The 124205-nt window shown below is 39.2% G+C and overlaps 9 protein-coding genes across 14 annotated transcripts; 4 read left to right on the forward strand and 5 right to left on the reverse strand.

The window, feature by feature from the left end:
- Nucleotides 1-9140: 9140 nt before the first annotated feature.
- Nucleotides 9141-29701, forward strand: LOC106909689 (beta-1,4 N-acetylgalactosaminyltransferase 1-like). Its single transcript, XM_088005576.1, has 10 exons — nucleotides 9141-9424; nucleotides 9514-9690; nucleotides 22914-23020; nucleotides 25056-25093; nucleotides 25179-25359; nucleotides 26809-26901; nucleotides 26992-27179; nucleotides 27257-27397; nucleotides 27495-27717; nucleotides 27996-29701. Exons 1-10 carry the CDS (start codon nucleotides 9210-9212, stop codon nucleotides 28211-28213), a joined length of 1581 nt encoding a protein of 526 aa, XP_087861702.1. The 5' UTR covers nucleotides 9141-9209; the 3' UTR covers nucleotides 28214-29701.
- Nucleotides 29702-30931: 1230 nt separating this feature from the next.
- arhgef25b (Rho guanine nucleotide exchange factor 25b) lies at nucleotides 30932-59040 on the reverse strand. 2 transcript variants are annotated; one of them, XM_088005573.1, is made up of 17 exons: nucleotides 58837-59040; nucleotides 58097-58205; nucleotides 44779-45095; nucleotides 44607-44693; nucleotides 40407-40531; nucleotides 39053-39119; nucleotides 38869-38972; nucleotides 38696-38765; nucleotides 37942-38031; nucleotides 37739-37831; nucleotides 36668-36718; nucleotides 36505-36582; nucleotides 36214-36405; nucleotides 35952-36132; nucleotides 35306-35496; nucleotides 35081-35221; nucleotides 30932-31677 (listed from the first exon to the last, which is right to left on the reverse strand). In XM_088005573.1, the coding sequence occupies exons 1-17, from the start codon at nucleotides 58882-58884 to the stop codon at nucleotides 31573-31575; spliced, it is 2049 nt and encodes a 682-aa protein (XP_087861699.1). In that variant the 5' UTR covers nucleotides 58885-59040; the 3' UTR covers nucleotides 30932-31572. The 2 variants fall into 2 exon arrangements, with proteins under 2 accessions (XP_087861699.1, XP_014832403.2); XM_014976917.2 differs by lacking the exons at nucleotides 58097-58205; nucleotides 58837-59040 and adding an exon at nucleotides 53490-53847.
- Nucleotides 59041-62186: 3146 nt separating this feature from the next.
- On the forward strand, nucleotides 62187-66637 carry ankrd33ab (ankyrin repeat domain 33Ab). Its single transcript, XM_014971550.2, has 4 exons — nucleotides 62187-62738; nucleotides 62815-62944; nucleotides 63048-63188; nucleotides 64802-66637. Exons 1-4 carry the CDS (start codon nucleotides 62478-62480, stop codon nucleotides 65632-65634), a joined length of 1365 nt encoding a protein of 454 aa, XP_014827036.2. The 5' UTR covers nucleotides 62187-62477; the 3' UTR covers nucleotides 65635-66637.
- Nucleotides 66638-67233: 596 nt separating this feature from the next.
- Nucleotides 67234-79539, reverse strand: prkag1 (protein kinase, AMP-activated, gamma 1 non-catalytic subunit). The gene is made up of 13 exons (XM_014971551.2): nucleotides 79385-79539; nucleotides 72864-72915; nucleotides 72676-72776; nucleotides 72518-72599; nucleotides 72336-72394; nucleotides 72184-72229; nucleotides 72037-72091; nucleotides 71604-71730; nucleotides 71048-71213; nucleotides 70924-70961; nucleotides 69575-69721; nucleotides 68664-68763; nucleotides 67234-68572 (listed from the first exon to the last, which is right to left on the reverse strand). Exons 1-13 carry the CDS (start codon nucleotides 79391-79393, stop codon nucleotides 68550-68552), a joined length of 1005 nt encoding a protein of 334 aa, XP_014827037.1. The 5' UTR covers nucleotides 79394-79539; the 3' UTR covers nucleotides 67234-68549.
- Nucleotides 79540-80498: 959 nt separating this feature from the next.
- Nucleotides 80499-87881, reverse strand: rhebl1 (Ras homolog, mTORC1 binding like 1). The gene is made up of 8 exons (XM_014971546.2): nucleotides 87446-87881; nucleotides 84497-84568; nucleotides 84344-84411; nucleotides 84112-84194; nucleotides 82876-82932; nucleotides 82742-82789; nucleotides 82023-82104; nucleotides 80499-81945 (listed from the first exon to the last, which is right to left on the reverse strand). Exons 1-8 carry the CDS (start codon nucleotides 87495-87497, stop codon nucleotides 81853-81855), a joined length of 555 nt encoding a protein of 184 aa, XP_014827032.1. The 5' UTR covers nucleotides 87498-87881; the 3' UTR covers nucleotides 80499-81852.
- Nucleotides 87882-89623: 1742 nt separating this feature from the next.
- LOC106906310 (zinc finger protein Eos) lies at nucleotides 89624-96218 on the forward strand. Of its 5 annotated transcripts, XM_088005577.1 has the most exons (9): nucleotides 89625-89737; nucleotides 90656-90713; nucleotides 90807-90911; nucleotides 91018-91272; nucleotides 92328-92495; nucleotides 92590-92739; nucleotides 92947-93078; nucleotides 93527-93658; nucleotides 93731-96218. In XM_088005577.1, exons 2-9 carry the CDS (start codon nucleotides 90674-90676, stop codon nucleotides 94399-94401), a joined length of 1653 nt encoding a protein of 550 aa, XP_087861703.1. In that variant the 5' UTR covers nucleotides 89625-89737; nucleotides 90656-90673; the 3' UTR covers nucleotides 94402-96218. The 5 variants fall into 5 exon arrangements, with proteins under 5 accessions (XP_087861704.1, XP_087861703.1, XP_014827026.2 ...); XM_014971540.2 differs by having other exon boundaries at nucleotides 93527-96218; XM_014971539.2 differs by lacking the exon at nucleotides 89625-89737 and adding an exon at nucleotides 89825-90115 and having other exon boundaries at nucleotides 93527-96218.
- A 970-nt stretch (nucleotides 96219-97188) lies between these two features.
- LOC106906314 (small ribosomal subunit protein eS26) lies at nucleotides 97189-99292 on the reverse strand. Its single transcript, XM_014971549.2, has 4 exons — nucleotides 99217-99292; nucleotides 97880-98057; nucleotides 97436-97566; nucleotides 97189-97288 (listed from the first exon to the last, which is right to left on the reverse strand). Exons 1-4 carry the CDS (start codon nucleotides 99217-99219, stop codon nucleotides 97253-97255), a joined length of 348 nt encoding a protein of 115 aa, XP_014827035.1. The 5' UTR covers nucleotides 99220-99292; the 3' UTR covers nucleotides 97189-97252.
- Nucleotides 99293-101019: 1727 nt separating this feature from the next.
- Nucleotides 101020-103954, reverse strand: fkbp11 (FKBP prolyl isomerase 11). The gene is made up of 6 exons (XM_014971545.2): nucleotides 103578-103954; nucleotides 103430-103492; nucleotides 101695-101782; nucleotides 101547-101580; nucleotides 101359-101429; nucleotides 101020-101270 (listed from the first exon to the last, which is right to left on the reverse strand). The coding sequence occupies exons 1-6, from the start codon at nucleotides 103704-103706 to the stop codon at nucleotides 101062-101064; spliced, it is 594 nt and encodes a 197-aa protein (XP_014827031.2). The 5' UTR covers nucleotides 103707-103954; the 3' UTR covers nucleotides 101020-101061.
- A 6671-nt stretch (nucleotides 103955-110625) lies between these two features.
- arf3b (ARF GTPase 3b) lies at nucleotides 110626-116619 on the forward strand. The gene is made up of 4 exons (XM_014971547.2): nucleotides 110626-110900; nucleotides 110985-111095; nucleotides 111187-111311; nucleotides 112595-116619. The coding sequence occupies exons 1-4, from the start codon at nucleotides 110753-110755 to the stop codon at nucleotides 112754-112756; spliced, it is 546 nt and encodes a 181-aa protein (XP_014827033.1). The 5' UTR covers nucleotides 110626-110752; the 3' UTR covers nucleotides 112757-116619.
- The last annotated feature ends 7586 nt before the right edge of the window (nucleotides 116620-124205 follow it).

Genomic DNA, 124205 nt, shown 5'->3' on the forward strand with positions numbered 1-124205 from the left:
AAGTAAATAAACTTGAGATATTTACTCAAGTCCTGTTTGTGCTGCGCATATTTGTTCAAATCTCGGATGATTTAAACTAAAGCCGTTATGATACTAAAAATGGCACCAATAGATCCACAAAGGAAATCATGACATCCATCTCAGCAGGTACAGCGTCCGTTTCCTCCTCAGGGGTTCCTTAAGCATCGTGGCTTTGCTCTGGGCGCTCCTTCCAGTGGGACATGCGTGGAAAAGCTCAGCAGGAACACAGCCGGGAATCGCCTCCATTTCCCAGCATCAAACTGGCTCCAGGGATGTAGAACGAAACTGAAGCACAAATTTGTTGCAGTAATTGTTTTTGTTCCAACATTAAACTTAGAAATTAAAGAAAATACATAGATAAATTCTAACAACGGCAATATGTTACAGGTCCTGAGAGGGTAGTGATGCACAATTATTCCATTGTTAAAAAAAACAAAAAAAAACAATTATGCTTTGTTTAATAGGATTTTTTAAACAATATGCATTTTTTAAAAAAGCACTTTGGGTTTACATCCTTGCAGAATCATACAGAGGCAGTGTGAGTTATTGACTGTTGGTCTGACACTAAAACAGTGTAAATGAGCAAAGAGCCTCAGGGACTGGATGCTACGAACAGCGGAGACGACAAACAGGCTCTCTGAGCAGAAAGGAAGTCATTTCTGAGGGAAGAGCCACTGGTTGTTTTTAAAAGCTGTAGACAAAAAACAGCCATGAGTGAAGATTAATGTGACACATAAAAACATCTAAGCAGAAGCAGCAGGACTGGTTCTTAAAGTCACACTAAAGTATGAATAAACTATTTATTTACCGCGTTAATCATCTCAACTGGACATAACATTTAGCACTGGAAGATGAGGTGTAAAATAAACACAATCTGTTTCTCTCCACTAGAGGGCGGTGCAACACCACTAGATTAAATGTTCACAAACATCCAAAAAAATCACAATAGAGTATCTGGTTCCTTAACCCTCTGATGCGTAAAAATTCATAGCTATAAGTCTATGCAGTTTTCCGTGAGAGGGTCTTCTTTGACCTGTGTTAGAATAAATGTGTTTTTATGCTACTTTTGTCATTTTGACTCAAAATAATGTTTTGTATAATACTTTCTGGTATGCTTTATTCCACACAATAACAATTTCATGTTTGAAATATTTTCAATTTTCACTTTTTTAAGCATGCTACAGACTGGCGACCTGTCCAGGGTGAACCTGGCCTCTCGCCCTGAACGTTAGCTGGAGATGGGCACCAGCAACCCTCCCAACCCCACAAGGGACAAGGTGTACAGAAAATGGATGGATGGATGGACTTTTTTAAAGCATTTTTACAACAATTTGTGGAACATTTGAGACAATTTGCAGAACAATTTTAAAACAGAATGACATTTTTTCAACAGCAATGGAACAATGTCTACATCCATTATGTGTGTAGGGGGAATTATATGTGTGCGTGTGTGGGGGGTGGGGAGCTAATGAAGGGGCTTTGTCTTGAAACTGTTACGGCCCAAGGCCTTTTCCTCTGGGTCTCTAACATCCATGTTTTGGACTCCTTAATTGGTGCTGATTGGAAGTGGACGCAGCTGGCCAGTGTCTCCAGATGACCTCAGATCCAGCTTAAGATTCACCACTTTCTCTGACTAAGCAGCTCATTCTTTCTGTCTCCCTGCCACTCTTCCCCGTTTCTCCCTTTTCTTCCCCACCAGTTATGATTTTTGTTAAATAAATCCCTCTTAAGTTATCCCATGCGTTGCTTCCCCTTTATTTGTTATGGTTTAAGAGACCGTAACAAAACTAGCGAACTGATATTACTGTCTGTATTCTGTTATGTGTATCATGCATGTTTGTATGTGTGTGCATCCATCCATCCATCCATCCATCCATCCATCTTCCTTTTTTCAGGAGTCGGGCAGCAGCCTAAGTAAGGAGGCCCAGACTTCCCTCTCCCAGCCACTTCTTCCAGCTCATCCAGGGGGAATCCCCAGGCGTTCCCAGGCCATCAGAGAGACATCGTCCCTCCAGCGGGTCCTGGGTCTTCCCCTGAGCCTCCTCCCAGTGGGATGTGCCTGGAGCACCTCACCAGAGAGGCGTCCAGGAGGCATCCTTACCAGATGCCCGAGCCACTTCAACTGGCTCCTCTCGACGTGAAGGAGCAGCGGCTCTACTCCGAGTCCCTCCCGGATATCTGACCTTCTCACCCTCTCTCTAAGGAAGAGCCCAGACATCCTACAGGGAAAACTAATTTCGGCTACTTGTATCCGTGATCTCGTTCTTTCGGTCATGACCATAGATGAGGGTGGGAACGTAGATCGACCGGTAAATCAAGAGCTTCGTTTTTTGACTCCGCTCTCTCTTCACCTCCACAGACCGGTGCAGTGCCCGCTTCACGGCAGACGCTGCACCGGTCTGCCTGTCGATCTCCTCCTCCATTTTTCTCTGATTGGTGAACAACACCTGAGATACTTGAACTCCTCCACTTGGGGCAGGACGTCCTCCCCGACCTGGAGAAGCACTCTATTCTTTTTCAGCTTATTTATTTATGCATTTATTTAAATAGCTGAGATATATTTACTGAGATGATAAAAGAAAGAACCTTGAACACATTGATCAACAGGTTTTGCATGTCATTCAACGCATTTTCTCTCTTGGTTTTCTCATCCAGGGTGTCAGACACACTCAGAGACACTCACATAAGATTTGGCCCTTTGAATGAAACATCCCAGTCAATTCCTTTGAGAAAATGGTGTTGAAGTTCATTCCTTTTTGCCTCTGTACCAGCCAGGTCCATTTACCAGTTTGGGGACTGACCAAAACCCCTCAGTGTTATTATCTTGAGAAACAATGAGATTTGGTTAAGTATAAAAATAGGCTTTAATACCGAAAAATGATGCTACAAGTGATGCAAGTCACAAAAATGGAACAGATACAGAGTTACATTCACCATCCCACACTGGGCGTCACTTAGTTCACCTTATGGATGCAACCAAGTGAGGCAATGTAGCGTGAGTTTAGCTTTAACTCTTCTCTTTGTTCTACATCCTCCCTCAGGTTTGTTTTGTTTATGCATGACTGTCACCAGTCTGACGTGATTATGATTATGTGAGTAGCTGAATGAAGCTGTCAGCAGATAAGAGAGAAGATAATCCAGAATCCATTACAAGGGCTTTCAGAGCTTCTCTACAAACCAGTTTAGCAACGTGGCATTGTTAACAAGGCTGTACATTTCCATTATTTTGCAAGAACTTCACCCTCAACATTGACTGTCAACATGTAGGCATCGCCTGAGAAAATCTTCAGACTTAAGTTCTGACAAGCCAGATTTTGTCTTTGACTTAACAGACACGTTTTTGGTTTTTGTCAGTTTTTCCATCAAGGTTTGATGGAGAAACCTTGATGAGTCGTCTGTGAGCTTTGGGTTGAGGGAGAGAAACGGAGGCGAATGTAACTTGATTTTCAGTGGTTTCTCAGCTGACATTGAATATTCAGAAAATTTCCCCAGTACGTCATCAGAATATTTGTAGACAACAAATATTAATTTGTTGGTATTAATGACACTAAAGACTGTCAAGGCAATAGTAATGATTAAAAAATCACTTTATTTCTGCTGTACATGTGTGTACATAAGAGGCATTATTAGTAAAACTTTCATGAGAAAAATTTACGTGGTAAAGACCGTCACTTTAATGCTGTTTTGGAATAAAACATGAACAATGAAGAATTAAAGGAAAATGTTGGATTTGACATTTTCAAATTAAAAAAAACTTTGAATTCGGGTGCGCTGGTGCTGGTGCGCCTTCAATCCTTTCCATTGAGTCACAAAGTCAAAGGGACTCGAATGACCTTCAGAAAAGGGGATGAGGTCACAGGGTCACCAAGCATTTTGGCAGAATTACTAAGCGAGTGCGTAGATTGATTGAATCACATTGAGTCTGTTTTTGTGAGTCAGAAAGTAAAATCTCCTATTACATTTGTGTAACATTTTGTAAGTTTCTTTTTTTCCCTCAGTACTTTGTTCTTGGTTGCCTGATTTTTATGCTTCTGGGAAAGTGCTTTGTTGCGTATGTGGACGGCATGTACACACTTTTATTTCTGAGAATTGTATTGGCCAAAGCGGTGTGGTGTACAGGCCACCGCATCCTGTCTGACAGGTTTCTGTTACACCTTAATCTTTTACCAGATGGTCCTTCTACCAACTTTGCCTGTTGGTTGTGTTAATTTTTGGCCTGTGTTGTACGTTTTTTTTTTTTTTTTGTTTTGTTTTCCTTATGGTTTTATAATTGTGTGTAATTCTAGGGGGGTGAATGTAACTGGGTCTATATTAATAGTTGTATATTCACACAAAATGTTTTCTTTAACGTATTTGTCTGAGTATGCTGACTGTTCTTGTGTTCCTCATGTCTATTATAAGGGGTTTGGTCCCTCAAACATAAAGTTAAAGTTTATTGGTCTTTGAGAGGAAGAACTTGCATTACAGCATGTTTGCTATTTTATTACTTGGAAATGGTTCAAGAAAACAATATTTCAATCTGGAGAGACTCAGACGGAGAGAGGGAAGCAGTTAAAAGGGTTTAATGACAAAAATAACGTGAAAATAAACACAAAGTTCTTTGGCGATCAGGCCCCGGCCGGGGACGTCGAGCTGGACTTCGATAAGCTCGATGAACATTCCTGATGCAGCGAGGGAATGTAAACCCCCTGGGGCCTGTGCTGGTGGCGGCAGTCAGAGGATGATGAGGCCTGAGAGCCGGGAGCTGAAGGTGGAGGTGGGGTGGCGGTGGGTTGATCGGGGCTGGTAAGCGGAGGAGGCTGGGAGTGAAGGTCCTTTTGAACCAGAGCCTGGACGATGATTGGCTGGAGTGAGGCTTGGACCTGCGTTGATAGGTCCGGGTTGCGGAGAGGAAGGCACTGATTGCAGGGCCAGGTGCGCCAAAAGAGTCTTCCAGCCTGAACTTCAGTCAAGACTCCATTATAGTTGCAATGGGACAGTCAGTTTTCCAGCAAAATTTATTGTGACAAGCCTAACATTGACAGGCTTTTATTCTGTCCTGTTGTACGAGTGTTTGCACACACTGCTTCATATTTTATCACGTTACAATCACAAACTTTCATGAGTTTTATTAGAATTTTATGTGATAACCCAACACAGTTGTGAAGTAGAATAAAATCTTTCTTTATTTTATCACGAATAAAAAGTATAACCTGCATTCATCCCCCCTCCTGTCTACTTTATACAATAATCTTTTTGCTGTAAATTTCAATGTTTTTCCCACTTTGTAGATCTAAACAGCATTTCTGCCAGTTATTCTTTTAGAAAGCAGCTCAAGCATCATAATAAATATACAACTAAACGATTCCCTAGTCCCTCTGTATGGAGAGAAAATCAGGTATTTTGAGACTATTTTCTCTCCATAAATCTGCCACTTTGTTTTTTGTCGTGCTGCTGGAAGGTGAGCGTCTCTCCCAGTTGTCGGTGGTTTTCAGTTTGAACGTGTTTGACTAGTTTTGCTGTGTATTTAGCCCCATCAAGCTTCACATCAACTTATCAGCATCTTTGTCTTTGTTATCCTCCTCCGTTTTCTTCACTGTAGCAGGAGAAACTGCACAACCTTTGCCCTGTACGTGCTTTGGATATCTATTTAGAGAAAACAAAACAGGTCAGGAAAGTGACCAGTTGTTTGTCTCTTGAGCCAAAAACCATTATGGAAAACCGGTGTCCAAGCAACGGATTGCCCATTGGATCACCGCAGCAATTTCCTTAGCCTATTCCTCAAGGGCTTTAACGCCTCCTGAGGGACTGTGTGCCCATTCTACTAGGGGCTTAAGCCTTGCTGAGAGGAGTATCTCTGCAAGAAATTTGTGCCACAGCAAGTTGGGCTTCCTCTCACACGTTTGATCGGTTTTACAAGCTTGATGTCACAACATCATTGCTGGCTCATTCAGTTCTCAGTGTAAGCACCAATCACTAAGACTATTTGCGGCTGGTAAACTATAATGATTAAGTGAACAGCTGGCACACAAGGTGTGGTTTTCTGCTGAGCAATACAGGAGTCGGTATATTCTCGTTCCCAATGTGAGACACGAAATGAATGCTATGAAAGAGAACTTTAGGTTACTTTCGTAACCCCGGTTCTCTGAGTAGCATGATTGAGTGTCTCACCAAGTCACCCTCCTTGTTCTGATGTTGCAAGGAAGAGGTGAAGGTTTTTTGTTTTTTTTTATAAGATGTCTGCTCAGCGTCAGCCCTATTTATAGGGAGAGGGTCCCTGCCCTCTCTGACGCTTACAGGCTTATCTCCAGCCAATCCTGGCTGGCGTAATGTAATAGGAGCTTCTGATGAGGTTACGCCAGGAGCGTTCCCATTGTGAGACACAATGTAGCATGAGTAATCATGCTACTCAGAGAACCGGGGTTACGAAAGTAACCTAAAGTTTTCACAATCTTGTCTTGAAGAACCACATACATTTATAATCACAACCACAAAGCAAATACGCTGGATGTTTTTCAGCTTATGTGCACTTTATTCATTTGTCTTTTTGCTGTGGCAACTTTTGAACTGCTTTCCTATCAGAAATTGCCATGGCAATGTGTCTGCTTCTCCAGACCGAGGCGTGTTTAGGCTTTTTAAAAGATCAGTAATCGGCGATCGCCAGAAAACTGCAATCGGTGCAGCCCTACTTTCCAGTCATGTACAGCTTGTGTTGGTCTGTCACACGTGACAAAAACATGGGAAGTTTGAGGGGTTGTGACTCCAACATGGTGGATAACTTACATACTTTCTCTGTTTTTGTTGTAGGGTCCAAACTGCTGCTCAGATGTGTCGGTGTCTTTTCATTATGTAGACGCCACAGGCATGTATTTGTTGGAGTACTACGCCTATCACCTGCGTGCCTTTGGGTACAGATATAACCAGGGCCGTGGAGAGACCTTTGGAGGGGTGGGGGCTCTAAGTTAAAAAAAGGGCACATTGAACAAGATCTTAAAGCACCGTACAACAACAAAGCAACAACCCATATTAATCAAGAATTTAATGGGATCCTACTATATCATTGCCATCATACGGGGACAATGCAAAGCAAATGTAGTATATTTTCCCCATCAGGTGTAAAGTTGCTGCTTCTGCTGCTGAAGTGTCCTGGAGGGCTGAGCTGATCTGAGACTGTCGCTGTTAAACAGACCAGAGGAGAGAAGGTCGCCGGCTAGTTATGACATAAGCAAATCTGCTGCCATTTTAATAATTAAGCCCTAACAATATCAATTTAACCTCTACAACAACTTGGCTACTGCAGACTGCTCATAGATCAAAAAAGCTCAAAGGGGTAACTGTGTAATTTTTTTATGTTAGCACCTCTGAGATCTAGAATTGCAAGACTCGGATATCAAGACAAAGAAAACTCAGCAGCTGCTGGTAGCGGCCATTCAGGGGCCCCTCCAGACATTTGCCCCTATAAATGGTTGAATTGTAACACAGACCAGATCTAAACCTGTAGCATTCATTTATAGAGAATGACAATGTTATCAAATTTTATTTAATTCATTCAGCAGAGAAAAAAAATGTGTACATTTAGGATTTTATTAGGAAGTTTACTTTGTAAAAATTTAAAGAATCATCTTGATAGTTTGATTGTTGTGTTACCATGGCTACAATATGGTGTAATCTTTATGTTTGAGTTGGGTTTGTTCACAAATACATCACAGCAAATAACCAATAATCAGTTATTGATTTTAAACTCGGCCAATAAACCTGGTCTCCCTCTCACAGACTTCACCTTATCTATATTTAAACACTGTTAGTGATGCTGGGGTTCTTAGCAGTAAGGGTTTCGGGGGGTGGGGGGGAGGTCTGTCTAAGGCCCCATATTACCTTGGGCCGGCCCTGAATTAACAGCCGCTGCGATGCGCATCTCTGAATCTGCCTGTAATCCCCGGCAGCCCCTGTCTGCCGATGCTGTGGGGAGATTTTGATTCATTTAAATTGTGGCATGTTTGGCTTTATGCTGCGGTTCTAATTATTGCTGCAGTATTTTCTCTGATGTTTATTTTGTGAACTCCAAATGCTCTGGGACGAATTTTCCTTTAACACTTGAGGTTCTGCAATAACTTCTATTTACCTCACCTCCAGCCCTGATCCCGTCAGCAGCGGCTTTAACCCGCCTGGTAGTGACGCTACAGAGCAGCAGAGCGAACAGAGACCAGGTGGTACCAGGTGGTACCGGGGCTTTGCGGTGCGTCGCGACTCGCGGTGACAGTCGCAGTACCGTGTCTTATGTCTGATATGAGAAACGGGACCGACTCAGACTGCCTGTAGCGAACCGGGTATTTAGCAGCCTGATTAGGTTAAAGTCAGAAGTTTTCTCTGCAGCCGAATCATTTCTGTGTTTAGGGGCGAAGTGGGGTTTTTCCCGGTTTTGCAAGGACAATTATGAAAATATAAATAGAAACGGTTTTTCTAACGTCAACATCAGACCTACGTTTTTATTCACAAACCAGTGTATTTGGTTTGTGAATAAAAGTATTCTTGCCCATAATTTGATAGTTAGAGGCACAGATCCACAGCTCCTGCTCACCATGGACCCAATGTCTGAATAACATATGGAGGCTCTGAGAGTCATTATTAGACTGAGGGCAGCCAGACTAGTTTATTTTGCTAAATTATTATATTTAGCTAAACATTATTGCTGACGGGCACAAGCAGGCCTCCTGACATACAGATAAAAAAAAATTTAAAAATTAAAAATTTAAAAATTGTTTTTTGAAAAAATAAAAATAAAAATAAAAATCTCAAAAAGGGCACAAGGGGCATCAAGGGTATGTTGATGCCCCTTGTGCATCAAGCCGTTCTTTAGCAGGGGCTAAAGAACGGCTGGGTTTCATGTTTTGAACCATAAAACTTTCTCATCAGTTCATGATATCCAGAGTCAAGTTCGTGTTTGTTGTTTTTGTTTTTCTTTTAGCGTGAACTACCTCTCAAACTGTTAACTGTGTTTCAGAGCCTTTTTCAGCTGAAAATGAAGTGTAACATTCCATTCTATATCAACAACGTCATGTTTTATTTGTTACGCTTCATGAAGAAAATCCTGTCTGTCAGGAACAGGCAGAGCAATTTACACCTGCTAATATAGGTCCCTAGGTTCTCAGAATAAGATCCTTTTAGGGAAACACCCAAGTTAGCAAGAGGTTTGTGCAACAGGTCTCAGTATGTGGTCACAGAGAAAAACAGTGCTTCTCGCCTTCCTGGTGTCTGTGGTGTTGGTACTGTTTCTGCTTCACTTATGGTCCATTCGGGCGTACAACAAAGTGGACGTATGGCAACGGCTCGGGTCAACAGTGGGAAGGCACCTGGAGGAGAGGCTGCCAGAACTGGACCCACGGCTGAGCAGCGTCCCCTTTCAAATCAGGAAAGGTGTATCAGAGTAAGTCTTGTATTCCTCAGATTATGAATTCATTTTAGCTCATCTGTGAATTTTAATCTAATTATTTGTGTCTTTGGTTGTCCACTCAGCTTGCTGGATCGTGATGGGTGCGTTTGTGAGGCTAAGAAACCAGTAGCAACCCTGCACTTTGACCAGCTGCTGTTCCCGAAGTTGCCAGCTCAGTCTCTGCACAATGCCTCCAACACCTCTGAGCTGGGGAAAATGAAGATGAGACGAGCCAAGGAGTACAAAGCTTTCCAACAGAGGTAAATCAGAAAGCTGTAATCAATTCTGGAAACAAATTAGGGCACTTTTTATTTTCTTTGTCCATGGAGGACCAAGACCGATTTGATTAAAAATGAAAGCAGAAATGCACATATTTTATTTTTCCAATTCCTGACACGAATTTTCATAAAGAAATGTATTTATTTTTTTCCATTTCCTTATACAAGCATTTGTTCATGTGCCATTGCCTCTTCTCCTTTTTAATTTCCTTTTATATGTGTTGTTGCCATCCCTCATTAGATTAAGATTCAGATTTATTTGTGTCTCAAATGGGCAATTGATGTTACAGAAAGCATAAAAACTAAAAAGCAAAGTATCAAAGTTTTAAAAATAAATAAATAAAACATTCCAAAAAGGTCATCAAATACAAATCAATACATAATGGGAAGAGTACAGCAGTGTATTTCACTGACAGTTGCTACAAACACTAACAATCAGGTGCGAGTCCCACTACCTCGTCCTGTTCATCATCATGTAGAAGGCTAACTATCACCGAATCATCAGCAAATTTTAATATTAACTCATTATCATGCCGGCTGCAACAATCGTCTGTATACAAAATGTAAAGAAGCGGGGAAAGGACACCGCCTTGGAGGGACCCTGCAGACACTGACATCTGTCTACCGGGGTGCAAATGAGGAACGGCGTCGTCAGGCTTCAGCCTATTGGTTGGTTAGCATCACACTTTATTTTGCTTCAACAGAGATTCAGTTTATCAGTGAGCTGGAGCTTAGAAACTTTATTAAAAAATAATATTACAGCTCCTGGGTTTGTTATTTTTCGTGTGGACGCTCAGACAGACCGTGTGTTTCAATAAGCGGCTCTCGTTGGACGCAGCGGTCCGCCGTCAGGTTTTTCATAGTTTGGATGAAGCGGCTGCTGAAGTTGGCTTTCGATTGTCCTCCGAAGCTACCGGCTGTGATGCAACGATGAGGTGCAGACTTCGTTGTACTTCATAAGGGAACTGCAACATTCAGAGAACTGCATTTGGAGACCATCTTTCCATCACCGGACATCCACAGACGGACATTCAGCACCGCTGGTGTCCAGACAGCGACGCCGTTAAGGTGAGCAGTGTGAGGGTATGTCTGCCTGGTTTATATTATATTTTATAGTTGGCTACATATAGTCATGAAGTCATGGAAAACAGTCATACTGGATATTAAAGTGAAGAATAAACTTGAAGAAAACTTGGGTGGCATTTTTTTATGACTGCATGTTTAAAACAAAGCAAAGTATTTAGGTTTATGCATTTAAACCTACACAGTTATTCCAGTTATTGTGTCTGTTAATAACCATGTTTGTTTGCATTTAAAGCAAATATGACTCTGTTAATTTAAATAGTTCTTTGTGGCTTGCTTATTCACATTTGTATGTCTGTGTTTTTGGTCTACATATATGCTTTAACATTTGATTGCCCTTCTCAAGGAACAGAAGAGTGGGACACAAGGCTGACATGGTGAACAATGAGGAGAATTGTCTGCATTGTGAGCGGCACCAAATAGTTTGGTTTATTGTTAGGGTTGCTATAAAAAAAACCGCCCCAAAATATAAGTCATGTTTTGTTCATTCTACCTTGTGCCACATTTCTATCCACTCACTGTTAGTTGTCTTGTTGGAGAAACAAAAAAAAAAAAAAAAAAATGGGTCCAAATCTATTCAATCATTACTGGATTCTTTACTTTAATGTTTGAACAATCAACATTAAAGGGAACATCTAGTTGACAAGAAGCATCTGCAATCGCGTTCCAATAGTTTTGTTCACTTGTGCAAACAAAGGGTGGCATGTCCGGAGTTGTTTGACACATTTATTTGTAAGAACCAGGAAATAAAAGATGCTATTTTGAACTCTTGTCTCATGCTCATCTTTTGATGTTAAATCCAAATGTCTTCAGTGAAGAACAAAAACAAAGGAATTTGACTTTCTGTTCCAACACTTTTAGAGGGGACTGTATGAACCAAGTGTAACCGGATCTTTTCTGCGTTGTGCTGGTTATTGAGTGATCAGGCCGTGACATGGTTCGTCTTTAAAATGGGTAATTTCTCGATTTATTTTGGCAAGAACTGACGAGAATAACAAACACAAAACAACCGTGTTAAAGGCTGCCCGCTCCAAGTCCTGCACAAAACAAAAGTACGTAACAAAAATTAACTTAATAGATCTATAAACAAACTGAATGTATTTAGATTAAAAATAAACAGCACACAGCTCTCCCACAGGACAACATGACAAAACGGGAGGGTCTAACGGGCGCAAACAATTTAAAGACAATACCACAGAAGAAGAAATTAAAGAAAAAAGAGAGAGGCTTCTGATCTTAAAGTAGCACGGTTAAAACAATGACAGAGGTGTTTCAGTCAGGTATGAAACAATACAAATACCCAAAAGAAAGACATTTTGTGTAACTATAACAAAAGAGAAATACAACCAGATTACACATGTATCAATCCAATTAAAAAAAATATTTAAAAAATAAATGTCCTTGCTATAATAGCTGTTTCAATAAGGTAAAAAAAAGGGTGAAAATCTGTTTTGCATCTAGCGAATTATTAGTTAAATGCGCTGATATTTAATTAATCATTAAATATAAGAGCATTATTTCTGATATTTTGGTGCTATAGACATCCAAAACGGTGGGATTAGTCACTGTTTAGGCATTTGTGCTGCTAAAAAGTAAAACAAAACAAATTATTTTAAATGTACAATAAAGGTATTTCAATCTGGAAAGACTCAGACGAAGAAAAAGGAACAATTAAGAGATTTAATGACAGCAATGACAGCTCGGCCCCGGCAGCTGATCTGAGCTGAGATTTGATGTGAACTCGATGAACATCCCGATAACCGAGTAGGGATGCTCTCCCCCAGGGCCCGACACTGGTGGTGGAGGTCTGGAAAGGGTGCCATCCTGGAGAGCCGAAGGATGTGGGTGGAGAAGGGGCGGTGGTGGGTTGAACGCAGCTGGGAAGCGGCTGACGCTTCGGTGTGGATCCTTTTATGCAGAGCTTGATTGATGATTGGACACGCCGGGTGAGGTCCAGAGCTGAGGTCCGATGGGCGAACGGAGGTGATGGAGTCTTCCAGGTTGAATTTTCGCTATCAGCTATATTTTTGCTTTCCTAAGTCATTGTTGCAGATATGTGTTTTGCCATGACTTATACAGAAAATTCTAATCACACGTAGATTAGAAGTGAAGAGTGAAACAAAAATTATTTCAATGCTTTTGAAAACTGGTTTTATTCTTTTCTCTTTTTTGCGACAGAGCTTTCTCAACTTTGCCATATTTCCAAGATGGCAAAAAATACACATTAAAATTGATTAAAAAAAAATACACAATAAAAATACCTTTACTGTACATTTAAAATCATTTGTTTTGTTGTAGTTGTACTCTTTAGCTACACAAAAAATAAAACGTCTTGTACTGCTGTATAAACAGGATGAAAGTAGTTTTAAATTCATGGGAGTACTATGACAAAAGTATATATATATATATATATATATATATATATATATATATATATATTTAGGGCTGTTGTAAACGAATATTTGAGTAATCAAGTAATCTATCGATTATTCTTACGATTAATCGAGTAATCGGATAAAAAAAAATTATAAAATGAAATATTGGTAAATCTGGCTTAATACCGGTGTTACTATCAGATATCAATATCAGTCCAATTTTTCATATTTGAGCATCCCTAACAGTTGCTTTTTTGAAGTTTAGAAAACTAACCTGTAACAATAATAGCTCACTTTCTGTTAACCAGAAGAAAAGTTATAGAAAAATCTGAAATTATATTGAATTTAATAACAAAGAGGCAATCCAGCTTTTAGTTTATGTATTCATCTTCAGTGAGTTTAATAGATTAATTAAACTCACCTTGCCACCTAACCTGTCATGCTTTGGGTTTGAAAATACGGGAAATGTCGCCTGGAGTGGGAGGAGAGGGCGAATGAACGAACGTAAGATGGGGTGGAGGGGAGGAAATAGACCAGCGGACTGACGAACCGTTAGACCGGGGGACGAACATGGGGGGAAGCAATACGGGATATTTACGACACCTTCACTGGTCACACTCAGAAACTCATCTACCAGCCATGTACGATGCGCTCCGCCACCCGTTTCTTCAGACCGGGATATGAAATTTATTGTGCGGTTCGTCGGTAAAGCTACATTTAAACGGTAAGCATCAGCTACTCAGCCGCCCGCCCTGTTCAGTCTATCCGCTAACCTCAGCGCTCTTCCCGCCGTTCGCTTTCAACCAGCAGCCCCGGAGGAGAAATGCTGCCGTACTCCAGGCATTCCCCCAGTCATTTTAAGGATGCTTATTGGTTCCCCAAAAACGATAAAAAGTCGGGCATTATCATCAATCAATAAAATCCCCACGGGCCAATCTTGAAGATTGGACTTTATGCCGCTGAGACTTAGCTTTTGTCAACAACTCAGAGGCGGAAGTGAGAGCTCCGCGCAACGCAAATGAAGTCCCGGCCGGAACACCGTGCGCTAACTAATAAAACATAAATTAACGAAGCTTCGAGGCAGGTAAATTTTCCTCGAGGAATTTTAGTAATCGAGGTACTCGAATCATTCGAGGAATCGTTTCAGCCATATATATATATATAAAAAAATAAAAAAAATTCCCTTCTCACCCTCCGCGGGTGGTCTCTTTCATCCTCTGAGCTCGGGTCCTCTACCAGAGGCCTGGGAGCTTGAGGGTTCTGCGCAGTATCTTGGCTGTGCCTAGAACTGCACATTTCTGGACTGAGATGTCTGATGTTGTTCCTGGGATCTGTTTGAGCCACTGCTCCAGTTTGGGGGTGACTGCCCCGAGGGCCCCGATGACCACAGGCACCACTGTGGTCTTCACCTTCCAGGCCTTCTCCAGTTCCTCTCTGAGGCCCTGGTATTTCTCCAGTTTCTCATGCTCCTTTTTCCTGATGTTGTGGTCACTTGGTATTGCTACATCCACCACAACGGCTTTCCTCTGTTCTTTATCCACCACCACAATGTCCGGTTGGTTCGCCATTACCATCTTGTCTGTTTGGATCTGGAAGTCCCACAGGATCTTAGCTCGGTCATTCTCCACCACCTTTGGGGGTGTTCCCCATTTTGACCTCAGGGCTTCCAGTCCATATTCGGCACAGATGTTCCTGTACACTATGCCCGCCACTTGGTTATGTCGTTCCATGTATGCTTTCCCTGCCAGCATCTTGCACCCTGCTGTTATGTGCTGGACTGTCTCAGAGGCCTCCTTGCACAACCTACACCTTGGGTCTTGTCTGGTGTGGTAGATCTGAGCCTCTATTGCTCTGGTGTTTAGGGCCTGTTCCTGGGCGGCCAGGACGAGGGCCTCTGTGCTGTCCTTGAGTCCAGCTTTCTCCAGCCATTGGTAGGATTTCCTGATATCAGCCACTTCAGTTATTTGTCGGTGGTACATCCCATGTAGGGGCTTGTCTTCCCATGATGGTTCCTCCAGCACCTCGTCCTCTGTTCCCCATTGCCTGAGACATTCGTTGAGCACATCGTCCATTGAGGCTTTGTCCTTGATGTATTTATGGATCTTGGATGTTTCATCCTGGACAGTGGCTCTCACACTCACTAGTCCTCTGCCTCCTTCCTTACGGCTTGTGTACAGTCTCAGGGTGCTGGATTTGGGGTGGAACCCTCCATGCATGGTTAGTAGCTTCCGAGTCTTAACGTCCGTGGCCTTTATCTCTTCCATTGGCCAGCTAATTATTCCGGCAGGGTATCTGATTACTGGTAAGGCATAGCTGTTTATTGCACGGATCTTGTTCTTGCCATTGAGCTGGCTTCTCAGGACTTGCCTTATTCGTTGGAGGTATTTGGCTGTGGCTCCTTTCCTTGTGACCTCATCGAGGTTGCCATTTGCTTGTGGTATTCCCAGGTACTTGTATCTGTGCTCTATGTCTGCTATCGTTCCCTCTGGGAGTGAGACCCCTTCTGTGCGGACGACCTTTCCTCTCTTTGTAACCATCCGGCCACACTTCTCTAGTCCGAATGACATCCCAATGTCAGTGCTGTAGATCCTGGTGGTGTGGATCAGTGAGTCGATGTCTCGCTCACTCTTAGCGTACAGCTTGATGTCATCCATGTAGAGGAGGTGACTGATTGTGGCCCCATTCTTGAGTCGGTATCCGTAGCCAGTCTTGTTGATGATTTGGCTAAGGGGGTTCAGGCCTATGCAGAACAGCAGTGGGGACAGAGCATCTCCTTGGTATATGCCACATTTGATGGACACTTGTGCAAGTGGTTTGCAGTTGGCTTCAAGGGTGGTTTTCCACAGCCCCATCGAGTTTGCAATGAAGGCTCTTATAGTCCTATTGATGTTGTACATCTCTAAGCATTCAATGATCCAGGTATGTGGCATTGAGTCATAGGCTTTCTTGTAATCAATCCAAGCGGTGCACAGGTTGGTGTGTCGGGTTCAGTTGAGCTGCCAGTCGCTCATGGAGGGCAGTGAGTTTCTTTAGCCAGTAGGCATGGATCATGCCAGGCCCTGGTGCTGTCCAGTTTTTCATACCCGAGACTCTTTCTTGGACATCTGCCACAGTGATGGTTACCGGGGCTTGTTCAGGGAGGTTGCTGTGGTCCTCTCGTAGAGAGGTTAGCCACTGTGCATTGCTGTTGTGGGACGCCTCCCTTTCCCATATGCCTTTCCAGTATTGTTCAGTCTCCAGCCTTGGTGGGTCTGCTCTGTTGTTAGTACCCTGCCATTGAGAGTACACTTTAGCTGGTTGGGTGGAGAAGAGCCGGTTAATCCTCCTGGCTTCATTCTCTCTTGTGAATATATATATATATATATATATATATATATATATATATATATATATATATATATATATATATATATAAACTCAAAAGCACACAAAGAAGCATATATATATATATATATATATATATATATATATATATATATATATATATATATATATATATATATATATATGCTTCTTTGTGTGCTTTTGAGTTTCTGTGCTGATTAAATTTTTGCAAAGCGATAAAAGCTGGGTAGCTCTTGAATTGCTACAAAATAAAGCTGTATTTCCCTCAACCCACTGACTGCAATGTTGACACAGATGCAGTCATGACACAGATGCCATGAGACCTAAATTCTGAACATCATGGCATGGAGTGCATCCCAGTTTTCCATGTCTGGCATATAACCATTAATTTTAGCTTTTAAACTGGTTATATTAATCCTGTGTCCAGACAGACGAATAATCAGTAGCCTAGCATCATGACCTGTTTGTTCTGAAGATCCTGCAGTTTCCACTTCTCTTCCTAACATGGCGCCTCCTCACCCTGACTCTCATACTGACAGGAGGAACCACAGAACTCTGTTAGGTTAAAAGCACATGAAGTTGGGATATTTTTCCTCCAACAGGTTCCAGAGGGGGAAAAAAAAAAGTTTGATAGAGGAAAAGCCTCTCAGACTCTTAGCTCAAAGCGAGATGCCAGAGAGGACCAAACATTTTTTTTTAAAATATTAGACAATTAATTTAATTTCACATAATTATCGTGGTAGAATTTGTTTGTTAAATATTAATGAAACATATTTACCATGTTTGACGTTTGTTGTGACCTATTCTCACAGATGAACGAGGTAATTCATCCATGTTTGTCGTTTATTGGACTTTCAGAAATTACAGCGTTGTAAAGCGCCATAGCAAAGATAAACAAAGGTAAAACAACCCGAACAGGAGATCAACTCAAAACCACTCGCACCTTTTTACTTTCTCTCTGTCATTTAAGCACACACGTTGCCGTGGCAACCTCGGTTTGCAACCTCCTCGAGCCGAGCAGAGATTATGTTAAAAACATTCAGTCCGTTACGATATCAGGTTTTCAGGCTTGATATTTATTTTGCGATAATTAATAAGCGCTCCCTTAACACAGCGGTGGTTGATTTTTTTTTTCTGTTCTTTAATAAAGTTACGAACGTTTTGATAAGGAGTCAGAGGAGGACGTGCGGGTCTCAGCCTCCTGGCGGCGTTCAGTTTGTCACCTAATGTCGAGATCGACTCAAAACCTTACGCGATCGACATATTGCGCCCCTGCTCTAGCAAAGCACGAACAGTTCAGAAACCATATGAAATGGGAGGAAAAGCTATTTATTAACTGATTAAGTCGTGTTTTAGATTGTTCTAGGAAAACGAATCTGATTAGTGCACCCATTGATTCTTTACAGCAGACAGCTGCTCCCCTCTCTTGCAGGTGTATAAACAGTTCCACTCAGGCGCGGAGCTATGGGGGGGAGGTATAAACAGTTTCACTGTTTATACTAGTCACTGTAAAAACAGTGACTAGTTCCACCATTTTGGCACAGGTGTGTAACGTCACCCCTGTGCCGTAACTTCGGTACATTAGCTTTTAAACTGGTTATATTAATCCTGTGTCCAGACAGACGAATAATCAGTAGCCTAGCATCATGACCTGTTTGTTCTGAAGATCCTGCAGTTTCCACTTCTCTTCCTAACATGGCGCCTCCTCACCCTGACTCTCATACTGACAGGAGGAACCACAGAACTCTGTTAAGTTAAAAGCACATCTTCTGAAGTTGGGATATTATGCCCATTATGCGCATAATGTGCGCATAATGGGCATAATATCCCAACGGGCTCCTTGCACATCAGCTTCCTCGTTCGGGGATAAGCAGCTCGGTCACTTCCGGTCTATTGAAAATGGCATTTTGCACTCGGTGCTTTCAGGACTTGGCCAAGGTAACAATTAATGATGTACATCGATCTGAAGCCCCAACAAGTAAGCTGGAAAAAAGATGTTCGCCTCTTTATACATTCGCAGACATGAAGGTGAGTTTTACTTTCTTAAACTTTGTGGCTAACATTAACTTTAGCTAATGCTAGTAGGCAATATTTTCGGACATTTTTCTTATAAAAATGTGCTATTTAAGTATCTAAACATTTTAATCCATTCTAACGGACAACCTTTTTACCTTATTTTGTATCTATTTTCAAGTGTGTTTATTGTCGTTAGAGACCAAGGAATGAGGGAGGTTACTGTTCAGGCTTTTTGCTTCCGAAGCATGAAAAAGCACAACAAGCCCCACAGCTTTAAAAGTAGGGCAGACACTCTGGTGTCAGAGTTCTAGTTCAGCTAGAACTCTGACACCAGGTTAAAAGTTGTTGCTTTTAGAAAAATATGGCCGTTTTCCTTAAGGTCTCCGTGTTATTTAGTTTTATTACTTTTGCATGCTTCACATGAAGAGCTCAAATAGAATGGTGTTTACAGCAGTGTGTTCAGGCGGATCAGTTGCTGTCTGGCTCTGGTCTGCTCACTCGTTCCCATAAACTCGCTCTTTCAAGCTGAATACATAAGTGATTCCATGGAAATAACTCAGGGAGGCTCCTTTATTTACCATCCGTCTCACTCCGGTAGTTTTGGGCTGAAGAAACTGATCCAGAGTGAACTTTGCTTTAACTTGCGTTTTAAATAGTGTTATCTTTCCCAATATATAGAATCAATATACGACTTGACCAATGAAAAAGGCTTTCAGAAAAATATGTGACTTTTCGCTTGTATTTGTTTAACAACCCTGGTTGTTTGTTCACTTAAGTGTTGTATTCTTCAGTGAAGCTCTTTCATTTGTTTAATGCCTTTTGCTTAAGTTTCTTAAAGAAAAAAAAAGAACATTTCTCAGTTGCGGACTCCGATATTTTAATATATGTACATTGTAAATGTTTTTTTATTAAAGTTGATCATGTTGCTTTTCATGTCTCATTTCTTATTCCTCATATAATTGATGGAAATGTATATATATCATATACTATATTATATTACTATATATATAGTATGTATTACATATAATGCATGCATAGTCCATGTTCTAATTCTATTGCTTGAAACTGTGGCACATTTATTTATAATATCTTATTTTAAATAATGAGTAATGGCACCATTGCAATCCAGAACTAAGGGGGGATGGTGATATTTTCTCTCAGTGTCATGTTGGGTTCAAGTCTTTTGACCCACGTCCACAACAGTGGAGGGCAGACAGGCAAGTTTTTGTGAGGAAGGGGGAGGAGCGGTCCGATAGCCACCCGTGAAACGAGAAACTGTCAGAGAAACTTCATCCGAGAAGGAGATGGACTTGGGTAACCAGTGGGTAAGATCCACAGCATCATGAGGGAACCCATAATGCCAGAAATTTGGGCTACACAGTGGGTAAAATCCAAGGTGCCACAAGGAAACACCATAACTGGCAAACACTCAGTTATTCGTTAAGTGCTGGCAGCCCGGTCCTCATGTGCTTCTAGATCAGCGTTTCCCAACCCTGGTCCTCAAGGCACACTGACCTGCATGTTTTAGATGTCCCCCTGCTTCAACACACCCCATTCAGATTATTGCAGTTCAGCAAAACCCTGTTAATCAGCCATCAATTGAAATCATGTGTGCTGAAGCAGGGGAACATCTAAAACATGCAGGTCAGTGTGCACTGAGGACCAGGGCTGGGAAACACTGGTCTAGATGTCCAGGGTGGATTGATCACAGGTGTGCTGCATCAAACAGCCAGCGCCCTCCAGGTAGGAGCAGCCTCTTGGCACCATCTGGTGGATGATGAAGGAAGCAGCAGACAACAGACACAAAGACCAAAAAACCCCACTTCCCCAACAGTCATAGGTGCAGTAACTAAAGTTTCTTTTATTATTAAAACATTATAATAATAATATCACTACAAAAAGTATTCCATTTTTTTGTTTGTTTAAAGACAGAAATTAGAGTATTAAGGAAAGAATAATAAACACACACACAAATATATATATATATATGTGTGCATATTTTATAGTTTTCCATATACCTCAGCTAAGTTGGACCACATACCTATGGTTACTACAACCCCCTATATGTAGCAACGAGGAAGGAGTCGACATTAAGGTGGGTGAGAATGTCAAGGTGTAAAGTCCTGGTTGTTAAACACTTAAAGATGATGTCTTATCTTTTCTCAGTGCACTGTCCAATTTTGACAGAATGGTCCGAAACTGTGTCTCAGTGGAGTAGAAAACATGCTTAAAGAGATGGAGATGGGCTGCTGGTAAGTCAGCCATTTGGGGATAAGTAAGGGTGGCCTTCCACCGTCTGCAATGTGGGCATTTGGACTGATGATGTCAAACTGCTTCTCGGCTTCGCAGTATCCAAAAGCTTCAGCGAATGTTGGCAAACAGCCATTGAGGACCGGGATGTCACAAACGTCGGTCATAATCCTGTATCAGCAGTCTGGTGAATGGGTGGTGCGGATCTAGAACAATTGGATGTACTGCTCCAAACTCCATGTAGCCCGGGGAATACTTAGCCTCACAGGACACAATAACTGGGGTTCTTAGTGTGCAGTATATTTAATCAGTGGGAACAGACTGAACAAAGCTGTCTTGTTCCTTACTATTGTTCAAAAATCAGAACATAGATGTACCTAAACATTTGGTAAATATTCATGAAATGTGGCAGATCTCAAAAGAAAATACAATATGTCAAAGAGAAGAAATAGAAATACGGCAGTGGCCTCTGGCTGCACAAACAAAATAGAGAGAGCTGCATTAGACCACACTGATTTAGAGCGCATGGAGTTGTGATATGACTTATTTTATCAACACTTACATTTGACAGTAATGTCTCAGTTTACTCTTAATACTGGAGAACACCGATGATCGGGCATCTTATTTTCACGTGCAGTAAATGGCCGCCCTGCACCGCACAGACAGGCTCCCTGAACCATCCGTTTCAGAAATACACCATTTTATTAAAATACTGACTGCTTATCACATGAATGAGAACATACAAACATATTTCAACAAGTGATGTATACATTTACCGATTTTCTGCTGAAACTATGACCTGCAGATAAATCACATACGGTTCCCGTCCAAGTTCATCACGTAGCATAGCAACACCGGAAGAGAACAAAATGCATTTCCTGCCCCGTTTTGGGAAACAGTAATCACTTTGAAACACTGCTCTCTGGTGGTCAAAATGTGCAGCACCTGAGACCAACTACCTGAACATATTTAAATGTGAAAAACATACACATAGGAAATAAAATTACATAACTGAAACAAAATCACTTAATAGCATTGCTACTGTAACAATAAAAGAAAACCAACACTTTGAAACAGTGCAATTATTTAACCAAAATTTACCACCCGGCTACATCTAGATCACTTGTGTGCCTCAGTCTGCCACCTATCCTGATTTCTTCTGCTTCTTACAACTGTGGTGCTGAAGCACGCTGTTGACTGTTGGTGGCAACCGGCTTACCGAGCATAAGATGTTTGATCTCATCAGGGAAGCTATCAGTTTGTAGCTTACTGACAATTTCTCTCCACTTTGTGATAGTCTTTGGCAGTCAAATTTAAATCCTTCCCAACTGCAGCTTGTAGCCTCCGCACAGCGGAATCAAACAGTTCCTGCCAGCCTATGTAGGTCTCAGATTCTGGGTGGGGAATGTGGTAGTCGAAGTTGTACCACGAAAGGCTGATTTTCATAGTTCTGAGGGTTCCTCGGTAAGAAAGGAGCCTTGGCTCCATCTGTTCGTCTCAGACAATGCCTCTAGGTCTTGAGTGATGTTGTCAACTGCATTGTTGGCTGAATCTACATACCGCCAAGACTGTGGATCTGTTAGGTCTTGAACCTGAGCCACATGGGTGCCCACAAATTCGATATAGCGACATGAGTCTGAAAGTAACCATTTTAACACTGTGTCCATGTCCCAGAGCAGCATAAAAATAGCTCCGCAGGTTTCAACAGTGATCAAAAACAAAAAATATTTACGCTTAAAGCAGTCAACCAAAAGTAGACTTCCCCCATCACCCTCTCACTAAAGTCACCAGATGAGCAACAGGTAATCTTACAATCACTACCAACACCACGTGATCCAGAGCTACACCTATTCACCACAGATGCTATATTTTGCAGTGTCAGTTGAGTTTTTCAGTGGGGTTTATTTACAACAGATCAGAGAGGAAATAGATACAGAGAAGAGGGGGGAAACCATGCAGCAATGGTCCCAGAATCAGGAACCAAACCCAGACAGCTGCGTCAAGACTAATAGGCAGCTGCTCTACCTCAATACCATGCACTATCCAGCTGGTATTGAGGTAGAGCAGATCATATAATCTTTTTAAGATTATATGATTGGTTTTTACATTGTTCTGGTAAAAAACCTTTCTCATCAGATCCAAGACGGCTGCAGACACGCTCATAATTGCCAAGGCCAACAATCCCCTGCAGTATCCAACACAGGGGGTGGAAGTACGGCCCCTGAAAACAATCATCATCCCAGGTATTACTTTACCTGACATATTTACTCACGTTGTGTAAAAGTCTTGAGTCATTTCTCATTTTTTAGATATTTGGATTCAAGAAGTCTGACTTTCATTTAGTCTTTTAAAGTATTATCAGTCCAGTTTCCAGATTTCAAAAGGGAGCTCCAAAACTCTAAACCAATATGACTGGTAATCTGCAACAAGAGATTACCACATAAGAGCCAATATCGCAAGTCATGCATTATGCAGAGAAAGAGGCGAATTATCTCCTTGGCAATAACTGAGACCATCTCTGTGGTCTCAGTTAGAGCTGCACCGATTGTTTCCTGCCGATCACCAATTACTGATCTGTTAAAAATCATGACTTGCCAATTCCGATTTTGTCTGACACCAATTTGTTTTGTCTTAAATGTTGCTAAATATAGCAAGAAAGTTGATGAGTTGCCAACAATGTGGTGACTATTGTTAATTGTAAACATATAGACCTGATCTGGTGGGCCGGTCAGTTAGTCAAAGGCTCACACAGCAGGGCAGAAGACAGTCATTGAATTAAATACCTTTGCAGAGGTAGATAAAATCAGTGGATAAGATCGGCTCCACATGTAAAAATCGGCCAATCACCGATTTCCCAAAATCAGGGAAATCAACTGGCTGATAAATCGGTGCACCACTAGTCTCAATGTATAGAGATGGTTACTAAAAGCAAAACCTGTCTATCCATCCATCTGGGTGTTCATGCATTGTTCTGTTCATTCGTCCTTTGCTAGTCCATCCATTTTACCACTAGTCTGTGTGTGTGTAATGTCAGTAGATAAGTTTCCTGAAATACAGGTAAGTAATGATGAGACAGGACAACAGGATGGTGCATCTTTAAATCTTATCGCTCATATTTCAAGAAATATTATGATGATGACACATTGATGGTATATTAATAAAAATTCCCTGAGCTGCTAGGAGAAAACTGGAGCAGTGCTAGATGATCAACTCAGGAGTATTGCATCTATCAAGATTTACAACCAAAGCAAACAAAGTAGGAGGACTAAGCTGTGTAAGACCTCAATAAATCCTGGTTGATTATTGAAAAAAAAAAAAAGTCTGAATCAATAGTATGAAGGTATGAAGAAATAATTGTTGTTGTTTTTTTCAAAAACCTCAGTCTAAAGATTATTGTAACTTTTCAATATTGATGGGCAGATGAATCCTCTGGGTGTCTGGCACATTTCCCAAACTGTCGACTGTGTGTTGAAACTGTGTTGCCATGTCACTTACAGTGACATCTGCTGGATTTAAGCAGTCATTGCAGGCAAATTCAATAAAGACTGGAAACAGAACGATGTTCAATCACATGTTTTTATTTAGAATCAGCTGCTGTAACAGCTTTGGGGCAAACTATTTCATTGTAATTAGGGTGATTTGCAAGAACATGAGAATACAAATAAAAACAATTAACAATCATGACAAACCTGAACCGGGAGCAGATGGGTGAGCTGAACGGCCAATTCAATCGCCTGCTTTCTGGCCAATCACTGATTAACACCAGGGTTTATCACGGGTGTTAACCGATTCGTCCCCTTCATGCCGGACGTTGATGCCTCAGCATTGTGGAAGAGCTCCGGTTACAAAAAGACAAAACCTGGGAGCAAATCCTACATTTTTCACCTACAATATTCATAAAAGTTAATCCATGTAAACTAACTCAAATATCCCATGGAAAGGAATTTGAATAATCCAAAAGAAAAATGATCAAAATTATATTCCATAATAAGATCAAAATAATCCCACACAGGAGAAACCTTCCTCGTCCTTAGTTGATCCATGTTGGTATTCAAATACGATCCAAAAACAAACATAGAGCACAGAGCATCTCCACCCAACAAAACCCACAATTACGTGGACACAGTTTCTTCCTCATGAATACAATTTTGCATAGTTTGAGTGAAGTAATCTTTACAACTGACTGAGAAATTTCCCAAAGCAGCATGTACAAAGTTTTGAAAAACTGCAAACTCCTGCAAGTCAGCCTAAAATAACTAACGGTCCTTATTGTTTCAGGCTTGGCCTTACACGACCTTTCCAGAGACCATTACACAGTGAGTATCCTCCTGTTTTATTTTCTGCCGTCCAGATTTGTGGATTTCTGTCACTTTTTCCATTTTGTTTTCCATCCTGCTGCAGATAAGCATCACTGCCACACTAGGAACACTAAACGTAGAAGCAGAAGTGGAGGAAGTGGAAATAGAAGGTGATGGAGGGATGCATATGAGTCTGACCAGCAGTTTGCTGCTGAACTTGAACCGACAGCTGCAGTTTGTCACCTACACAAACACAAAATATCATCCCAACACTGCAGACACAGGTAAGACCTCTTCACATTTAGAAGGGGGGATTCTCCATTTTTATATTTATTTAAAATCCCCTTTCAGTTTGCAGACAATGTAGCTATCCTAAGATGGTTTGATCCTTGATATTCGCTGGTGTATAAATAACCATCACCATGTTTTCTTTTTTCCTGATTGTGATGTTTTAGTCAGAACAGATCTGAGCTAGTTTTAAAATGAAAATCAGACTAACATTATTCTTCTATAATAGTTTCAAATCAAATTAAAATTATGAACTATGTTTACCAGACAACTAACAACTGCTGTACTCTTTCTGACATCAAAAGTGGTTGAATATTCAGACTGAAATATTCCAGACACAATTTTATGGCTACAAAAATGATGTTGCTCTGCTTGCTCTGTTTCTGCGCTGCCTTTTTGGAGCCTCTCTTTGCACATCCTCTGAATCTACAATTTGTGGATCTGGTCAACTGGTTTCTCAATGCAGGTGATCAAATTTTCTCAAGGTGAAAACTGGGCACAGGAGAGCCAACATGTCCTGCAGGCACATACTTCCTGGATTTATTTGGATTCATGATAACAGGATTTCTGCTGTTTGGAGTTGGCGGATACGTAGCTTATCAACAAATTTGTGATGGGTTGGGCCGACTAGTGAACACTCAGACTGGCTTGCTGTGGGACAGAAGCGCAAGTTGGACGTGATTCTTACTGAAATTCGTAGGCCAGCTGTAGCTCAGTAGCAGGATGGAATTGATCTTGGAGAAGTTGCTAGTTTCAGTCCAACAGAACGGTCACACTAATTTGGATGATTGGAATCAATAGAGAAGTAAAATTTACCCAAACTAAACTTCCTGTTATACGATGTGTGTTAGGAGGGTGGCGGGGTTCTCGGGAAATTCTTAGAGACTTCCTGTTATACTCCCTGTTATACTCCTCCATCCACTCAAACACCCCCCTCAGCGCATAGCGTTCATTGTTGTTTTGTTTTTTCCATTCATCCATACTGCTTCCCGCGCTCCCCCTGATATGGCACTTAAAGGGGTCATTACTTTCCGAAATAGATCTGTCTGTAAATCAAATAAAATTTTATTTGTACAGTACATTTCAGCAACAACGCATTTCAAAGTGCTTTACATCATTAAACACAAAAACACAGAGTAATGCAATATTGAATAAACAATCAAAAATATTAAATTTCCCACCAAGTCGAAGTTCTGCTCTTCAAATCGGCAGAAAAAAAAAAAGAAACAGCGGGGGGCGGGGGGAACTCCAACCCCTTTTCTCCCTAGCGATTGAATCCAGGTTGGGATTCAAATCCCAGTCATTGTTTATGTTCCATAAGCAAGTCTAAACAGGTGGATTTTAAGTCGAGATTTAAAGGCACTAAGTGTTTCAGCTGTTTTACAGTTTTCTGTTTGTAGAGTCTGTAGAGAGGAAACGAATCGCATTTTTGTTGTGTCCCTTAGTGGAGCTTAAGACAGAAGGTCATCAAGCTGCCTTCACCATCAAGATCCGTCATGGAGTAACTCCAAAACTTTACGACACTGGACCTAAGGAAGGTACAGAAGCATCATCTTTTATCTGTCACAACCAAACCAGTGGTTTCTGCAGGAAGAGTGTTAACCATAAAATCTGTCTGTCCTCTGCAGAGTACAACGTCAGCAAGTTTGTAACCATAGTGACAAAGACCTTCCTGCGTTATGAAAAGCTTCAAAACCTTATTGACAGCATCAGAAAATACTATCCCACAGTCATGATAGTAATTGCTGATGATAGCGATAACCCAAAAACCATTTCTGGGCCTTACATCGAGCAGTACATTATGCCTTTTGGGAAGGTAAGCAGGCTGGTCTTTCTCTGCTCTTGCAGCTAATTCTCTCTGAGTCTCTAAAGCTCAAACCTCTTGTGTCGTAGGGTTGGTTTGCTGGACGAAACCTGGCCATTTCCCAGGCCACGACCAAATATGTGCTTTGGGTGGACGATGACTTCCTCTTCACTGCAAATACCAAGCTGGAGAAGCTTGTAGACGTTTTAGAGAGGACCACTCTGGATCTGGTTGGTGCCCTGGAAGATAAATCGTAGCTCAAAATGAGTCTATAAAGTTTTATCTCAGAGATTTAACTCCATGTTTTCCATGTTTGTGTCTTTGTAGGTTGGGGGTGTAGTAGGTAGTGGTACCTTCAGACAAACCATCTCCATCGAGCCAGGAGAGGATGACGGAGACTGCTTGCACATCAGAAGAGGATTTCATCATGTAATTGAGGAATTTCCTCACTGTGTTGTGACGGATGGGGTCACTAACTTCTTCATGGCTCACACAGATAAACTCCGGCAGGTCGGCTTTGACCCCCTCCTCAGTAGGTTAGCTCACATTGGTGAGTACAGTAAAAGCACTGAGAACAGATTTCTTATTGAATCAGCAAAGCATGTGACTTTTATGCATTTCTGAATAATTTAAATGACATCCCAAGACACGATGCTGACTAAAAGTAGAGTTCACTGTAATTTTGTAGAGATTAAAGTGACCTACTTTATCTTTTCAATAATATCACATATATTTCACTTGATTTGACATCATTTTGGCTTGAAAAGACAAGTCAAAGTGATGAATCTTTTGATATTCTGAGTTCTCTTGTGTATATATATTGTTTAGAGTTTTTCATCGACGGCCTTGGATCGCTCTATGTTGGCTCCTGCGATGACGTCACCATCAATCACCAACCCAAAGTCCATCAACCACCGGCCAAGCAGACCTACAACGAGAATATGTACAACAAGTTTCGCCACCCTTCGACCTTCTCTGACTCCCAAAATATAAAATACGGCCTCATGTACTTCAAAAACCGCTTGCATTGCCAGACTCGTAATTAGCATTGACATCTCTCCTGGTCTCTGAAGGTTTGTCTGTTCTTCCTGAATCTGCAAAGATGTTTTTCTCCACCCTGCACTGGCAGATAAAACTTGTGGCGGCTTGGTTTGCTCTGCTGTTATCTGCCTTTGAGGCAGTTCTGTAAAAACCTCAAGAGAGGATTAATGGGATGGTTTCACTTAGACAGTCTTCTTTTTAGGCCCGATCAGCTAAAGCGTTGTGAAGGCCTATTGCATTTGAAGGATTTCTTCTTCTTTTTATTTTTTCTGCCACTTTACGTGGCTTTTAGAAGGCCTTAACCCTTGTGTGTGCAAAGACTGAGGCAAACGTAGAGGGCTGTGGCAAATTATACAAGTTTTACGTGTGTGGGGTCGGTTGGACCCCATTTTTAAACACAAGGGTTAATATACTCATACACTTATTTAAGTGTTTTATGATACATAACTGTTTGCTGAAGAACAGTGTGAGCACAGGGACGTCTATGAATCCAGGTGGAGGGTTGGTTCCTACAAGTAGGGGGTTATTTTGTGCATCAACTCAGGAAAACAGACTTTACACCTGCAGCTACAGAGGGAAGAACTGAAGAGATTCTTGGGGAAGATTATTGTGTGATGATTTGTTCGGGGTATTCTCTTTACAAAAACTGTTGCTGGGGTAAAATCACTGATCATTTTGGGTGTTTTACTGTCAGATGTTCTGAGAAGTGTGATCCGAAAGATATGTCTTTGTATTCAATATATATAATTCTTTTTGCACTGTTTCATCCTAACAGGGAGAGATTTATTAACAATTATCATGTTTAATGTGTTTGTAATCAGAAAAAGCAGGTAACCTCAGTTGAAGATGATCAGAGTTTAATGAAGGATGTGACTCTTAATGGTGTGAAGTGTCAGAGTTTAGGGGAAAGGCTATGAAAATGAGAAACTGAAAGGAGAGCAAGAATGATCAAACAGAGCGTGAGAGGCATGAACCCAGGCAAAAGAGAAACCAAGGAAAGGAGTGTGTTGCTCGAGAATCAAGTGGTCAGACCAAGGGAGAAACTGAAACCGCTGATGATGATGGTAGGAGCAGACTGTGCAGACTGCTCCTACTCAGACTAATTGTTCCCAGGTCAAGAACCCTTAAGGTCCACTGCAGAGAAGAGGGACTCTGGCTTTCCTTCCAACCAGTCAACTGACTTACATCTGACAACTGTCTTACTGGGAGATCCCAGTAAAGGCTCATCAGACCTTCATCAGTCAGTTCTGTGAGCCACATTCTGCTGGGACTCTTCCTTCATCATCGGGCCGGTACTGGGACTCCAATTCCATCCTGCGTCTCTCAAAGTCTCCTTTTAGTGCTCTCAGTTTCAGAAGTAGAGAAATGTGTGTTACAGTTGATTTTACCTTACATTCCACTGATTTAATGTTGGTATCTCATTGCTGCTTCTGGATTAAGCTGTTACTGGCCTCTGGAAAGCGCTACTAAATAAAATAAAAAATCATGCAAAATTAATTAGTGGACATTCAATTAATGTATCATTGTGATGTTCTTTTATGATGGTAAAAGAGCTATTTTTTAAAAAGCATTTTGTGTTTGCAGCCTTGCAGAATCATACAGAGGCAGTGTGAGTTAATGAGTGTTGGTCTGACACTAAAACAGTGTAAATGAGAAAAGAGCCTCGGGGACTGGAGACGGCAAACAGGCTCTCTGAGCAGAAAGGAAGTCATTTCTGAGGGAAGAACCACTGGTTGTTTTTAAAAGCTGTAGACAAAAAACAGCCATGAGTGAAGATTAATGTGAAGCATAAAAACATCTAAGCAGCAGAAAAACTGAGTTTTACTTCACACTAAAGTATGAATTATTTACCTCTTTAATCATCTCAATAGACAGGTTTTCAATTTGTTCATGATATAAGGATTTTGGCACTAGAAAATGTGGCACCCAGTCCTTAGACTTGAATTAAACGCAATCCTTTTTTCTCCAGTAGAGGGCGGTGCAAACATACAAACATCCAGAAAATTCAGAGCAGAATATCTGGTATCCGAAGGCACCAGAAAAACAAAACAAAAACCCCATATCGTTCATGAAGAAATGTCCATGTCATCCTCCTTGGATGTTACCTCTGAAATTAACAGAGTTTATTTTGTTTCAGAGATCAGTGAAAATAAAACAAGGGCACAACGGCTAAACTATGTGTTTTAAACGATTTCAAACCAAACTGCTTTGTAAAAATATTGTGTTCAAACTTATTTACATTGTGACCCATTACTATGATTGCTTTTAATGTATTTGATTGAGATTTTATGTGAAAAACCAACACAAAGAACAGCGCAATTGTGAATTGGAAGAAAAATGATTCATGTCTTTTTCTACAAAACAAAAACTGAAAAACTGAAAAATTGAAAAACTGAAACCATGCTTTTGGATTCAGGCCCCTTAACTCTGACACTCTTAAATAAAATCCAGTGCAACGAGTCGCCTTCAGAAGTCAAGTAATTAATAAGCAACAGGGGAAATGGCATGAACAAGACATGGAGCACAGTGTACCAAAACTAACAAAGAATAATGAGAGTCACTGAGTTTTCACATGGGAAAGAGTGGAGTATGGCACTGAATCCAGGTGATTTAATCAGATAAAGATTACTGAAAGACTGCAGAAAATGTCAAACATTTTAAATTTAAACAAGAAGCAAAAACAGGAAGTTAAATTTAAAAAAAAGAAACAACATTGAACAACATTTCTGTTTTATACCTTTTTTTTAATCGGGACACAACATACAGTAACATACTGTTATGATCCCACACAATCTATTAACAAAGTGACAGTGACAGAAGATCGCCTCATTATAATCTTTGTTCCCTTTTTCCTCTTTCGGCTTGATTACACCACTGTGAGAGTTTCCAAATGTGCTTATTCCAGATAACACTCACAATGGGAGGGCAAAAATAGTCCACTGAACGGAAAACACACACTATTTGCTAATCTGTGGGGAATGCACATATGGATTTGATCCGAGACATAAACTGCAGGTTACAGATATGTGACACAGAGCTGTGATCGCAACTCGGGAATTTTATCTGTTGGTTCAGAGGGATGAAGGTTAACGTCATTAAAATACCCAGTGAAAAACAAGAGAGAAGATTAAACATGTACATCAAGGAACATGAAAGAAGTCTCTGCAGTGAAATGAAACATTTTCAAAATTTCAGTCATTGCTACCATTTTGATCAACTGTGTATGTTTATATGTGGCATCAGCACATAAACTCAGACATTCAGTCATGGATTATTTTATAAGGTTTATCTGGCCATCCGATGTGCATCAGTGAGGGAACCTCTGACTCCAGACAGGTGAAATGAGTTCATGCCTTCATGATGGTCAGTGCTGCTCGCTCTCCTTTAGCTGATCCAAGCTGTTCGGACGATGCGCTGGGTAGGACGCTCCATCACAAAACGCAATCGTCTGGAAACTGGCACCCACACCCTGAGAGGAAATTTACAAACACAAAAACATCCGTAAGAGATGTTGCTTTCCAAGATTTGCTTTATTTAATAAATAGAACTGGATTTTTTTTTTTTTTTTTTTTTAGACTAACTAAACAAACTATTTTGCAAAATCGACAACAATTTACGTGAGACCTGGTTTGTGTGGTCAGAAATCAGCTCCATGTCCATCTGATAGATAAGGAAACATCCACTGCGGTCCCGGCTTGTTCCCGTTTTAATCACGTCTGCCTCGTTAATTACATATTGCCCAGAGGGAACCAGGATCCAAATGAGTCTCAGAGTGTAGATATCTTTCCAAGAGGCTGAATTTCATGCAATTAAAATGAAGAGACTCTTTGAGTCGCCATTATCGTTTAGCAGAGGATCTGATTCGGATGCATTTACTGCCCAATTATTATTTATGGCCCCTTCACACTGCATTGAGACAACCCTGGGGTCTCGACAGGCATTTTGCCTGATTGTTCAAATTCAAAGCGAATTTGAACAACCTCATTTCAGGGTGAAGCCATTCATGTTGCTACTGAGGTTTTTTCAACTAGCCTATCTGCGCAATTTGGAAGTGAACGCACTTCTCTGCATCCTATGGGAAAACCAGACTGTTGTGTTTCTGTGGAGAAAGAATGGGAAGCCGTTTTGCAACACTGTTTTAATTCTCTTTGCCACACAGCATGCGCTTCACCATGTGACTAAGGACATTACCGACACCTAGTGGCTAAAACTGACAACAGTTTTATCAGTACATTCTCCTTTTTTAAAAAAAAAGTACAACAATCTATACTTTAAAAATAAATAGTTCTTATTTAAAGTAGAAATTTAATCAACACTTCAACCACTGGTAAATGTAGACAAACATAATATTTCAAACAGAATAATATTCCACCTTTAAAAAAAACAAAAACATCACAAGTTCAGTGTCTTTCAGATCTTCTTAAAACATGTTCACGAGGGAGCTCTACGTTGGTGTTTGAAGAAGATGGAATGATAGATTTGGATGGAGAAACTGATTTATTATTTTCTCCAGATGTGTCTTCTGCTCCATGAGTTTCTTTAACAGTTTCCTGTGTTTTAAGCAAGCTGCGTCTGTTACTTCTGATGATTTGTCCTCCTTCGGTTCTTACTGTGAAAGATCGAGCTGCAACTTCTTGAAGAACTGCAGCTTTAGTTATCCATCCAGTCAGGATCTTCAATCCTGACAGTATCATTGCTGGTAAGAAGCAGAAGCTGCTTGGCTCTTCTGCCATGAGCCTTGTTGCATATCGTCCATCTCTGCTGTTTGATTAGATAGTTTTTGGCTGCAAACAGAGCAGTGGTGGTCTGCTAAGAGCATTAAATTGATTTACTTGGAGGTTTGCCAGCCTGTGGGGTGGACGGGACGAGGTTGCAGCCGTGGCATTAGGCCAATCCTGTTTCAAAATCTCAGAGGACCAAGACCCACACGTATTAAGCTGATGTGTCTTGGACAATCTGCTGCTAAGGCCCCGTTGAAATGGAGTCACTATTCAGTTAAACCATAACATTTTTGTTGTGATCAAGACGCTCTTTTACACAACACAGGTGACTGAAGTGTCTCCAGCACTTTTTGAGCCCTTAACATATTTTTTTCAAACAAACAATAAACAATAAGGCAAGAGGAAAACACATCAAAATCTGAATGTAAAGGAGTGGATGTGGACTCCAAAGATGGAATACAACTGGTCTTTTAGCCAGATTTTTTCCTTCCACTCAACCTTCTCTGTGAGCAATCAGCTATTTTTTGTAAAAAAATTATCACTGACTTTGTATTCATCAGACATTTAACACAAAAAAAACAAAACAAAAACTTATATTAAACACTTTGGTTATTGTGTTAAGTGATGCATAAAGTTCAATCACCTGGGCTTCCACAAGATATTTCTAAATGTGTAGCTAATGCTAAAAGATTCTAGTTTGAGGACTTAAATGAACAAATAGTGATCAACATTCTGCTACCAGCTCTATTTGATCATCGGTATTTGTTTAATTTGTGTAAATATCCTGAGCTTCTCTGGCGTTTTATCCGAGAAATATATTAAAACAAAAAAACTATTTACCACTGCTGCTGAAACCCCGTTGACATGGCGTCACTCTTCAGTTCAATCGTAACGTTTTTGTCGCGATCCAGCCGCTCTTTCACACGACACAGGTGATCGGAGTCTCTCACATCATCACTTTTATGAAACCAGGGAGAAACGTCTCTGTAACACACCTCATCTAGGTGTGAAGTACTCCGTAAGTGAGAAATAACGGAAGGCTACATGGTTTATTCTGCGTAAGCACGAGCAGATAAAAAGAAAAGCAATGGCGGATAGTATTGTGCTGTGTTACGCTACTTAACATGATGAGGAATATACGTGTTACGTTTGCTCTTTGTTCATAGGAGACGATTTATTGTTTACCGTTGACTCCAAGAAGGAAGCTAAAGCTCAAAAGCGCATGCGTGTTCAATGGCATTCTAAAATCGCAGCGCCATCTCGTGGCCTGGCATAACAACTACAGCAATAATGTGTCTTGACGGTGCTGTTGTCTAAGCAACGTTTTCCCAATCAGCATCCGAAAAATATATATTCCTGGCAGCAGTCTCATGTAAACATACCATACGACTCTTTAGAAATCCAAAAGGTTTGTCTTGTAACATTTATTTGAAGTTGTCTTAATTTAAGTCTTTTTGAAAACTATGCATTAAAAAAAAAAAGCTGCAACCCAAATTTAACCACTGCTTTACTTGTTGCTATATTTACCAGACCACAAATGATGGTATTTTTCCACCAGACCATGACAGGCATGTTCTTTGTGCGCAGACCTTTTTTAGGTGCATGGGAAATTGTTCTACTCTCTTGCAGCTGTAGCACAATGGAAACACTGCAGATCCAAAAATACGAAGCCGGAGCCAAGAGGACAACAACAGGGCTGTGGACTCAGGCCAGATCAGCGTGCCTAATAAGTACTCTTCAATCAAGCTCTTGGTGGAAGTCTTAGCGACCGAGATAAAACCAGCAGGTCTCTGTGTTTTCCATAAACTGAGTGGCTGAATGGCTCTGGCAACAAATTAGGCTGAACAGATTTATAAATCCAGGGAGAAGAGAAAAAAACAGGATACCAAACAAAGGCAGCTGGAGAAATATTTCCTCTATACATCAGTGATTGTAACAAAAGTCACAGATTACAGCTCTGCTAACATAATCCTCACATTTAGATGTTCAATAAATAAAAAGGGTTTTAGTATTAATCATGTGGTATAATCTAAGGGTTTGACATGCATTGTTGTAATAAAATTGAGTGATTTTCCTCCTTTTTTTCTGTCTTTTAGAAAGTGGTAACCAGTCAATGCTGGATGCAAACTGTACAGCAGAGGACTGACCTACCTTACAGCACTGATGGCTGCAGGGCGACAGGGTGCTGAAGTTGCCACAATCGTGTTTCACCTCTGTGGACAAACTGAGCTGCTGCTGGGAGGAAAAAGGAGGGTGGGCCGCTCGAAGAGCTGCCACAGACGCATTTGGGACCTTAAACAGAAAGAGACATCTGGTAAAGATGGAGAGGACGATGATGAAGCATTGTGCACAAATAAAACTGCGTGAAAGGATAACCTGTGACGTAGAGCTGAGTCGTGGTGAGTGCAGAGAGGGCAGGGAGTTGTTGTAAAACAACAGGCAGGGCTGGTGACGCCGATCCATTGGTGACAACGAGTCGCTTGGTTGCACACCTGCACACTTCATGCTCCTTCCTAAACTATTGGTTGTGCTTTCCCTGCGCTGGTACTCTATCGGCGACTGGAGGGCTGCAGAGGACAGGAGGATGCGTCACATCAATCTGAATCACTGAATCCTAAATTAGGGGTGCACCGATTTATCGGCCAGCCAGTTTATTGTGTCAATTTCCTTAATTTTGGGAGATTGGTGATAGACTCATTTTTACATGTGAAGCCGATCTTATCCACCGATGTTATCAACCTCAGTAAAAAATCAATCACTGTGCTTTTCTTTTCTCCCATGATGAGAGAGGACTGATTGACAAACCGACCGACCAGGTCATGTCTGTACATTTACAGTTAACAATAGTCACCCCTTGTTGCCAATTCAGCAACTTTCTTGATATATTGAGCAACATTTCACAGAAAAAAAATGATATTTGCCAAAATCAGAATCGGAAAGTTAGGCTTTTTAAAAGATCGGCCAGAAAACCGCAATCGGTGCACCCCTATCCTAAATGGATGCTAACGCAAAGCTGAGCTACCATTTAGGAAGTTCCTCTGAGTCTCCAGAATCTGGACCACATCATTGTACCACGCTTGCTGTATTTCTGGAGACGAAGCATGCATGATGAAGCGGGTTACGCTGCCGTCTGTCCCCCTGGAAGTCAGGACCAGACAGCACGGATCCTCTTGAGGAGGCCCCTCTACACCCAAGCAGCTGACCTACAAAACACAAAGCTGCTAAATTAAATGGGAAGAAGATAAAACATCCATGGATTCATTCAAATTAAGCTCTTTCTTCACCTTGATGCTGTTTTTGAAGGTGTAGCCTGGCAAAGGGAAACCTTTTTTCTTCTCAATCGGCTCACTGAAGATGACCAGCTGCTCAAACAGGAAGACACGTCTCTCCCGCGCTCTGGACACGAGGTTGCTGTCCTGCTCACTGACAGAGAAAGTGTCCTGCTGGAGCAGCTTCCCCTGAGCTGTAATCTTACCCTAAAGCAGCAGCACATCCCACACACAGTCAGTTTGTCATATCTTACTTTTTAAAATCCATCAAATATTATTTCAAAATAATAATAAAAAAAAAAATACCTCAAAACCCTGCAGCCTTCCCACATTCATCATGTCGTTGCAGCGTTTTGGCACAAAACACGTCACCTCCACCGCTTTCTGACGGACGACATGGAATAAAAATATTAATCAAAACATGAAATGAAGAAAAAATATTTCTGCTAAGCAGAAACTGAGTCCAAACCTGAAGCTTCTCAACATCTCTTCCTGCTTTGCTGTAATATTTCAAAAAGTCCTGAAAGAGACAGAGGAAAGAGTTCATGTTTAGATTTTGAAATCAAATTTTTAAGTATTGTCATCGTATTTGAGGTGCAGGAAATCTTTAGCAGCATGAAGCAAAAACGAATCAAACTTTTATTATTTGGAAAAACAAATAATTGATTTTAAAACAAAATTTTTCTGGCACATAACGAGCTTCTCAACAACAAACACAACAAAATGATGACTTATCTTCATGTTCTTAGTGAATTTCTCCATTAACTCTCCTTTCAATTATACACAGTTGAAACAGAGCCCCACACCACAACGTTCTCACCAGTAAAAGTCACTGTTAGTATGTTTTTGTTTTCTTTTTTGAGGTGTGAAATCAAACTGTGTGTGCAATGACAATGATTTCAGGTCTAGTTTGGTGTGTCCTCCAGTTAGATAAATAGGTAAATGTATAATTTATTTTCCCCATTGGGAGAATTTGTCTAGGATAATGTGTGCTAAACAAAGTTGGCACCATGATTATTTAATCGACTTTCCATAGATGTTGTGCAGCAACATGAGCTTCAACCTGCATCTCCTTCAGAAGAGGAGCAAAAAAAAAACTAGATCCAGGTCTCTCTGAATCTTTCTTGCTCTTTGCTTTCACCAATCAGGAGATGCACTTTTTGTGATTTCTTGGTAATGAGAAACATTTTTATAGAAGACCAAAATGACTTCTGGGTTGTTTCCTAAACACTGACAGGTTTCAGCAGGTATCTTGACTTTCCATGCCGTTTTACTTCCTTACCCTTGATGTGGTCAAAACTTATTCTCTGTGGCTTTCTATTGTATTACACAAAACCTGATTTATGGACTAATCTGTAAAAAAAAAAAAAGTATTTTTGGATACTTTGACTTATTACTGACCTCTGGTGTGAAGTTCATGTTGTTACCTCCTTAAAAATGTATTTTCAATACTTATGTTCCCTCCTGTGTGCACTTCAAATAAAAACAAAAGGAGGAAGCAGTGTAAGACCCACCACCACGTCATGTGAAAACTCATCACCTTTAGCAGCAGTTGATACTTCATGATCCTCTGGACGGGTTTGATCAGGAGATCATTGAGCTGCAGCCTGTGACCCAGCTGCTGCCGGAGATCCTGTCAACACGTAAAACGTTTGGGTGTGCAGCAAAACACACACTTTGTTTCAATCAGATAAACGTCCGTCTGGTGATACATTGAACAATTCTCTCGTGTTATGCTCTCACCTCAAAGTAGGTCTCGATGTACTCTGAGACGATATGTTCCGACTTGGGTTTGTTTTGGCAGTAGACCACGTACATGTGAAGTCGCCGCTCCTGCAGATTTAACACTATCAGAGCCTCAAAAGTTTCCATATATTGAGTTTTATGTGAGCAATCGAAGGCGAGGATGAAGAGAGAGGAAGCTAAATTACCGAGCCACTGCGGGTCTTGGTTTCCTCTACGTTTAACTGTGTTCCTCGCCAATGATTTTTAATATCACTCCAGGAAATGAGCTTCATCAAAAAGCTTCACTGGCTGACAAATAAATGTTTTATTAGCTGCAGCTTGCAAAGGGGAGCTAAGAAGGTTGAGCTTCATGTGCAAATGTGTCTTGTTCTTTCCTCATTAGTTATCATTAATATTTTTGCTTCTGCAAGGTAAAAAATAAAATAAAATTGTAATAAATTTAAGTTCACAGTGAAAAAAATGACCTGAAAATCTCTCAGAGCAGATAAATTTGTTCCTTTTCGCCCACAATCTGGTTTCTGTGGATGATCTTTAATGCTGATTGCAGGTTTTGAGGGCTCTGCAGCCAAACTACAGTGATTATAAGATCCCTTTATTCTGCAGCTGCAGCTGAATAAACTTGAAAAAAAAAAAAAACATCTGCAAGGCAGCTGTCTGAGATGACTGAACAGACCTCCAAACTAATGGAAAATATGCAGCAGAAACTTCTCATTTACACTTTTGTGTTTTTTTTTTTTTTTTTTTTACTTACATGTTTGATAAAGAGCTGGGCCAGGCTGTCTGGATCACTGACACATTTTTCCAACTCTCCCAGGAAATAGCTGCAAAACACAGTTATGTTTTCAGGCAAGACACGCAGCGTTGAGGAAGGCATGACATGTTTTGAGTGACTGTTTAGATTCAAAGCGAGTGGGAGGGCCTCACTCCTTGTGCCAGTCGTAGATCTGGTGGATGTTTCCGAAGACAATCCTGTCCTTTCCTCTCATGTCCTCTGGGACGCCCTGGTTGGCCATCATGGTCATGTAGCCCTGAACAAACAAGCACTTCAGTTCACCGTCACGAATTTAAAAAGTGTTTATCAGATCAGCTCACTGCAGTGGAGACAAACCTGAACTATTAGTCCAAGATCTTCAACGTATAACCTCTCCGTCTCTATCAGCTCTGTGAGGACGTATCTGGGACAGGATTAGGAGACACACTTAAATATGACTGCTTAGTAAAAATTAAAAAAAACAACAAGAATTTACACTTGATGAATTGTTGAATTGCTCTAAATAATTAACTTATTATTTTACTTCATTATTTAAAAGTGTTGTGCAATGTCTATGCTTTCCTTATGTAGTAGTTAGTGATGTTGCTATGGTTACAACATGTTAATAAAACAGGATTTTGCAGATGGTTCACATCTGAACAAAGTGGAAATGTCTGCCTGCAACACTTAAATCAAATTTTAAAATTTGAGTAACTAATTAATGGGGAAAACTGGTGCTTTGACACAAATGCGATAATTCAATGAATAAATATGTAAAATATGTGTAGTGAACATATATGAACTATAAATATGTTTGGCTTTGTAATTTGCCTAAACCTAGGGTTGGCTTAAAAAAATCATAAACTTATTCAAAATAGAAAATAAATAAACCTTTTACATAATATTTGAGTAGAACAGTTCAATTTAAGTTTTTGATTTAAATAAAATAATAATAATAGCATGATGTTTACTTTTCTTCAAATAAGTCTGTGAAATCTCCCTTTAGTTCATTGTTGAAATCAAATCAAAAACCAGATTCTGCTTCATGTTTTGCTCCAAAAAATATGATTTTACTTTCTGTGCGAATCATCGTGCAACATGGAGATGTTTCCCACTGAACATCATTAATGCTGAAAAAAACTGATGCATAACTTGTGCCGCCCCCTAATCGGATGCTGCCCAGGGCAAAGAGCCTTTTCCCCCAGGTAAAAAAAAATGACCATATCATAATCTGATGGATTAAAATGATGCAGTTTCTAAACTCAACTTTGTTTGAATTAGCTTTATTCGCCTAACTTAGTGGTTCTGAATGTTACTGACTTGCAGCCATTTAAAATTAAATTTATTAGAATTTATGCTACAAAAATATGTTCTGGAAATAGGAACATATTTGTTCCTATTTTTCTTCTAGTTTTGCTGCATGAATCCTGACAAAAACAAAGATCCTGAAGAGATATTTTGGCCCTGCAGTGAATTTGTCCTTTTTCACTTTGGGTTTAGGAAATGAGGCACAAACTGCTTCACTTTTTTTTCTTATGTTTTTCAAAGTTTAATCTCCATTCTAAGAATTAAGTAAACCAAAAACTTTCATTTAAAAGTCTAAATTACTCACTTCATCATTGATTAAATAACCTTTTTCCCTTTTGCCTTCAAATAGACACTGAAGGGAAAATTTTACGTCAAACTGTAACATCAGCTTAGACAGGCTCACAGGCTCTTCTCCAAGGCGAGTTTTTTCTCCTCCTCGCTGTCGACTGCAGTACATGAAGGACATGGCGAGTCTTCAGCCACACAACTCTCCTCCGCTTGCAGAGTGTTGACCTCGGATATTTGACTCTGAAACGCAACAGTGAGATCAAACAGATTTTTAGAAACGCTAAATAAACAATGCTAGGAGGTTGTCTGACTCTGTGAGGTGGTGAAAGTTTTGTGCCTGGAGTTTAATCTAAATCTTTTTTTTTTTTTCAGTATTTTTGAATTCAAAGCTTAAAGCAAATGTAATAATTTGTTGTTGCAAATTATTAATCAAACCTCTGACAGTCAGAAAACTGTTTGCAGCTTGGAGAAACATCAGTAGGAGTAGCATAATATGCATCAAAAGTCAATATAATACACAATAAATAGCACATAAACGAGACAATGAATTCAATTAGAATGATAAATGTTTTATCACATCTTTATGCTAAAGTGGTTGTATTGTGTAGTTTCCAGGCAAATACCGCCATTTTATAGCACAAACAAGTAACTATGTTATCTTCAGTTACTATAAAAATGCTTTATATATCAAACATGACTTAAAGGAAATGTGTACTTTTCAATTTAACACCTTGAAATTGGGCCTCTGTCTCTTTAAGGACCTCCTCCTCTTTCCAAAGCTCTGTCTTCAGCACATCATCGCAACACTGTCGTTCTTAAAAATGTTAATCTGAGATTATCGCCTGCTTCATACGAAGTAGTTTGTATGATGAGCTCAGCAGACGCACACTTCCACCAGGTGTTTGCTAACTGTTGCTGCCACTAGTCTGGAGGAGCTGAGTGGGGAAGGAGTGCTGTGTGGGGTCGGTTGGAGACTCCAGAGACTTTGTGTAAATATGCGGCGCTTTTTCAGACCAAATATCTAGGCACCCCTGAATGGTTGCCATGGGACATTCAACAATTTCTCAATCATGCATGTAAGAATCAAGGCAACACTCCAGGTATGTTTTTGCTCAGGGAATAACATTATAGCATGACATAAACCCAAAGAAGTTGATTCTATATAAAATTATGTGAAATTCTTTTTACATTTTTATTTGCATTGGGGAAAAAAAGTTAATATAAAATGTAGAATAGCTATATATCCAGGCAACCTTACAGACCAAATTGAAATAAACAGTCTACCAGAGCAACTTAATAGAATAGAATAGAATAGAATAGAATAGAATAGAATAGAATAAAATAGAATAGAAATAACCTTTACTATCCCACAGAGAGGAAATTCAGGATAATGGTATAAGAAACGCTGAAATAAATATTTTATGCTTGGACATGGATGAAAAAATATCCATTCCTGAGTGAATTTATCGCAGCTCATGCATTTAGAAAGTAACTTTTCATTGCTGCAACAGTGCAGAGAGCAGTGTGTTTGAGTGTCGTCGGCAGATGTGTCAACTGCTGCTTAATCAACTTTTATCTCCAGCATCTCCAGCTGGGAATTACCTCTGCATTGCAACTCAGAGTAACCTTAGAGTTAATGAGCTCCTTTTATTAATGCTGCAGTGGAGACAGATAAGCACGCAGGATGGGTGATGGTGTGCTGCTTGTCAAGTCACATAACAGATACCAGGGTCACTGACCCAGGTACAGACACTGGTTATATAACAAATACCCCTCCTCACCTAAAAGCACCACGCTCTAATGTGAAAATGACTGTAATCCTCTTGACGTGATTTAGTCTCAACACATTTTGTCCTCTGCCTCAGTGCAGCAGATTTCTAATCTCTCTGCAGGACCGATGCATATTTGTAGGTCAACAAAGCACTTTATGTTTATCCAGAGACACTTTTTTTCCCCGCGTTTACGATTCACTGCTGAAGGATATTTTTTTTAAGGCAAAACGTTTTTATGTTTATTCTTTTCATTGCTGAATTAGATGAAACAGCTAAAACCACCCTGATATCTCTCTGACCTCCTGTGAACCGTACGACCTTTGAGTTAGCTCGGTTTAGCAGGAAGATGTAAACTGGGAAAAGAAAGAACGTCAGCAGCTCTCCGCAGATGTGGAAAACGTTTAGCTGGAAGAATACACTTCTTCATGTAAGTGGATGGAAAGAAAGATGAATAGGGATTTAATTAGCAAGCCACAGATGTGCCACTGGAAGGGTTTATCCGCTGCGGCTGCTTGTCCTGTTTCTCATTCATGTTACAAAGAATACCATGAATGTTTCTGTCTATAAAGACAGGAAACAGAACATTTTCTGTACATTTCTAAGTGCTCAAAAAACTGACCCTAAGCTTGAGGATTTGGGCCTGTGTGGCAAATAGTTTGGTCTCTGCTGGTTTAGGTGTAAATATTAATGTATTAGAATGACCTGGTGAAGCTGCTTTTCTGTTTTTTAATACAGTTTAAACCAGTTAAGTCTGAACAACCATGCCAGGTTTCCCCCCCAAAACACAATTTTCCAGTGAAAGGTAGCTGTAGACAGAGTTGAGTCAGGAAGATCAGAACACAAATGAATGTGTGATGGACTGAAATGTGTTCATTTACCATTCAGAGGTACATTTTCTCTTTGAGTTTCATTAACTCTTTTTAGTTGTATTGCTTTGCCAGTAGTTTGGGCTAAAGATGTTAATGTCTGGTCTGATGTAGTGGTCAGATGCGTCCAGCAGAGGGAGTCTAGCGCTTGCGCTCGCTATACTGAAGCGCACCGGAACTTCCTCCTCAGAGCGGCGTGTCTGGCTCTTTCATTAAACTTCGGGTATGAGTTTATATTTTAACACATCTGTACGGTTGTAAATTAGTTTATCAACTTTTGGGAAGCTTGTGAGTATATTTTTGACACTCCGAATGTTGACACACTCTGTTGTTAGCGCCGTTGTTAGCTCTGTTGTTAGCACCGTTGTTAGCTCTGTTGTTGTTGATATCATTGTGTATGTTTGTAAGCTAACTGAGATAATACATGCTGGAGCAGATATCCCCCTTCTTCAGGGCTTTTGTATACAAAGACTTGTGGATATTTCCTTTCACTTCCAATTATTTACAGTATTTTGTGTTTGTATGATACTTTGAAAAATAGCTAAACTGTAAGTGCAACATAAATATTTCATCAATCAAAACTTTCTCCATCCGAGGAGAAAACATGTATTTAACCTTCTAATAGTTTGTTGAATATTTAGCAACAGTCATGAAACTTTATCGTTCTGGCTGGAAAACTCATTGGACCCGATTCTCACACCCCGCCTCTGGGATTCTTCCTCTCCTGGTTTAAAGGTGCCGTCTTCACTCCCTAACTTGACCCTGTTTCATGCTGTTAAAGGCTGCTTGACAAGCTGATTACTCCCAGATGCTATCTACAGAAGCACACATGATTGATTTCACTCCTCTGTGTAGATTAAACACTACAGCGGTAGATGTTGCAGAGGCCTGTGTGGGAGTACGCACATCAACCATGTAGCGACTTCTTTGGCACCACTAATGAAAGTCAAATGATGTGTACAAATGAATCTCTTTTCATTTGCTGCAAGATCGTAACATTAAAGGGGAACTATTATTCTTCCCCGGATAGGTTATTGTATGTCAATGGGCAACACAAAACATGTTCATTACTTCTTTTTTTTCCAACAAAATAATTCTCAGATAATGAGCTTTTAGTCTGCTTAGTTCTGCCTATTTTGAGCTCCTTTCAGAGCTGTTTTACAGCCTCTTGTCACTTTAAATCCAAATAAGTTGCTGCTGACCACATTCCCCAACTCAACGTTTACCCGCGCTCATAAAAATGGCTGCAAACAGATACGCGATTTTACAAACGTACATCTCTGACCCAAAATGAAGTGGAGCCTCCTGCACAGCCAAGAAGAACGCAGCAAGTGACAAAACATGTCTCTTCCAGCTGTCTTTGTACAGCAGTAAAACCAGCTGACTAAACATCCTGGAACTCCTGGGTTTGCTAAGTGACAGGTTTAGCTCAGCTGAGGTTGCTAGGTAACGGCACAGCGCAAGTCAGCTGTGACTCAAAATTTGGGAGGATTTTGAAACAGCTAATTTTCTAGACACCAAAACACATTTTGCCAAAAAAATGTGGTGTTTTTTAAAGCACTTGGGTTGTTTTAGAAACGGAAGAGACCAAAATTGATGTATAAAAACATGATAAATGTGAAATTTGGATTAACACCAAGTATCTAGAAACAAATAGGTTAGCAGGTTAGCACTTACTGGGCTCCGTGAGTCATCCAGAAGATCACATAAGTAACTCTGACGGGACATCAGGGACGGAGACGTTGCTGTGGGACTTTTCCAGTCCTGCAAACAAAATGAGCAGCATTAGAGGCTGTAAAAACAAGAAATCTGAAGGGTGGGTTTCCATGTTCAGCCGTCAGGGTCGCACCGTGTTTTCAGAGGACAGTATGGTGTAGTTATTGTGCACTTCCTGTGAACTTTGCCGAGTCTCACTGCGCAAAAAAGGCTTTTGCTTCCCCTCTGCCTTGAAACTCTGCTTCTCGGCTTTGCCCGTTCCACCTCTGGGGTCAGAGCTCAGCTTCCGCACCGGGTTGGTGAGCCACTTTTTCAGGGCGCTGACCGGGTGCCGGGATGCTCCAGACGAGGAGTGAGAGCAGGGGCTGGTGCTGCCTGAGGCCTGGTGGGGCAGAGATCCCACAGACGGAGCAATGCTGCCTTCACTGCATGCCACAGAGTACGACTCCGCTGCAGGGGGAGACAACAGCAGATGTTACAGACAGATTACTGCTGCACAAAAATGTCGATCAATTTCCTGCGCTAAGTCCAGAAATGTAACTTCAGTCAGTGGAGCTGCTGGAGCCAAAGCAAAAATACAGAAACAACATCTCCTCTGACAAGCAAGCCAGAAAGAAACAACAATTCTTTTTGTTTGTTTTAGCAACACATTTATTTTTCAAAAATATATGACATCAGAGTTTAACTCCCTAAGAAAAAATGAACAAAGAAAGAAACAAATATGGGAAGTAAGGAAGAAACAAAGAAGCAAGCAAGATTTTTTTGTAGATTTACAGCACATTTATTTTCAAAAAATGACATGAGTTTATATCCTAAGAAACAGAGAGAGAGGAAGAAGGGAAAAGAAATAAATAAAACAGGAGACTAACAAACAGAAAACACAAGGAAGAATTAGAAGAAAAAATGAAGGAATGAGGAAAAGAGGGAATAGTCACTATATGTTCTCTATGATGTAATACATTTTAATTTTAGGATTTTCCAAACAACATTGAAACCAAACGCGTCACATCTGCACCGAACGCTTTCCTTCTCCATCGTCCGTCTTCCCTGTCCAACCAAAGTCATTCAAGAGTTTTATTTTATACATTTGTTTTTCTTTCCAGAGGCTCTCGGTCAACGTTAGCATAATTAAGTTGTAATCATAACGGGAAACTTTCAAGAAGCCAGTAGAAAACTGGGTCAACCATTTACCCAAACTACTTGAAACAGCAAGAATAAACAGACTGTAGCAGATTATGTATTGTTTTTATTCGTCCTGCAAACTTTACTGTCCCATTTATTTGAATGAAACGAGATTTATCATCCCAACAACAGAGAAATATGTAAATATAAAAGAAACTGTAAAAGGAGCATGTTTTATTTTTCAACATGCAACCGACTTTTGATTAAAGCCATTTGATTAAAATCACATAAAACAAATTGTTCTATTTTTGCAATGAATCTCAGTTTTTTTTGGGAACCAAAACTTTGTCTTTTAATTCCCATGGAGAGAAATTAATGCTGAAAAGGATTCATGATCATTCATCTTTGTTTTGCAGCACTTTCCTAATCCTGAACTGTACACAACCTAGTTGAAAAAAGATTTTAAATAGTTTCCAAAACTCAGCATTAATCCATCTATCTTTCCATCCATCCAATCCAGGATCGCTTTCCCAAAATGTACACTATTTAGTTCCAGGTAAATGTAACTGTTTTGGAGGTTTTATAGCAGAGTAAAATATTACACAAGATGATATTTTAATAATAGAAGAATAAGAAGGCCAAGTTAAACTTTAACCTTACAATAGAGGGTGATGGAGACAAAAATTTTTAATTTTCCTTAAGAGACTCACTGAGGTTTGGCTTCTTACGCACATCTTCATCTGTTGAAACCTACGCTACTTCACCTGACATTATTTAAAGCAGGCAGAAAAATTCAACCTTTATGTTTTCGCACAGAAAGTTTCAAGAACTGTTAAAAAGATAAACAGCTGCAAAACACACGCGGATGAAAACAAACGTGTCACTTGATCGCAAATAACCAGAGAACAACAAACAAAAACTTGGACACGGACTAAACCTGAGGAACCGTGGGAACAAAAACTAATGAGAAAACAACACTCGGGAATCTCAGGAGAATATTAATGTTTAAAGCGTTGCAGGTGGGCTGAATATAAATAGAAACCTGATGCGACAGCAAAACAGGAAGTAGAGCAGGAAAAACTCCAAGAGCAAGAGTGAAGTAATATTCGCAGAGAAAAAAGCTAACAAAACATGAGGCAGGTGCAATAAAATATAACAGAATATACATTTTTACTCACTTTTGAAATGCATCTCTTTTGTACATTTATTATGTCATGAAACAGATTTTGGTTTAGAAACTTTTAAAAAGGGACGGCTGCAAACAATGAGTCCTCCAGTTTTAGTTTTCCCAACTGAATAACGGCAACAAATACTTGTGATCCTTACAGCTGCTCCAATTTAAAAATTTCCACTCATTATTAACCCTTTCATGCATAGTGGTCACTACAGCTGTCTAAAAGCCATTTTCTTGTGCTTCTTGTGGATTTTTTATGTTATAAATGCACACAGACCACTGAAGTGGAAACTAAATCATCATAAAATACACTATCAACTACTGGCCATCAGCTGCAAATGCAAGAAATTATTTTTGTTAAATCCAATATGGCCGACAGACAAAAAAAGCACGCCAACCGACCCGGTCCCTCCTTCTACTGTAGATGGTTTAAAAAAAATTGTGACATCAGATAACCCCTAAGAACAATATTACTGGTGTATTTTTCAAATAACAACTTTGTGTTTGGAGAAAATTACAATTGGTCAGCTAAAAAATATAAAACAAATTGAGAAAATAAAAAATATTGGGGAAAAAAAATCCTGACACAAATGATCATAATTCATGCATGAAAGGGTTAAGTATCAATTTAATTCTACATGAATAACCATAAAGAAAATGTGCCATTATAAATAATCTTTAAATTAAATTGATTTTTTTTAATGATTATTTCAGGACCCAATCCATGTTTTTATTTTTATTATAAACCACAGTAGAGGCTCAAACGCCCAACTTCAGTAACTTTGCCTCTCAGGACAAAACGTGACCAAGATAACTTAAATTTGAGCTCAAGCAAACAAACTTTATTCTAAAGCGCAGAAAGAGTGTTTATCTGCAGACACCGTGACACCAGGCTCCTCGCATTGCACAGCCAAAAATACATGAAGCACAAACTCATATTGTCGCCCGAAACCTGCTGCACTTATGACACTTTGCAATGGAGCAATGATGGAAAGAGAAAGATCACAATTAATGTGAGAAAAGCTGAGTGTCTCATCTCAATGAAAAGATGATATAAGCAAATAAATAGACATGCAGAGCGCTTTAATCCTGGACAGAAACAACCATACCTTCTGTTAGTCTTCACCTTCAACTGTCAGTTTCTGATTAAAATCACATCTACAAAAGTAAATATATGGCTCTCTCCAGATTCTCAATATTTCCAAAAAGTCGTGATAATAATATGTTACTACTTTTCGGTTTAGTGTTAGAAGCAGAAAGCATCTTTCTAACTATGACAGAAGTATTATTTCCCATCTTCTAATCTGTTCATTATTTGAACACTGCTGGAGCTGCACTTCAATCAGCATCATGATGTTTGAGCTCTAAAAACGATGAGAGCTCTGCACATTTCACATGTTAGCCCCACATTAGTGTTACATAAGCAGCTGTAGGGTTGATTGTGATTAGGGCTTAATAACATCCAAATACTCATGGATTCAACTGTCATAGAAAATACAGATACTGTCGTCACAAAAAACACAAATCGGGAACTCTCTCCAGTCGCGTTTAAGTTCTTACTTCTGAAAGGGTTCAAGAAAAAGTTAATGTTGATGCAAACTTTGTCTCATCCTGCTGGACCAACGTCAACAAGACAGGTTTTACTCGTAAACCACAGAAGGAAATTATCAGGAGGTCATGCAATAATATCAACAATGTTATAATGGGATATGTGGGATGAAAAGACAAGGGTTTTCTTTTTTAGATTTTTATAACGCGCCACTTTATTTTGCACAACAAATATCTACAACCTGACTATCTGTGTCACTAATTCAGCGAATTACAGCTGCTGTGGTTTCTGATCCAGACTGTTCGGCTTTTTCCTGCGGTGAGAGAAGTAAGAAGAATGTGTTTGTGAAATAAAGTCAGAATAATTCTCGTTTAGTGGTTAGTTTAATGTCAGCGACAGAGAACGTGTGGAAGATGGCTGAAAGCTAAACTAAATGCAAAATGCTGCATGTGGAGAAAATGAATCTTCCCATTATCCTGAACACACCGTCCCAGCAGCGAAACATGGTGGTGGCAGCGTCATACTGTGGGGAAGCTACGGCGCAGCAGATTAGAGTTGATAAAGCTAAAGCATGAAAAGGTCGTTCTGCAGTAATTGACTCGGGTCGAGAAAATTAGAAACAAAGTGTCATTTTCCTTCCACTTCACAATGTGTTAGCCTATCACATAAAATCTGATCAAAACATATTAACGTTTTGGACATAATTTATATGAAACCGTTCAAGTGGTGTGAAATCTTTTCGAGATAAAAGGAGTCTGTCTGCATATGTTCTGTCTGGTTTGGTTACAGTTAAGCATCAGTGACTAATAAAGAGCTCAGAGACGAACCGGCACCATCAGAACCTGGAAAAGTGAGCAGATGAAGCAACGTAACGTTAGTATCTGTCGTTTCACCTCCTCTCCTCTCAGTAAGCCAAACTAGCTCTAGATCTTCAAGTTTGGATGCTGCTTGTTTTTGCATATTTTATTTATGTTAAATCATATCTATTCTTTAATCTTTAATGAATCCTTTGGTGTTTAAGTATTGCACAACAGATAACTTTTTAATGGCTTTCATGCAACATGCATGAAGTCAAAACTGCTCTTGTTTATGAATGACTTTCACCTCAGAGGACCTCACAGGGTTTTATTCATGTCTGACTTGTCCAAATAGGAGTCAGATTTAGCGTTGCAAAAGTGTGAGATATTTAGCTTGATGCTATTTAATTAGAGTCAATCTGTGTGTCTGTATTTACTCCATCACACACTGGAAATAACGACTTGGCTCTTACTGGTGAACTCCATTAATCAGAGCTGGTGATGTGTGGTGACTCAGGGAAACTATTTCAATGGAAGTCCAACAGTTCTGCATCTGGAGGTGTTTCTCTTATAAATAGTAACAGTATGAGTTACCAATGAAAACCTAAAACAATCTCAGATTGCTGGAAGAGAAGGGAATGCCTAGAAAGCTACAACACAGCAGAAGTTTAACAAACTCATCCGTTTGAAGAAAATAAGCACAAGTCCTTGATTGCTAGGATTGCTTTCTTCAAAAACTCAACAAGCTCCTCAAATATTTGAACCCCAGAGATGTCCTGTTCAACTCAGAGGTGAAAAAGCGGGACGCGTCGGCGCGGGGCCATTTTCATTTTCACATCTCACATGTTGCGCTCGCTGGGTCGGCTCAGAGAGACGGAGCTCTGTAATCTCCCCCCACCAACAACTGGAACAACAGAGGATTTAACGCTCAGAGCCGCAGGAAGACGATTGTCTACGTGTGTGCGCGTTTTCAGCTGTCTGCTCTCTGGTGGAGTATTAAAGCATTTGGGAAATCACTTTCTGTGCAGAATGGCGCCCAAATAGGCCATCACATGAGACAAAGCATGCAATGTATAAAATATCCCTTTGTTTGCAAATGTTTTCACTGAATCTTGTGGTTATTATTTTTCCTGGGGAGTCTTTAAATGCACTTTTTGTTAGGCTGGGTGAGTCTGCCAACAGTGACTCACCGCATCCTAGATTTAGTGATTAGAATATATTTATCAGAAAAAGCTGCAGCTCAGACGTGGAAGTGCGGGCTTTCTTCTGCTGTAGCTCGTAAAACTGAATTAATCCTTAACTTTAGTCTTAACCTATACACACATTATCTCCCAGGGTTGTGCAAACGTCACACTAAACGCCTTCTTTCTGTCGTGTCATGTTTGCAGAAACGACGTGTTTAGAGTTCGTCGTTACTTTTCATGGCAGCAGATTTAGTTCGGCGGTTCGGCAGCGCTCTGGGCTCTGGCTTCATTACCACATGCTTTCTATTCAGCTTGACTCAGAAGGCAATAAAATAAGAAAAGTTTTCCCAATCTGACTCAGATGCAGATGTTGACATAAAGAAACAAATAATGAAACAACATTCAAGGATGCATTCACCCACAAAGCTTAAGCTTTTTGAGATCTTCTCAACTGGCAACTACAAACTTCAATGTTTTTATAGCACAACATAAATGTGAAGTGGAAGAAAAATTATTCCTTATAGTTTCAAAACACTCGCAGAAAACCCCCCAAATCTGATCGGTTCTATATTTATTTTATGATAAGTCTGCTTCTCTCTGAACCCCCAAAATAAAACCCATTTTTTCTAATTGTTTACAGACTCAATCATCTGAAAAAGGAGAAAGCATTGCATTCATCTAAACCTAACAGCTCTTCTTATTTAGCTTAGAAAGTGAAAAATTTCCACAAACATTCCATAAAATAACTGAACTTTTAGTAAATGTTTCATTTATGTTTTGCTTTAAACCCTAAAAGCAGACCTAAAATGGTGGTTCTTGCAAAATTACCACAAATTTCCAGAAGTTGATATTCATTAAAAATGCTTAAGCTGCCTTTTTTTTTTTTTTTTTTAACAAAAGGTGATGTAACATTTACAGCTCTAGACAAGTTTTGCGTTGCTGGATTGAGGTTGCAGACCTCTGATCTGAGCTGACAGCTCAGCAAGTAGAGAGCTGGAGAAGAATCAAGTGGAGGAGCTGCAGAAATCCACAACTCAGGTAGGAAAATCTGTTGACAGAACAGCTAACAGACATGCACAGAAATCTCTAGTGAATCTGTGTCGTCGTGTTTACTCCACATCAGATCAAAGCGTCCGGTTCGCTGACACCAAAATGAACACTGGACATTATCGCCTTGGTGGAGCATGGTGGTGTCAGCATCATGCTGTGGGGATTCTGTTCTCTCAGGAAAGTTGTTTGAAGAATCACTCTGGTTTAAAATAATAAAAATTTTTCATTTAAGTATGAAAGCATCTAGTTGTAGCTTGGCAAAATATGAAAAAAAATATGCATATGTAAAAATGAATAAAAACTAAATGTTTTACATTTCAGTGTAGGGTCTAAACAGTACATCATTAGCCTTCTCATTTTATATTAAATTGCATCATTTAAAGTTCCCTGAATTAATTTTATGATCTATTAGTTTGACATCAAACTGGTTTAAAAGTTATGGATTATTTTAAGAAAGAATCAGTTTTTCCTGCTTCCTGGCGTTTTCAGGACGCCTTGTTTTCCTCAAGAAAATAAAAGTGAAACTCATCAAAGTTTATTTTTCCCAGTTGGATTCGCTTCGAGTAACAAGCCAAGATCTGAATTTCTAAGGAAAATTACTTCACAACTTCCTGACAGTAGAAATGCTTTCTCTCCAGGAGGCGAACATGTTATGATGCAATCGGTGAAGACACAGGACTTCAAAACAGCTGCAGCAGGGAGAGCAAAGCAAGCGCGAATATCCAGAGCAGAAAAGACCAAAACGAAAGAGAAGTTCAGGTAAATTTGCAGTAGACTAAACTGTGAGCCTGAATCGAGTCTGCCAGAGAAAAACAGAACATCTGAACAACATCTGGAGAAACTGTGGCTGAAGGAAGTCAGAGAAGAACGAAGAACAGCGACATCAGTTCGTGTCAAATGCAGAAAAAATGCCTCATTCGACCAAATCACTGAGATCTCATCCACGTTTGTCAGGACTTTCCTTATCAACACAAACCTAAAAATATGAATCACTCGCAGGTTTAAAGGCCCAAAGACTAATCACAAATAATCTTGTGATGATTTTCTGACTTTTCAAAGCACAATGACTATTTTTTTCTTTATTTTATCACGTTCCAGCAGGATTTTATACATTTGAAGAACTACAACAAAAAAAACTCCATAATTTCTACGATTTTTAGAGCAATTTCTCTACAAGGAAAAAAGCTGAGTTATTTAATTTAAACATGTTCTGTTAAAAAATAATGCAACACAATCTATTTTTGTTATAATTTATGGACCTCAAAAAATAGGCTTTTAAAACTTAACCCTAAGCATTTTAACACGCACTTCAAAAACCCATTTTTATTGCTATTTCGACTGAATAAATCAAAAATGTTGTATTTCTAAATGGGATTAAAGTTAATTCAAAGATTGAAGCTCTGAGAGAAGAAATGTAACTGTTAGCCTTTTTTGGTACTTTTTTCGAGCACCACTTCCCCTCCACTTTTGACCTAATTGTTATGAAACCCGAATACGTTTTCTGATGTAGCTGAAAATAACTGTACTTTAAATACACCTTGTCAGATTGAACAGTTCTCCTTGGTCATTTTACATCTTGTGATTTGCAGCTCTCATACGTCTGGAGGTTTACAGAATCGGACTAAGCAGTGAAATATTTCGTTTCTCCTCCCACATGATGTCAAATTTTTCGCAGTGATGGAGAGGAGAAGCATGCACAGATTCAGTCTGTGTCACTTTTCCTGTGACTCAATTTAAAGCAAAGCTGCTCTGTGAACCCAGAAACTAAACTGTATCTGTACGAAACGAGACCTTTTGATCTTAGAACGAGCAAGTGAAAGGATTAAATATTCATAAACGGTGATAGGTGAATGGATTGGACTTATTTTTACTCTGAGAAATCTTTTTCTCAGACCACAAGAGAGTAATAACTTGAGTCCATCTCCAAAGACTCAGACAGTTTTACCATCGATTTATTTATTTACGTACCTCTACTTCTGACAAAGCAGCAGCCGCATTGACTGAGAAGTTTCCTGAACAGATGCTGACACCCGCAGCCTCGCTGGTTGCGACCCCCTCTCATGGTGATGCGCTCGCGCTGCTCCACTCGACACCATCAGAGGCAGACGCAAACACGAGCCCGCAGACACACACACTCTACTCCCACGGTGATCCCACGGGGACAGGGGAGGAAAAGTGTGCAGAGAGCTTTCCACTCATATTCCAAGTGTGAGAGGATGAAAAAACGGCGAAAAACAACGACAGTCTCGTCCCATGGTACGGCAGAGTCAGAGAGATGCTCCTGACTTTGGGTCAGAACCGTCTCTGAGTGGTGAGACAGATCATGAGTGGGGCTGAGAGTGAGAGAGGGACGGAGAGGCAGGAGAGAGGAAGAGGAGGAGGAGGAGGAGGAGGAGGAGGAGCTGCGATGGGAGACAAGCTGCACCGCAGCATCTGGTTCCAAACTCCTCCTCTCTGCTTTTATTAACTCCAGTTTTATGTTCAGAAAAAGAATAAGCAATTAGTAATTAATTACTAATAATTTCAGATTTTCAAACCTCTTATACCCTCAGGGGGTATAAATAAATTTAAACTTAACATTTTGGGCAAAACCTTTATGCGGAATAGTTTTTGAAAGATTAAAGCCTCTTTTAGCGGATAATAAAAATAAAAAAAAATTTAAAGGCACGTGGAGCCTTTGTTTACAGAGCGAGCCGAGGTCACGTGGCAGCTGGACCCACCGGTGGGTCCGTCGGGTTCTATGGGTTAAAATCCAAAAACTGTGGCATTTGACTGCATTTAGAAACACATTGCTCATCTAGAAACTGAAATATTCTCCTTAGATCAGTCAGATTGGATGAAGTATAGCTCTGGAAAAAAAAAAAAGAGACCACTTAAAATGATAAGTTTCCCTAATTTTACTCTTTATAGGCATATGTTTGAGTAAAATGAACATTGTGCTTTTATTCTACAAACTACTGACAGCATGTCCCAGAAATTACAAGCAAAAAAAGATGCAGTTTAGCTTCATCCAGTTTCCCAATAAGTTTTTCTTGGCTTTGTTTGACCTGATGAGGCTGTTTTAATGAGAAACAGTGTCTTTAATGTTGTTTTATGTCTTGATTTTATTATTTGTTTTAACACCGAATTGATTGCTTTTGTATGTAAAAAATGAAATGTTTGAAAATACTGAACTCATTTGATTTCTGTTTGATTTTCCAATACAGAACATTGAATTATCTTGTGTGTGATCGATGATACAAACAAACTTATCCGGCAAAAACCTTTAGGTGTCGCCATGGATCCAAACCTCAGTTTTAAAAAAAAAATCACCTGAAGTGTGAAACTAAATCGACCCACTGGCACTTTTGAAATGCCAGAAGAGAGATTTTCCAGTCAAACATGATAAAATAAAGAAATACTCCTGCATGATTTTATTATTAATAATAAGAGATTACTGCACTGCTGTCTGCTGAAGACTGACCCAAAATGTTTCCACTTCCTGCCAAAACCACCAGTGAACTCAGCTGATGAGAAAAGTGAACGACTCTGTCACTCTTACTCCAGAGGACGACTGAGCTCCTAATGACGATGCTGTGAATTTCCACCGAGGTTGTTTGTATGGACTATCCTCTAAAACACTGAACTGTGGTGCTGTGGTTGATCTCAGTGAGAAAGAACGTTGCCTTTCCTTCAGGGGAGAGATGGATGAGATAGAGCAGCAGCACAAATACCAGGAAGTTCACTGGGACAGGAAACTGGGCTGAGCCACAAGGTTCAGTTCTCTGCAGAAACGGCCGATGACGAATCTGAAGCCTGTGGAAGTTTCAGTTCTTCGGGGTGTAAAATAAATATTTCATAAGTCTTTGGCTATTTTTCTGTATTTTAGTCTCTTTGGTGGACTCTTAGCGCTTCAAGAGAAAAAAATGGAGACATTTTAGTCCTTAATAGTGGAAAAAAACATGGTTAGTTCAGTGTTTGCATCACCCAGTGCATAATTATTTTTAATTAAATAAGCATTTTAGATCAAGAGAGATGCAACATGTCTTTAAAGTAAAAAAGAAATTGGATACTTTTGTGCCTGTACATGTGTAATAAACATGCGCAGCAGAGCCTAATTGGGAAGTGGAAGCATTGAAATGCCACAAATAAAAATCTGGAGCAGGGGAGCATTTATGTTCAGTTCCCTTTCCTTTCACACTCCCGCATAAAATCCAGCTCCACTGTTTCCTTTTCCTCTTCGCATTTCCTCTTCGACTATTCTGCCAGCACGTGCGATCCTTCCTCACATGGTGCGCAGCATCACAAGCCAAGCAAACCAAAACACGACCAGCTGCAGAGGAACGAGCACAGCAGGAACACAAACACGGCTATTTCAGGCACATAGAAAGAAAATGATCCGCAAACAAAATGGACTGTGAAAACAGTTTATGATAAAGACCATGTTGTAAGGTGAACGTTGCAGATGTTCAACTGACACTGTGACTGAGTGGCTGCAGCTGAAGCCACAAAGAAAACATAAAGTCTCAAGACGGCGATCAAACCAACAGAACATTTTGTTTGCTTTGCAGAGCCGTGCCCCCGAACAAGAGCCTTCTTCACACACACACACACACTCTCCTCTGAACAAAGACCGACCCGCAAAACACGAGAACTTTTATATCTAAAAGTTACTCGAAGCTCCAGATGTGCAGGAGTAAATGAATAGTTAATGACGTTTTTAAAACAGTGGAGTCAGTGTTGAAGTTAAAATATTGGAGTTTTTTAGAGTAGTTTATTCTGTGTATGTGTGCGACAAAGACGTTGAAATAGCTCTTAAAAGGATTCATAAATACCAAATCTCATCCTAAAACACATTTGGCCGTTGTTTAACCATCAGGTTCAGTTTCAGTCACTGAATGCATTTAAAACTTTGAACTAGAGCTGAATAAATGGAGTGGAAATCCATTTAAAAACAGAAGAATAAATGAAGACAACTTCACCGTCATCACGCAGCGAATGCATAGAAAATGACTTAAAATGCTAACAAGTATCATGTCCACTCCCATGACCATGCCGCCCTGGGCTGAGAGCCATAGCTCTTCTATCAAGACCATCACTGCTGGAAGAAAACCAAATGTTATAAAGACTCAAACCGATGACTCTGAAGCAGAAACGTTTCATCTAAAAGCCAAGCGTTCACCATCTGAGCGCTGCTGCTCAAACTCGCCACAAGCAGGATTAGATTCAAACATATTTATGCACGAGCTCAAAGAAAGCTAAACATGGAAAAAGTCTGCAAAGAACAAAGTAAATGCTGCTGCTTCTGTCTGCGCATGTAAACACACGGCTCTGCTCTCTGACAGACCGAGGACGACGGATCACAGCCACATGCAAACAACCCGGTTATCTTTCAGCAGACTCTGCCGACATCATGATCCGTTTCTGCTAAAGCGCAATGATCTCCCCACAATGCAGGGCTGCTGCATGTGCATGCCTTCTGCTGTGAGCAAACACAAGCTTTACAAGTCTGTGATTAATCACCGAGGCGGTGTAACATGAGACCTTTGCTTCTGGTCACTCGGCGTGTCTTGGTGCAGATCAGAGGCCTTTTCGGCGAATGTCAGGGCTGTGAGCACAGCTCCCCTTCAAGGGGAACCAAAGAGCTGCAGGCAACAGAGAGCAAACTGCTCTAAACTCTTTAGCAGCACAGGAGGGTCAAACCCATTTTCATTTTGGGCCAAATCAAAAATATGAATGTTCCAAAAGGGCTAGTTGGGTCAGAATATGTTGATAAAACTCATTAAACTGTTAAAATATTAATAAATAGCTGTTTGTTTCAGCATTCAATATGTGTTTCTTAAAATTAAATAATCGCTGATCAGTCCCTCCAGGATTTTGTGATTGTTTTTGTATTTTTCGCAATCAAATTTGCAGATTTTGTGGGACTAATTTAGAAATATTTTTAAGGAATTTTGTGCTGATGTATGATGTTCAATGTGACTTTTTTGCTACTCGTCGTTTCAGTCAGACTATAACTTGACATCAAGTAAGGCTGAGGCAGCAGTCACTTAAACTCGATGTTTTTGACCAATTTTGAGAAAAAATTTCAGCAAATCAAAAGGAAAATGTGGGGATTTGTTGATTTTGTGTGAATTTTGCAAATTTGTGAAAAAACTGGAGACTTATTGGTGTAATTTGGAGTCTAGAGGGCCACGTAAAAAGCTACGGTGGGCCAGATTTGGCCCCCGGGCCTTGACTTTGACACCTGTGCTTTAGTACTTCTGGTCTAGTTTCTGTTGGAAATATCTTAGTGCACCTGAAATAAGACAAAACTCACTTACAAGTAACTTTTCAGCAAAATTCAGCAGTTTGTTTTAAGTCGATAAATATCGATGAAAAACTATTAGTTCAAATAGCAGGTTATTTCACATATAACAGGGGGAAAATGTTCTTTCATCAATATTAAGCAAAATATGGTTCTGCAAGCTATTTGTCAGCAAACATTGTTCTCTTACTTTGTGTTGATCGCTCACATAAAATCCCAATAAAGCAAATCGACGTTGTAGTTTCACAAAATGCAGAAACATTCAAGCAGTTTGGATATGTCACCGTACCTTTAAATCCTGCTGCAGCCATGCTGGACATCTTGGCACAGACAAGCTGCGTCCTGATGTCCTGACGATCCTCATCTGTCGGAAAACTCTCCCTGCTGGTTTCTGAGACCTGATCCACAAGGCAGAAAACCGAATGAGCGCATCAGGAAGACAATGTAACTTATAGAAAATGTAGTGTGGGATAAAGTGTAAAATATTCAGGTGTGAGCAGCAGAAAAGAGGATCACAGCTTTGTCTCTCTTTTTGCTTATCTGTCAAATAAAGTTGTCTTTTATCTCATCTGAGGAATTCCTCTAAGGGGCAAAAAAAAAAAAGAAAAAAGATAAATGAACCTGATGCTGCGCAACATGAACTCAGACAAAGAAGAAGTGAACTTATTTCATGTTTGAGGCTTAATTGATCAGAAAAAGTTGGAGGGAAAGGCACATTTTTTGTTTTAATTGTCTTTACATTGATGAATTCAAACAGATGAAAGATTTCTCTATTTATAAAATCTAATTCAAACCAGAAATATTTACAAATAAATGTACTAATAAATATAAGGAACAACATTAAACTAATCTGACAGAGAACACCTTTATACACTCTTACATTTTGAGATCTTATGAAATATATTCCTCTATTGTGTCTAAAAGAAATTCTGCATTAATTTAAGCTTTCTGGTTATTAAGAGCAGCTCCACTGTTACTTTACCAACCTTTATACTTTAGAAAAGTTGGTGCCATAGACCAAACACTCACTTTTTTTGGACCGTCAGTCTTCCCCTGCACTTTTGCCAAAGTCTTCATTTTGCCTTTTCCTCTTGAATCCTCGTCTCACGTGTTTATATCTCATCAGATACAGGTTTTATTTTGAAAAGGATTCCAGAAAAACATCTGCATCATCCCATCTAAAATCCGGCAAACAGAAGATAATTCCTTTCCTCCGTCAGTTCTTTCTTTCTCCTTTGGTTTGCAGAAGACAATGAGCCGAACGCAGACGCCTCTGGTCGATGTCTGGTGATCAATCAACCCGGGCAGGTCCGGTCCCGTCCCACAGAGCTTTGTTCAGTCTGTGAACAACACAATCTTGGGAATAAACATGTAGGGCCTTGCAAAAGTATTCACAAACCAGAATTTTTCAGTTTTCTTTTTTTTTTTTGTCATTTTGAAACAACAAACTTTGGTATATTTTATTGAGACTGGGGGGGGGGGTTGCCATTGACCAACTCAAAGTGATGCATAGCTGTGAAGTGGAAGGATAGCAGGCATGGTTTGGGTTTTATTTTTAGAAATGAAAGCTACATCAATGCTTAGCAGAAACATTTCTCCATATCTATTTGGAGTATGACCCCGACCAGCTCTGCACTTCGAGAGACGACGATGTTTTGCCAAACAGCTCAGGTTCAGTCAGATTGGATGGAAAACATCTGCAAACATGAATTTTTCAAGTCTTACCACAGATTCTCCTTTGGATTTAAGTTTGGACTTTAAGCCGTTTTACCACATAAATATACTTTGATCTAAACTTCCAACCCAAAGAGCTTTTCTTTCTCTCTGCCCTCTCTTGAATACAGTCTGCACACAGCAACAAAACCAGCTAATTAAAAAGAAAATGCTGTTCAAGTTTTATAGTCACCTATTGACAAAACTGTGATTTTTATTTTAGGAACAATGACAAACATCAAATGATTATTTTAAAAAAGGAAAACAGCACCAAACTACAACTAAAAACATTAAATAAAATTACTGGACAAAATGTAATATTAATTATTCCTGTATTAAATCCCAGGGAGATAAGAAGAAAAAATCTGAAAATATATTATAACTAGAAGATTTTGTGTAATTTTTGTATTTATAAAAAACTTAATCTTTACATTTTTCATCACCTCAGCTCTACCAGATTATGCACGCATTGCATGTGGCATTTAGAGCAGAGTTTAATTTAATTTATCTTATAAAAACACTTTTTCACCACATGTTTGCCAGGACTTTTTAACTCTTTCATTCTTTCTTTCATAAAGGCTCAATTTGTAGATTTCAGGACTAGAAAATTTTCTTTTAGGTGGTTCTCCCTGGATTTATACGACTTACAAAAGAATTGTACACAAATGAACTGTGCCACAATCGCTTGAGTCGGATGTAGAATTAATATAACATTAACCACATAAACAATAAGGCAAGCTTGGCTTTTTAATGGGTAATAAAATGTCTTCAAACACAATAAATACAGAGAATTTTTACCAGAACTGATCATGTTTTTTTATTCAGTAACAAAAAGAAGCTAATTCACATTATTGGGATCTTATTATCAGGACCAAAGTCTTATAAGAGAGTAATTTAGCTCTGAAATGCTAAATGCTGATTTCCTGGTCACACCTGATTGGATTTCACTGTCTTATCAATTAATTACATTCCGCTTCATAAGCAGCTTACACTTCTTTTATTACAGTACATTTCAGTTACTGTAATTACCTGATTGTTGGGAGACTGCATAATTCTTCCAATTTTGGACAAGTAAAGGATAACATTATTATTATCATCATTTTGAAAAGAAAGTTACTAGACGACATGTAAGATTTTATTTCTCACAAGCTGGACTGTTATTCCTCATCATTTATTGTGTCACTCCTATTCCCCTTTGTAGGTTGAATTGTATTTAAATTAATCTGAAAATGAAAACGAGACAAGAGAAAAACACACAGAATGTGCAAAGATCCAAGTTTCCAGCCTGAAAGCATTAAGGAAGCAAAAATGAAATTGGTCTGAGAGGCAAGTAATCCTCTGTCCTGAAAGCTGTTTTAAAAGGGATGAGCTGAGCGCAGCAGATAAGTGAGCACTGTCTCCGCTTGGACTCGGTGAAGTCTTCTCCTCCCAGCTTTCCATCAAAGTTTGCAGATGGGTAATCTTCATGTTTGCAGAAACTGGAGGAAACTCTGACGGCCGCTCTGGAGCAACTCTGGGAGAAATCAAAAGTTAGGAAATGGCAGAGGAGTGAGCCTGGATCACAACGACTCCCAGCTCAGCCGCTGCCCTCCATTGGTGAGTGTACAGACTTTACCAATATTCAAACTGCGGCGTTATTTTCTTTCTCTAAATCTTGTAAAAACACGTTAGCACACATAGGGCTGTTGTAAATGAATATGTTACAACAGTACAACAACATGGAGTACTCTAGAGAATATTTTTACGATTAATCGAGGTATCGTCTCTCTCTCTCTCTGCCATTCCTATCGTTCACTCCGAAACCGTGACGACGCGGTTCCGACCGCAGAAAACCTGACGTACTCCGACCATCGCGCCGCAAAATTCAACAATCCTCATTTGTCTCCAAACCCTCACAATGCACCACACAATTCACCACCATGCTGCTGGCACTTCACAACAACTCGTAGGCGGAAGTAAGAGCGCTGCCCTCCACGAATAATGATCCGGATGCGCTGCATAATAAAACATAATTTAATGAAGCTTCAAGGCAGATAAATTTTCCTCGAGGAATGTTAATAATAATAGAGGTACTCGAATCATTCGAGGAATCGTTTCAGCCCTAAACACACTACCATCATCAAAACATATATTTACAACAGTTTATTCATAAATCAATAAAGAGTCTAATATTTTTATATTGATATTCATCACAGTATGCGTGAAGCATGCTCTGCAATACGTGTTTAAAAGCCTCAAAAGAAAGTTTTGATTTGGTTTAATAACATTTTGATGTCAGGACCTAGCTCGGCGGCTCCACGTTTCCTCATTTAACCCTCCTGAGTTCAGCGGCGTATTTTTACTGCTGATCCACTTACCCCCCAGTAAAAGCACACTGATCTGATGGCGTTACATCTGTGACTCACAGCAACGTACGAGTCATAATCCCCGACTCTTCCTGCTCCTTCCCAGCCTGTCAACAAGAAAACTATTGACTCTGTTTTCCAATCAAGCAGATCTAAAATCTGATCCAGAGTGTATGGAAACACAACATGAATATTTGACGTGGCCTCTGTCTAGAACTTTTCCACATTTTGTCACATTATAACCACCAACTTCAAGGCCTTTTGTTGGAGATTAAGATGTTTGACAACTAGATTTTTGCAAAGTAGGAGGAAACAGCCGCCAGTCCTCATTTGATTCTGGTTCTGGTTCTGGGGATGAAGAGCAGACCAGAACCAGAAGACCTGAGTGGTTTGGAAGGTTGATACAACAAAAAGTCTTTCATGTATTTTGGTGCTAAACCATTCACTGATTTATAAGTAAATTCTCTGAGCTACATGTTCACTAAAGTTCTTATGGGCTCCAGGTCTTCTTGCTGATTTGACAATCTTTGTTTTATTTTATTTTTTTTTTTTTGCTTATTTGTGACCAAACAAGTTGGAAAGTGAGTCCCTTTCCAGTGGTTCTGTTGGACGATGGCCGCAGCAGCAGAGGACCCCCACCTGGGCGCAGGTCCGGATGACGACGACGGCGACCCACCAGGACCGGACTCGGACTCTGACAGCGTCCTGTCCGATGACTCTGTGCTCCCTGACAGCTCGGTGGAGGCGGCGAACAGCAGCGCAGCCAACACCGTCTACGAGGCGTGCGTCCGCAACGACTCGGCGGCTCTGCAGAAGGTTCTGGAGAGAGGAGTCACCAGGGAGGAGGTGATGGAGCTGGACGTTAACGGATGGGTGAGAGTCTAATTTGTGATGACGCTTCAGCTTCTTGAAATCCAGTGCAGCTGCTGATGTTTGATCTCACCGACAGAATGGCCTCATGGTGGCTTGCTGCAAGGGTTTCCTTGACATTGTGCATGGGCTTCACACCTGCCCCTTCATAGACATAAATCATCAGGATAACGAAGGCAACACGGCACTGATGATTGCATCTCAAGGAGGTGAGTCCAATAAGATACAGCAGCTACCCCCGAAAAATGCTGCGTATAAATGACTGAGCAGGGAACGGAGTGATTATCTGGTCTTTCTCTCCTCTTCTTGCAGGTCATATATTCACGGTGATGTATCTCCTGAACTACTACCCAGGTGTTGACACTGAAATAAGGGACTGCAGAGGATTCACAGCCCTCATCAAAGCTGCCATGACCGGCCGCTGTGACGTCGTAGCTGCCCTCGTTATGGCCGGTGCGTAAGGATTAACGAAAAGATACAGTTTCTGTTTACAAGGATGGGTTGTTTAAGGAAAAAATCAACGTTTCTTTTAGCTTTAAATCATGGTTTAATGTTATTCCCTCATCAAAAATATACCTGGAGTGCCAGCCATTTGCCCAAAGCTCCTCTTCAGATCCGATTTCCCACTCAGCTCCTCCAGACTAGCAGCAGCAGCAACTAGCAAACACCTGAGAGTCTGTTGAACTCATCATAAGAACTACTTCTCAGTCCAACGCTCCAGAGAACAGTAGTTATCGGCATCATGGAGAAGCATTGTAGTGATAATGAAGGGAAGGTGGAGTTTGTGAAAGAGCAGGAGCTTCTTAAAGAGACAGAGGCCAATTTCAAGGCATCAAACTGAAAGGTCAATTTATTTTAGCTCATGTTTGACATACGCAGTATTATTATAACAACTGCAGATAACAGAGTTACTTGATTGTGTAATATATGCCGCTCCAAAGATGCCAGTATTTCTAATGTTCGTTTAAAGTTGGTTTTTAAAACAATTCCTGGTTTTCTGAACGTCTTTGAGGTTTGTTTAACGTTTTTATTTCGAGTTATGTCTTTTCTTTATCAGGCACAGTAACTGAATAGAGTAAAAAAAAAAAGCAGACAAATTTAAAAGAAAAACTTCTGATTTTGAGAAACGTGAGAGAAATAATGATCCAGAAAAGGACCATTACATTATGGAACGAATTAAAAGGATATTCTAGATGTCTAAACCATTTGGACCTTCATGTGTAATGAAGGGAATTAAACAGAAAAAGCAGGGAGGGTGTTGGATAAAAAGATTGCTCAGCTTCACAGAAGCGCCTCAGTGCGGCTGGTGACAGCAGCCATGTTTCATCAGCGCCTATTTAAAGCCGACTGACTCGGCTCCTGTGTTAATGACTCGGTGACGCGTGGCTGCTTTAAGGGATCACTCTGAGGGCATTATCACATGTCTACTGTAATCTCCTGACTGGTCCTCCGGCCAGGCTATAGATTAGGTACTTACTTATTTTTAGCTCACGTGTTTTTCAAACTCGCTGCTGTGACTGACCAGATTTCTGGTAAACATTGCTTTGAACTGCAATGTTTACCAGCTGCACTGTGAACAAAATCACAGTGCAGCTAATGGACTTTATGCTACTTCCAACACTAACTAAACTCCCAACCAATGAATTTTGACTAAGAAAGTCAGCTGAATGTCTAGTCAAGTCAATATTATTTTGTCTAGGACTTTTCAGCAGCACGGCTGTTCAAAGTGCTTCACATCATAAAAACAAAATGCAGAGCAAAACCAGAAGATACATTAAAGATACAACAGCAGATCTTTAATGCATTTTGGTGCTAGGTCATTCAGTGATTTATAAACTTACAGAAATATTTTTAAAGTCTGTTTTCTGAGCTACAGTGAAAGGGCTTTAAAACTGGGGTGATCAGCTCTATTTTCCTGGTTCTAGTGAGCAGCAGCGTTCTGGATTAGCTGCAGCTGTCTGGTTGATTTTTTACGCAGACCTGAGAAGTCACTAAAGACTAAAGAGCCAGCTTTTCTTCCTCCACCTCCTCCTCCTCCTCCTCCTCGTGTCTTTCTTTCTTTCCAGGGGCTGACGTAAACGCGGTGGACTCCTTCCGGGGACGGTGCGCTCGTGACTGGGCCCTGAAAACAGGTCGCTATGAGACCTTCCACCGTCTCCGCCGCCTCACCGTGCGGCCGAGAGCCGAGCAGTTCTGTGAGAGCTACGTCCCGGAGTGGCCCGACCTCGTGGGCAGAGTGACCAGGGCGACGTCTCAGAAGACGTCTGCAGAGAAGATCACACTGCGGATCAAAAGCACATTTGGATTCAGCTTTCCTCGTGACCCCCAGGAGAACGGGGTCATGGACCACATGGTGCGCATGACCACCAGCGTCCACAGTCCGCTCGTCGTGACCGCGTGCCACCCGCTGCTGCCCACCAGCCCACCCGAGGTGGGGAAGAGACGACTCGCAGTGCCGGAGCTGGTGAAGAAACATCCGCAGAAGGATCTGGGAGACAGCTCGGTGTGCCACAGCAACGGCTCGGTGTCGCACGTCTCCCCCTGCATCCACTCTGCAGAGACAGTGGCCGCAGTGTGCTGCCCTGACACCGAGCGCAGAGGCAGCATCCTGTCGGTGGCCTCCAACAAGGTGGCCACCGCCTTCATCCCCCGAAGCATGGCGAGACGCAACAGCGTGTTCCCGTCTGGGTGCATCCCTCAGATCAACGTGAACAAGCCTTCTGACCCAACGCCAAAGAAAGAGAAGAAGAAGAAGAAAGACAAGGGCTACCTGGAGCCGCCTAAGTGGAAATACAAGGAGCACAAGGACGAGAAGAAGAAGGAGAAGAAGAACGCCGAGAAAGACAAGGAAGGAAAAGGGAACAGAAAGGATAAAGAGAGCAAGAAGGCAAAAGATTAATGGTGGAAACAAATAACTCCAAGGCACCCTCCTCTGGATAATGACAATAATTCATGATTCACGCAAAAGCATGCCTGAATTTGATCTTCTAGACCATTTAAAGCTGCTAAAAGCGTTCTAGTGAATGTTTTATTTTATTTGCCTTGGAGTTTGGGGACGTTCAACTTCATGCCCATCTGAGGAAAAACATCTCAAATCAGCCCTGAGGCCCAGGAAGCGTTTCTTCCACACAGACATCAGTTTAGAAATGTTTTGGCAAGATTTTGCTTCACCTGAAGCTCTAAAAGTCACAAAAATACCTCAAATGTACAAAATATTTATATTTAATTTTAAACGGTGTAGCTATATTTGAACATTTTTGGTATCGGTAAAAACTCCAGAGACGCTTTTTCATAAGATGCAGCACATAAAACCCATGTTGAATCATTTATTGACAGATATAGTGCCTACATCATCACCCATATAATAAAACCAGTAAGTCACAGATCAGGTGTTTGTCTACATTTGTTGCCATGTGGAAGCTAAATTATTGCAGCGTATTATACACTAGGTGGCTCTGACTGCCTGCAGGATCACTCTGCTCTTTGGAGTCCTCCAAACCTCCTGAGACAGATTTCAGCTTACAACATCGTGCTGCTGCTCTGTTCGCTCCTGTCAACCAGTTTTCTTTGCTCGTCAGCAATTTGGATATTTTTTGGGGAAATGCAGAAACTTGTTCTCATGCTCCTGGAACAGAGAGGCCACCTGGACTACTGTTGAGCTCAAGTTATTAAAAATAAACATTTCCCAGAATCATCTCCAGCTGCTGCCACCAGGGTTAACGTAAGACGGCGCTGCGCCGCATCGAAACGTTTACAGAAACCCTTCCAGGAAGTCGCAAGGCCTCTTATTATTCAGGCTAAAAGCTGTTCAGATGGTCTACCTCCTCTGCTGTGTAACTAGAAGATTTAACTTTCTGAATTTGGCTTGAATATATAATAAATGCCACTATTTATACTCCTGACTTATGTTTTGAAGTATTTTTATTTCACCAAAATGTTTCTTCTGACTGAACATTAACAGTTAAAATCCCAAATAAAATCTGATGGAAAACCTGTGAAGGGAGCTAAAGATTAGGGTGATGGAGAGGAGACCTTCCGGCCTCATCAGCAGATAAATCGTCAAAATAAAAATAGAAAACGCTAGTTGGCAATTAAAAGGACTTTGAGAGCAAAGATGATCCCACTATTCATTTGGAGGAGTATAAGTAATTTTCCACTTTCCATTTTTGTCAAAATGTAAATAAAAATATTTGCTTTAAACCGATTGTCCATGTACATCCATCTATTCCCACTTGTCTGTGCAGTCACAGAGGACAGCTGGTTTCCATCTCCAGATGGTCAAAAGGCAGAAAACCCAGAACAGACTTTGTTTTTTTCACTCTGCTTGTTTTCTGATGCAATCTCTTTCAATAAATGTGGGTGAAACGTCTTTGTTTTGCTCATATGTAGCTTTTAAAGTGACTCCAGTGACCCAAAAGTGAGAAAAGTGTCAAGAAAAGAAGAAAATGCAGAATCCACTCCGGTGGAAGTTAGGACATGCAAATTAGAAACGCAAAGGTAAAACAAAGGTTTTATTTGACATGTTTTAAATTAAGGTATCAGATTAGTACAAAAATGATGCATTTACATGCAGATGGACACACTTCATCAGGCATAAAGCAGGACATTTAATGTTCCTCACACACATCCATCTTGGAAAATGGAATGTCAATGCTGGTTCTGTGATTCTTAGTGATTATGTCCTATAAACAATGGATCAAAACCTAAAAAGAACTAAACAATTAATCAGTTACGTTTTGACTGCAAACACTGTAGCTACCAAAAACAGGAAAACATTTTTAACTTCACCATAAAGTTCAGAAAAAGCTTCATAAAATGAAGATTTAGCATTAATGACAGAATTATTTTTCCAATGTCATCAATCAAAGTAGGTCACATGCAAAAAAAAAAAACAAATGTCTGAGTACGATAAACAATCCGTTACATATGTAGTTTACACGTGGCAGGACAACACACAAAATAAAACAAAATATACTCGTATATGTATTGATATTTGGACAGTTAGATAAGAACAAAGCTGAATGGTGATTGCTGATCAGAGTATTTATGTTTTGGTGGAACCTGGATTATTCCCACAGGTTGCAGCTGTAATCCTAAAACTGCTTGTGCAAACCCCTTCAGCTGCAACCTGCAAAAACCCAGACGGAAAGAACAAATCCAGACGTTTACCACTTTTTTTTTTAATATTTAATGGCAAAAATGTTTTCAAACATTCCTGACTTGACGTTTTGATGCTGGTGAACGTTTTCGGTGATGCTCAAGTCGAAACTGAAATAATGCTTACAATGATACAGATCAACACAACAACACCTGCCTTTAAATAAACGTCCTAAATTAAATGAACAAACAAGAAGAGAATAATCCGACACAAGCTTTAAAGAAAAAGTCTCGGGGGGTTTACACACCGATGCCGATTCGCTCGAGTTGCAACATCCAATTAAACTCTTAGAGAAGCTTAGTGCCTTCACTGTTTTCAGCCTCAAAATGAAATTAAATGCTGGTAAAATGGGGGAATGTTTTTTTTTTAAATTCATAAACTATTAAAAGGGCAGAGATGGTGACTGTGCTGCATTCTTCACATTTCTTCTTCTTTCAAATCTCTGGTCAACTACTGGGGGCTTTGAATTTGGCTCAATTTAAAGAAGTTTTTATAAGTCCTGTGCTACTAGGTATAAATTTCAGTATTGCTAAAACTGCGGAGACAGAGAAGTCTTTCTGTGTGGGCGTTATCGGAGAAGACGACGCATTCTCTCACTGAGCCTCCCACATGCTTGTGCTTTCCCTTTGCTCTGGTCTCATCCCAAAACAGCATTCCTAATTACTCCCTAAAGTTGTGCCTGTCGAAAGAAAAAAAGAAAAAATAAAACAAAATCCAAATGTACTGAATATAAGCAGCATATCGTGCAGCAGCTCGTCAGCTTTACTCACCCTCTTCTCCGTCGGTCAACACCAGCGCTTGGAGGATGTCGGAAAGGGAGACGATTCCCTTCACCACTTCGTTCTCATCGACGACCACGAGTCTGTGAACCTGGAGGAGACAGAGGACCGCCACCCAAATGAGCCTCAGTTCTGCCGAGTGCAATAATTCAATGCTACCACAGGACAAGAGAATGAACAGAGAGAACGAAGAACCAACATGTGAAATTAGCTGGAATAAACGTGCTGGGTACATTTCAGTCTCCTGCTGATTTACTGAAGTGATGACACACATTTAGAGGGATAAAAGTTGTGAGTTTTTATGCGCAAACTTCACAAAATTAATCCGAAGAAGCCAGAAAGATTTCCACCTCCTACTGCACATATTTGGTCTTCTACACATGGATACAATGTCATGTTACTTCCTTCTCCTACAAACTCAAACAAGAATGAGAGTGAATGCAAATTTAGAGCAAAATGAAAGCTAGTTAAATCTGCTACAGTTTTAGTTAGTAATTTGAATACCATGAAAGACTGACTGGATCTCTAGCGTCAGATAAAGATAATGGAAAACGTGAATTATTTTGTTACTCATCCGTCTTACTCAGTAACTGTGAGTCTTTACTAACTCCAGCTTGGTGTTGGTTTTCATATAAGACACTGTAGATGGAAAACATGAGAAAATATGTCAATAAGTGTCAACCTCAGCTGTCTAAAACTACCAGGTCGTATATTGTGACAGCTGATTTGCTCTGTTTCCTGCAGTACAATCTGAAGCTTCTAAGGCAGAAATAGATAAAAACTTAATTTTTCTCCTCGCCTGGAAAAACAAGAAATTAGTGACCATTTATTGAATTACTGTTGTGCTTTCTTTTTCTTGTTCAGGACGTGAAAAGCAGCTTTTCGTGTCCTCCACTCCTCACCTCGGCCTCCACCAGTCTGGTGATGATGGCTTCCAGGGTCTCGTGTCTGTTGCAGGTCAGGACTCCCTCAAAGTACTGCGAGCGATGCTTCAACGCCTTGGTCACAGTCACGTCCAGGTTGTTGTACGTCTTCTCTGCAGCCAGATTCTGTTAGAGGGGAAAACTCTCAGTGTATGATGTTTCACAGAGAAGGGCATTTTCACAGAAATGTATCTAAGAGAAGCAAACAGCAGCGTGACTCTGAGGCTCACGCTCCGGCGCTGGAAACACAAACACCGCGCAGCAGCTTCTCACGGTTGTTTTGAACGTCCCTCCAGGATCCGGCCCTGCTCTGCTGTTAAACTGGGGCAACTTCTGGGATGAAAAGTCAGCATGACTCTGAATGTGGTTTCTTAATCACTTCCATTGTGACCCAGAGAGGAAACCACCAGACAGCACTTGTTCACTCTGCATGCAGGGCTTTGCTTCACCCCTCAGTGACCCTCACTGATCCTGGTCACGCTCTGTCCTCAGCTTCTAAAGTGCCGTCGCCGCCCCGATACTGAGACGAGATATGAGGCTTGCATGTTCTTCAGATGATTCTGCTTTTAAGATCTGTAAGCAGGTCTTTCGTGTTATCTTCAGCAAATTGAAGGATTTATATAAATAATCAAATGGAATTAGGAGAAGAACACATTATTCTTAAAATCACAGCTGTGAGAAGTTGGAAGGCAACACAAAAACCCTTTTATGCTTCCTTCATTTAGGATGTTCATTATGTTTTTTTGCACAACATTTTTATTAGATAAGATTTTAGCCTGTTCAGTTCTGTCTATTTTCACAATGAGCTGTCCACTGGTCACTTTAAATCCAAATGAGCTGCTGCTTTCCACGCCCCCCCAATTCGACATTTACAGTCGCACGTGAAAATGGCTCCAAACAGATGCGCAATTATGAAACTGTGCTTCTTTGCAAAGCATTAATAGAGCCTCCTGAACAACCAACAAGAATCCAGAAAGTTCTTTCTGAATGGTAAGTCCACAACAAAACATTTTTCTTCTCCAGCAGCCATTGTACAGAGCATGCAGCGGTAAAACCAGCTGGCCAAACATGCTGGAGTTCCACTTGGGTTGCTAGGTAACGGCACAGAGCATTCAGAAGGTATTTGAAACAGCAGATACCAAAAACATTATCTTGTCAGAAAACAGCTGGTTTCTTTTAAGCGCCACAATTGTTTTTAGAAGTAGTTGAAACCCAAATGGAAGTACAACAAAAAAGCAAAATGTTAATTTGTAAAGTTATGAAAAAAATGTACCTAGAAAAAAATTGTATTAGCACAATATCAACATAAGTGACTGCACAGAACTTACTATGACATCAAATTTCGAGTATATGTCCACCACTCGACCTGCAAGTAAGACAGAATAGTTTTAGAAAACTGCGGATATGGAGAAGAAGCGAACAGGAAAAAGAAGCTTCAGTCAGTCCACTTACCTTTGTCATCCACAACAGGGAGCGCGGACACTCGCTGCTCCACAAAAATACCCAGCGCCGTGTACAGAGGGGTGTCTGCTCGGACCACTGCTATGTTCTTGAACGTCCCAATGTTCAGTTCCTCTAAAGTCTGATTCAAGAACGAGGCTCTTGGCATCTCCGATATCTGAGGACAGAAAACGGTGATCTTTAGGGAATCACAGTTGTTTTTCACCATGACGTTTTCCCTACTTTACTTTGAGTTGAACTTTATTACAGTTTTAAAACAGAAAAGCAGAATTATGTTGCATTGCATTGAGAAACTGTTGATCATTGAGAAAGCCAATATTTTTCTGATCAAAGTTTGCTTGTCTCAGATTTTGTGAGCTATTAAAAATAAAATATAGAAATGTAAAAAAAGAAAAAACTATTTAAAGGGAAATATATTTTCTATGAGATGCTGAGACGTTTCATTTTAAAATAAAATTAAAGATCGGTAACAGATCACCAAACTCTAACTGCTCTTTAGTGTAGACATATTCATCCTGTATCTGTAATAAAGCCAGTGGAAACTTACAAAAAGCTTCAGGAACTTAAGAATCCTCTTGTGTGTGAGGATGTACAGCGTGTTCCCTGTCAGCGGGTCGATTACAGGCAACCTGTGGATCTTGTGCCTCAGCAGAGACGACACCGCGTCATACAAACTGAGATCAGAAAAAAAATCACTAAGTTATTCAAACATATTTTGTAAGAAATGTTTAGAAAAAAGTGTTCCAGTTTGTACGTTTGTTTCTTGCAAAGAAAGTGCAATAAATAAGTTAAATGAAAATAAAGTTTTTTTGTCATAAAGATCACATTTAAACAATCTTTTGATTTCTATGATAACGTCAGATTCAGCACACTTAAATGTCCAGTGATGAACGATCACAATGTTGATCACAACTATGATTAAAATTAATAAAAAAAGGAATTAAAGTTCACAGTAAAATCAATGCAGTGCTGCTACCAACCTGGCATTGGGAGATATGCAAACCAAAGGCTTGAAGGAGTCTTGAAGGTACACCTCTAAAATGAATACAAAAACAAACAAAAAAACATTAATTACAATTAATAAAGTAATAAATGCTGCAGTCTGAGTGATCATTAAAAGCTCTCACCTCTCCATGTTTCAATTTTGTGTTCTTCCAACTCGTATATCTGAACCTGAAATATAAAAAAGTACAAGTTCAGTCACTGATGAAATAAATTAAAATGGCATTAACAGTTTATGTTACAGCATTTGTGTTTAAAACACACAAAACCATCTCACCAAGGGAGACTTGTAGTAGCGATGAAGAATGTTAATGAAGTCTGTGATAGTTAGCATACCTGTGGGTTGGATTGAAAAAACCCCCACAGCGAATCATTAACTGTATTGTAACATTTATTATTGGGGTTTTTTTAACATACGTTTCTCATTAGTGTTACTTTCAGATGAAACATTTTTCTTACCCACAAAGCACTGCTTCTTGCTGTCCCACAGAGGAGCTGCTCTCACCCCATTTGAAACAAGCGCAAAGAACGCCTTCTTCACCTGAAGGATAGTTAAATATTCAATTCATTTCCTGAACCACGTAACATTTGCATTTATGTAAATGTACTTGCTTTACCTGAAGCGACGTATCAAACACCACTAACTTGGAACTAGTGGGCACGAGGTCGTAGCAGCGGTGCGACTTCATAAACCTGGTGTAAACATTTTGCTCTCGTTCTGAAGAAATTAAAGTGATTGCAATGAAGACTTTTCTGTGAAGGTTTTTCAGATTGAGGTAGAAATATAATTAACAAATCATCCTACCTTCAATGATTGGATCCTTTTTGCCTTCAAGATCATCAATGCTTACTGGAATCTAAAAGAATAAGGTCAATAATCCAAGTATTAAACTACTTAAGGTCAGGTCATTCTTTTTTGCAGAAGGGTTAAGAGGTCATAAACTCTAAATGTTGTACCTGCAAGCAGATTTATTTGTCAGTGTTTTCAGATTACAAATACAAAATTAGTTTCTGACGGCTATTTAGAGCAGATTGAAAACGAAAGCAGCTTTCTATCATCTTCATACAGCTACAACCTCAAAAATAAACAAAGCTGTGTATGTTCAGGGTGTCTTATAACAAAAGTCAACCTTGAATTAGATAGTTATTTACACTGATGTCAGCAGGAGGTCATGTTCTAAAGCAATAAGCTGACCATCTGAGACACCTGCTGCACAGCAGAGCATTAAGCCAAACTGACTGTAAAAATAAAACACAGTAAAAAAAAACAAAAAAACAACTAACTAGAGAGGTTAAAGCTAATTTCTGTAATACCTTTCCCAAAGACATTTACACTGGCTAAACATGCTCCATTTTGCATTACCTGTTTCAAATGGGAAATTCATTGTTAAAACTATGAACTACCACCAACTTCTGTTCATACAATGTGTGATCATTCAGTTTCAACATTTAGTTATTTTTGAGACAATCATTTGAAGATAAAAAGTCCCTTCTCTAAATAGTTGTAAAATGTGTCCTTTCTTTGTTCATATCAGCTCCAAACAGCTGGGAAAATGATCTCTAAGCATAACCAGCACAGTGTGTGATCATGATAAGTTGTATGGGACTTTTCTATGTCAAGAGTTTAAAGTGCATCTATATTTTTTCTCAGAGAAACTGGGTCACAATATTGGAACAGTCTGATTTAATGCAGAATTTGGTTGGCTATCATATTTCTAGTGCCATTCCTCAACACTGCATGCAAATAAGTTTTATATTAATTTCTCTGGTATTCTGTTTTTGATGACCAGAGCTGACAAGGATTTTACAGAATACGATGTGTAAGCTCACACTGATCAACAGCAACATTGTGACTATGGTAAACAAACAGGTGAGGAAAACCTAAACAAATATCTGAGAAATGTTTAACTATATCACAGTTGCATGTTTTACTTTTATTATTTGTGACAATGTTGCAAAAAGCAAAAAAAAAAAAATCACAGACTGCTAATTTATAACTGTTTCCCTACACAGACAAATGTTTTAAAAAAGAATATGTCTCAAGCACAATTGGCAGTAAGTAAGTAGGTTCAATATAATTTTATTTATATAGTATTTTAAACACCCAGTACAACTAAAGTTAAAAACAAAACACATTAAAACACAGCTCTATAATAAATCAGTACAGCAATAAACCAGGATTCCCCCAGAAAACAGCAGGGCCGAGCGCAAATCGTGACACCGCACCTCGTACTGGCACTTCCGGTGGCAGGTCTGACACCTGCCACAAGTGCCACTGCGTTCGGCTGACTTCGGCTGACCTCGGCACCTCTTACTGGCACTTCCGCTGACACCTGCCACAAGTGCCACTGCTTTCGGGACTAGCTGCCAGAGTTGCCACTGCGTTCGGCTGACTTCGGCTGACCTCGGCACCTCTTACTGGCACTTCCGGTGACACCTGCCACAAGTGCCACTGCTTTCGGGACTAGCTGCCAGAGTTGCCACTGCGTTCGGCTGACTTCGGCTGACCTCGGCACCTCTTACTGGCACTTCCGGTGACACCTGCCATTAGTGCCACTGTTTTCGGGTCTAGCTCTCAGTGTTGCTACTGACTTAGGCAAATGGACTACATATCCCATGATGCTTTATTACTAGTAGAAGAAGAACTTAAACACAGACGAAGAAGACAGAATTTAATAATTTTTTTTTCGCATAAATACTTATGTTAGCTGAATTCCTACACGTTTATTATATCATGTATGATTCGTTCATCCTATTTATTCACTAAAGTTCATCTGAATAATCCAGCCGACTCCTTCCGTCTTTGAATTAATCAAATACACAGAAGGTATCAGGGATGCCATTGGTTTCGGCACCTTTGTAACAGCTGAGTCTCGCCTCCACTAGAGCTGCTGTTAGATGTCCAGGATGTTTCAGAGCTGTCACAACTGTTTCCGATGTTTTGGGGGATGGCAATGACAGTTTTTTGAAAACGTGTTACTTATAATGCGTGTTTATAAAAAAAAATTCAATGGTAATTGTATATTTATCCATTTAACACTTTGAATATTTTTGACTGAGTTTAATTCAATCAAGATGGCCAATTGAATATACTATAAAGTGTCACTATTACAGTGGAACCTGTCACTATGTTCAAAGACACATCTGGTTAATCACACATCACTGATAGTTAATAGGACTTTTTACTTAATCAAAATGACATTCAACCCTTGCCCATGTTTATATCGCAGAACAGTGGCTGACATAGTGCAACAGGAAGCCAAATGTTGCAACTGGATAATAGTAATAATAATCAGACTCTGTATAACGTATATTGTAGAAATTAATAAAGTTTGAAAAATAAATTTAAGCTTAATGATCATAATTTCTCATGGAGGAATAATAAGTTATTTGATCCTGATGTAGTAAATTCACACGTTGACTAAACATGAATTTTACAGTAGACTTCAAATTGCTGTTTAAAGTATTTACATACAATGGCTAATAAATATTGACAAATCAATTACTATGCATATACTTTGTGACATAAACTTGAAAAAATGTTGAAACATATCTGCCAAATAAAATAATATGTAAACAGCACAATTTTCTTTGAAAAAATCATTTGCATCTTAAGTATAAACTAAAGTAATTTTTATTTCCAAAAATATGTAACATTCTTGTTCTTAATGCTGCTTAAGATTCACACATTGTCAAATTTTTTGAGGTGTAAATAATTTGTGTTTTGACTTATCAATATTCAATATTGGTGTAAAAAAATTGAAGTTGTTTTAACTTGAAAGTGAAAATCCTCCTGCTGCCTTGAAAATGCTGTTGAAATGCATTTTTTAGCTCAGATTTTAGTCATTCTCTCATCTTTGAATAAGAAAACTTTGAAGACAATGAACCGAACCAGAAAAAAACACAGAGAAGCAACCTTCATTTATGCCACACAAATCTGTAATAAACTTGACAAATAATGAAAAATAGCGGGGATTAAATGTAATAAATAAAAACAAGTAATAACTATTTAAAAATGATTAACTGGCATTTTTGGAAAATTATGATAACATGTTTCTTTTTTTTAAAAATGCATTATCTTAACAAAAAACACTGAAAGTTATAGTGGCTGCCTGGTCTATTAGATAATAGACCAGGCAGCCACTATAACTTATGACATCCTGTGCACTGTCATGGAACCAGGCTGAACATAATGTCACTCTGGAATTGTCAATATCTCATGTTGCCACTGTCAGAAATGTTAACTAATAAGTCAATATTAGTGAACTTACCCGGTTTAATAATCAATAGCATTATATTAAGGTCATTGTATGAAAATAATTATAATCCGGAACTGACAGGAGCTTGTCAGCACTGACATACCATGGCAACCGAGTGTCAGTTGTAGTGGTAGGTACCTACTGGTAGCTATTATCACCTGTTGCAGAAGAGGTCCCATCTGAAAGCGCAGGAGTTGTCTTTCTCTGTTTAAGTCTGAACACCGGCTGTATATTTAAATATGTATGAGAATTATGTTGTAATTAAGATATATTTTATTTCTATTTGTTTGATCTAAAGTTATTCATATGCTACATTCTGTCTGAAACAGATAGAGAATGAGGTTAGCAGCCTGTGGCACCCATGGCCACCTTACTTGTGTCACCTTACCCAGTGGTAAGGTGGCACAAGTGGCACCTTACCCAGAAGCCCGTGGCACAAGTGACAGCTTATGGCAACTGTCAACATGTTTTCACTGAGGCTGTTTATTGGAAACTGAAATTTGAGACTGTATAAAAAATAGACCAGGGCATATTTGCTTTTTTTAAGGGAACAGAATACTTAACAAGAAATGCAATACTTTGTGCCAGATCCACCATTATTTTCATTAATTATAAATTCATTCATATTAATTCTGACACAGAAGCTGTCACCAAAGAATATTATATTTCTATTCTATTGTTTTCCCCACTAAGCATATTTAAATATGCTGAAGTATGTATAATACAATTAAAAATACTTTAAAAATACAACTGTTTATAAATATGGCTGCATGTATAAGGTTTCCAGTAACAAAACAGCGTGTTATGAAAGATTAAATGTTCAAATACGTCATTGTGCCTGTTAAACATATAACGCTGAGTGGAGCGGTCGAACGCTATAAGATGGCCGCCCTAAATCTCGTGAGCAAAAATAGGCGAGAGGGGTCCGTGAGGCGTGGGAGGTGCCAGTATGAGGTCGTGGCAACCCTTGGAAGGTGCCGAAGTCAGCCGAAGTCAGCCGAACGCAGTGGCAACACTGACAGCTAGACCCGAAAACAGTGACACTAATGGCAGGTGTCAGAGGAAGTGCCAGTAAGAGGTGCCGAGGTCAGCCGAAGTCAGCCGAAGTCACCCGAACACAGTGGCAACTCTGGCAGCTAGTCCCGAAAGCAGTGGCACTTGTGGCAGGTGTCAGCGGAAGTGCCAGTAAGAGGTGCCGAGGTCAGCCGAAGTCAGCCGAACGCAGCGGCAGCACTGGCAGCTAATCCCGAACGCAGTGGCACTTGTGGCAGGTGTCAGACCTGCCACCGGAAGTGCCAGTACGAGGTGCCGAGGTCAGCCGAAGTCAGCCGAACGCAGTGGCAACTCTGGCAGCTAGTCCCGAAGGCAGTGGCACTTGTGGCAGGTGTCAGCGGAAGTGCCAGTAAGAGGTGCCGAGGTCAGCCGAAGTCAGCCGAACGCAGTGGCACTTGTGGCAGGTGTCAGACCTGCCACCGGAAGTGCCAGTACGAGGTGCGGTGTCACGATTTGCGCCTGCTGTCTCTCCCAGAAAACCTGCTAAGCCCGGTGCTCTGGACGCTAGGGCAGCTATCCAGCCATCCGTTGTGTTTTTGAATTAAAAAATGTTTAAAGTTGACAGGAAATCTGAAAATATCACTTGATAATTATGTGTTATTGAAAGACTAATACCTAAACACTGACTATGAAGTCTTAATAAAAGCCAATCATTAAAAAAGAACAAATAAATAAGCAATGCTTAGCCTGGTGGGGGCAGAAGTAAAGCCTGGTGGCCCGCCAGGCTTATAATACACTGGGGGAATAAACTGGCATAAAAGTGACCTAAAACCAACAGGTTGACAGATATAAGACTTGATGAGCACAGTTGAAATCAAATTGTTTGGAGTAACTTCAAGATGAACTTCAGCTTAAAAAAGTAAACATTATCAACACCTCTAAAGTAAACTCTTACTGAGTAAAAGCTAGACAAGGATATCATAGGAAGAGGAGGAAAATAACACTGGTGATTTGGTTTAGGAGCTCAAAACAGCAATGAGAGAAAGCCTTAATATATTATGATCTGTCTGTTTTATACAGATCAACATATTCTAATCTTTTATGATCAAATATAGTTGCATAACCCACTCATATGTGAGCATGCCAAAAGTTTTCAACTGTGCTGTTTCTGAATGAGAAACCGACTTTAAATAATAAATTTGTGAAATAATCTACTGAGGAGAAACAATTTCACCCTCTGTGATCCCTACTATTGATATTTGCCTATGGTGAGATCCCAAACTATTTGAAAACATTTACTCTGCTCCGAAGCTGTAATTTGTTCAGCCTCCTTTCAGAAGCAACTCTGGCGCTAAAGAGAATCTCCAACCCAGCTGAACTATTGATCCTGTGTTAATGGTAAACGGACAGGCCATCACAGAGACCCATGTTTAGCGTTTAGCCAGTGGCTCAGTCTATGCATCGGGACGTTTACCGAGGTCATACTCAGAGCAGATCCGGGATGACACATAAACACTACCTGTCTCTCAGAATAAGACTTTGAGAGATGCAGGCTAGCTCTACTTCATAAAAACACAGGCAATCAGTAAACTAGTAAAACATCAAGCTGCAGGCTAGTCAGTTGGCACATTTCAAAGTTTAATCTTAAACCCCCTCGGTTGTAAAACCAACAGTGTCGTTATTGAAGTTATTGAAGCTGTGTGCACACTAAATAAAGAGACTTTTGTTCACCACTGTAGCACTGGCGTTAGCTTGTTAGCTAGCTAGCTAGAGTAACAGTTGGCTGACTTTTAAAAGCGCCAGTCGAGGTGACATTTCATGACGGCTCAAGCTTTTAATGCACTTTATTTGCAGTTTGAAATCAATAGATAATTATCACATTTTTGCTAAACAGTGGCCTCTGTTATAAGCTTTCCTAACCAGCCTCTAAGACAGAGATAACCCTAAAAACATGCATAAAAAGCTTTCCAGAAAGTAGCTAACTTTAGCATACTAGTCAAAGTTTTATACTGAACAGGATAGGCTGCTTTATAAGGTTTCAAGAGGCGAAATAATAGCAAAGTTGATAACTTACACACTCCATGTTCCACCCGGTCTACAACTAATGGGATCTCACAAAGGCACGCAAACCTCCTTCCGCTGTGACGCAAAGAGAGCTGTTACCGTAATATCTGTGGTACTGGCGCAACCAGGCGGAGTCACCGTAATAATTGTGTTAAATGCATTTCAGGACAGGATACAATAAAAATATTAAGATACTCTTTTATATAAAGTTTAAATGGTAAATAATTGCTTTGTAAATGTAATTGTGCGCATTAGGGAGAAGTAAATGAAACAGAACTCAATATGATAGTTTATTTGTTCATCAAGAATATTTAATGGTTGGAAGTGTAAAAAAAAACAAATTCATGTGTCTGTTTTTTGTTTTGGACTGTTTTTTTTTTGTCCATTTTTATATTCCTGATTATATAAGCAAAATATGTTTTTTATTTATATTGCAATGATTTATGGGAGGTAGTTTAATTTAATTTGGTGTGGACAAACATACAATACACTTAAGTCTTTTCTGCTTGTATATTTTCAACCTGTTCAAATTGTAGTATTTTGAAGTATTAGCAAAAATAATTATTGATGACTGAATAATAAAAAAATCAATCAGCTGGTAATTTTTTTTGTTTTTGTAAGTTTAACACCGTACGTTAGGCTAATTGGGGGGAAAAAATAATAAATTTGATAAAACCTGTATGACAAATGGCAGAATAGTGAGAGCATTTATAAGAGATTATTTGCAGTAGTCCTCAGTGTATGGATATTTCCTAAAATAAATACTACTACATCACTTATGACATTAGGTTTCAAGAACAAACTGAACAAAATAGGTCTAAACCCCAGATATCTATGAACGTCAATCCATTGTCCAACAATAAACATTTTACCAGCAAATTTGGGATATTTATATATACATAACATGTTCACTAGACAAGCTACTAGCAGCTGTTTGCAGTAGAAAGTCCAGGACTTCAGTCAGTTACCTGATGGTCATTAAAGACCTTTTGCTAAGACTAATGCAAATAAATCTGCATCCTTAACATGTTTTTTTAAGAATACACAACTAATAATAAAGCCTCATGCATATCATAAAAAAATAAATGTTGGCATCTTAAAGAAGAAAAATCAGGGACATCCAACAAGTGACAGATTTGTTTATTTACAAAACAGTTTACAGCAAGATTTCTAAATTACCGTTGACCCACAGGGGAATACTGGTGTTCAGGTGCACAACACCTGCACCTATGGTGTCAAGTCAATAAATGAAAAAAACAAAACAAAACAAAACTTAAAAGCACCTTGAGTCAAGAAAAGGAAGCAGATGAAGGAGTTTGAACATCTGTAAGGCACAAGACACAGCATCACCAGCCTCTGCTCAACTATCATCAGTTATCCACCATTTAACTATTAGGGGAAAGCATTTTATAAAGTTAGAAATATCCACTACAGCTACAACACAAGGCTTTAGGGGAGAAAAAAAAAAACAGAATTACTGTACATTAGATTTCTGTAAGGCTACAGGTTTTGTAAAAAAAAAAAAAAAAGAAGAAAAGATTTCAAGTGTTTGACAGTGACCATTTGTCAGAAAGGCTACAGGCACCATGGTTGGGTTTTATCAAACATGTTAAAGTCATCAACTTAAAATTCACTAAACTAACTCCGTGGCCGCCTTCATAGTATTTTGTAATACTAAAATGCAAATCAAAAACTGAAATCTAGAAATCCTTTTAGCTTCGATAAACAATCTAAGAGTGTACTCTGTGTAGAAAAATGGAGAGCGACAGCTTGAGTCACTCCAGATATTTTCCAAAGTATCAAATCACATTCTAAGATTCTAGTTATACTGTATATAACGGGCTTAACTTGTAATTAGCAAATATTTATGTTGTCCATAACAACCTTATCACAATGAATGGGGAAAAATTAAACTACAGATATAAGCGATGTGTAACGGCGTAGTTAAACATACAACAGAACGGCGTCATGGCGACGCGTCACCACAGCTCATGAGTAAGAGGTACCTGAGGATGAGCAGATAAAAATTGCAGTGAGAACTGAGAAAAACCCCAGTGAGATTTCTTTTCTTACAGAGCGCTGATAGAATAGTGACCACATTTAAAGCAATGTGAACTGTGATTGCATTTCTGTCAAAAAGACCTGCTGAAATTATGGACCAGTCCTTGGAAATAATAATAACAAAAAAAATAAAAGAAGCACAATTATTCCCAGAATGCATTTGAACGTTAAAGTATCCAGTGAAGACGCTTCTTTGAGGGGTTAATCCTGCTCTAGACATTTCTTTCTTTCCATGGTTACAATTACTGGGATCTAGTATCATTTGTCGGGCAGCTGCTTTGCTACGTAAATCAATCTTGAATTCTGAGCGGAGAACAAGCGTGCCTCTGCTGCATCGACGAGGCCACCGTTAGCAAGCTGGTGAAGTTGTGTCTCATGTCTTCAGTAAATCAGCTCACTGGTGTCCTGCATAAGCCTTTACATCACTGCACACTTCTTCTCCTCTGGAGGTGCGTTCCCGTCAGCTTTCTCCATCTCCAAAATGATTCGCTTGAAAACCTCCACAGCAGTCTGCGTTTCAAGCAAGAGTCTTTGTCAGGCATGAACAATGGATTAGCATCAGGGGTTAAACTTTAAGGGCTTGTTACCTCGTTTTCTTTGGCGGAAGACTCCATGAATGCAGCTCCCCAGGAATCAGCTAGTTTTTTGCCCTCCTCTGGTTTGATAACCCTTGAAACAAATCGACAATGCATAGTGAAGTGAACACATCTCATTGCTTGCTTGCTGTAAAAAGTGTTCTTGAAACCTTCACATGGTCAAATTTAATAACTTCTTAAGATATAAATCGTTATGGTTAATAAATAGGCTATCGTGACCCGAGTTCCAGTCAAAGTACAACGCAATAATTTGAATTTGGCTAATTAAGCTAATGTCAGTTTTAAACGTATAATTTCTATTAAAAAACATGGAATTCAATTTAACCTGAATGATTCTTACACAGGTTTTATTTCTTCACTTCAAATATTTTTTGTTTCTTTTTTTAAAATCAGTGTAGCTGCACAAATCAAAACAAGTTGTGAGGTCTAGACTGCAACACAAGATACATTTAGTAGCAATTTTAAGCACATTTTCTAAAGTTTAAGCACTTTCAAAAACTTGAAAAACACCAACGAATTTAAGTTTCAGGTGTCATCGGACCTCTGTTTAAGGACTATATGGCAGTTACTTAATTTAATAAAGTAAATACTGCCTTGTTAAAATTAGCATCTTTCGAACATTATTATTATTATTATTATTATTATTGCTACCACAAGATGGCAATAATGCATTTCTGTTACCTAAACCAAACAATAACACCAACACTCACCTTTCCATGTGAAGATCTTTTTTGTTTCCTACAAGAACAGTTGGGACCCTGAAAAGAAAAATAGCTCAAAATGTACAAATATACACTTTAAAATTTCTCAGTTATAAAGAACTTAAGGGACTGATTGGACTTACTGAATCTTGCCAACCATGTCTAGCAGCTTGTCGTGTAGAACCTGCACAACTTCAAAACTGGACAGGGGACAGGCAGTGTTATTTTAAACATTGATCTGGAAGAGTAGTATTAACAAAACTTCAACATTTGGATGCAGAACTAATCAAATGGGAATCTTATGACATAAATTACGTCATGGTATAATTCTAGTCAACATGAGTTTTTGCTGCTTAGCTGTAAGAAATGCTCCAACTGTGAGCATCATAGTTGTTTTGCAGCATTTGAAGCAGCAGTGACACTAAGCCGACAGTTTCCCTGAGTCTGAACCGTAGTGACAAAGTTTAAAAAATAAATAGTAATACTAAACGCTGACCTCATTTAATTTGCACATCTATTCGGTGCTTTTGTCTTTGATACTCTCCTGTATTTTCTATTCAGAGACCCACTTTCCAGGATTTCCGATTACAACTTCAAGCAAACATATGCAGAATGTCACTTGTTATTTTATTTAAAACAACATATCAATGATTTTTTTGGGACCCGACAAAATCTTGTCCGATTTAGATGGAGATAAATATATTTATTTTCTTATATTCAACCCATTAGTTTCTTGAATGCTTTCAAGAACCTAAACACCAAAATCAAATGATTTACCAGGAAAGGATTCAGATTAAATCAAGCATTTTTAAATCAGTAAAAAATGATATCTTGGCTGAACATAAGAACTGTTAAAACTCAACTAAATTTTATAACCATTAAAAAGTTGAAGAAGCAATGTGTTGAATATTTAATAGTAACATCATAAAAAATGTGAAAATAAGGAAACTTTGGAGGACTTTTAGCCCCTTTTGTCTTTTTCTCTAAATGTTGCTACATAAATAGAGGGACACTTGTAACTTACTAAATAAATAGTTGTGCTATCTAGTACAATTTAAAAGTTGCGACATTCTTTCAAATGAAATTGTTTGTTTAGACACTAATCTCTTAAAAAATTTGGCTGATATAACTTTTATGGTTCGACTTAAATAAAAAAATTTTTTACAGTATCGTTTCCCCTTGATGGGCTGCTTATAAATACCTAAACAACAAAAACTCCAATCTGGGATGAACTAAAACTTTACTTTACTCATTATTAATGTGATTCAATAGTAAACACTGGTTAAAACCCAAATAATTCCCGTGTTGAAAAAGATATAAGACTTCTTAATGCAAAGTTTATTACTGAAATAAAGGCAACTACAAAAGCATCCACTGACCTTTTCATGGAAGTCACTGAATAGACCAGAACATAACCATGGATGTCCATTGAGTGGGACTGTGGAAAAATTGAGTACTCATCCTACAGAGAGAGAAATTTCCATTTCAATTTTGAAATAAAAGTCCTGGAGATTTCAAAAACAACACTAAAAACAAAAGACAAATGTGCTTATTAGTCAGAAACATTCAGTTTAAATCACTCAGATCAGTTACGACAACAAAGTAACTTACCTGTCCGGCTGTGTCGACTAGCTGCAGATTGAAGTCCTGACCTTTCACGTTGACCATTTTGTTAAATGCTTAAGAAAAAAAAGGGAAGTTTTTACAATTTTCACATTAAACCATGAAGAACTCTTAAAACCGAGCAAATATAAAATCACTCACTGTTTTCAATGGTTGGGTCATAGGAGTCGACAAACTGTCCTTCAACAAACTGTATCGTAAGAGACGACTTCCCTGCATGAAGAGCACAGCAGACCGACGTCATGTGACTTTTAAACAACAAACGTAATTGATGTTTATTCATGATTGATGCTGCTCAGCATTTAGATGCAAATTATAAAAAATAATCTAATGACAGGAAAGAAAGGATAGGCAACTAGCTGCCAATGTGTCGTTTGTTTTTCAATCAAAGTAGGCTGGACCTTTGGCAAAGCGAGTCTTAAAACTACAATTTTGATTGGAATTTGTGTCCTCACAAGCATCCAAGTGTTTTAAAAGTTAAATTTCAATATTTGGTCATCAGTTAAGTTAGCGCCCTTTCAGCTTGTTGCAAAAAGCACAGGATTAATTAGAATTTAAGAGAACAACGGTAGTTGGGATGTCTTCACAGGAAATAGCACAAAAATGTTGCAAACGATTTAGAAGTTGAACGCTGAGGGATATTTTGTAGATGTCCATTTTCCAGCTGTAGATTTTGTAATTTTCTCTACAGCAATGTGGATTACAATCAGGAATGCTGTAAGTGAAAAATGTCTCAAGAGCAGAAGAGCCAGTTTGTGTCTCTGCGTCGATGTGACAATTTGTTCAGAAAATTGCCGGCGTGTCAGACAAGTCCAGCTTCAAAAAGCAAAGAGCTGAAATTAAGATTGAGTAATTCAGACAGAGGGTGACGGGAACAGACGCTGCTATTTCCAAATAAAAGGAAAGGGAATGGGCTTCTTGACACAATATAGAAACTGAATTACTGAAACTCTTGGATAGATCTGGACAAACATTCAGCCTAATTTGACTTTTCTTGGAAGAGCATAATCTCAAAGAGAAACACTGGGATTTGAAATATTTTTACCTCTCACTAATCGACTCACTGTATGTGGAGGCAAGATAAGCTCAGAACATAAACCAACTCTGTTTTTCACACATCCACTTGTTTCAAATCTTCTGATTCGTACAGAGGATTCGGGGCATTTATACAGTTTTGCTGCCATTACCCGATTTATAAAGATCAACATGCATCTGCCTTTCTTGAAGGCCATATCCTCTCGTCTTGTGGCTAAATTGAATAAATCTCTCTGTCCTGTCCATCCATGAGATCAAGTCACAATAAGAATAGGAGATAAGCCCAGACATCCTCTTTGCTCATTCTGGGATCCTAAATTGTTCTAAGGCAAAATTACATCTATATTTCTGCCAGTATTTTCTTGGTCTCCTTACTTCATATTTATATTCCAGAGAAACAGGATATTCCAAGTCTCTCTTCACTCAGCTCAACTTTAAAACTGAAGAATACATTTAAAAAAACGATTGTTATATTTCATAGGTAAAGAGTGTCAATTATTGCAACGTCAGTTATTTCCATTTTTCTCAAACTATTATTTCTTAAATGTGATCAAATAAAGGCTTAATTTTCCTCATGAGATGCTGCTGCTGCAATTAAAAAAAACATTTTAAGCTCTTCCTACATACATAAAAGACTACCAATAAAAGTGGAGGTTGTTCTAAATATTGATTTAAGATTGGTAAAAGGTACAATGTCAGTCAGTTTAAATCACATCTAATATTCACATTCATAAAGATTTATGATGTTGTGCACATCTAGAGTTTTGTATTCACATCCTCATTAGTGAGACATAATAAAAATGATGGTCTATAAAACAGACAAGACCAAAACGCTGTACCGATTCCCAAAAGTGAGCTCAGGGTTTGTTCAGTCAAAAATCACTGTGTGGTATCTTGAGAGAATTTAATTATGTTAAACTACGCTGACATTATGGCCACAAGTACACGTATGCCACACTTGATAGAAAATATAAAAACTGTCACTAACAATAGAGCAAAAGGTGCCATCGGAATCCACTGGCTGAATGAATACTTCCAAGGTGAACTGGGTGACAATGTGAAATGCAGCGTTGAGAATTTTGATTTTATTTATACCATACAAGTCCCAAATTCCACAAAGAACTGGAAAAAATATTCTAATTTCAAGATTTATCAATGATATTTTAAAAGAAGTAGAGAATGTTTTTTTAAGTTATAGTTTTTATTGACAAAAATCAAGACAACAATACAAGCACTTTAACAAATTAACTAAACCACTAAATTTCATTTGTTTATCTTTTTCGGCAACATCTGAAAATAATGTTTTACAAATTTTTATTTTAGCCCTGAATTACATCTTTTAAAAACACAAAAACTATCTTGACCATCATTAATTTAAATAAAATACTCTTTTAGTCTAATTGTTTATTTTGACACGCAAACAGAAAGCCAGTTTAAAGAAAGCAAGGCTAAATGAATATTACTGGCGTGATGACAATCCTTATTTGATAAATACAACACACGTGTACAAAAACTAGTTCAAAATTCACGACTTTTGAAAACTTTTAATACTGGTAGTAGGCACAATGGTTTGTTGTACCGTTTTAAACTTGAATAGGCTGTGTTGCTTAATAACCTTGTGCCTATTTAAACAGTAAACAAACATTTTCCGAGTTAAGCCTGAAACAGTGATGCAACAAAAGGACAAACATCGAGATATTATTAAACAGAAACAGTTGGGATAAGATATGAATAGTGTTTGAAGGGGTAGATACATGAATGAAATGAACGGTCTACATAAATGTTATGGTTGAAATTCTTAACGAAAAGCTTCTTGGTAGCCGAATAACACCTGCTGAGCTAACATTTAGTGTCACACAAGGTAGCATATGGCAGAAAATATAGAGCTAATAGCTTTTAACTTTGATATTGAGAATATGAATACAGAAAGCATATATGAGCTTGTGGGGGTATAGACAAGATTTTAGTGCAGATAGGTAGATGCACTCAAAAAGAAAACAAAGCCCGGATATTAGCATGTTAGCCTGCTAGCTCACCGACATCAGCTGTACTCACCTACGGACCGGTAACCTATGACCGCGATCTTTCTGTATTTTGGTTGAGGCATCGTGGTGAAAAATTTGCTGCACGGGTTCTGAAAAAGGTAATACGCCAACAAGTTTCACGATCTAAACAAACTTTTATCGCCACATTCGTCCCGCGTCACGTGACAACAACAAACTTTTCGGAGCTGTGCCCCGCTCGAGCTCTCCGAACTGGGCCCCAAGCTGGGTTTTCACACTTTTACCGAATCAAAAACAACCTGCGCCCAACTCAAAAAGCTTCCAATTTCTGTATCCGACTCGGGCGTGAACATACACACGAGGTTTGTAGCGGGAAAAGAGGTCGTTCGGAACAAAATTGTAAACACAAAAAGGCGAGTTCAACGCGGTCGAGAGCTGCAACTCAAACTGACGGAAATTGCCATTGTGTAAGCACACCGTCGTAAAACCAGTCGATGCGTCAGAGAAATGACATGAACGGGCTTTCAGGCTTATTTGTACAGTAGAGGTCACTCTTTGGACGTCCCAGCAAGTTCCTGACAACTATCCTTTTTCAGACTGTTCCAGACAGACGCCAAACAAAATCAAAGAACTCCTTTTTTTAAAATCACAAATATTGAACTCAACTAAACTCATACTATAGAACACAAATATGAACACGTGTTTACTCAATTGGCCTCCATGATAATGGAGTGTTTGGAAAGATAAATTAGAAGACTACACACTAAATCTGAAAAAACAAAATGACCTTTTTCTTTCATTTTTTTCTTTTCTGGTAATAGTATAGTGAGAATGGCTGTTTTATAGTGTGAAGGGCAGATTTTATTTGAACTGAAAATCTATTTCTGTGCCAGATATTGCTATTTGCTAAAAGTACAGATAAATGTGTTTAGTTTCACCAGAATGTTTCTTCTAACATGAAATACTAACATGAAATCTTCTAACTGATTGATTGACTGATTATTGGAAAAGTGAACAATACCACTGGGAACATGCAAAAAGTGCTTGATTGCTACAATAAGAAGTGTATACATACAGTTACATAAAAATTTAAGTAAAAAGCAATGTATTGTATTATAGATTTGGAAGCTATCTGTGTCATTTTCTATCAATATTTTCAGACTTAAATGTATTGGCATTATGATAATAGCTGTCCATGTAAATGTCAATATCTGCATATTACTATTGGGTCACATGGCACTGGTGTCTATCTCCAGAGAAACAGAGACACCCTGGACATCCTCAGTCATGACAAAATTAAAATAAATTTAAATCTGCCATTTCACCCTATCTACTCAAACTTCTGTGACCACGTACCCACCATCCACAAAGCGGATGAAATAGTGGCCCACAAAACATTTGAACCACCAACCAAGGTCACGGTATGATTGATATTTAACAACCCTATTTACCCCAGTAAGCAAGCAAATTCTTTGATTATTTAAGGATGTTCCAAAAAAGAAAACAAAAACAAACAAAAAAACCCACAATGAACAAAACAGACCTGGAGATTTACTTTTAATGATTGTCTAATCTGAAACAGTACTTAAAAAAACTAATAAAAATCACAAGACTTTAAACATTTTACTCAATTTTAATTTATAAAATCCAGCGTGTAATATGTGCTTTAGGTTTTTGTCTTTCCTGTCTGATCAATCATCTTCTATGCATTTTATATGTTAAAAAATGGAGGTAACAGTCAATATCTGACATTTTATTGAGTGAATATTTTTTTGAATAGGGCTAGTTTGAACAATGTTTTCCCTTAATAAATGAAATCATAATTTGAAAATGGCATTTTGTATTGAAGGTAAAGTAGTTATTTTTGTCTGACTTTAGGACTGGCTTGAAGAAACAATTAAATGTGACCCAAAAAATGATGTAGAGGAATCTCAAGATTACTGTGAGCAGTTGAAATCATTCCGAGTAAAGACCTGGAGTAATGGCAAAAGATGAATTGCCATAAATACTAATACATGTGGAAATACAAAAAGCTTTTTAGTTATTAGACAATAAAAAATATATTATCATTATGTATTCGAAATGTCATTTCTATCTAAAATTTAAATGTAAATTACAAAGAAATTTCTTTTTCAGAACTGACCGTGATAGTAGAGACATTATAAAATGTATATTTAAAATGTGTACAAAGTCAATGATAAATGCCTTGCTTTGAAGTGACATGCCTAATGTGATCCGGAAGTTATCCCAACCTAGATAACTATTCTTCCGGTGAATATTGCCGTCATAAACAGGCAGATAAAAAATCTGATTTACCTCAATGAAACGGCCTTGACAGAGACAGGTAATTTACCAAGTCTTTAAGAATCGGACAGCTTTTGAAAGGCATTCATAGTCGTTAGTCTTTGCCGTGTTGAAACAGTCAAACCACCAACTGACTAGCTGCAGCTGTTGGTGTGGCTGCGGCTGCCATAGCAACCGCTGAAGAAACACTGACAGGCTAACGGTTGTTTGTTGTGTTAGCCTCAAACATGACGTCGAGCCGAGTGGTGTGTTCATTTTAGCGACATCTACCCAGTTAGTTTCATAACCTAATCCTACGTCCTGGCGCCATTACTTATATTTCTTACTAGCAGCATTGTTCTTTGAGTTTTTATCAGGCTGTCGATGATGTCAGACTGTTGTATCGTCTTACTGTTGAGTTCAGCTAACTTGACAAACGGTAATTTCCATCCCATGCAGTAAGCTAACGTTAGCTACCAAGGCCATAAACTTAGGTTACCTCACCCTCACCGTTATGTAAACGTTGTCTTTCTGGTTCGTGATCGGGATTTCAGATTATTTAGACGCACACAAATTATAAAATAGATTGTCTTAACTTTGAGCTCATTTTTTGAAGTTGTCATTTGCTGGTTCTAATTGTCTGGTTTGGTAAGGTTAGAAGTGGACCTAACCTAGCTGCCAGTAATCTACTTTAATGCGATTAATTGATCCACATAAACTAATGTACAAGCATGATTGATTTTAAAAGTGCCTCCGTCAATCATCGCACGGAAACTGTGTGCTTTAGGGGTGTTGTACTTAAGTGTTAGAACTGCCAGATTAAATCTGCCCTCTGTGTTTCTTTAACTCACTGATCCGCGTCTGTCAATTGTAATCCGTATTTGTTTTCCTAATGCTTAAGCAGTGTTGGACATGCAATGATATTCAGTGATTAATTATGTTTGAGAAAGAACTCACTTTGACCTAAATATAATTTCAGGATTCAGCTTGAAATAGTATGGATGTTGATGACTGTAATGGCAGATCCTATATTTCAGGTAAAAGTTTATTTAGTAGAAGCTACCACGGTGTTTAACATTGGCATGTTTGTTAAATGTGGGACTCCACAGTTACTGTGGTTGTGGTTTTAGGTAGTGGGGATTCATCACTGGAAAGAGAGTTTTCTGGGACCCTTGGAGGTCCAACTGTAAGCACCCCAAATAGCAAGGACAATTCTCCTAGACGGTCTCTAAGTGGTGAGTGGGAAGTTAAACTATTCTTATTTACATGTGCATTTCAATAAACAAGATTGATTACTTAATGTCATGTTTCCTCTGTCTGCTTTTTCTCGTGCCTCTGCAGCCAACTCTATTAAAGTGGAGTTGTACAGTGATGAAGACCTAGGACGCGGTAATGAAGACGAAAGAATCGAGCGGATAGATGATGGAGGTTCAGGACAGGGATCAGAGTCTGGCGGAGGCTACAGGGAAGTCATGAACCCTGAAACCATGCCACCTGGAGCCACCAGGCTGCCGAACGGAAAGCTGAAGTGTGACATTTGTGGAATGATCTGCATTGGGCCTAATGTTCTCATGGTGCACAAACGCAGCCATACAGGTGACTAATGTGTTTAAACCATAAGCGTTTAAGTAAGAATAATAATAATTTTAAAAAAAGCATGTCATGTGTAAACAATTCGTGGATGTATATCATTTTAAAAAGTATGGAGTTGTTTTTTATTTTTTTATTTTTTTTTTAAAGTGTGGATAGGAATGGAAAAAAGTTTGGAGTTTCTAAACATGATTACCTGTTCTATTTTCTAAAAGAGAGAGAGAAAAAAATCTAATTTTCCAAAATGGAAGTGGTTTTTACATTGAAACCATATTGAATTAATGTCCTTTAATTTCGATTTGCTGCATTAGTTAAAAATTTTGCCTTCTCCATTTGGCTTTTCAAGTTTCTGGCTTAGATAGACTCCATATATAAATACATACCTATTTAAAATGGAAAAAAGGACAATTTCATAGTTGTTTTTTTTCCAACTTTCGTTCACTTTAGGCTAGGATTCGAAGCAGCTTCCTCACATGATGCCAAACAACATCTCATTTATACTTCTGAGTACTGGATGTACATGTGATGTTATCAAAAACAACTAGTGATTATAGCAATTTCATATAAATTCCCCATTGTTTTACTTAGTTTTCTTGTATTGTCTGTTTTTGCTTGTTGTGATAACGTTAATAGGTTAACGATTATGGTGCTTTTTTGGACAAGACTTCCTAGCAAAAGAGATTTTAAATCTTAATTGGATTATTCCAGGTAAAAAATAAAGATTAATTGAAGAAAAGCTTAAAAAAGTTTAAAATATGTTTTTAAGAATTTGTGAAACATAAGGATATTTGATTTTTCTGAGTTGGTGAAGAAGCAGAAAAATCAGTGAAACAATTCACTACTACAATGCTGAATCAGAAGCAAACATCATTGTTGCCTCATTTCATAAACAGTGGTACATAAAGATAATAAAAATGTGAATTCTTAGTACTCAAATGTCTAAAATGTAAAAAATGAAAACAAACAAATCCTGCGTTCTTGTCTAAGTAGACTAACACAGTGCAGTAAGCGCATGTAGTTGTTTGAAGAGAACATGTGCTAACTTATTTTACAATTCACAGGGGAAAGACCATTTCAGTGTAACCAGTGTGGCGCCTCATTCACCCAAAAAGGAAACCTGCTCCGCCACATCAAGCTGCACTCAGGAGAGAAGCCGTTTAAATGTCCCTTTTGCAGCTATGCTTGTCGAAGAAGAGATGCCCTTACTGGGCACTTACGCACTCATGCAGGTAGAACAATTTAATACCTCAGAAGTGTGTTTTGTTGTTGTTTTCTTTCTTACAATCAGTCTGAGTTATAACTGTCTTTCTCCTCTACCTCCAGTGTCCTCTCCAACCATAGGGAAGCCATATAAATGCAACTTTTGTGGCCGTAGTTACAAGCAGCAAAGCACCCTGGAGGAACACCATGAGCGCTGCCATGGTTACCTACAGAGTCTGGAGTCACAACCAACAAACAGTGCTCAAAATCTAGGTATAGTACTGGCACTTATTCCTCTTACATAATGGGGAGCTTAAAAACTCCTTTACACGTTGATGACCACAATCCTCCTTCCGTAATTGCCTGAAAACCCCAAACTGTGGTTTTAGATTCCGCAGCAAACTAGGACTCACAAGAAACGCTGTCTGAGTCATGAGGAAACTTTAAAGTAACGTAACAGTTTGTTTGTACTCTGTCCAGGAGAGGAGATGAGAGAGCTAGAGTTTGTACCAGACTCTCTTCTGCAGCCGTCCTCAGACAAGATGGCTTTTATCGATCGGCTCGCCAACAGCGTCACTAAACGCAAAAGATCCACACCACAAAAATTTGTAGGTGAGCATTTAGTCTCAGTGTGGACGGTTTTAGGGATTTAACAAAGCAATATTTGTTGCTTTAAGTGTAAATTCAGGTAGTCAGATCTGCCTTTTTGATGGGATTGCCAGTCCTCTGTGTTTATTCTCCCAGAGGGTTCAAGTAGCTTCCCAATTCTGTTTCTAGTAGTGCAGTAGGAAGGACTTTAGTGATTTAACTAAAGCAAAACACATTTATAGCTAACTGGCCTCATGAAGACATGAAGTACCTTTCTAAAGTATTCAGACACCTTCAAGGTTTTCCTCATTTTGTCATCCTTAAGGCTGTAATAAGAAACAATTAGGAACAAAAGTCTTTCAGGAATATAAATGGTAAAGCATTGCATAGAACACATCAAAAGTTTCGGTAATAACTTATTTGATGGAACTGTATATTATATCATGAGATTGTGTGTGTGTTTATGTTGCAGGACAGAAGCACATGCGCCTCAACATTGCGGATGCACCTTATGACCTGACAGCTGGCTTGGATAAGGGCGAGGACATGCAAGCTGGGGACCTGGAAGCCCCTCACTTCGCCAGCCTTGGAGAGTACACAGCAGGTAATGGAGGAGGATTATCAGATGCCATTAGGCCTCTACACCTTCCTACCACTCATCCATCCTATTTTAAAGAACTCCGGCCGAGCCTCAGCGCCCCTCACACCTCCGCTGCTCTGGGCCTGAGGTTGGATTGCACGGGCACCGGAGTTGGGCTGGGAGCTGTTGTTGTCGGGGGGAGGGAGGCAGCAGAGGGTCACGAAGACCTTCCTGCCGGCCGAAGTCACGCGCCGTCACCTAGCAATGGTTTCCAGGACTCCACAGACACGGAAAGCATGCCGGACGAGCCCTGCAACAGCACGGCCCCTGTCCCAACGTTGCCCAGTAACAACGGGCATCAGCTCCTTCACTCCAGCAACCACGTCGCCAGACCTCCTCCCACCTCACACCACAGGAGTCGGGAGAGACGCAGCCCCAGCCGAGCCAAAGATCGGGAGCTGGAAAGAGAAGAGGGAGGACACTCGGCGTTTCCGCCTCCCGCCTCAGCTCCAACTTCCAGCTCACCCACGGCGCCTTCCTCTACCTCCAGGGAGGCCTTCCGGGTCGTCGATGCAGAAGGGCGGGCTGTGCGGTCGTTCCGCTGCGAGCACTGCCGCGTGCTTTTCTTGGACCACGTCATGTTTACCATCCACATGGGCTGCCACGGTTTCCGACAGCCTTTCGAGTGCAACATCTGTGGCTACCGCAGCAAGGACAGATACGAATTTTCTTCACACATTGTCCGCGGCGAGCACATTCTAGACTGAGGGTGAACGCCGCCCGCCCTTCTGTTCACACAGAGCTTTCCTCCCCCTACCCCAACTCAGACGAGGACCTGGCTTGGTTTGATCTGCACATGGACTTGAAGGGGTCACTGACAGCGAGAAGCCGCTCCTGAATGTTTCAGATCCTGGCACAAAATTGTAATAGGGTCTCTAGTTATTTTATGAGTGATATAAGTATTTAAGGTACATTTTCATTAAAGGTGTTCCAAAGTGTAGAAGGACGAAATGCATTCTTTTATCCACAGACGTGCCTTGCACCAAATTTCAGGATTCAGACTGCATGCACAAATTATAGTAGACAAATCCTCATCAGAAGTAACACAGGAAAGGCTGTGGTGAAGTCTTTAAAGAAATGAATGCTTCTTTCGAAGTCGATGCTTTTTCTTTAACGTTTCTTTAATCCTGGAGGAATCCTGTGGAGTCGCTTTATTTCAAAAAGTACAACTCAAGCTCAAAACCAAGTCCATGTTAGCTAAAGTAAAACATTGGAAGGGGGTGTCCTTTATATTATCTTAGAAATGCACTTTGGTTTTTACAAGAGGTGAAATGAAGAGATTCGTATTTGTATGTATTGGTGTGTGTGAGAGAACGACCCCGAGGGGCCCTTAGTTTTGTTGTAAAAGTGGATAATGAAGGCCCTTGTTTTTGTTTGTCGACTCGACGCCTTGAGGAATAATGTATGAATCTGTTTTCTTCTCTTGACTGTTTTGTTTGCACTGATACCTGCCAGAAATCTGATTATATTAAATTATTTTATAGAGATATGTTAATGCTCTGCACGATATAATGTGAGGAAAAACCGGCTGAAAGCTCTGCCTTGAGAGGAGCGGGGTTTAGATATCACTGCCAGAGTTTAATGAGTTCAGAACTTCCCTTTGAAAACTAAATTAAGACCTAATCCAACACTAATATATATATATATAACAAATCTATTTATGATGTATTTAAAATGAGTTTGATGTTCTGTCATTGTATTGTGCCTTTGACTTGTTCCCCAGGCTGGAGCTGCTAGACTTCTTGTCTTTCTGGACGTCACAATAAGTTCAAGTTTCAGAATGGTTTAAACACTTGCGTTCTTATTTTTGTTAATATTTAATGCATTTTAGATTATCTGTGTCTTTTCAGCAAATGTTTACCCTGTTTAGCAAAACCTAACCTGCTATCCTGTTATGAAAGTTGAAGGTTAGGGGTTAGGGTTGTCAGACCTTTCAGTGGTTAAAGCACAATGTTCTGCCCAGAAGGCAGTTTGAATCTAGAGTCAACAGGAATGATTGATGTCACTTAAAATAAACAGAATTTTGAAAAATGTTCTTAAAATTCAAGACCTCAACCTTGTGATCATGGTTCGAGTCTTTTCCCTTGTCAGTTTTTCATTCATTAGTTTTCTTATTTCCAGGTTCAAAACAATGTTGCTTTCCTAAGACGAACTAAATTGAGCCCACTCAGCCACTTCAGGCTCTAAATGAATGTTAGTGGTTGTGCTAGTGTTGTGAACAGTTCCTGTTTTGTCTTACTGATCCCAGTTCATTGATTCTTGCAGTTTTAACAGTTGTTTAGATATGCAGACATTCTGAAACATAAAATGTTTGAAAATAACAGTTTAAGGCAACGTGTTTGTTTGGTATTAGTGTGGTTCGGTGCGGCACCAAATAATCTCCTCATAGCTGGGCCAAAGAACCACTTGTTTGCTACTGTAAAGCACTTTTCCTTTGTTATAGCGGCGAGAGGAAAGTTCAGACATTTGTACATTTGGGAAAAGGCTGTTTATTGCTATTATTAAAGGCTTTTGGACATTATAATCCTCATCTCCACTTTATTTTGTGGAAGTGCTTTCAAACTGTGTGACTGACATAAACGTATACCTCATTTAATCTGGATGGAAGGTTTTAACTAAGCACATATCTCTGCTAAAACAGACTTGAGTCACATTGCACTTTAATATTTCAAAGTCTAAATTCACATGAAGTTTCCTTTTGACAGGAAATAAAATTCCCATTCTTCAGCAGTGAACAATATCCTGCCTTCCTGAGGATAGTGTTGCACGGGGAAGAGAGGTTTTCTGAAATTTATAGATTCCTGCAGCTCATTTCAACACCTACTGACCTCATTGTAAAGAATGTTGACTTTGAAGCATTCGTCTTAAATAGATTTGTACAGTGAAAGCATTTAATCCCGAGGTCTCCCTTTGCGTTTTCATTTAAGCTCCCATGGTAAAACTTTTTAAATGTAGAAATAAATGTTGTGCCTTTAGTTTTATTTTTCTAACAGCTGTCTTTTATATGCTAAATGCTGTTTTGGTCCAGATTAATTATCCCAAACTGATCAGATCCAGCTTCTAAACTACTGGCTTATTTGTTTTTTCATTGATCCCATAAAAGAATCTAAAAGAATCGTCTTGGCTCTCAAATTTACAATACGTCGTATTCTATATTTTTCTGCTAAAGGCACAAGTTTGATCCCTCATGTCCAACCAAAGCTATTTGTTCCTGAGCCAATCCAAAAACGTTCCCGATAAATCACTACAAAAATAAACCAATCCAAGTAATTATATTTACTATAGTGATCTTTGTGACGCTTCTTTAACGTTCGATTTAATCTTTTTCCTCTCAATATTGCTTTAAATAACTACAGCTTTTTAAATGTATCATGTACTTTTGCATTTGCTTGACTCAATCTGAACTTGCTGTAAGTTTTGTACTGTAAGCGTCTACCCTAAATAAAATCTAAGATGTGTTTCCTAGAAAAACAAAGAGACTTGAGTTTCACTGATTCAAGTTTTGTAAAGATGTTTTAATTTTCTTTTTTCAGGAACACAGCATCTTCAGATTTCACTTTACATTGGTTTTGGAGGAGCTCTTGGTGCGCCAGCCTGTAAAGAAAAACAGAAACGTTAACACAAGGACCCGCTACAAATGTCTTGTGAGCTCATCTCAACCAAGTTATTTTAGTTTAAATCTGGAAGCCGGCTTATTCCAGAGCCAGTCAGACGACTTATGAAGTCTGGAGAAAAACTCACAGCGGGCCTGAATCTTGGTGGTGGGGTTCGGTCCTTCCTGGCCTCACAGGAGCGGTTCCTCACCACTTTGCTGTGGATGGCACAGCTGACACAGTAGTGCAGCTTCACGTAGAGCTTGGGCAGAACATAAGCTGAAAAGTGAAGAATGACACATTAATATAAAAATACAAAAAATGGGCTTTGGAGCTTCTTTAAAAAATATCTGTCAATCTTAGCTGCCAGGTCATGGTTGGTAAATGTCACTCATTAGTACACAAATCAACAAATCTGATCTTTCAACTTAACATTCTAAAACCTGAAGTGCAGCTTTTATCAAACATCTAAATACCTATTTTCTGTCTAATATAACCCATGTAGATTTTCCCCTTTGTTTTTTTTAAATTCAAATTCTTACTCTTAATTCACTGCTGAAATTTTAAGTATTTTGTTTGAGAGGACACTCACAGTCAAAGACGCTGGCATCTGAGATGTCTCTCACAGCCGCTGCCTCCACAATGTTCCTGATGACAAACTTCTTAATGGCCTTGTCCTTGGGGACGCAGCGGGCGCAGTTTGTGCAGCGGATGGGCTGCACGTGTCCACGGCCCTTCTTGGCACGACCGTTGTTTCTCCTCTTCTTGGTCTGTAACACAGAGCCCATGTAAATAAAAAAAAAAATATATATATATATATATATATAAAATACTAAACTCAGGTGACTGTTTTCATTTCCATAGCATCTCCACATTTCTTCATCTGTTCACTAATATAGATTATTCAATAACACTTTTACCTGGACGGTTTGCCATCTTTTTATTCAATGATGTGTTGTGAAATATGAGATTGTCTGTATATAAATTCTTGGTAGTTATGTTGGTTAAGAGGACTGCTACAACTCAATTTACTGACAATATCTGAAAAGGCAGGGCAATCCAAAACTTTTAACATTTCATGACAACATCTAAAGGTTTTGAATTTCAGCCCGTTTTGGTATTTTGGCTGGTTTTATCTCAAGTTTCAATGTAAGCCAAGGAACACATTACCCCAGAATATCAGCTTTTAAAGCTCTGTAGCTTTATCTTTGTAACACTCCAAACAAGATCTTGGTATCAAATAATTTTTTTTCCCTACATACAATTTTAAATACCTACTGCGTATCTATTACGAATAAGCTAAATGCTAAAGGATAGACAATAGTACATCTCTTATTCTTATGATGGATTCAAAATGAAATTGCGTTTGAAGCCTTGAGATATAAATCTGTAGTACAATTCACAACACTCGGGAATGAAAACTAGGTCATTGTGAACCTCCAATAATAGAGAGGTGCGTTTAATTAAAACAGATATTAGGGTTAAAACGTCTCATCAAAGATGCGGTAGGTTAGCCGACTAACCCACTAGAAAAAGGTTAGCTTCGGGGTTTTGAACCTCTAGCTGGCAAAAGAGACGTATTTACATCTATGTATTGTCAATTTAGCGTTTTCATGAACTAGCGCTCTTGAGAATCTAATTTGTGTGACATATTTATGTTGCTGCAGCTCGTCTCAGTTTACGTTAGCAGCTACTTTATCGTTAGCCAGCCCAACGAACACATGCACAAAACGGCTAGCCTGCTAACGGTTAGCATTAGGCCCCGACTCTTTTATTACATGTTCTGACATATATAAATAGCCTGTTCTACGTGTCACGTATTCGTTATGTGTTTAAAAATGCTTAAATGTGTTCGGAACGCCACAGATTTCGATTAAAATACGAGTTTATTATGTTTGTGAAATGCCGCCGTCGGTAGCACACACTCACCATGTTGCACGGGAAGCTGGAAAGAGGACCGGAAGAGGCTGCACGGCGACACAAGAACCCGTCCGCTCCGCCCTCTGACTGATTTAACCATAGAGTAAAACCTACCGTCTGCAGAAGAAGATGTCTAAAATAAAAATATCTCACATATCATCTCATATCAACGTATATTTATGTCTATATATGAGAGTAATTCTTAGTCTTTTCTCAATCTTGTTTTGCAAGGTATCGGTCATTTGCATTTGATTTGTTATAACTTGTACAATCGTTGTCCTTGGTCAGATGTAACGATTTATTCATTTCCGTTACCCATTCTCACACACCGACAGACATATTTGTGTTTTTGGACACTACTTTAATAAATTTCTCGATATAAACCCTGCACTAATTGCTCGACAGTGCGCAAGTGATGACTCAATACTGACCTGTAATTATAATGCAGTAGCATTACAGAGGATTTCACACACCCTGAAAGTCAAACTCTGTGAATCACATTTTAATTCAGTTGTACTAGTTTGTCTTTAGTTGAATCTATTCACAACTCCTTTTGACCCTAACCTGGGTACCAGAACTTTAATTCTCCTTTCATTGAATCATTGTTTTGTTGACTTAGATGTGCACTTAGACACTCTGCAAATCTGAAAACATAAAATACTTCTTAATCGGAGTTTTTTTAGTGGACTTCTAAAGATTTTAACAAAAATCCCCTCAAGATTGGTGCTGCCATTACCGCACTTTAATGTGGATGTGGTATTCTTTTGCTGACAGTTTGTGCTTTTTGTTTATTTCTGACAAACAGGATTTAGGCCCAGAAAGTCCTACTGATATCAACAGATCATAGCACAAAATAACTTACCCAGCTCTGGATTTCTCTGCAGGACAAGAATCCTGTTTTGCAATTCTTCCTTCAACCCCAGCCAGGTATTTTCTTGAAGACGGCCGTTTATTCAAGCATTACATGTTATACTTCTGTGAACTGGAGTATATCCTTATCCTGACTCATCAGCTGTTCTCCAAAGATATGATTTTGATCCTTTTAAACCTCTTTGCAAACTCTGGCTTTAGCTAATTCTCCAAATGTCAGGAAATCCTTATCAGACGGGGTGTGTGAACCATTAGGCAACCAGGTTGTTGCTGCTTTGTAATCGTTCTGAAGGTGATTTTTCTTAAAGATTTTGTGATTGTTTTCTTTTTACAGAAAACAAAGTGTTGTGAAAAAGTATTGTTTCTGTTTAGATTTTTTAAAATTATTTTCTTCTGTTCGTATTTCTTTTTTGTGACAAACTGATTTTAAATATCAGGCTTCAAAAAATATTTTTAAGGAAAAATGTGAACTTTGACTAGACCACTCCAAAACCATTAAGTTTTTTTTTTTTTCAGCCATTCAGTGATGAACTTTTTGTTGTGCTTTGGATCATTGTTCTGCTGCATTAAAGTCACAAACGGATGGCCTCACATTCACCATCACATGTTTCTAAAAAAGATCTGAGTTCATGGTTCCACCAACAGCCAGAGCAGTCCCGGATCGCCATACTGCCCCCACTGTGTTTGACTGTAGAATGACGCTCTTTTATAAAATGGTTAGTTTTACAGCAGAAGTAAAACTAACTTCTGAAAAGAACACACGGTCTGTGTTCTTTTCGTCAGAACACAGACCGTTTTCCCAAAAGATCTTGGGAAAGATTGTAAAGATTTGGCTCAATTTTAAAAACATTTTTGACATAGTTTCTATAGAATATTGTTTTTTCACAAAGCGCTTACAAAATGGTCATCTGTATGAAGTAAGCAAAAAAAAAAAAAACAAAGTCCTTGAAAAAGTTTATTTAAATTAAATTCTCTGCCCGGACCTCATTTCTTCTTGCTCTTCTTATCTTTGGACTTCTTTTTGCTGGCCTTCTGGGCGTTGGCCTTTTTGTAGAGGTAAAGCCCCACCAGGCCGAGCAGCATGGGCACCAGGGCAAAACACACCAGGGGGAAAATGTCGTTGATGATCTTCTGCCACTGCGTCTGCGGTGAGAGAGAAAGCACCTCCACCTCGAACTCAAGTGTAGCATCACCTGCGACAGACGCGGTATTTTGCCGTCAGAGAAGTGACTTAATAAAATGCATCATTACGTTTTAATTGTCATCGTTTGGTCTGGGTACCTGGAATTGTAGGAGGGTATCCTTTTTTTCCATATGCAAGGTGAGAAGGAATGGTGGCTTTTATTTTTTGCCTGAAGACAGGAAAACAACATTTGTTTCTGAAAAATCATTTGACACATTTATAAAGTGTTTTCTTCTCTCTTTTTTTTTTTGACAAAATCGAGATTTTTCTCGCCTGTGGGACTTACCCTTCACAAACACCAATCAAGCTTTGCTCCAGACCTGTAAGGAAAAATCACACAACACTGACAGTAAGGAAATAAAAGGTCTCAATGAAGTGTCAGTGATGCTGCTGCAGGAAAGTTGCATTATTAATATTATTATTTGTTAATTTACCAGGAATAACTGTCCTCTTCCCCAACACTATAACGAGAGGATCCCGGGACAGCGAGGAGTCGATCATCTGCCCATCCATCAGCTTTCCCTGAGCAACCAGAGAAACAGGAACAAGAGTAAGAAAGAGGAAAAACTAAGATTTCAGAGTTGATGGCTATTGTTTTTTTTCTCGCACCAGGTGTGTAATCAGTTAAGGTTTTGCAATTAATTGTAGCAGAATATATGAATAACCAAAAATGTAAAACAAAAACGTCATGCGAAACAGATTTTTGGTCCAATTACTTTTGATAAGAAGAAATCATTCGACATTTCTCTTACTAACATATGTAAGATTAAAATAAAGACATCAGTGACCAGGTGTGTGGTTATCTTAAATGTTTTTAACAAAAATCGCCTTATTTATATCTTATTCAGAATTTATGGTAATATTAATTATTATTATTAATGATAATAATCCAACACATTCTCACTCCCGACTCGTCACATATTGAAGCTTGCAGGTCCCCTCAGCGTCACATGTTGACGAATAATCATAATTATTATCACAATTATTATGACTATTAATAGTAAAAATTACTATTACTATTAGAGGTAATAGTAATAGTAATAATAATTGCAGCAATAGATATGTAATGAACTTAAAATTCAACTTATGACATTAATGGAAATTTCAACCTCCAGCTCACAATTTAATAATAAAAAAAGAAAGTAAGTTAGTATTGTCTAAATTTTGGGGGAGATTGTATTGATTTCTTTATTTTCCTTTTTTCTCAATTTTATAATAATCTATGTTATTTGTAGTATTAAGGGGAAATAAATGGTCAGTACCATATGTGGTATTTCTCACCAACATGCCTCACCCATGACACCGCCACCCACGTGGTAGGGTTGAAACTATTTTAAATATATATATTGAAATATTTACTGTTCTCCAAACACATCAGAAACAAACGTGTTTACTTAATCTGTTCTTTTTCACTTATGTTTGTTTTTTTGTTGTTTTTTTTGTGGTGGAAAAAATATACCTCATAGACCAATACCTTAGATGTAAAGTTAAGTTATTTATTACCAGATTTTTCCATCTACTGTAAACCCCACTTGGGTTTTAAAGACCAGAAAAACCTCCCGAGATTATATCTGGACGCTTTATTAACAATTAACCGTGCCGCCCATGTTATTTGTAAATATTTTGAATGAGAAACAGATGGAAAAGGTTTCGATATTTTGAATGTTATTTTAAAGCGACACAACTGGATTAAACAGTGAGAGCAACTGAACATTATAAATCACTGCTATCATTTTTTATATTTCTACCATAATAAAAATGAAAGCGCTGTCCAGCCGAGCTGGTATTATGCTGACGTGTTGCACCGCCCCTATATGCCTCATAGTAAAAACCTAAGTCGAATCGGTTCCCGTGTAAAGTCACATGAAACACAGACGCGTAAAACCACATCATGTCCAAAGTGTGAGTCTGGATGGCCTCTAAATCCCGAGCCTGAGGCTTTTTATCGCTCAGCCTGAGCCGCTGTATGGAAATGCAGCGGGATCCACATGGTTCATGCGGACGGTGCCACATAGACAACATCTGCCCTCGTCATCAGCTGGGCTCGTCTCTGCCGTTGTTTGTAAAAAATAAAAATAAAAAATTGAAATAAAATAGGTTCCTTCCCCAAATACAGACGGGCTCGCTGCTTTATGGGGTAAAGAAGAGCTGAGTGTCTGATTGACTTACTGTGTAGTGGACTTTCAGCGTGTCTCCAATTGTGGAGAGTACTGAACAAGTTTCTGGTTTCACCTACGGCACGAAGAGTTCAGAAACTGTTATTTTGTTTCAGGATGTTGCATTATAGTATTTCCTGCTGTTATGCTGTAATACTCACCAGTGTCTCGACCTGCAGCTCATCTGTTTCACTTTCGTCAACCTGTGCGAGTGCACAGGAGAAAACAGCAAGCACCAGGAGAAAAACCCGTGTCTTCATTGTGAACTTGTGGAGAAGAGCAGCTGCCATCCACTAACTTCCGTCTGGCTTCTTCTGCACCCAGCAGAGCGGACAGAGAGAGAGAATATCGAGCTGCACCGCCTGTTTGGTCGATAAGTGCGTCCAAAATGGCCCTTGCAGCAGGTAATGCTGAGGTGTTGTAACACTCTGGTGATTAGCCGCCCGTGGACGTTGTCCCAACACCTGGGTCTCTCCACGAAGAGCCCGCCTTGAAAATTCCTCCAGCAGCATCCCATCTGCCTGCCGTGGGAGGGAAGCGGAAGAATTACTCCGCGCAGCCGCCAGGGGGCAGCGGCGCTCTGCTTCAGCTCTGCTCTCACGACGACTGGTGGGAATTCCAAAACTTTCTTGGGATTCACACCACTTGGCTGAACTCAGAAGAAAGCGTAATCTTTCGGAGACTCCTGTCTGTTTAACACACCTGATTGAAATGAACACGTCATAAGCAGGCTCCAGTAAGAGTTGGTGAATGGGTTAGGAGCACCAAGAAAATGTTGGAAACCACAGTTACGGTCATGAACAGAACCAGTAGTTCTGTTGTTTGGTTTGAGCTTCGCTGTTTTGACATCCGCAATCCTCTCAAATGTCCTTTAGAATGAGCAATTCGGCAATTGCAACGCAGTCAGGGGAGTATTCGAGTTATGTAAAGACTCAGTTTTAAAAAAATACAAATATTTATAAGGTTTGAGAACGGAGCGAACTAATTATGTTAATGATGAAGAGTTTAAACCATATAGTCCCTTAAAAAAAGGCTTAGATTACTACTGATCCAAAGACATGAAGTTAAGCCCATAATTATTAATATAATTAATATAATAATTAATATGCTTGGCTGACTAAATATGTAAAATATATTTTCTTTCAACAAATAAGTTTCTGATTGGAAATGAGAGAGGCATCTCTCGAAAAATAATAAAACAATGTAAAAGAAGCATCAGTTTAAGAAAAATAACTTATATTTTAAATAAATGATAGAATGTTGAAAATCATTTACATTTATATATATATATATATATATATATATATATATATATATGAATAATTTTGGCTTAGTCAAAGTCTAGACATTAATCCAACTGAGAATATGGAGCCATACTTAATAACTGATCTTTAGGGACGTTTTACATCCAGTGTGATTGAATTTTAGCTGTTGCAGAATAGAAGACGTTTAATTTTCAGCCCACAAATGTGCAAAGCTGGTAACCCAAACAACCTGGAAATATTATTCATGCATCACTTTTTGCAAAAAATAAAAAAAATAAAAAATTCCTGTGGAAAGTAGAAAAAGAAAATTACATATCCTTTGCCTTTCACTTCACAAATATTTGATATTTTGTGTTAGTCTATTATATCAAATCCTAATAAAATATATTACTTAGTTTTATAGCCGCAAACAATCATAAGGTTTGGCTGAGTTTGCCTGAAAGCCACGTAATTTGAAACTGAATATTTCTGAAAATGAACTGCACCACCAGCTTCAAAACAAAAATGTGAAACTGATTTTTATGAACGTCAGTGTTTCATCGTGGTTATTTAAAAAATGATTATTTGCCTGTAAAGTCTACCTAACTTAAAACTTAATCACAGGAACTTAATTGGGTTTTGTACAGTTAAACCACAGTGAGAGATATTTGTTGCTAGTAGGATGCAACATGCAAAGGTTATTGTTGTAAACACAGCCATTCAACAGCTCTTCCTGCACAGACTCTGCAATTCAATCATTTGCAAATGTTTCATGTTCTTAATAAAAAATTGTACTGCCTGTAAAAGATGTAAGAAGAGTTCTTGGCTTTTCTTGTTTTTGTTAGCAAATTCTTGGGAAAAAAAGACAACTTTGCATCTCTTCAACGTTAAACTTTTTAAGAATCAAAAAATATTATTAAACATTAAGCATGGGTTGTTCTCACAGATTATCCTGTAAACAGGAGACATTCTGGAAACTGCTTATGATGATGAGTCTAGTTTTCTTTGCCTCTGACTCACATATCAAGCATCTGCACCTTCCTGCCAGAAAGCACTTGTTACCAGGTAGCTAAATGTCAACAAGTAACACATAAAAAATGAATTACAATTTAACCAGAAGTCCCTTAAATGCTTGCAGATCCAACACATTTATGAACTGCAACAGTATGAATGTTCTCCTGAAAGAAGAAATCCTGACTAATGCCACATATTTTAGGTTCCCCTTGGCTCATGTGGTGATTGTGGAGTTCCCACACATTCATACGTTTTAGCTTAACATCATATTTGACATCTTCTAGAATACTGGACCTTCAAACCTGAGTCAGTTTTACTTTTAGCAGATCTAATCAAAAAGACCCTGGAACGTACAACATTTGTCTCAAGAACTGTTTTCCCTGATAAATCGTAAACGGCAAAAAAAAACTTTTGAGTCTGTGCCAGCAGTTTTAGAAAAAAAAAAAAATTAGTGTTTGGAGCCAAACATCTAAACATGCATAGAGCATGTTTGATTTCAATTTTCCTTGTTGCATTTAAGTACCAAGATGAACCTAAACATTAAAGATTGTGGCTCCATGAAACAATTTAACAAAAGAAATGTGCAAAAGTGATTTCCTTCCTAACAGACAGAGACTTACTCTTATTTAAACATGTTTGACTAACCAGACAATCTGAAAACAGTTTGTGATGCTGCAAGATACAAACTCATGACTCATCTGGGTGCCAGACAGATAAAACCTACTTCCCCCATCAAACCACAGCACTGCCCAGAAGTATGCAGGTAGAGCTGCTTGTTTATATTTAAGATCTATGATCTGACTCAGTTGCTACATTTACATGTGCATCAGTTAACAATAGGAAATAGATTAGGCCACCCACAGACCTGCAGCTTTGTCTATTAAACTGTTCAACCCCCCCTTCATGCAGTTTCTCATTGTCATATTTCACAATGCTATATTCTAAAGCAATACTTTAATTTGTTTCAAATCTGCAGAATTAAATGTTACACAAGAATTACTCTGTTCTTAAAGCCATTTAACCGGTTTCATGTCTTATAAATTTCTTCACTTAACTTCACAATTAAATCAGTCTGCATCTCACACCTGGAGTGTTTTTTGCATGCCTGGGATCAACATGTTGCAGTCAATTACAACATAAAGACCCACAACCCACAAAGACAGGCCCTTTTACACCTTCCAGAAGGTTTTTTAAAAAAAAATCACAATATCACGAGAAAGTACATACCCATATTTGCTGACAATAAATCTAAAAAAACCCCAAAAAAGCCTGAAATTTACACATGCGCTTTCCCTGATTGGGGCATTGAAATAGTAAATGATTGGAAGAAGTGAAAGTTTGTGTTCAGGAGGACATACTGTTTGAACCTTCAGATTAAACTTTTTGTATCACAAAGTATCCAATGAATTATAATATCATTGGATACTTGAATTATAATATTATAATATGGTTATTGCTACATTTTGTAGCCTGAGCAACATGCAGTATTCTAACCAGCAATTCCAGCCGGTCATGGCTAACTAAGCTAACATCATCAAATATGCTATTTGATGATGAAATAAGAAAAATTATTTTTCTTATTTCAAAATGTTATCTAAGTAAATGTAACTAAGTAAATAGTTACTATCCATCTGTGGTCATTATCACAAAAAAAGAAGCAAACTTACTCAATTATAATGCTAAAACAGTTCGAAGTTTCTAAAAAAAAAAAAAAAGACGCATATAGACACCTTTTCCCTTAAAAAAACAAGGGGGAAAAATCCCACTATAGCGCCGCTTTAGTTTAAATATCGCGAGGTTTCGTGTGTTGCCGAGTTGTCCTCCGGGAGATCTCGTGAGACCTTTCAGTAGTGGACTGCGCGGCTAAGGTAAGCGAGGACACCGACCGCACCATCAACACGGCACGTATCACGTAGGTTCCGACAGGTGACTGAATTATACGGGGGGATGTGTCGCTCCGGTAGTGGCCGCGCTGCCTCGGTGCCGCCCGGTCTCAGGCAGCAGCGGGCGGCTCGCTGGTAGCGGGATGCCCTCTGAGGTGATGAGCGGAGGGAGGGATGGATAAACGGATGAATGGGGTGAATCAAGACGGTTCAAACGCTAGCAACCGCCGCATCCAATTGTTTCTATAAAAAAAGTTGATAAATTGACATAATTTAGTATAATATAGCTCAGAGCTATGGGGAGCCATGTGTGGTGAAATGTAGTGGATCTGAGGCTGCTAACGGGGGCACACAGGACGGCTGTAACGTTACCTAACGTAGCATCCCGGGCTAACCTGACACACCGGAGCTGGGGGGAGGGGGGGGGTTAAGGCCCTGCTGCCCTTACTTACCTCCCTCTATGCAGGGATAAAAAACCCACATAGCCGAGAGGGGAGCTGGAGTCAGGCAGTGATCAGGTGCTCTGTCTCCTCTTTAGCACCATGGACAGGGCTGCAGAATATTTCCTGTTTCTGTTTTTGTTATCTCAACTAACTGAGCCAGCAGCAGTAGTATCTGTTTCTATCGCGTAAATTTGATCAAATTGTTAGCAACTGTACCCATTTCCACACAAATACAGTTATTACCATATATGTCATCAATTCATTTAGTTCAGAAAGGATAATCCTCTTGAAATTTCTCTTTAAACATTCAATTTATGTTAAATTTTTTAAAATAAAGTTACTTCTGCTGCTCATTATGTATTTTTTAATCTGTTTCAATATTATTTAATTTAATATTTTCCAAGTAAGGAAAACTATGAGGAAAAAAAGTGTGGAAAAATAGGTACTTCCTTCATTTCATTGTCTAAAACATCCATCCATTCAGGAATCCATCTGTCGATTCATCTATGCATTAAAATAAAATCTGACATAAATTAATTATGAACTTTTGTTGCTTTCCAATAGCGGGGTTTCCCCCAGTGTATTATAAGCCTGGTGGGCCACAAGGCTTTACTTGTGTCCCCACCAGGCTGAGCATTGCTTATTTACTTAAGTCTTTTTAAAATGTTTGCATTTTTTAAGGCTTTATAGTTGGTGTTCAGGTGTTTTTCTTCCAATCTTTCAATAACACATAATTATCAAGTGATATTTTCAAATTTCCTCTTAACTTTAAATATTTTTTAATTCAAAAACACGATGGGCCGCTGGACGAATGACTCCCCTAGCGCCCAACCACCAGGCTTAGCAGGTTTTCTAGGGGAAACCTTGAATAGGCTTAAAGCTACAGAGGATCTGAAAATTTGACCTGGGCAGAAAACCTGCAGTATTTCAGGTTTAATTCTCGTCATACTTTCCATTGCAAAGTGTTTTGTATTGTCATGGAAAATAAGTTAGCTTGGTGTGTTTCTTTTTTTCATCCTGTAATGCAGCTGAAAATGACCCTTTACCATCAGATTCTGGTGGCAAAACATATACTTTTTTGTTCTCAAGTTTTGCTTTTTATAAAACTCAGAATACACAGGTCTGGTTTTACTGTGTGTCTTAAGGCAATTAGCTACCGCAGTATCTGGTGACATGGTGCCTGGCTCGTGTTTTAAATGCGTCCTAGTGAGGCCTGACAATGTAGGACATGCTGCATGTGCTCTGAGGGGTTGGCGTGGTTTCAAGCTAACATGTGAAGGAGAAGGAAAGGCTGTGAAAGGAGTTTGAACAGATTGTGCTGCTGCCTGGAGTCATGGCGCAGACATGCATCTCTGTCACCTTCTGACGCTGACTGTCGCTGTGCAACAGCGCTCCGCACCTGTTCAGTGCAGGATCGTAGTTCTTTTTACCGTTTGCTTTATTGACTTATTTAAAAGAGACATTCATCAATAATCGGCAGAGTTGAACTTGTAAATGTGTGTGAGTGTAATCTCCATTTGCAGAAACTAGGAGGTTAATTAAAGAAAACGAGATCAAGATATCAAGTAGAATGATTTTCTAACTTGCACTTAATGAACACGTAATAAACAAGGTAAAATTAAAAACATACTCATTCATCTACAAACACTGATTTATAGATTTAGGATGTGATGTTCCTTGGGTGTTACTCCAAGTATGAGAATCTGACTGGCTGAAGGCACAATGTGACTACAAATCTTTTTATGATATCTGCATATTTAATCCCTTTTTACAAACATAAATGAATGTCTTTATATCTTAGCAGTAAAGGTATGGCTTTGACTTTGATAGCCAACATTTTCAAACCCTTCCTGTGCGTGTTTAACCCGCCATACAGTATGTGACAATATTAAACTTATGCTTTTGCAGTTTTAAAACTTTTCTTTATGTTCCGTAAAAATAAACTCAGTTCTTTTCACAATTTTTTTTTATTTTTTACATGTTTTAAAAGTAAGCAATAAATGCAGCACTACAGTTTATTCCCTAACACAGCAAAATAACTTGCACAATTTTTTTCTATCAACATTGAGAAACAAACATGGGTTCAGCAACCAATCAGAGATCTTATGCTGACAAGTTATATATTTTATCTACACACACACACGCACGCACGCACGCACGCACGCACACACACACACATAAATGAGGTATTCAGATGACAACAGTGTCATCTGGAGGTGAACATAACTTCAGGAAAGTTAATACAGAAAACAAAATGTAGAGGACCGAGTTTACAACCCTGAGGTACACCAAGATTGCTGGTTTTTTTCTGCAAATATGCATACAGTGACACACAAATACATACATTGACATCTGCTTATGCAACAAGTGACACATGATGGACGAAGTTAAGGAAAATCCTTAACATAACTTATAAAAATAATTTAGAGGAGTCAACGTAGAACCCTGTGGTACACCAACATTGCTATTGACCATTATAGTTGACAGTTCTTTTGTAGCTTCTTTTTATCGTTCAAAAAGGTTCAAGAAAGTCATTAATATACAAACTAAACCACAGATTATCTATTATAGACCCCTGAGGTACACCCTTATTGGTATCAAACATTTTGGGGAAAAACGGTTTCAGAGGTTTTGTTCACTATAATTCTTTTGTCTTGTTTCTTTTCAGTCCCCCTTAATTGTCGGTCCCCGCAGGACGACAACAAACTGCCTCCAGCACCTTGACGGAAGCACCAGAACCTGTTCTGAAGTCATGGGGAATATTTTTGGGAATTTGCTGAAGAGCCTCATAGGGAAGAAGGAGATGAGGATCTTGATGGTGGGGCTGGACGCTGCTGGGAAAACGACAATCCTGTACAAACTGAAACTGGGGGAAATCGTCACCACCATCCCCACAATCGGTGAGCTGAGATAATCACATTAATTTGCACCATCACAGTTGTTCACTGTGTTCACATGAAGCATGACGTCTCCCCTTTCCTCAGGATTCAATGTGGAGACGGTGGAGTACAAGAACATCAGCTTCACTGTGTGGGACGTGGGCGGACAGGACAAGATCCGGCCCCTCTGGAGGCACTACTTCCAAAACACTCAGGGTGAGCAGAGCTAATCAGCCAGCCTCAGCAAATGTCTCAGCTTGCTTTCAGAAAACGGTGAGTTCGGTCTGACTTATTCTTACTGTTTCAGGTCTGATCTTTGTGGTGGACAGCAACGACAGAGAACGTGTGAACGAAGCTCGAGAGGAGCTGATGAGGATGCTGGCTGAGGACGAGCTGAGAGATGCAGTTCTCCTTGTGTTTGCAAATAAACAGGCAAGAAGCCTTTACTTTTCAAACTGCTGCAGTGTATATAAGATTATCGTCCGTTTCGTGGCGCTCCAAGTATTTATTTTCACAGGTCGCAGTTGGTTTAAACTGTTAGAGGAAAAGAGCGTTCAGGACCCTGTTCCAACCTCCACGAACAAGCGAAAGTGTTTGAGATGCAGCAGGATATTGAAATGCAAGATGCATGTTTAAAATTAAGCAGAACAGCCCTGTCAGTCATATAGAAAGAATAATTATACACATTTCACAGCTTCGGATGCATGAAATCGTAATTACATGCCATAATTAAAAGCTCTGCAGGGAGCAATGTGTGGGACTTATCCTCAGGAAATAAAAAGCTGTTACATCCAGTCCTGCTTTCTTCTTGACAAAGCTTATAAGGGTTGATGTTTCTTTAGAAAGCAAATCACAAAAATGGTTTTGCATACTCACCAAGTTTCCATAGCAACCAGTAGAGCCTATCAACATGCCAGCCTCTTGTTTCGAGGCATGCCAGAAAAAAAACCTTTTCCGACCACAGTTCTCAGTGCTACTTGAACTTTGACTAGAAAACATGTTCTTTGGTCAGTTGAGACTAAACCCACTCCAGGTGGGTTTGTTGTGGAAAAAGGCTAAATATTTGGAAAAGCACATAAGTCTTACTGATGAGCACAGAAGAGGATCTGTGATGATGTGGGCTGCGACTCTTCCAAAGAGATTAAGAACCTTGTTAGAGTGCATAACATTTGAAATACCAGGACATTGAGGGTATTTTTACACCTGATAATCTGCTAGGCTCGGTTTGATTGGGGACCAAATTTGCGACATTTGTTACATTTTGAGCTGATGTGATTCACTTTCACACTGCACTGTGTCAAACGAACCAAACCAACTGAAAAACCTGTTCCCCTCCTCACCTGTGGCGGCGCTGCATCAGGAACCACTGAAGGAAACGTCATGAGCGCAGCTTCTTTCTTCATGAAATGTAAACAACAATGGTGTGGCATCAGATTTTCGCGACTGTAGGATTTCTCTTTTGTCTTTGACGAAAGGACACAAACCATTTCTCTCGCTAACAATAGACGTGCATGTTTGTTTTGGTTGTATTTACCCAGAATGCCATGCACTACAGTCAATTTCTTTGCTTCTAGAGCGGTCTCTGCTAATTCTCTGTTTGCTCTAACCTCGTGAAATGTTGCCAGACAATATCTATTGATGCTACATTGGAAATTAAGGGTTATAAAACTTTGAAAAGATTGTTGCATCCTAACCTTCCCCCTTTGTATTGACAGGATTTACCAAACGCCATGAACGCCGCGGAGATCACAGACAAGCTGGGCTTACACTCCCTCCGTCACCGCAACTGGTACATCCAGGCCACGTGCGCCACCAGTGGCGACGGCCTCTATGAGGGCCTTGACTGGCTGGCCAATCAGCTCAAGAACAAAAAGTAAGAGGGGGCAAACCTGGAAAACACAGCCAGCAAGCCACCCCGATCCAGTGTTTTCTTTCCTCTGGGGATGGAGGATGAGGGTTTGGTGCAAGGGTTTTGAATGGTAGGCGCAAAACATGACCCTGGTTTCGAGGGAGACTTCATTTTTGCTCCGTGCTCAGTGGTTATTTAAAGAAGAAAAAAAAAGGTTCATGTCTAACCACATACACTGATTCACACTAACCGTAAGCAGTCACAGCAGACACTTGCTTTTGCTCCGTCCACCTCTCGTTCTTTGGTTCGGTGTGCTCTGTGTTAGTCTGTAGGTGCCGTGTCCAGTTTTTGTTTTCCGGCTGTGAGTCATTGATCGTTGTCCTGTCCTGCAGGGTCACAGAGGTGTGTTACACAGCCACGTTACCTTTAGCGGGTTCTGATGGTTTGCTCTCCTTTCCGTTTTGCTAGCAGTGCCCAACACTTCGTCTCGGCGTCTAGATGCAGAGGGATTTTTCATCACAAACAGCTTCAAACATAATCCCATTAACTCAGGCCAACCTCTCTGTTCCTTCTGAAGAAAAGCTTCTCCACAGCATGATGCTGCCACCACCATGTTTCATGGAGGGAATGGCAGCTTCCTCCACATGCTAAACAAACACAATCTTACTGCTGTATTTTGGGGAATATTATGATATCCTGTATTTAACTCTGTTGATCTCCAGTCAACTTGAACCATCTTCACAAAGTCCCTGCTGAAGAAAAGCCTCCCCACAGCATGATGCTGCCACCACCATGTTTCATGGTGGAGGTGGTGTGCTAAGCGCCGTGTGTGGAGTTAGTTTTCCTCTGCATCTATCCACACCTGCATGTTGGCTAGGTGCAGAGCGGCTTCTTCCTCAAGTTTGCTGCGTGTCCTGCAGAGGTGGGGGACATGGGATTAGAAACGTATTGCAATGTTTTGTGTTACTATTATGACAGTAACAGTAAGAACAAAAAAGCATTTATATCATAACAGTAAGAAAAACAGTTGCTTGTTTTTTAGGTAATCATGGCTGTGACCACATGTCACATCATTCGTGGCATCACAAATACAAATATTGTGCTTGAAAAACTTCCCCATTTGAATTAATTAGTCTTTTTCAGGATGCCGCTTATCTAAGGAACTGTGGTTTACATCAATAAACTGCACACAGCAGCTGCGTTTAATCATATTTTCAAAGTTACTGACATTTATTGATGCTCGAAACAAACAGTGGACAAAATTGCGGAAATAACATTTCTGATAATACCGTCGGTTTTGTGGGGTTTTAAAAAAACGTTAATTGAAATTTATCGAGAGAACGAAAAATCTAAATTTGTATTACAAGATTTTTTTTTTATCATAAATGATTTGATAAATGCCCACCTACAGTCCCCTACATGGAAAACATGAAACAGGAGATGGTTTTCTTTCTTTGAGACTTTCTTCTTGCCACTCAGATCAAGTGGAGTCAGAAACGGCAGCAGCTCTGTGTCAGTTTCACTTCCTGTTGTAGTTGTCCTGACCTGCAGAACCTTGCTTTACATTATAATAGCATTCTGCAGATTCATGCCATCATAGCTGGCTCTGATGGTTTCCTTGCAGGCAGCAGAGAATTAATAACTCGTGAACATCTCTCCCATCATGCTAGAGACACATCCTCTTTCTGCCACATTATGGAAATCCTTTGAGATCCTAGCTGTGTTAGGAGTTGCTTGTGGCAACCTGAAGCACTGAAACTGGGCATTTTAAATATTTAAACCTGTGCTACATGCTCTCAATTACCTGACATGGATGCAACCTTATCAGCAGCCCTTCTTCATTCAGAAATGCCCAGATGAGGAGGCTGCTTGTAGATGTTCTCTAACCTGCTCTCATTGTCGCCACAAAAAACTGACTATAGCTCTGCGATCGGCATCGGGAGGCAGCAAATGCTTATGTATTTTTAGGACATATAGAATCATTTTATAGTACAATCAAACAATTATGTAGCCCTCAGTTGTTACAAAAATGCTTTATGTATCAAACATGACTTAAAATAAACCTGACTTTGCAATTTGACGCCTTGAAATTGGGCCACTGTCTCTTTAAGAAGCTTCCCAACACTCCATTTTGTTGTCATCATGACAAAGCTCCTCCATCATCCTGTTTAAAACCATTCTTAGGAGCGTTGGACTGAAAAGTAGGTCATGTGGTGAACTCAGCAGACACGCAGTTCCACCAGGTGTTTGCTGATTGTTGCTGCCGCTAGTCTGCAGGAGCTGAGTGGCGGAGTTGTGGAGGAGGACTGCTGTGTGAGGTCGGAGCTTAGCTCCAAGGACAAGATTCATGGGAAAGATGATGCTTTGTGTGAGCCAGTGTTTTGCACTGGAGGAGATTGAAGGATTTCTCAAACATGCATGAAAGAATCAAAACGACTCTCCAGGCATGTTTTTGATGAGGGAATGACATTATAATATGATATAAGGTTAAAAAATGTCACACTACCGCCCCTTTAAAGTGAGACACAGCTGCTTGTCTAATGCGTCGAAATCATCCCTCAAATAGCATCAGGTTGTGTTTTTTTGTTTCCGTTTCCCCTGTCGATTCTGTCACTGATAGCTCAACTACTGAATGTGAATATTGTGAAGGTATCTTCACGTGGCTGTAGTTATAGATAGTTTATGTTCTGTTTGCATATTTATTGAAAGGAGAGCAGAGTAGGCAGACCAACATGTCAGTGTTGTAGTTTTTAAAGACAATACGTCTCCACCTTCGTTTCTGACTGATGCCGTCACGGCTGAAACCAGCAGAATCTACAGATTTTTAACATCTTGCAAAAGTATTCACCTCTGCATTGACACAAGCAAACTTTGATAGCTTTCATGTTTGTAACTGGATTTTCAGGAGGTCAACACACAAGGAATTGCATAAGTGTGAAGTGGTTTAAATTATTACCTTGTACTCCAATCCATTTTTTTTATCAACTTTTGGCAAGTTGGCTTGTCTTTTATGAAAACAACAAAAAAAAGTTATTTCCCACAGCATGATGCTGCCACCACCATGTTTCAAAGATGGAGTTGTTGTGTGTTCTGACACATTTAGTGTTTTGCTTGGTAGGTTCTAAGCTCATCTGACAGGATCAGATTTTTATTGTGAGAACAGATTTACTTCCAACTCGCCGTTATGCATCACTTTGCGTTGGTCCGTCTCACCGTATCCTGACAAAATGCACTGAGGCTTGTGATTGTCAAAACGACCAAATACCAAAAGATAAAGTTCAAAAGCCCTATGAATACTTTTGCAAGGCGCTAAACGTCAATAAAATGTTTTCCCTGTGCCATGCTCAGTCACATGCTATCAACAGTGTCTCGTACTGAATGTCCTCTGGCATCTCATCAGTACGTTTCTCATATCTGACCCGTTATACGGTTATGGATCAATTCATTTTGGGGGTTCATGTGGCCTTATAGTTAAATTTTTAATTTGACTTCCACATATGTATCTATTTAAAGAAAAACAACCCGCTGTTTATTAGTCAGTGCCCCCAAAAGCCAGATTCTGCACTGCACTTCACGTCGATAAGGCAAACATTTCCCCAGTAGGCGTTCTCTTTGTTTTGCTGTTTTACTGGATTCATGTTCGGTGGTTGGACTTCTACAGTTTTTCTTTGGGGTTTAAATAAACTTTCACGTAGACGGTGTCTGTAAAACAATGGTAATTAGTGTGGAAACAAATATTCCCCATCATTCATTCTTTACCATTATAGTTGCACAAGTAGATTTAAAAAAAAAAAAGTTCCAGTGCTGAACGCATGGAGACATCTGTGTGTGATGTAAGACAAGATCCTGCTGTATTAAAAAAAATAAAAAATAAACTCATTTATTGTACAACCTGTCTCCCCTGCTTGGTGTGGTTGTTACTGATGCTCTGTAAAAAAAACCAAAAAAAACTGACAGTACATCTTAATATCAGAAATAAGTTGAAATAACTTGTATTTCTATCAATTAATTAAACCCAAAATAGTTTTTTTTTAAGTCAATTAAAAAAAAAAGTCAGGTGTTTTAAGGACAGCACAAGTTTTGGGGAATTTTAAGTAAAAATAAATAATTAAACTTTGTTTCATGGACTCATTTCTGTTCAAGTTGACTTTATATCTAAAATGAAAGCCCAGTTGAGCATATTGATATTTTTTCATGAATTACTTTTTGTTTATAAATCAGAATGTGGTGAACAAGTAAAATAAAAAAAGGTAATTCAAGTATTTTTTAAGATCCTTACAGAAACGAGCAGAAAAAACAATAGACTACCCTAATTTTAAAGTGTTACTGCCCTTTAAAAGAAAACATTCAGTTAAAGAAAATATTTCAAGTGAACATGACTTCATTTGTTGTTTCTACTTTTTTTTAACAAGAGTCATGAACTTTTAGATTAAAAAAATGCCGTGTTTAGGGATTCTACTGCGTCTTCAAAAGTTTTAATTCAATCTAAATTTTGGGCCTTAAAATGCCAGGAGTGTTTGTTTTTGTTTGTTTTCATGTGGATCTTAAAGTTACATAATCATTTTAAGAATATTTTAAAATCCATTGAACCTTGCGGACATGCCGGATGAAATAATTTTCTCCACTTTATGGAGTCAGAAACATCTGGAAACATAAGTACTGTGCTGTGCCGACGTCCTGAGGCCATTCATGTTTTCTGCCTTTTGTCCGAGGAGGAACGGTTTAGCTCACAGGTTTGCATCAAAACATTGCCAAAGAGTGGGAAAGCCCTGCGCCAAAAACAACTTTGTCAAAACCAGGGATTAATTTGGTGATGAACAACACTTTTATATCCAGGATAATGAGGAACCTGGTCAAAGGTTGAGTGACTCAGGGATTAAAACACAAACATGACGGTTCCATGCCAAGGACTCCTCCCTTAATCCCACGTTAAACCTGTTGGTGTCTTTCCATAGACTAGACTTATTTCTCCTTTGCAACTATGTTTGTTATTGAGGAGCAAATGCCAAAATAAACGAACAACCCTGCAGTAGTCACATTTGTAAAGAATATATAGTTTAAAGCCTCTGGGACATGATTGTACATTCACTTGTAAACGATGAGCTGCTGCGATGTTTGACCAGAAGAGGGCGACAATATTCCGCTAAAAGGACATGAAGGACGTCCTGCGCTACACGCTTCAATGTCTCTGGACAGGATAAAAAAAAAAAAAACATTGACATGATCATAAACAACTCAAACGCATTCAAGTAAACTGCAAAGTCAGTTTCTAAATTACAGTCACACCATCACATCTTATCAGTTTTCTTTAGTGCTACGAATATAATAGAGTTCACTTTTGTTTTTTGTTTTTTATTCTAGAAACACTATAAATATCAGCCTCTACATTATTAACTGGTTTGATTGCATCAGATCACGTTGCACTGATTACATGTATTAAAGAGAACAAAAGCTCCTATTTTCATTATAAGAGAAATAGAAGAAAAACAAGTTTTGACTAAATTATTGAGCATCATAGCATTTCCAAGTGCAAATCTGTGTCATGTTGATCAAATGGAGTATAACTGCCAAAATATATTTGCTGACCCCTCCAGGTCTTTCATTTGTTTCACTTGCTGCTGTGGCTGCAGGTAAAACAGGTGTAAAAACTAAATATCCCTCAGTCAACTGTTAGCGGTTTTATATAAAGTGGAAGTGATTGCTGTGAAAACAGCATCTCGGCAATGAAGTGACGTGAAATCGCAGAGCTGGGTCAGACGGATCCGTACATTTTCAGCAGAGTTGAACAGTTTCAGACACTCCAAACCCCACGTGGGCTTCAGATCACCTCAAGATCTTCTTGTGTCCATATAATATAATTAGTTGGTCAAATTTTGGACAATTTCCCAACACAGTGGGAACAGTTTGGGTATGTGACCTTTCTCTTTCCAATAGGCACCATTTACTCACATGGATGTGCGAGTTTACTGACTGACTTGCACTGATCTTGTGACCAGCTTGACAGAACACCTTTAGGATGAATCAGTCAGAATGCAGACTCAGAGTCTGCAACGTTTTCTCATCCAACAAAACGAATGCCCTTCTGGAAAAAGGAAGAAAGAAAAAAAACTACAAACGCACATATCTAAACCTTGTGGAAAGCCTGTCACAGCCGCACAGTGTGGGCTGACTCCATAATAAACCAGACGGAGTGAGAATTGGATGTCACTCCAGTTCATTCTGAGGGCAGACAAATATGTTTTTGCAATATAGTCGACGTCTGAAGGGGTGAAATAAGTCAGTGGGTTTTTATGTCTTTGAACAGGAAATTACCTCAGACAAAGCCAACACAGGAATATAATCAGCTTTCATAACATGTTTTGAACCAGCATCAAAGAGGTCACCTTACAACACAGCAAGCTTTTTTATAGTACTTTAAATAATCCTAAACAAGTTGTTCTTTTAACTTAAATACATTTTCGCTTGGACCTTTTTCAGTATCAGGTCACTTTCTTTGACTTTTTCACATCATAAACCTTTGATGAGTGATTGTTTTGTATCTGACAGATTTGATTTGTGTTAAACCAAATTGTTTTGCAGTGATCTGTAGGGATAAGAAGCAGTTTTTTTTTATATTTAATAATCCCTTCCTGTTACTAAGTGACATATTAACCTTTGTCTTGAACAACCTTTCTACCTCCTTACAGGAAAGTAAATGTTGTTGGATGGAGCAACTCAAGATGTTTGTGTTCCAGAGAGAGACTGGAGGTGCAGGCAGAACCAGTTACCGCAGAGCGGTTTGGCCCGTTTGTCCACTCCTTAGGTTGTTGTTGTTGTTGTTTTTTAAACTAAGGTCCTTTTGTTTTTAAACCAAAGCAAGATAACTTATCTCAACCAGGAAGAAATGTTTCTTACAAGCAAATTAAACAATCTTCTGCTCTTGTTTTGCACAAACCATAGTCCCAAGTCCAGCAGTAAATTGGTGCAGCCGCAATACTGTGATGCAGCAATAAAGAGATCTTACACCTCAAGAACTTCAGCAGAAAGGAGTGGCAGGGGGTCAAAGTCTCCATGGGAGGCCAAGGAGGAGATTCGTGCCAGCAAACAATGAGTAACAGATAAAGAGGAGCATTTAAAGCTATCTTAGTCGTTGTTGTTGTTGTTTGTTGCAGTGGACAGTACGAATGTTTTTCGGTGACGAGTGAGACGCTGACTCACCCTGTCTGATTGAGGTGATAAAGCTAATTTTACATGAAGGAACAAGAAGAAAAACAAGGGATCAAAACAACTTTGACTGACACTTTACAAGGCGTAACAGAGAAGTTCATATTTTTCATCAGAAAAGAGATTTGGAATAAATGCAAAGTCTTTTGCAGAGATATTTACACCTTGAACATATTAATCCTGAAACACGTTGGACTATCAATAAAGTTAAAGAGCTGCTGGAGTTTTCACCTCAACACATTCTGAACATTTTCATATCTTTCCCCAAGACATTGTTAGTCCAACAGATTTCTAGTCAGACTTGGGTTTTATTTATTTTTTTTTTATGGTTTTATGATGTTCTGTTTTTGTCACCAAAAAAATCTGAAAAGTGTGTCGTACATCTGTGTCCTCCACCATCTTTTAATATAATTATCTTAGCAAAGTATCCTCTGCGTTGAGCCCTCTCTGTGCCGTTTGAGGCTCTGGACTGGGATTGTCTCGGTTGGATGGAAACATCGGAGTCCGATCTCGTTGTTCCAGTCTGTTTAAAGCTGCCTGTTTCCTGTGAGGTTTGCCTCTGTGAGGAGCAAGGGTTTTAGTTCTGATTTTTCAGCTCAGTTTAGTTGTCAAAATTATTATTTTATTAGTGTGAAAGCACATGAAACTGTAACAAATACTGTTTCTAATTGTGTTGCTTCCAAAAAATAAAATAAAATACAAATACAAAATATCCATAAAGTTTGATCAGCATATTTTATTGATGTGCCGAATTTTAACAAGAAAACTGAAAAATGACAAGGCCAAAATTTTTACCCCTCCTGACCTTTCTTTACATCAATCAGCGTTGATTCCTCAGGTGAACACTTGGACTACTCTGACACTTTTGGTAAGAAGCAAATTCATTATACCAAAAAAGGAAAAGGTCATTCCCAAATATTTCATGGTGTGTAGAGCAGCTGTATGATGAATCACTGCAAAGAATCAGGAGACAAATTATGTTGTTGGCTGTAAGCGCAGTATTTCAGAAAAACTTTGGAGAGAAAAATAGCCAGAAACATCCACAAGGATCCAAGGGTCTGATTGTTTTTTTTTAAAGGTTTTGTTGGCTCTAGTGGCCTTTATTTGAAAGTAGTTTGATAGGAAAGAGGGTAATGAGAGAGGGGGAAGACATGTGGCAAATGTCACCAGGCCAGGAATCAAACCTGCAACCACCAGCATGAGGACCAAGGCCTCAATACATAGGTTGTGCTTTGCCCCTGCGCCACCACAGCATCTGATTGTTGATGAGCTCGCCTCTTCTGGAGTTGAGACTTTTATGAAAGCTCTTTAACAAACTCCTGAACAACGGCTCATCAATGCCCTTGAAGACTTGAAACGTGGCGCTTCGTTTTGGAAGTTTGTTCTTTGGTTTGATGAAAATAAACTTGAGCTCTAGGGGTTCAGGGATGTTGCTTTTGTTTGGAGTAGGAAGGGAGAGGCCTTCAGCCCTAAAAAACAGTTCCCACTGTTAAACATGCTGGTGGGAGCATCAGGTTATGGGGCTGTTTTGCTGCTTCAGGCACCGTGAACCTCGTTTGGGTTCATGGGATCATGAAAGAAGAGCAGCATGTTGGTGTTAGAAGAATGACTTAAAGAAATCTGCTGCAAGCCTCACTTTGGGCAAAAAGCCTTAACAGAGCACAGATCTGAATCCCATGGATGAGTCTAGATGTGTTGGAGCAATTTGTCACGATGGACAAGTTGGTTTATAAGAGACCCACTCTAGTGAAGAACTACAGATCACATTGCTGACCATTAACAGCTGCAGCCTTGTCATTTTTCAGTTTTCTTGTTACAAATTGGCACATCAATGAAATATACTGATGAAACTTCATGGAGATTTTGACACGGGTCACATCTGAAAAGATTAGATACGCATCAGATTTAGGACGACATATCCAAGTGGCCTGGGTCGCGTTTGAAAAAATTGGATCTATGTCGTTCAAAAAGATCAAATACAAATCTCATAAGGCAAAAAAATAAAAGAGGATTTAGATCACTTCATGCTGCAGTGTGAATGTCGTCTGTTTCTCTTGGACGCAATGTATAATGAGCAGTTTTTATCATAGCTAGCTATTTCCACTTAAATATAAAATTTTTTATGTGTAATTCTGATAATATATTTTGTTAATTTACCATGCAACACCTGTACAGTCTTACTTTCACTCTCTGCACTCCTGACTTGCTGATGCTGTTTATTGTCTTTTGTCTATTTATTCATGTACAAAACATGAATAAGAACTTTAATTCTCTGCTAAAATCAACACATCTTCTCCCCTTTGTCAGAACCTTATGAGGCTGGTTCTGACACCAGCCTCATAAGGCTGGTGTCAGCTTTATGACACCAGCCTTTAGCTGATCAAAAGTACCTTTTGATCAGCTAAATATTTATTTATTTTTTACTGGTTTCCGCTTCTTGTCTCCTGGGGAATCCCAGCAGATTCCTCTTTTGCAAATCTCTCAGATTCCAATGTTTTATCTTCAGTTTGCTACAGATTTTTCATGAGATTCAATTCGTCGTTTTGTGCTGGTTAGTCAGCAGCGTTCACTTTGGACTACTGGAGGTAAAGCAACTGGAAGCGACCCACCCTAGCAAAGAATCCAAAAGGTCGAAGGTCAAATACAAGCTTCTACTTCATTAATGCAACCTATCTACCTGTAAACCAGATGAAACCCTGCTTTAATAAACTCAATCACTCTGTCATTTTTTTTCTTTTTGTTCTGTCACAATCAGCTTCTTCATACTGCATGGTAAAAATATAAAAACAACCTGTGACAAGAAAAAAAACACAGAAAACTACGTATTTTACAAAATGTTTTCGGTCAGTTTCATGTTGAACAACGATGAACCAGACCCAGATAGCAGCTGACGGCTTTTCTCTCAAAGTCTTTACTGTTTCTGACTTTCTGTGGCCAGTGTTTAACTGAGAAGTGACAAAAAGTACAGAAATATTTTTAAAACTTCAGTTTACTTATGTAGCAAATGTCATTTTGAACCATGCTGCAAGAAAAAGAAATGCAGCTCTGTAGTACTGTAAAAAGTATTTATTCTTAACAGAGTTGCTCTGTTTGTTGTTTATTAATCACATGTGAATATTTCAGATCAGTAAACAAATATTAGTTTTTTTAAACCAAAACAATCATGATTCTGTGTATTAAATGTATAAAATCAATCCAACCCAACCTTGTGTGAAAAAGTACCAGATTTTTAAACCATGAATTATTATTATTATTATTATTATTATTATTATTATTATTATTATTATTATTATTATTATTATTATTAATCTTTGATAGATGATTTCTCCAATTATGATTCAGTTTTACTACTTAGTCTCAGGCATGATCACTGACTGAGCATCTAAATAAAAACTGTCTGCCAACATGAAGGAGGCTGAAGAGATTTTAAAAAAACAACATCGTGTCCCTAAAGAAGCTGAAGACTGAGGAGGAAGAGACCAATTCAGTCAGAGATTCTCCACACGATTAAAAACCAAAAAAAAAACCGTCTCTAATTTACGATAAAATACCGGCAACTGTGGTTGCCAGAATTTTACCGTGTAAATACAATTTACCTTATATAGTAAAATTCTGGCAACCACAGTTGCCGGTATTTTACCGTAAACTAGAGACTTTTTTTTTTTTTACAATACAGTTATTGCAAACACTTGAAGGCAGTTGCTGCCGCCAAGAGTGGAAGAAGTAGTTATTAAATTTAATAGGACAATTAAATCTATTGGGCTTAATGGGACCTTAAACCCTGGACCCACAGGTCGAGGTTGGTGTGAAAAACTCTTTCATTTTCAAATGTGCATTCTCAAACCAAACTATTAATGACTCATACATAAACATAACACACAGCCATATTCAGTATTTTGGAATATGTATCTGATGATGCTTGTCAGAATAAAAGCACCATTTCTGAACAAGCCTTTTTTCTGTATTTAAAATTTTTTAAGTCTGTGTTCAAGTGTTTTTTTTTTTTTTGGGTTTTTTTTTTTTTTTTTTTTGCTCTAATGTTAAAGATCATCTTATCATTAGTTGTAAGTGGAAAATTATAATTAGCAGAAATAAAAGCTTCAAAACATCAGTCTGCGTGTGATTAATTTACATAATATTTCACTTCCTGATGAAGTTAATGATACTCTAAAAGTTCAATGATACACTAAATTCTTGAATTTGTCTGTATGTATCCAAATATAATGCAACAAAACCTCCATATTGATCAGAAGAAGAGAAGGAAACACTCAAAC

Source organism: Poecilia mexicana, unplaced genomic scaffold (assembly GCF_051168715.1).
Source record: "Poecilia mexicana isolate PSO_F unplaced genomic scaffold, ASM5116871v1 scaffold_5, whole genome shotgun sequence".
Lineage (NCBI taxonomy): Eukaryota > Metazoa > Chordata > Actinopteri > Cyprinodontiformes > Poeciliidae > Poecilia > Poecilia mexicana.

Excerpts from the sequence above, each read along its gene's own strand:
- LOC106909689 (XM_088005576.1), top strand. The coding sequence starts at position 9,210 with ATGTGGTCACAGAGAAAAACAGTGCTTCTCGCCTTCCTGGTGTCTGTG. Across the intron at positions 25,094-25,178 it reads TTTCCAGAGACCATTACACA|ATAAGCATCACTGCCACACT; the intron begins GTGAGTATCCTC and ends ATCCTGCTGCAG. Across the intron at positions 25,360-26,808 it reads TCCCAACACTGCAGACACAG|TGGAGCTTAAGACAGAAGGT; the intron begins GTAAGACCTCTT and ends TGTGTCCCTTAG.
- arhgef25b (XM_088005573.1), bottom strand. The coding sequence starts at position 58,884 with ATGAAGACTTTGGCAAAAGTGCAGGGGAAGACTGACGGTCCAAAAAAA. Across the intron at positions 38,973-39,052 it reads ATCTTGGACTAATAGTTCAG|GGCTACATGACCATGATGGC; the intron begins GTTTGTCTCCAC and ends TTGTTTGTTCAG. Across the intron at positions 36,406-36,504 it reads GAAGGCTGCAGGGTTTTGAG|GGTAAGATTACAGCTCAGGG; the intron begins GTATTTTTTTTT and ends CTGCTGCTTTAG.
- ankrd33ab (XM_014971550.2), top strand. The coding sequence starts at position 62,478 with ATGGCCGCAGCAGCAGAGGACCCCCACCTGGGCGCAGGTCCGGATGAC. Across the intron at positions 62,739-62,814 it reads AGCTGGACGTTAACGGATGG|AATGGCCTCATGGTGGCTTG; the intron begins GTGAGAGTCTAA and ends TCTCACCGACAG. Across the intron at positions 62,945-63,047 it reads GATGATTGCATCTCAAGGAG|GTCATATATTCACGGTGATG; the intron begins GTGAGTCCAATA and ends CTCTTCTTGCAG.
- prkag1 (XM_014971551.2), bottom strand. Across the intron at positions 69,722-70,923 it reads ACTCGAAATTTGATGTCATA|AATCTGGCTGCAGAGAAGAC; the intron begins GTAAGTTCTGTG and ends CCCCTCTAACAG. Across the intron at positions 68,573-68,663 it reads GTTGACCGACGGAGAAGAGG|GCACAACTTTAGGGAGTAAT; the intron begins GTGAGTAAAGCT and ends TTCTTTCGACAG.
- rhebl1 (XM_014971546.2), bottom strand. The coding sequence starts at position 87,497 with ATGCCTCAACCAAAATACAGAAAGATCGCGGTCATAGGTTACCGGTCC. Across the intron at positions 82,105-82,741 it reads AAAGATCTTCACATGGAAAG|GGTTATCAAACCAGAGGAGG; the intron begins GTGAGTGTTGGT and ends ATTTGTTTCAAG. Across the intron at positions 81,946-82,022 it reads CTTCCGCCAAAGAAAACGAG|ACTGCTGTGGAGGTTTTCAA; the intron begins GTAACAAGCCCT and ends CTTGAAACGCAG.
- LOC106906310 (XM_014971540.2), top strand. The coding sequence starts at position 90,674 with ATGGATGTTGATGACTGTAATGGCAGATCCTATATTTCAG. Across the intron at positions 91,273-92,327 it reads GCACAAACGCAGCCATACAG|GGGAAAGACCATTTCAGTGT; the intron begins GTGACTAATGTG and ends TACAATTCACAG. Across the intron at positions 93,079-93,526 it reads CACACCACAAAAATTTGTAG|GACAGAAGCACATGCGCCTC; the intron begins GTGAGCATTTAG and ends TTTATGTTGCAG.
- LOC106906314 (XM_014971549.2), bottom strand. Across the intron at positions 97,567-97,879 it reads AGATGCCAGCGTCTTTGACT|CTTATGTTCTGCCCAAGCTC; the intron begins GTGAGTGTCCTC and ends TTCACTTTTCAG. Across the intron at positions 97,289-97,435 it reads CACCAAGATTCAGGCCCGCT|GCTGGCGCACCAAGAGCTCC; the intron begins GTGAGTTTTTCT and ends TTTTCTTTACAG.
- fkbp11 (XM_014971545.2), bottom strand. The coding sequence starts at position 103,706 with ATGGCAGCTGCTCTTCTCCACAAGTTCACAATGAAGACACGGGTTTTT. Across the intron at positions 103,493-103,577 it reads AGCTGCAGGTCGAGACACTG|GTGAAACCAGAAACTTGTTC; the intron begins GTGAGTATTACA and ends TTCGTGCCGTAG. Across the intron at positions 101,430-101,546 it reads TTGATTGGTGTTTGTGAAGG|GCAAAAAATAAAAGCCACCA; the intron begins GTAAGTCCCACA and ends TCCTGTCTTCAG.
- arf3b (XM_014971547.2), top strand. The coding sequence starts at position 110,753 with ATGGGGAATATTTTTGGGAATTTGCTGAAGAGCCTCATAGGGAAGAAG. Across the intron at positions 111,096-111,186 it reads CTACTTCCAAAACACTCAGG|GTCTGATCTTTGTGGTGGAC; the intron begins GTGAGCAGAGCT and ends TTACTGTTTCAG. Across the intron at positions 111,312-112,594 it reads TTGTGTTTGCAAATAAACAG|GATTTACCAAACGCCATGAA; the intron begins GCAAGAAGCCTT and ends TTGTATTGACAG.